This window comes from Calliphora vicina, chromosome 1 (genome assembly GCF_958450345.1).
Source record: "Calliphora vicina chromosome 1, idCalVici1.1, whole genome shotgun sequence".
Lineage (NCBI taxonomy): Eukaryota > Metazoa > Arthropoda > Insecta > Diptera > Calliphoridae > Calliphora > Calliphora vicina.
In genome coordinates, this window is record NC_088780.1 from 59,747,961 (window position 1) to 59,892,139 (window position 144,179).

At 28.8% G+C, this 144,179-nt stretch overlaps 1 protein-coding gene and 1 pseudogene across 8 annotated transcripts; both read right to left on the reverse strand.

Moving 5' to 3' along the window:
* Positions 1 to 32,388: 32,388 nt before the first annotated feature.
* On the reverse strand, positions 32,389 to 77,120 carry LOC135962833 (glutamine--fructose-6-phosphate aminotransferase [isomerizing] 2). 8 transcript variants are annotated; one of them, XM_065514753.1, is made up of 10 exons: positions 76,883 to 77,120; positions 64,114 to 64,204; positions 46,846 to 47,043; positions 46,470 to 46,783; positions 46,251 to 46,392; positions 45,553 to 45,579; positions 42,002 to 42,025; positions 34,226 to 34,344; positions 33,314 to 34,153; positions 32,389 to 33,231 (listed from the first exon to the last, which is right to left on the reverse strand). In XM_065514753.1, exons 2-10 carry the CDS (start codon positions 64,118 to 64,120, stop codon positions 32,857 to 32,859), a joined length of 2,046 nt encoding a protein of 681 aa, XP_065370825.1. In that variant the 5' UTR covers positions 64,121 to 64,204; positions 76,883 to 77,120; the 3' UTR covers positions 32,389 to 32,856. The 8 variants fall into 8 exon arrangements, with proteins under 8 accessions (XP_065370825.1, XP_065370808.1, XP_065370844.1 ...); XM_065514736.1 differs by having other exon boundaries at positions 34,226 to 34,380; XM_065514772.1 differs by lacking the exon at positions 45,553 to 45,579 and having other exon boundaries at positions 76,883 to 77,119.
* Positions 77,121 to 108,916: 31,796 nt separating this feature from the next.
* On the reverse strand, positions 108,917 to 115,786 carry LOC135948825 (putative nuclease HARBI1; annotated as a pseudogene).
* Positions 115,787 to 144,179: the final 28,393 nt, after the last annotated feature.

Consider the following 144,179-nt stretch of genomic DNA (forward strand, 5'->3'; position numbering starts at 1 on the left):
ATTGGGAAACAGGTAGATGTTGTATATCAGTTTGTTGATGAATCAAAAAAATAAAATTAATAAATTTTCCAAAAGCCCTAAAATTTGTTGGAGATTTGTATAAGGAACAATTAAAAACAAATATTCGTAAATAGCCCTTAATAAGAACAAAGCATTAAAATATTATTACACTATGTAATTTCCTCAAAAAATCGAAAATTATAGCAACCTTTAAATAAAAGTTTGGATCAATATGAAATTCTTGCAGTATAGAAATGGATTGACATTGCAGACAAATATTTTTTTAAATTGCAAAATTTATAACTTTGTTAATAACCAAAAATATACATACATATGTTCCTGAATTACACTGCATCTCCCCCTTCGAAAATGTAAAGTACCAAAATATACTTGTTTATAATAAAAAAAAAGTCTGGCATGTTTCCTTAAATATTCTGATTTATAACAATTTATTATAAAGAAAATTTAAAATTTTCCTTCACCGATCTTGAATAATTCAACAAACAGTTTCCAAATTTAAGGTGCTGTATTTTTGGTATTGAAAAATCTTCCACATTTAAGAAAATGTTGAAAGCACATACACTATTTCAATGAATGCTTTAGAAATTGTACGTTCAATGTATTTTTGATAATTTTTTACAAAAATCTAAAGTAATCCGCCATATTCTTGAAGTACTTCCGTGAATGACTGTTACTCGAACGGATTTAACTTGGCTGGGGATAGATCGTTATGACTATGAACGGACATCGAAAAAATGGCCATTAAAAAATCCCAATTTTATCATATCCAAATATTAAACAAAATCGTTAGAAAATTTACTGGGTTATAGAAGCTCTAATATGATTGTATATTTTTTTATGTAAAAATTGCATTTAGTTTTGTTATTATTTAAGCTTTTTTATTTTTTTCATTTTGTTCATGCAGATCATGAATGGTTTTATTGCTTTCCGACCAGTATCTAAAACAACAGTGTTTCGTACATTGAGAGTGTGCTTCTTATACTGGTGACCTGTACTTTAGCTGGCAGTCGAAGGGTGTAAATTTACAATTCACCACTCACACAGTAGTGGAGACATTTAAAGCACGTCTTCACTTCATTTAGATTTTGCTTTAATGTCTTTCGAATGAATAAAATGGTTATATAATACAAATAAGATTTTTATATTGTTATGGGCAAAGTTATGACCGATATAAAATTGCAACAACAGAAACAAAAAAATACAGAATTGTACTTCTATTTGGTGTTGAAAATTTGATTGAATGTCGACCACTCCCCATTTTATTTATCTGCCAACAAAAAGAAGGCACGTAAAAATAAATTACACACAGTAGAAGAAAATGAATTCATTATATTAAATCAGTAGTAAATAAATAAATTTGAAGTAACCTTGAATGAAATGACTGCCAGGTACATGATTTATTACAGTATAAAATATATTAACATTATATTAATAGCAGGGTATATGTTAAATGTATTAACGTTTATTCCGAAATTTTCGTTATAATTATTAAAAGTTGTGCATTGTCAAAAATTAAAAAATTAAGTTTTCAACTTAAAATTGTACGAACAAAAATGTTTTGACATAATCAGTAATCCTACTATATAACAAGTAGACGACTATATTCGGCCGTGCCGAATCTTAAATACCCTCCACCTAAATATGATGGTATAACAACTGAAATAATATAACAATTGCTAGAAAGACTAGTTAACGCAGAAGATATTTTATTTCAAATGTACAAAAAATTGTATCTACTTCATGAGGACCTGACCCACTCATGCTATGGGTGCAATCCTACACATCCCACCCTTACATTTATTGGTAATGGAGGAGGCCTATAGGAGTGCATCCAGATTACCGGGAATATCCCATGTAATGCCGGGGGATCTGGTTGGGCATATGCGCATTCTAGGCATCTTTGAAAATGATCCTAGTATTGCAATATCTGACAATATGTCACCAACTCTGGTGTTAAATAGGAAGTTTAGGGTCCTTATACCTGAAAGGGACGTGTGGTTAAACCAAACATGGTGGCAATATAATGCCGATCATGTATGGTTTACTGATGGTTCCAAACAGGCTAATGGTGACACATTTTCAAAGGGGTATCCCAATGGGAACATTCCCATCAATATTTCAGGCGGAGATTTACGCCATCCTTATATGCTCCAACGAGTGCTTAAGAAGGAGTCTAAGGAATAATAGAATATTTGTTATGTCTGATAGTCAGGCTGCTCTTAGAGCATTATCATCATGTGAAGTGAGGTCTGGTGTGGTTATGAACTGCTGGACATCCTTGAATGAACTCCGCAAACACAATGAACTTACACTGTGCTGGGTACTTGGTATTTTCGATTTTTCTCTTGTTCGAATAAAACGAATAAGAGATTTTAACTTGTTCGAATAATTCGATCACACGTTTAAAATTAATCGAATTATTCGAATAATTTTATTTTTTTTAAAAAGTAAAGACTGAAGTTTTGATGTAGGTTTTTTAATATTTTATTGTTAAAGAATAACAAAAAATAACGTTAAAGTTAACAATGCAAGTATTGATAATGTTAAAAAACATTCGTAAACAAAGTCAATCATTAAATTTTCATCAGAAATATTCTGATTAACTCCCGAACAATCTACAAAACAATTGACTAGCAAACTCTTTAGTTACCGTTTTGGAGCTATGAGCTAATTCGGGTTGTAAATTGAGTAACTAATTATTTAGTAAATTAATTATTCATTATTTCTAAATTAGTTATAACAAATTGTATTATACATTAAGATCTATAACGTTGCCGAATCTTTGCTTAATAACGTGGTCTTGGGGAATTACACAATAAAGGGAATCTGTCCAAAGTTTGATATCATTGTCAGTGAACGTGGCTAATTTGAAGTCAGGCAGTGCATGATGGACGCATTTACAAATACGCAAAAAGTTTATTACCATGTAAGAAAAAGATGTTCAACGATGTTCAAAATTATGTATAAGACGAACTCCATGCTTTTCTTGCAATAAAACGTTAGTTTGCAATATTTGTGTTTATAATTCGATTTATTAAATATTTTGCAACACTTGCGTATGCGGTTAATAACTTCATTTATATATATTTTAAAATCATGGCCTTCATCTATTTCAATGTAATCATTATAAATGTCATCCTCAATATCACTTTCGACGACCGTTTCAAAATCACATTCTCCATCACATTTAACTCCACTTTAATCTATGTTAAAATTTTGATTATTAATTGTGATTCTTCTAATATTTCGCCAGCTAAATAACAAATATTTTATTCCGTACCTTTTATTTTCATTGGTTCAAGTCCTAAGTTAATATTTACTGCTTAGAAACAGATTTTTTTTTGAATAATGGGGTCGGTCTTACGAAATGGCGAAAAGGATTTTTTATGTGATACTGAGTTAGAAAAAATACTCAGAACATAAATACTGAAGTTAATTAATAACAGAATTTATTCAAACTTTGAATGATTAAATTTTTGTTAATTCAAATTGAGTTAACATTTTTTTCTTCATTCAGTTTCGTTTTGCTTTTAATCATTTTTGTAATTGATTTGAATTGAAGAACAATTTAATCATTTAATAAAATTTTTAAGCTATTTTGTAATGGATTTGAAGAAGAAATTTATAAATAATGAATGCTCAATGGAATGAATTCAATGCATTTAACTGAATCGTTAAGAAATAAGATTTATTTTATATTATAACTGAATCGTTAAGAAATAAGAATCGAAAATGGAATTTAGAATTAAATCTTTCGATCCTTTGTTATGTATGTATGTTATGTGTACATATTTTGATGTCTTATTATTTACAAAATATAAAAGCTTTTAGAAATAATTTTTAAAAAATATAACGACGGAAATCTTATAAATTAAAATTTCCTAATTATTAGAGTCAAGGGTGTTCATTCATAAAATCAAGACCATTATGAATTTTCATAATACAATGTCTGCAAAACAAACTCATTATAAAGCTGTCATTGTTATCAACACATATTTATTGGATAAGCAGCAGCAGTACATATTCAGGAAAAAAAATTATCAAAATGATGAAAATGATTTTTCCAATATAATTTTTTGAGATTTTCGTAAAAAAAAAATTAATAAAATATCGTATTTCTAAATTGTTATTCGAAAAACCCAATAAATAATAATAAGCGGTCTAATATTGCCGAGATATAAGCGTAAACCGCAAAAAAACTTTCACGTATTTTTGGTGAAAAAATAGAGTTCTCACTAGTTTTCTTTGTATTTTCATCAGTTGTTAATTCTCGGGATTCCCGACTAAAAATCCCTGGAATCGGGTAGTGAAAAATTGGAAAATTCCCGGGAAATTTGTACCGGGTATTCCCGGGATAAAACCATACTTATAAGATATAACACATTTTGACTTTGACTTGTTTCTACTTAATTTGTGCGAGCCATTTGATATTAAAACAAAAATAACAAAAGTTCCAATTTATTTTACTTGTAATATTATGCTTTTCTTACGAATCTATAATATCGTCATCTAAAATGAAAAATAACGTAACATTATTTCATAAACTTGTAAAGTGATGGACATAAATAAAACTTAACTTTTCCGATTTTAACTTTAAACAGAATGATAAACACATTACCGAATTTAGTTTTTCCTTTTTATTTATTATGTTTACGTTATTTATCATAATCAATCAATCATTTGATTTTGGTATTTTTATTGTTACGTTATTTTGCATTTTAGTTGACGATATATAAAAGGGTAACGTGACTGACGGACTGATTCATTCATTATCGCACAGCCCAAACCGCTTGAAACTTGAAGATCATATTACATTGATAACACTGTAACACTAATAACTTTCTGCATTGTTTTCTAGAAATATGTAGATTTATTTATATTAATGAAAATTACATTAAACATTTTTTTGGAAATTAACCCTTTATCTTTGCAATTGAATGCAAAAGAATAGAAATTTGTACGTAATTATCGTTGTAATGAGATATAAATGACAAAATTTGGTTAAAAAATGTTAATGTTATTATAAATTCGCCAGACCATTTACGTGTCTCAGGCCACTTGAACAAGAAATTTAGGAAAAAAATTAACGTATTTCGAGAAAAATTAAAATAAAAGCTTATTTTTACTTAAAATATATCCATATTTATTTAACCTATTCGCAGATATAGCCAAAAAAATTTTAAGTAAAAGCTATTCAGAATATTATAGTCCAGGTAAAACGCCAACCGGAAAACGCCAACCCTTAAATCGTGAAGGTCAAAGGTCAATTTTTTCAATATTTGGAATTTTTAATAGGAAAAAAAATTCTGATATTTGTTTAACAAAATTTTTAAAAATTTGAAAATGGAGTTTTGAAAACAGTATTTTTTTTGGCTATATCTGCTAATAGGTTAACGGTATCCTAAGAAGACAAAAACACATATACAAGTAAATATTATTTTACTTTATTTTAATATTTTAATTTTTCTCGAAATATGTTTGTTTTCCTAAATTTCTTGTTCAAAAATTTTAAAAATTTGTTTTTGTTTTGTATACAAAATTTACAAATTATGAAAGGCAAATCAACGCTTGAATTTTTGTGCGTTTGTTCTGTTAAGAATTTGTATATAAAACAAAAACAAATTTTTGAATTTTTGTTTTTGCTTTCCATATAAAAAATCTGATTTTCAAAATTAGGGCCTTAGTCTTAAGTTTTGAATTAGTGCACAAAAATAAACTTAAACCATTTTGAATTTAAAATTTTGTGCAAAGAATGTAGTTATTCCAGCATATTTATTCGACTTTGCTCTAATCAACAATTCTCCAATATATCTCGATTGGACGAAGATTTTGGCAATTTGTTTAATTGATGTGTTTTGTTAGAACATCAATATTATTCTCATTATACCACTTCATAGTTGTATTTGAGTAATGACAACTTGTCATTGAGTAATGACAACTTGGTTAAAACTTTGTAACAGATGTGTGATGTCTTATAAATGCCAGCAATCGCTTTTCCAAATTCTCTTTTCATTTATAATTCTGATGTAATTGTTAATCCTTTCTGAAAATCTTGACTTTTCAAACCGCAGCTGCGGATTGCCTGCCAAATTAATATTTTTGTTAAATTTTACGTATTCATATTTAAAGGCCAGACAACCTCGAGCTGCCGAGATGTAAAATTGTTGATCTGATATCTGCCGAAAATCAGATTTTGGGTATCTTTTAACCCGACAAAGTCGGATTTTCTAGATATTTGTGAACAATTTTATCACTAGTATATTTTTCCATTATGTCTACACTTTTTAAAACTAAACATAATGACTTGCAATTCATTGAGTATAATGGTAGATTTGTTGTTAAAAACATATGTAAATCTTCTTCCATGTTGATAACAGGGGGCGTCGTTATGTTACTACAGTGCGTACCGATTTTAAGTGGCCACTTCTTTATATAGTCTGATTATAATAAAATTTCCCATGGCTATAGGAGTGGCGTTGCTTACTTGAAATTTTGAATTTAGACTTTAAACACCATAGGCAAAAAGTGCCTTGGCTATAAGAAAAATTAAAAATTGTGTCAAATTTTGTTCTTGAACCGAATTGAAAATGTTCGCTTCAAATGAATCAGTTGAGTGCGGTACAGATTCCATATGATGGGCTGGCCAGATTTCAGCAGCTCATAATAGATATCATTACCTTAGCGCCATGAATATTTGGCTTTGGTGTCGATTCGGCTGGTTGGCTAAGCTTCACATGCGATAATGATTAGGTGCAAAAATGATTTATACAGTTCAAAAATAACTTCATTTCATCTTCATGGAGTAATGCCTCCAATTCTTGGTCTTCAAACTTTTTAGGCTGGCCTGTCTTCCGTGTCTAAATCACAACTTTTTTTCAAATTAAAGAAGTAAAGCAAATCTTCTCGTATATGACGCTTTATTGGCACAAAATTCGACATTTTCGAATCAATAAAAAATTTTGTTGCTTATGTACACTCATGATACAATAATTGTAGAAGGTAGAATCACTAGGGAGAGTTTTCAATATTTACACCTATAACGTCCAACTTTGAATTTGATGTTTTTTTCATATTTTCTTTTGTTTGACGTAACAAGAATTTATTTTCTATTGAGTGTACCTTATATTGTTGTGTCATGGTTTACACTATAATGTTCAATCATGATACAATAATTGTAGAAGGTAGAATCACTTGGGAGAGTTTTCAATGTTTAGCCCTATAACGTCAAACTTTGATTTTGATTTTTTTCATATTTTTTCATATTTTCTTTTGTCTGACGTTACAAGAAAAGTATAATTGAGAATTTATTTTCTACTGAGTGTACCTTATATTGTTGTATCATGATGTTCAATAACTAAGTGAGAAAAAATGACAAATATGCACCCTTCTATTGTAAACAGCTTTTTTAAGTCATACACCCAATATGAAAAAACATGGCTTTTGATATTTTTTTTCTGAAGTATACTATGGTAAAAGTTAAAACTTTAAATAGTTTTAAATTTAAATTGATATTTAATTGATGAATATGCTATAAAAAGACGTCCTGATCACATTTCAATTTTAAAGCATTTTTAAAACTCAACCACTGATATTGATTTTTATATTTTACGATGTACTTTTGTTATATTTTTAAGTAGCACATTCTTTACATACGCGTAATGTTTAACAGATTTATGGCCGGTAGCAGGCCCCTACCGAGCAAAAAGTTTTATGTGCACAATTCATTCCCTTTTTCTTTTTTTTTTGAAACTTTCTATCACAATCCTTAGAATAAGTGGCGCTTGATTGACCTTAGACTAAGGCATTGATGCTTTCGAACATACAATTCACTTTTTCACTTCTCTTTGTGACGAAAACTTTTGATGCGTAAAAAGGTTAATGCGTAAATAATATGGCCCGGCATTATATTAAATATATTTTTTACTTTTTCTTGATTTTTATTTTTTTGTCTTCCTTTTTTGTTTGCCTTGGTTAGTTAGAATCACTTTCAGTTTGTAAGTTTTTTTAAAAAAAATGATGTCCCTTTTAAAAAGGACAAAAGGAAGGGACTAAACGCAATATTTGAGTTTCTTTAAAATACATACATACATATTTCGGTATTTATTTATTTGCTCAAAATCACTTTTTGTGTCACTTTAAAGCAAATAAATTTAGGGGGATTAACGTAAATATTTAAGCTTTCATTTACTAAAATGAATGTGTTTTATTTATATGTATTTTATTCTAGCATTAAATATATATAAAAAACGAAAGAAATATACGAATATATATATATATATATATATGAATGTTAACGTGAATGTATGTATGTACATATGTAAGTATGTCTGCATGAACTTGTCTCAAGGGATTATGTATCCTTAAAAAAAGCCATAAATGCTACTGGGACAAATTTTATATTTTCTTGTCACTTTTAATTTTTCAACATTAATTGGATTTTAATGTTTCCTTATTTGGGTGTTAGAATTCTTAATCCTGGAAATCTTTGAACATACAACATGCTTAAAATAATTATAGCGCAAGTGATTATCCTACACACGATAACTTTTACGTACATATGCATTAGTGTTCTGTAACAGCCCTTAAACATGTCATATTTTAATACAATTTTTTTAAAATGAATGTGATAGATATGTATACCAACATTAATATGTATGTATTTATTATTAATTGCATTTAATATTCTTAATGAGGTGTAACATAATCATTTATTTTGTCATTACTGAAGAGCTACAGTACTTTCAATCTTAATATATGTATTTTAAACATTTAATTTAAGATCGTTATTAAAAGGGGGGTCAGACGGCATGTATTGCTTGTGTTTTGTGCCATGTATTGGGATATTTTTCCACGTGTAAACATGTACATACCGTGTGAACCATATGAAACTTTATGTATATATGTATATAAAATACATGTGTATGCCTTATGACATTTTTTGCAATTAGAGCATCCCAGCGACGCAATTTTTGAGGCCTTCAGCTTTAAGGCCTTCTGTAACACCTTTTTAGATCCAGTACCCATGCTCGCTTTCTTTCTAAGGAAGACCTTATGGAAGGCCTACCTTCTCTTCTTTTTGTTGCTACAAACGTAGTACAAGCACAAAATACCGTTAAAAAAATCGCATTCCAAAGACAAAACAACAAATACAAAAAAAAGAAGAAAGAAGTAAACTTAAAATAGTTTTTCTTAAATTCTTTGACAAAGCGGTTGTGTGATTTTTTTACATGGTCATTATTTGTTTTTATTATAAAAAAATTAAAATAATTTAAAGATCGCGGCCTGTGAAGAAGGCCTTCTACCAGGTCTGTTGAAGAAGGTAAAGCAGAAGGCCTTAGCTGCCTAGGACATCGTGTGTAAAAAATGTATGAGTATGGAATGGGGCAATAAGGGTTGTGGCTGCTAAATAAGGCCTTCCAGAAGGGCTGCTTACTATTTCTTTTCGCCACTGTTTAACATGTGTATTTTGAATAACAACACTGTGTGAAAGCAAAATAAAAACACACAAAACAAAAAAGAATAGAGAAAAATAATAACAAAATAAGTTTCATCAAATTAAATATATTTATTGTGATTTAAAAATGTATTAAATAGATTATAGGTAAAACCAAATATTATATAAACTAATAGAGGTTATGTCACACGCAATTACGTATGAACATGGAAATTATGAATAATGTGAATTTTGACATACACATGGAATTCCATATGTATCGAATACATGTCCAAATACGTGTGGAATACATGCATTGTCACCTACCTTTAAGTCTTCAAATTAAATCTACCCTTCACATTCTATAATATTGAATTAAATTAAATTTTGTATTCAATATTGTATTGGACAAAATTAAATTTTGTATTCAAAAAAAAAAAAAAATTATAAAACCAAATAAATGGTTAAATAAAATAGGACTTCTCACATATATTGTAAAATCAAAACTCTATTATTTTGAGCAAGTTTTACTAATTCTTTAACGTAAAACAGGCATAAGATATTTTTAGTTTTCCTAAAAATTTGGGTTTCTTCATGAGCTCGCCTAAGCGAGCGAAGTCGACTTTTTGACTATTTTCTTCTCATCCTTACCCCAAAAATGTATTATCCCAAAAAGACGAATGAATAGTCGAAATAAATTGTAAACATTTTATAAAATTAGTTGTTATCATCAATAAATATATCAAACATAAATTTGGGGGATTCAAACTAACTGCATTTTACTAATTGACTGATCAAGAATTTAAAACCCGAATGACACATTTTATCATTAGTAGTGTTCGCGTACTTGATTATTTGTAATAATTGTACAAATTATCACTGGAATTTACGGGATTCCGTTCGTTTACTTTTAAAAACTTGTAACGAGAGAGCAAGACAGTGTTAAAATTGACAGTTCGTAGATAGAGAACATGATATTTTTCACTGGACATTTTTTGTCCAGTGAAAACAACATAAAAAATTGTCAACATAAAAAATATGTTTAAAACATATGGTTGCAAATATAAACAAAACTAAAATGTTGAAAATTAATACAATTTAAATGGTTTTATATCAAACATACTTAAAATTTAATGTGGTGAATTAAGTATCTATTGATAAGTAAGAAACTTGTTACCATTTCCAGGTTCATGCAGTTTTTTAAGGCGGCGAAATATCAATAAAAGTACCGTTTGTTCTGCGGCTCCTCATATATAAAATATAAACATGCCTTCACTTTCAACGGATTTGGATTCATAAAATTTAAAGTGTTATCATTATCAATACATTTTGTGAAATAAAGCTTATAAACCACTATGCATTGGTGAGAAATACTTCACTGGCAACACTTGTAAAATAACTCATGTTCGTTTTTTAATTTCGGCTTCACCTGTATAAGACACTAATGCATAGACGGTGCCACGGCCATTCTAATGAAGACCACTGCATTAAAATCAATATAATTAAAAAAATATCACAGAAAAACATTTCTCATACAAATAACTTCTGCATTGTCATAAGCGTCATAATTCATAATTCAGATACGTATTTGAAAAACTTTTTCCATCAATCGTTACTGTAGCCCTGACAAAATACTAATCGCTTTTAAAAAACAAGTAAGAGACCTATATTCGGCTGTGCCGAATCTTATATACCCTTCACCAAATTATACTTCAAAATACAAATTTTAAATATTTTTAGGTAAACAAATTTTATTTTTTTTCCAAAGTAGTTTTTTAATTTTTTGGAAAAAATTTTTTTCGAGTTGTTATTTAAATTTTTTTTTTAAAAATTCGGGTTAATAAATATCTTTTTCCGATTTTGACTCATTGTAGGTCAACCTTACTATGGTTTTATATACGTCGTTGCAAAGGTCTTTAAAATATCTATCATTAATAGGGTTCCTACGCTGGAAAAATTTCTCGGGAATTCACGGGAATATTTTTTTGTTAATTTTCGGGAAATGTTTGTCGGGAATTTCTTCATAAGTTTTCTTCTAAAAGTTACAATATTCAAATACGTTTCGATGGCCGAATTTGTTGCTAATTAAATTATTCTATTATATCCATACATTTTTTCGGTTCTAACAACAGATAGTCAGTTGGCAATGAAGTATTACTATTGAAATAACCGATTTTTTTTCACTTAACTTAAGCCACAGCCGAAAAATTTGGTTATTAAGTATGAATCTAATTTAAAGTTTATGCTCTTAAAGGTATTATTAAGATGCCTAACATTACAAATTTTAATGATATTCAATGAATATTATTCATATTTAAAGAAAATAATAACAATAATAGTGGTTCAAATTTGTTTATCTACAATCAGATTAACTACGCATGTTTTTTAATTAAACAATGTATTTATTGATTTCATACTGATTAAAACGACTGTGACAATACAAATGCCACTATTAAATCAGAAACCCTTATAAAGGCTGGACCAACAACCAAATATAGTTATTTTATACTTCTTTTAAAACCCTGGTAAAATTATAAATCAATTTATTCGAAAACATTTATCTGGTTTTTGGTTTAATTTAGTGTTAAAAAACGGTTTTTTAATTTCCTCCCGGGAAAGAAAAAAGATCGGGAAATTAGGAACCCTAATCATTAGTAATCCAGATATAGGTAAAAAATTGAGGTTGTCCTGGTTTCTTCCTCATATCTGAGCCATTTGTGGACCGATTTTGCTGATTTTAAATAGGAAACTTCTCGAAAGCATGTCTGACAGAATTATTGAAGATTTGAATCCCAAAGATATCTGGGGTCTTCAGAAAATTGATTTCAAAATACAGACAGACAGACGGACGGTCATGGCTTAATTGACTCCGCTATCTATAAGGATCCAGGATATATATACTTTATAGGATTGGAAAATTATATTGTGGAAATTACAAACGGAATGACAAACTTATATATACACTTCTTACGAAGGTGAAGGGTATAATAATAAGAAATGTGTTTTAGAAATTTGTTTACTTTTAAAATAAACCACCTGAATTTCTTTCATTCGAACGAATTTGATTGATAGATCTTTAAGGCAAGTACAAGTTGAAATGTCCACAAATTAAATTAAAGCTCCAAAAACAGGAAAATATGAAAACAAATAAACAAAAAATAAATAAAAGTCTAAATTAATTTTATTGCAATAAAACTTTGTACATAGAACAATAACGTGATTTTCCATTTTCAAAAATTAAATTAAAAAAACTATAAACAAAATTTCATGACAAAAATCTTTTTTTCTTTTAAGACAAATAAACCGACGGACATAGCTAGGATGTCTTCAAGTTTTATAAGGAACCCAAATATATATGTTGTGGGATATACAACCAATATTCGTCTTATGGTTGTGGGTAAAATATTCAAAAGCAATATTTTCTTTAAAGAAATTTAGTCGACGTGCGAAATATAGAAATTTATGCACGCACGGTTCACCAAAAAAATATTTTTTTCTAAAAACTCGTAAAATAAAGAAAAGATTACTTTTCAGGCTTTTTGCTTGAAGAACGATAAAGATGTGCCGTTAAAAGAAATACATTTTTCATACGCCAAATATTAAAAACTTCTTGGATTTTACCATATACTCCAAATATGAATTTCCGAGTTATATTTTGAGTAATAAAGATACAATTAATGACATGTTTTTTATTATTTCTAGCAATTAAACTTAAATATTTAGTACAAAAACAAATAATTTGGTCACAATTATTTAACTTAATATTTCACACTTTTTGTCCCAACATAGTGTGATACATGTAATACTTAATAATAAATATCTAATTATTTATTCACTCATTCATTCATTCAGATATCCATTAATTCCAGTGCTAATGATGCGAAACTCCGCTATTCATCACTGCATAGAAATAATTTAACAAATTGTCTGAGCAGCTTGTGTACCAATTTAGTATAATAAATGTACACTACACACAAATGGCTTCCTTATAATTTAGTCGAATAATTAATTAGTAATAAATTGTTATTAAAATTTTTACTATAAATCATAGATTCTATGCTACTACAACTACAATGCCAATAAATATAACCATAAAACATGAACGACTGAATGAGTGAAATGAATGAGTATCATATGATATCGAAATATCCGTAATTAAATTGTGTGGTATTCTGTTGAAATTGCAATAAATTTTAATCACTATCAAAATGTTGTGATTACTTATTTATGGGTGTTGGGGTGAGAAATGGGTGATGGAACTCTGGATGAATTTGGAAAAAAATCAATCTCTGAGACTTTTGAAAAACCAAAATATTTATGTATTTTGCGTTTTTCTCAGAAAAATCCCAATAGGAAATGTAGCGAAAAAAAGAAGAAAATAAAAGACAATTATTAGGATTTTAGGACTACTTTAGGAAACCTTTATTTGATTCTTTGTAAAATTGTACCTTTTGGTTTGGATGCAGAAAAGACAAGAAAGATCAGAATTCATTAGGAAACCAACGGAAACAACATTTGGGACATTTTGACCAAGTTGACAGATTATTTTAGGCATTATGTGAGAAAGAGATAGCCTATTATTAACAACATTCAGCTTCTGTATATAAAGTAATGACAGGTAAAACGTTGACCATCACAAGTATTAATGCCAGAGCCAGATAAGACTTTTTGGCATTAACATTGCCGCCCGCCTTGCAGGAATATGCAATGAACAATGGAGTTGATCAACCTGGTCATGTCACAGATGTTGCTTCTGAAAGAGTAAAAGTAAGTAATTTTAGTTAAAATAATTTATGTTAGTATTTTGAAATTCATTTTAATAGTTCTTATAGCATAGATACAGAGCAAATTTTTTTTTTTTTTTTTAATACAATTCATGTTTTGATTTTCATAAAATATTTAGACAATTCAATGAAGTATATGATGAAGGGATATGATATATGATATATAAATGAATATATTAGTTTTTTGTTAGGCATACATTGAAAATTAAAATACGTTTTGAAATTTGCTTGAGCTTTGCCTAAAAGTGCATTTTAATAGTTTACAAAGAGCAGGGACCGTATATTGTCCATCCAAAGACTGTGCTTTGGGCAGTTGGAAAGCCTACCCTAGAAAAAACTCCTTGGCACATAACCTTTGGATATTGATCCACTCCTATTATGATGTCTATGGAGGAGGATTCATAAAATTTCGAGTCTGCGAGGAATAAATCTCGAAAGTTTTTCTTGTAGGCATCTGGAAGTGATTGAGCTGGAGTGCGGAGAGTTATTCGGTTATCAACCCTAAATGTACCTTCGATCTGAGAAGAAGAATCGAATCTGGATTTCAAGACAAGTGGACAAATGGTCTCCTCATTGAGAGTATACGCGGTTAAGTCAAGTTTGTCTACTAACTTCTTTGACACACGGCTGACTTGCGAGCCAGAATCCAATAAACAACGTGCGTGAGAAGTTGTTGACCCTATTTTGACTAAAACGGTTGGAAGCAAAATAAGGGTATTTTGGCGAATGATTGCCGTCAAAGAAGTGGACTTAGAAGTGGATGGGGTTGACTGATCGTTTTTAGAATCAAGGGTCAACGAATCACGTTTCTTTGATGATGTGGATGGCCTTGGTGACTGTGAACGTGAACGCGAACTAGATCGAGAAGGTAGCAAATCCTTTACCAATCTAGGATTGACATGTAACAGAGTGTGGTGAAACTTATGACAGTGTTTGCATCCATGTTTAGAGAAACATCTGCCTTGTGAATGGTCATGTGCCAAGCAATTAATGCAATAATTATTGTTGCGGACTGCACGAATACGATCGGACATATTCATAGCAAGAAATTTTCTACATGTGCGTAATGGGTGGGGACGTTTACATATACGACACGGATATGCGTTGTATCTTCCAATGGATCCACTAGAGGTAGATTTAGATGAAGTTTTAGGCATGTTGAGCTAGAAAAAAAAAAAGGAAAGAAAAACAAAGCTATAAAGAAAACGTTCTAGGTGCAAAATTATGATTCGTCGGGAAGCTTTATTAGTTTTACTATTGGTCTTTTTATTAAGCCACGTTGTGTCATTATGTCGGCGACTCGCACACGGTTATCCGAACCGGTATATATTTTTATGACTCTACCAAGTCTCCAAGAGTTCGGTGGAAGGTTTTCATCTTTGATCACTACTAGCGCTCCTACGTTAAGATTGACTTCAGGTCTCTGCCATTTAGTTCTCTTGTTCATTTCTTTTAGATATTCATTTTTCCAACGGGAACAAAAATTTAGATATATTATCTTTAATCTTTGCCACCGATTTATCATGGACAAGGAGGAATCATTCACCTGGGGATCAACAGGTGCTAGTATCGGAGTTCCTATAAGAAAGTGACCTGGGGTTAATGCGCACAAATCGGCTGAATCAGTAGAAATAGGAGAAATCGGTCGGGAATTGAGACAGGATTCAATTCTAGATAATAGAGTTGACAGTTCTTCGAATGTGTATTTGTAACATCCGACAACTTTTCGGAAATGAGCCTTGAAGCTCTTAACGCCAGCTTCCCACAATCCACCCATATGTGGAGCACCTGCAGGAATAAAGTGCCACGATATATTTTGATGCGCATAATTTGATAATAAACATTGCTGGGAGGTTTGAATGAACTCTTTGGCTAGGATTTTTGAAGCTCCTACAAATGTTGTACCATTATCGGAATATAGGTGAAGAGGACATCCGCGACGAGAGACGAATCGACTAAATGCTGCTAGAAACGCCTGAGTGGATAAGTCTGACGTGGCCTCTAAATGAATGGCTTTGGTGGAAAAACAGACGAATACGCATACGTAACCTTTGGAAACACGACAACCTCGTCCTGAGTAGTTTTTAATGTCGAAAGGTCCAGCAAAATCCAAACCGGTGTGAGTAAATGGACGTGTAATCTCCGACCTTTCAGGTGGTAAAGCTGCCATGATTTGTTTTTGACACCTTTTTTTGTAAATAACGCATATTTTGCATTTATTGATGGTAGCTTTGATTAGATTTTTTGCTTTAGGAATCCAATATTGAGTTCTTAGGAGACGCAGAACTAGTTGATTTCCGCCGTGAAGACTTATGTCGTGGACAAATTTCACCAAAAGTCTTGAATATTGGGAATTGTATGGGATTATAATGGGATGTTTCTTGTTATACGTTAACCCTGGAGATGATTCTAGCCGACCACATGAACGAATAATACCCTCCGGGTCTATAAAGGGATTTAAATTCAGTATTCTACTAGTTTTGGAAATACTTTGCCTAGAAGAAAGAGCTTTGTATTCATTCGGATAGCTAGCTTTTTGAATCACGGAAATGAGTTGATTTCTAACGGAACTAATTTCAGAGATAGAAAGTGTAAGGGAATCTTTAAAGAAACTGAAACGATATCGCCGATGTGTTCTATAAAAGAAGCGATAGATATATGCCATGACTCGCATTGCCCTGCTGAAAGAAGAGAATCGTTCTAGGATATCTTCAAATTCCGTAAAATAGGAGAAATGTACCTTGACTGGTTTAACTTCAAGATCAGTACTTACGAAGTTGGATGGATCAGAACTAGGCCATTGAGACTCTGTTTTCTTAAGCCATTGGGGTCCAAACCACCATAAGTTATTTCTTGAAAGTTCTTGCGGACGTAGACCACGACTAGCCAGATCTGCTGGATTATCTTCAGAGTTCACATGTTTCCACTGTGAATAATTTACAACTTGAGAAATTTTTGAGACTCTATTGGCCACGAAGGTTAACCAACAACAAGGTGGCTTTGCCAGCCATGAAAGGACAATAGTGGAGTCTGTCCAGCAGAACATGGAGTATTTGTCAACATCTAGTCGCGGTAAAAGATTGTCTACCATTTCAGCTAGGAGAACCGCACCACAAAGTTCTAATCTCGGAATGGATAGAGTCTTAATGGGGGCCACTTTGGTTTTCGATAAGAGTAAATGGGTTGAAATAGAACTGCCTTGGGATATGCGAATATATAAAGCCGCTGCATACGCTTTTTCAGACGCATCGCAGAATCCATGGAATTGGATATTGGAATTTGGACAATAATCAATCCATCGAGGAATACGAATGGTATTGATGACGGAATAGTTAGATTCAAAGATTTTCCATTGACTAAGTGTGTCTGAAGCAAGAACATCATCCCAACCAGTACCGTCTATCCATATCTTCTGCATTATCATTTTGGCCTGGACAATACAAGGTGCTAACCAACCGGCAGGATCAAAAAGTTTGGCTATTTGTGACAAGACCTCTCTTTTCGAATAGTTTAAAGACTCTGGAAATGGTTGGGCAACGAAATAAAAATCATCAGAACAGGCATTCCATCGGATTCCTAATGTTTTTGCAGAACTACTATCTTCAAACTTCAAAAAGTCTTCCCGAAGTAGATGGTCTGGTGGAATATTTGCTAGAATCTCTTTGGAATTTGATGTCCACTTTCTCAATGAAAACCCAGCGGATTCTAGAGCTTGGATTAACTCATCTTTTGCTTTTATAGAATCTTGTATAGTATGAGATCCCGCAAGGACATCATCAACGTACATGAAATTTCTTAAAATTTTGCTAGCAATTGGAAAACTGAATTGGACATCATCTGCTAACTGGAGTAATGTTCGAATTGCCAGATACGGCGCACAATTGACCCCAAAAGTCACGGTTTTCAACTCATAATCGCAAATCGGATCACTTGGGTTTGCTCGGAATAAAATTCTTTGAAAGGCAGTATGATCTGGATTGACCAAAATCTGCCTATACATTTTTTGAATATCAGCGTTGAAAACCAATCGGAAAAATCGCCACTTTAAGATCAGAATAGTAAGATCATTTTGAAGAATAGGTCCAATGTGCAGCAATGAATTTAAACTTTTCCCATTGGAAGACGGAGCAGAGGCATTAAACACTACTCGAACTTTCGTAGTGACACTATCAGGTTTGATGACCGCGTGGTGTGGTAGGTAATACCAAAGAATATAAAGTATAAAGAATGTGCATTTTAACATAATTTGGAATATTTTTCAAAAATATTTCATGATGCGGGGGGAAAGATAGAAGGAAAGGATAGAGAAACAATGAGCGTAAGAATTCGTGGCTCTCATAGTTCGTACTTCTGTATATTTGTGAATACTTTAGTATGCGTGTGTGTATATGCATTGATAATTTTCGTTGCTTGATCAAATATTTATTTCTTTTTGTAAACTTAGTCTGTCGTCAGCTTTTAACAAAGAAGGGTGATAGCGGATGTTTTAAACTTTTGTGAACGCAGATGAATTATATACATATGTATATTTTTTTTAATGCATTTTTATGTATGAAATTTTTTGTCTTACTATTAGCTTCATTAATATATTTATTAAATATAAGTATTTATACAATATTTGTATTATTTTGTAATAAAAATTTATACAAAATATTTCGCAATGGATGCGAATAAAAAAAAAAAAAATTCTTTGCCATCAGGCGTAAAATGTTGCATAAAAACATGCCAAAAATCTAAACGACAATTTAAAGGTTTAAAAATGTTTAAATTTCCTTCTTCAGACAGGATGCTAGGACAAATTTGGCGGGAGAAATGTCGAATTCCTGAGAAGGATTTCGATAAAAATCTTTACATATGCGATAATCATTTTTCGAGTACATATGTTGGGAGAAAAAAATTAAAGGCGGATGCCATTCCAACTGAAAACATGGACGCAAATGACGAGGAATCGGAAGATCTTACCTTAGAGTTTCGTTTTTCCCCAAAAAATGTAGAATGTAAAAGTGTTGAAGCCCCCTTTTGCACAAATTGCGAAAAACAAATGCAACTAGTAAATCAGTATAGAAAAAAATATTCCAATCTCCTAAAAAAATACCAAAAAAGTAGAGAAATTTTAAAATCGAAGAGACGCACTAAATGTGTAAGAAAGTTTAGTCGTAAAAATGAAGAAAAGTCTCTTAGAAAATCGATTGATAGTTTAAAAAATATTGGCGTAGAAAGCAAAACCTTTTGTAAGCTTCTGTTGACCTCTCGGCCAAAGGAATATTCTGAAGAAGTTAAATATTTAGCCCAGAATATATTTTACAAATCCCAATCCACATATTTTTTTTTAAGGGATAAATTAAATTTACGTCTGCCACATGTTTCCACCTTAAATCGGTGGGCACCAATTAAATTCCTTCAACCAGGATTAAAAAATAATGCTTTTGAATCCGTTAAGCAAAAATGCGCCCAGTTGGATGACAGAGATGCGAAGCATATGGTCTTAATAATGGATGAGATGAGCATTAGAAAAGAGTTGAGGTATAATGCAAGTCTGGATTTAGTAGATGGGTTCGAAACCCTAGCATTTGAAAGAACCAATAGAATTGGCACCCATGTCTGTGTTTTTATGATTAAGTCCATTTTTTCTAATTTTACGATAATTTTAAATTATTTCATTTCCCAAAACGGTTTATCTGCAGATACATTAAGTGAAATCGTAAAGGAAAATATTAAGATTTTGGAAAGCATTGGTATAAAAATTTGTGTCCTAGTATGCGATCAAGGCTCAACAAACCGAAAATGTTTTTCCAACCTTAATGTATCTGTGGATAAACCGTTTTTTGAAATAAATTGTCAAAAAATTTTTTGTATGTATGATTTCCCCCACCTGGTTAAGTCTTTGCGGAATGGGTGGTTAAAATGTGACTTAAAAACACCGGATGGAACTGTAAGCTTCCAAGTAATTAAAGAACTGTATGAAATGGAAGAAAATGCAAAAACTAAAATGTGCCCAAAGTTGACAAGGCAACACATTTGTCCTAATACTTTTGAAAAAATGCGAGTTAAATTTGCAACACAAATTTTTAGCAAAACTGTTACCGCTGCCATTAAAACTATATGCGAAACTACAAAATTTAAGAAGAGTTCCGCAGAATTGGCATTGTCTACAGCACAGTTTGTGGAAAAAATCGACAAAATTTTCGATTGTCTTAATAGTGGCTCTCTTTACGGTGATAACTGTTATAGATCTGCAATTCAGCTAAACAGTGAAGCACATAAATTTATAATTTTTTTTTTAGAATATTTAGAAAAGGTGGAATTTGTGGACCAAAAGAAGCGTGTTTTCTTTTTAAATGGGATGAAGCTCACCCTTAATTCAGTTCTTATGTTAATTAATGAAATTTTAAAGGAAGGGAGTGATGTATACTTCTTGATGACAAAATCACTGAATCAAGACAAATTGGAAAACACGTTTTCTGTATTGCGCCAAAAAGGGGGAAACAATAACAACCCATCCGTAGCCGAAGTAAATAATATTTTGGCAAAAATTATGGCGATTAAAATAGTTCAGTCAAGCTCTTCTAGCAACTGTGAGCCTGTACAGGACGAGATAATGCAAGTTGATGCTGACTTTGAACCAGATTTATCTATTAAACATAAAGAACCAAGTTGCAATAAAATTGACGATGTTGATGTTGATTTTGACAGCCACATATATGCAAATTGTTTTTTGGAAGATGTTTTCGATAATTCTGCTTCTATAAATTTCGAACTTGTTTCGATGAGATACTTTGTTGGATATGTAGCATTTAAAGTCATTCCAAAATTACAATGTGAAAAATGTAGTGGTGAATTGAGAAAGATGGATGAAGTTGTAACAGCTCCAAGCGAGCTTTTTATATACTTTAAAAATTATCAATCGCTAACGGATTTTGGAAATTTAGTTGCTCCATCAGATAAATTAATGGATGTAAGCAAAAAACACATTTTAATATTTCATAAAATCTTTAAAGCTGAACCCCAAAAAATTGGTATAAAATCCTTTATTATTGAGTCATGTAAACGTTTGACCCCAGAGTGGTTTGCCGACGCTTGTTTTGAACACAAAATAAAAGTATTGGACTTTCTACTATTAGTACTTCTCCGAAAGCATTGCTCTTGGTTTATAGAAAAAGGAAATTCCAAAAAAAGAAAAATACAAATTTTATCAAACGAATAATTATATTTAATTTATTAAAAAATAATAACTATAAAATACTGTTTAATGCTTAAGAATAAAAAGTGAAAAATAACTTAAATTTTTCGTATTTAAAAAATGATTTTATTTATTCTTAATAAAACAGAAACAAAAAAGTTACTTTTTAATTTTAGAATAAATACACAAAAAAAGATGTTCAAGATAAAAAAATTTTCAAAAACAACTTGAAAAAAACTCTAAAACAACCTTTAAAAAAAATTATAAAAACATTTTTTAAAAAAAAAAAAATATATATAAATTGCTCATTAATGAAATATTTTTCTTTTGGGATAATCCATGTCAAAACTATTTTATTACAAAAATACATATATATATATAATTAAAAAATATTAATTTTCATTAAACAAAGAAGTTGTGAATTTTTTGTAAATAATAAAACGCTCTTTTAATTACTAAAATTTTTATTTCTTAAAACACAAATAATAATTAAAAAAAAAAGAAAAAAAAACAAACTTAAAAATGAAAACATTTCTAAAATAATTTTTTTTCATTTTTTATAAAAAAAATCTCTATCAAAACTATGTTTTAAAAAAAATGAATTTTTTTTATTTACTTTAATTTTTTTAAAAACTCCATTTTTTTTCTAAAAACACAAATAATAATTAATTAAAAAAAAACAAACTTAAAAATGAATATACAGTACGGGCTCGATTTGCGCAACCGAAAGGAAATCGGGCTGGTTGCAATCTTCAAAATGTTGCAATAACCGACCACCAAATATAGTACTATTTTGATATATTTTTACCAAAAACATGCACTTTTCTTGATGATTAAGTAATCAATTATTTTAATTAAAAAGAAAAAGTTCAAATAATACAATAAAATTAATAAATAACTCAAAAAAATATTTGATATCAAATTTAAGGCAAAATTTCATAAAATAATAAACAAAGTCAAAATTAAAATTTCCCAGTATTCAGTATAAAAATTTTATATTTAAAGAAAAAAGGGAATAAAATGAAAAGAGAACAAAAAATAAGTTCTAAATAATGTTTTATTTGAAATAAAAAAATTAAAGTTGCACTTATCACGACTTTTTTTTTGAAAAAAGTTGCAGTTATAAAGACTGTAATGTTAAAAAATAGGCTGTTGCGCTAATCGGTCAGTTGCAATAATAGGTAGTTGCACAAATCGAGCCCGTACTGTATTTCTAAAATAATTTTTTTTTATTTTTTATAAAAAAAATCTCTATCAAAACTATGTTTAAAAAAAAATGAATTTTTTTATTTACTTTAATTTTTTTAAAAACTCCATTTTTTTACTTTAATAAGCCTTTATGTGTTTTGAACACTTTTTTAAAAAAAGGATTGTTGATAAATAAACAATTTTTCAAAGATTTCCATTGAAGCAGAAAATTTTCTATTAAAATAAAAAAATTATCAAAAATTGTTCTATTAAAGAAGAAAATTTTTCAACAATTTTCTATTAAAATAATGAATTTATCAAAAAAAATATATAAAATAGAACATTTTCTATTAAAATAAAAAATTATCAAAAATTTTCCATTTAAGAAAATAGAAAATTTATCAAAAAGTTTCCATTAAAATGGAAAATTTATCAAAAATGTTCTTTTAAAATAATGAATTATCAAAAAAATTCTTTAAATAGAAAATTTATCAAAAAATTTCCATTTAAATAAAAAATTCATCAAAAAGTTTGCATTAAAATGAACATTTTTTAAAATAAAAAATTTATCAAAAATTTTCTATTAAAATAAAAAATTATTAAAAATTTTTCATTTAAATAGAAAATTCATCAAAAACTTTCCATTAAATGGAAAATTAAAGTAGAAAATTTATCAAAAATTTTGCATCAAAAAGAAAATTTCCATTAAAAAAGAAAATTTTTCAAAAATTTTCTATTAAAATTTATCAAAACTTTTCCATTAAAATATAAAATTTATCAAAAATTGTTAAAATATAAAATTGATCAATAATTTTACATTTAAGTAAATAGAAAATTCATCAATAATTTACCATTAAAATTGAAAATTTATCAAAAAATTTATACCTATTACAATAAAAAAGTATCAAAAAATTTTCAATTAAAAAGGGAAATTTCTCAAAAATTTTCTATTAAAATAGAAAAATTATCAAAAAAGTAAAATAATAAAAAAGAATTTGTCAAAGATTTTTTATTAAAATGGATAATTTATAGATCTTTTTAATTAAAATTGTTTAAAAGTTAAAATAATGAAATTAAAAATTTATCAAAAATTTTCTAATAAAATGTAGAATGTATGTGTCTATAGTTTTTACAGAAAATTTTCGAAAAATTTATTTTTTTATAGAACAGTTTTTTTTATTTAAAGAATATTAATATTTTTAAATTGTTGTTCAAAGTTCTTTTAGACAGAAATACAAATTTTTCAAATACTAAAAGAAGTTATTTTTTTCAGCAACCAAAATGATCAAAGAATATACACATACAAATATACTGACATAAACAAATACGTACGATGAGAGCCACACATTGTTACGCTCATTGTTTTGGCTTCTTTTCCTTCTGTCTTCCCTCCCGCCAGGAGAATTGTTTTTAAAAATATTCATATAACATACATAATCGTACAAACGTACGATGAGGCAACACATTGTTACGCTCTTTGTTTGTGTTTATTTTCCTTCTGTCTTCCCCCCCTAATCAAGAAATGATTTTTAAAAAAGATTTTGGTGAGAGCGTCGTAATGGTCGTAAAGTTAAAACCGGCCATAAGAAATTTTACTTCTACATAATGCGCATTCTTTATATCCATATTCTTTGGTAATACACATTGGAACTATCGGAGAGGTTAGATGATTCTACCTTAGACATATGACCAAGTTTTTCATATTCTTGGACGACATTGTCATATTCAAACTTAAAGTTTGGATTTCGAATCAATCTTGCCTCGTTTCGGAAAAACTGTGCCATTGCACTGAATCTAGAATGACCTATATTTAATGATTTTGGAAATTCTTCCCTAAATGGAAGTGAGACTATATATCTTCCATCGGCATTTTTCTTGGTACTTTGAAGATACAATTCTTCACAGGCTTGATCGGAAGGAGACATATAATTCTTCTTTGGGAGATTTTCCACCTCCCAAAAGCGTGAAATTTCCTTGTCTAAGGAAATTTCACAGAAATTCGAAATTATTATAGGACTTGGATTGGATTGATGGGAAACAGGACCAGTTAGAATCCATCCAAAAATGGTTTCTTGGGCTATAAGAGATTCACACACATTATGCATAATCCCTGAACGAACAACTAAAGGAAAAATGTCTCCTCCAATCAACATATCGATCTTCGCACTAGAATAAAATTTTGGATCTGCCAACTGAATTTCAGGAAGATTCGAAAATTTAGTATTAGAAAAGCTTTGGGATGGAAGATTATTCGACAATTGAGGAACTACTAGAGCCGAAACTGGAATTGAGATCTTGTCATTTAACTGTGAACCTAATACAAGAGAGCACTGACGTTGGACTTTAGCAGAAACGGTGTTATTTAATCCCGAAATCTGCGCATTGGTGGGCTGAGATGGAAGTTTAAGACTATTAAAGATGCGTTCTGAAATGAAAGTCCCCTCTGATCCTGAATCAATCAGAGCACGTACCTGGTATTTCATTCCCAAATGGCAAATATTCACCCATGCTGTCCCCAAGAGAATACCTTTGGAATTGGAAGCAAAACAGGACTGCACTCGACCGGAAACTGAACTACTACTAGTGGACTGTATATTATTAGAATTGGGGAAAGAAAATGGAACGGTGTTTGGATTGAGAGCAGAACTGCTTGCAGTATTTGATCCTTGAGAAGACGAAGGATTATTATCAACATCTTTATGGAGGAGAGTATTGTGTCTTTTCTGACATTTAAAACAGTTATGTTTACTACTACAATTCCTAACACTGTGAGTTTTGGAAAAACAGTTTAGACATAAACCCTCTTTTTTTATCTCATTGAGTCTTCTTTGGTAATTCATTTCTAAAAATTTGGGACATTTCCGAATTGCGTGGGTTTCTGTGGGACACAATTTACATTTTGGGTTTGTAACATTAGCTTGGAAGCTATGAACTCTTTTATTAGTGTTCGAATTTGAAGAATTTTTGGATTTTTGGTCATTAATTTTAGAATTGTTGGAACCACGAATTTCAGACACAGACTCCAGAGTTCTATAACGGTTAGTGAGGAATTCATCTAACTCGGACCACTTTGGAATAGCGGTCTTATCTTTTAACTCTTGTTCCCACAATGTTAAAGTATTTTCTGGGAGCCTATTGGTGCAAATAAATACAAAAATTGGGTCCCAACTTGCCACATCTATGTTGTAAAGTTTCAATATGGAAATGCATGAATTAATGTCTCTTTGCAACTGCTTGAGAGACTTACCGGTTTCGGAATGAATGGTTTGGAGATTGAACAGAATTTTAAGCTGACCGTTTACTAGAATCCTACGGTTTTCAAAACGTAAGCATAAATTCGTCCATGCCAAATCAAAACCCTGATTCGTAAGTGGACATTTTTGGACAATTTCCTTGGCCTCACCTTGTGTTTTTTGTGTTAAAAAGAACAATTTCTCAACGTTACTAGCTCTAGAATTGGATACGACAGCGCTGAACATGTCGCGGAATGTAGGCCAAGAAGCATAATCACCCTGAAAGGTTTCAATCTCAATAGGAGGTAGATGAAGACTACGTGACTCAGAAGTAAAGGTCCCACGATCTCGAGAAGGCGTGGGATGTACAGAGATATAGCCTTGATGTTGCGCTTCTTCAGAATTGTTAATGGATTGACCTCGAAGATTATCGGACCTTTCGGACAGTTCTGTCAAACAATTACAATACGTCGTATACGTATTCTTGTATTTCACCTTGAAAGATTCTATGTCCAGTGGATTCTCATCGGTAGCCTCCTTTTCAGCCTCGTTCAAGAATTGCTCATAAGCAATCTTTAGTCGGCTCCATATAGATTTCAGTTCATACCGATGCACCTCAAGCGTATGGAGCGATGCCACCGGATACTGATTCCCTTTGAGGTCGGCCTCGAACTCTACGATACTATCGGCTAAACGTATGAACTGATCCAAAGACATATTGAAACTTTCTATTGAAACTCGAATCAACTACACAATTTATATAGGGATATGGAATAAGAATCTTAAGAAAAACTAAAATCAGACTAATAGGAATAATAGGAACTGTGATGAAAAGCACCGAAAAATCTGAAGAAATTTAACACCGAATTTGCAATTTGAAATAAGTGTATAAAAACAGCCAATTGAATAATAATTTTTATAATTATAATAATTATTAACCACAAAATTTGATTTTGTTTTTAAACTTGAAAGGAATATCAAAGAAATAATCGCAGGGAGTAATAAATCGCAATAAAATCACGATATAAAACCTTAAATTCAATAATATTAATATTATCTTCTATAAATTATCTGAAAATTTAAAAAAAATCAATGTACATATTCAAACCACTGTATTATGATACTATTGCATTCATTTAATATGCTGGAAACCAAATCAGCTGTTGACAAAATTAAAATAGCAAAAGGTCGTTCACCTTTTACTTATGGGAAATAAACAATAACTTTCCAGAAATTTTCCAGATTATAAGGTCTGTTCTTGCACCAATACCACACAGAATATGTATACAGTCGAAAAATAATTGAAATTGTAGAGAGGAAATGATTCTAAAATAAATATTACTAGCTGAAAATTTTATATTTGGAAAATTATTGTACTTTAAGGGGGGGAAAATCGTTAAATCGGTGAGATTGGGAAAAACTACACAGGATTTAAAAAGTTAACGATGTTAGAAAAGTTGGAATGAGTGTTGTGAACAAATAAAATAACAATAGTTCTATTGTTAAAATAATACGAATAATTGGTACACGAAATGACCTATTGTTATAATGGAATGTATAAGTGTTGCCGAGTTCCGTTTAATTGTACCATACGGATTAACAATTTAAATTTGTAATATGAATTTGGATTGGGATATTGTGTCTAATTTTTCAGTTTTATAAAAAAATGTATTACTACAAAAGGATTTTTGTTTCCTTCTATACAACTAGATGAATTAATTTTATTTTGCCCAAATAGTAGTTAATAATTTTTGTAGTTAGAAATCAGAAAATTATTCAACAATTAATTAAAAACACAACTATTTTTAAATTTTCGAAAAGTTTCAATTCTTATTAAATCCTTGTGTGATTTCTTAAATTTTGATTAATTTTCTAATATCGGTAATACAAATCGTTTTACAACTGCGGCAATATTGGCCAGTGATAAAGTGTGTCTCTCTTATTTCCAAAGAATAATATGGAAAAGGGAAAAAACTCTTCCGAATTAAATAAGAAGAGAGCAACACAATTGGAATTCGAGCTTTAAGTAAGAGCCTACGCATACAAATGTATTACGAGACGGGAAAGTTGTAAAAGAGATGTAATACAAAGAGAAATGATATAAGAGATCACACAAATAGTTGTTATTTCTTAATTAAGAGTGATTACAGTTTGTTGTGTAAGAGATATTAAGAAATATAAAATAATTTAGGGAAGTTAATTAGTAAGTACGGAAGAGAATAAACTAATTAAAGGAGATTGGGATTTGGTAAAGTAAGAGTATGAGTGTTTTGTTGGAAAAAAAACGAACTGATCAAAAGCTGTAAAAAGGGGAAAAAATAACATACATGCATATATATAATTCAGGGGAATCTGAAAAAAAGGAAAAGGCGCGAACGGTTTCGAAGAGTGTAAAAGGAGAAAGGAGAATACCCTACATCAAGGAATACCCGAACTATTGAAAATATGTTGTTATTTTGCACTCACATAAATATCGAAAAATCTTTCAAGGAAATAATGCACTTACTTAAAGATCGATGAAACCTTCCACTACGGATAACTTGAAGTCATTCACGGTGTAGATAATTTTTCCTTTTTGATGAACTAATTATGGCTCACTTTTCCGTAGATTTTGCTTCCTCAATTTTGTTTGTTTATACTCCTCACGTTTTTCTTATGTTTTTTTTTGTCACTACTAGGTTAGGCTTTATCTTTAAATTTGTATATTCTTTAAATTTGTATTCTTATTGGTATGTTTTTCTTTCAATTTAGGTGGACACGCGGTATGAGAAAGAAAACAACAACAATATTCTTGTGGACACTATCAATGCACTTTTATGACTAAATCTACATAACAAGCAAAATAACAAAACGTACCTTTTTTGTTTTGTAGAGAAATGTAGTTAGTGTGTGTATGTAGATCTGTTGGCAATCCAATGGTAATCCAATGCAAAACTCAGAGAAATTTTTTGTTTACTTCCAATCCGGTTCGAATGGGACCAAATGTTGGGGTGAGAAATGGGTGATGGAACTCTGGATGAATTTGGAAAAAAATCAATCTCTGAGACTTTTGAAAAACCAAAATATTTATGTATTTTGCGTTTTTCTCAGAAAAATCCCAATAGGAAATGTAGCGAAAAAAAGAAGAAAATAAAAGACAATTATTAGGATTTTAGGACTACTTTAGGAAACCTTTATTTGATTCTTTGTAAAATTGTACCTTTTGGTTTGGATGCAGAAAAGACAAGAAAGATCAGAATTCATTAGGAAACCAACGGAAACAACATTTGGGACATTTTGACCAAGTTGACAGATTATTTTAGGCATTATGTGAGAAAGAGATAGCCTATTATTAACAACATTCAGCTTCTGTATATAAAGTAATGACAGGTAAAACGTTGACCATCACAAGTATTAATGCCAGAGCCAGATAAGGCTTTTTGGCATTAACAATGGGAAAAAAAGAGTGTCTGTTATTAGGCACAGAAAATCAGATAGCCACGGTAAATGCTTTATGAACTTGTAAATTATATTTTATCGTTAAGGTATTACTGATTATTTCCCATAGGGATAATTTACAGGGCTTCACTTTATAGGCCTTCGTGTTTATATATTCTATAAGATCCGATACTCATTCTACTATACCTTCTTCTAAAAAACATTTAACTATATGCTGTATCTCTATAATAAAATTTATTCTGATCTCTTTATTATAAATAGTTACATGAAATGTTGGCTTTCATTTTCAGGCAACTTTATGAAAGACATACTTACGAAAATATTTTAACAATATAACTTATTTTTTACACAAAATTTATTTTTTACGTGAAAATAGCAAATTTTTCTGTTTTAAAAAACTCATTATTTTATCGCAAAGCCACATATAATAGGAACAAAATGAGATATAGATCATAAATCGATTTTTACGGAGTATGTACATTTTTATTGTTTTTACATGAGAAGCAAAACACGTTATAAAATCAATAATAGAGTATTCATGGCAATTTTTGGCATTTGAATTTCATTAATAAAGTTAATATTTTTGATCGCAAATTTTCGTGAACATGTAGTATGATAAAAAGAACCATAATCATCAATCAAAAACAAGCGTGTACTTTGAGTGTAAATTTTACATGTGTTTTGTTTTTGTAACAAAAATATTTTGTTATTGTAACAAAAATATTTTGTTTTGTTATTGTAACAAAAACAAAACAAATGTAAAATTTACACTCAAAGTACACGCTTGTAAGCACATAGAATTTTCTGAAAATGAGCGAATTCACTTAATTGTGAATAAATTTGAAAAGAATCCATACATAGCATAGGGAAAATGTTTTCGATTTTTCATGAGTTTTTTATTTTGCGTAAAACAATACATCAGTCACATAACAAAAAATAAATTGGGACCTAAAAATCGCGTTAAATCGCTTTAAATCAGAAGCACATAGTCACCATAAATGCAAACGAACATAACTAAACAAAAATTCAAAATCGAGTTTTTGATTGATGATTATGGTTCTTTTTATCATACTACATGTTCACGAAAATTTGCGATCAAAAATTATAACTTTATTAATGAAATTCAAATGCCAAAAATTGCAATGAATACTCTATTATTATTGATTTTATAACGTGTTTTGCTTCTCATGTGAAAAAAATAAAAATGTACATATGTACGTCCGTTTGCATTTAAGGTAACGATATATACTTTTTAAGTAAACTTATTTTATTTGTACTTTTAAAAATTTAAAACAGAAGTAAAGTAAAAAAACACAACTAAATAGATTATTTCTTATCGAAAATTAAGGAAAAAATGTCAATTCAAAAAAACCTAAATTTTCCAATCATAAAAGAGATCAAAACAACAAAAATTCATAAAAATTAACAGATTTCAAAAAAGAAATCCGTTATTCGCTTTTGTTTTTTTTCGTTTCTTATTGTTTGTTGCAGCGTTATATAAACACCGTGTAAAAAAATCGCGTATTTGAAAAAAATGGTTGCTAATCTGAGTTCGCGTTATATCGAATTCGTGTAAATAAAGTACAGCGTATATGCGATTTCAACTTTTATAATTTGTATCTATTTTTTCTTGCCAATATGGTGGCAATTGAAAATATGACGTTGAAAAATTTCGATTGGAACCATCAATATGCTAAACATAATTCGGTTTGCTTTCTGAATTCATTAAATAAAGTTAAGTAAAGACACAAACCGGTATTTTACGGTTTCTGCAACCTTATTCAATTACAATTATGATGTTACTATTCGTAATATTGAAATTCAGTTAAATTTATAGTTATTTAATAATTACAATAAATATGCGATTTATAATTTTATTAATCATAACCGATTTCCAACAAATTTGTTTTCTGTGTGTGTGGTAAATTTTGTTAATAGCAGAGATAACATATCTACCAAATAATACTATTCAATCGAATGACCGTTAATCGTTTAACCGATTAATTTTGGTCGGTTAACTGTTCGAATAATTCAAAATTGACGATTTTCAAATAACAAATAAACGATTAATTTGTGTCGATTAACCGAAATTTATTTTTTTGCACTTTAAACTGTTTTTTTTTGTAATTCAAATACAATTGACAAAGTAAAATTACATATTTTTCGAACATCCTAGAAACATGTATGTATGAGTATAACAACTGACATATTTAATTTGTCAGAGGAGGACATGATAATAGACCAAATATTTAATTTGTCGGACTATCTCACTATCAAGAAAAACTTGATTAAGGGTTAAATAAAAATAAAGAAAATTATTTATTTTTTGGTTGAATTGTTATGTTGTTTTGTTTGTTTTTTATGTTATTGTTCATTATATTAATAAAATACTTAAATAAGTACAAGTGGATTTATTTTCAGTTTAAAACTAACATAGAAATTATTCGGTTAATCGAATAATTTAAAATTAACCGATTATTAACCGATTAAATCTAAAGCCGATTAATTATTTGCTCGATTAACCGATTAAACCAGAAACCCGATTAATTAAATACCTTAATAAGTACACAGAGAAAACTGATTACGAATCAGCAACCGAATTTGTTGCCAATCGAATGATTCGGTTGCAAACTGAATATCACTTAATAAGGACGAATTTCGGTTGAAGAAATCAAACTTTTGTTACGCCTTCTAAAATATTGTAGCCACAACTGTAAACTTCGGTCATTAAGTCAGAATCATTCGATTGGCAACATATTCGGTTGCCACAACGAATCAGTTTTTCTGTGCATTATTCGAAATGGTATACCAATTCTAATTGATGAACATAACTGTATATGTTTTTTATGTATTTCGTTTTTGTTTTTTCAGTCATATAAATTGAGAATGAAAAGGTCGAATTTTATTTATTATTTATAAGTCACTGATGATTTCTTTCTGTTTGATCGAATTGTGTACCACATAAATTCATTAATTTAAACCGAATTATGTGATGCAACTGATAAAATTCGATTAGCGACAAATACAAAAATTTTTTATTTGTAATTCCAGAAACTTTTCAATTCATGTAATAAAATCCATCTATTAATTAAAGTTACACAAGTTCAAAACTGTTTTATAAATTTATATCTATATTTATGCAAGAATTTCAAAAATATTTTTCAACGTACTATTACAAGTACGCATGTACGAGTATATAAAAATTGGATGTACAATTTTTGTTATATTTTTTTTAAATCATCTACATATATAAAATTTGAAACAATAAAAAATTCAAAATCAGTATTTTTTTACAATATATACATTCAAATATACGTATAACTAACAATAATATTTAACGATAACATATGATGCACAAATACTACACTCAAAAAAACATAGTAAAAATGTATAAAAACTGTAAACATGTTGATTATATTCAGATATACTATGTAGTTTATGCTGCATTTATGTACTTATTTATATATAGTAAATATATATGTATGTATGAAATAAAATTCATTCATTAAATGTTTAACACAATATACAAATATATAAAAAAGAACGTTTAAGTAAATTGCCTTTATAGTCTAAGATACTTTATTCTACGGTTACAGATTTGGCCAAGTTACGCGGACAATCAACATCACAGCCACGTAAGACAGCAATATGATAAGACAATAGCTGCATAGGAATAACGGTAAGGATACCTTGAAGGCAGTCTACAGTACGTGGAACTTCTAAACTACGGGAACAATATGATTTAGTTTCATTGTCGCCTTCTTCACAAATGATGATGGGACAGCCTTTGCGTGACGTTACTTGTTGCAGAGCATTCATACACTTGATGTAGACGGGATCACGTAGCACAATCATAAGCACTGGCATGGAGTCATCAACCAACGCCAAGGGACCATGTTTAAGTTCACCAGCCATAATACCTTCACTATGCATATAAGTCAATTCTTTTACTTTCTGCGGAGGAAGGAAAAAAAATATAGAAAATATGAATTAAGTCAAAAATGTTCGTGCATAATAAATTAAATAACAAACTTACCAAGGCACCCTCCAAACAAGTGGCAAAGTTGTAACCACGACCCATAATCAACAGTGACTTGTGTTGATACAAATTCTTGGCCAGTTCCTGCACTTGAGAGTCCAATTTCAAAACTTGACGAATTTGATCCTCCAAATTGAGAAGAGCATCAATAATTTCCAAACGTCTCTGTTGCAATGACAAACGATCCTCAGACATAACCAAAGCGAACATAACCAACGAAATGAACTGAGAGGTATAAGCCTTTGTAGAAGCAACACCGATTTCGGGTCCGGCATTGATATGCACACCACAATGAGATTCACGGCAAATGCTACTGCCGACAGTATTGGTAATGCCAACAATCAGAGCACCGCGTTGTTTGCAATAACGCAGAGCCATCAATGTATCAGCCGTCTCACCAGATTGCGAAATGAAGAAGCAAACATCATCACGGAAAATGGGTGTATTACGATCTAAGAAATCTGAAGCCAATTCCACCATTACGGGCAATTCGGTGAGTTCTTCCAGCAGTTGGCGTGTAGCCACAGCACTGTGGTATGAGGTACCACAGCCAATTAACATCAAGCGGCGACAACGTTTAATTTCTGGAATGTATTCCTTGATGCCACCCAAGACAATGGACTTGGTATCGAAACGTACGCGACCACGCATGGTATTCACTACCGATTCGGGTTGTTCGAAAATTTCCTTCAACATGAAATAGTCATAGTTGCCCTTCATGATTTGTTGAATTTCCATCTTCAAGGTGGTAATCTCACGAGCATGAGGATCATCTGTGCACTTCTTAAGACGATGAATGCTAAGAGCACCATCGCGTACAGCGGCTACATCATCATCCTACAGAGCAATTAAAAGAATATAGTTTTTTAGCAAACATTACTTAGTAAAAGACAAATTATTAGATCGTACCTCCAAGTAAATGACACGGTTGGTGTGTTCAATGACCGCCGAGGCATCCGAGGCAAAGAAATATTCCACTTCCTTCTCCAACGGCATAAATTCCGAGGTACTTTCAGAGCGTGGCAATACTGATATATCGCGATTTTGCAAAAGTTTACGATGGTCTTTGTATTAATATCGAATTCAACAAATTGTTTTTTGATTTTACATGATGATTATTGATGATGAAAGTAGCAGAAGTAGTAGTGTGTGGCAGTAAAAATAATTAAGAGGCAATTGTGGTTGTTGGCATTTGATATTTAAGGAAGCATTAAGCATTCGATGTATTTGAAATAATATTTACAACATCATCAAATGTCATTTTAGATGTGAATGTGGTGGTGGTACATTACATACGATACATACGATACGTTACGTTATGTTACGTTGCCAAAACGAGTTACCATTTTCAAATAGCATTTTATATTTGTATTTCAATATTTGCATAATCCATAATCCGTAAGTAGATTTATAATATTTGTTCATCGATTCGCAGTCAAATTGATGTATATTTATTTAATGGTAGATGTTTATATAATGAAATCAAAATGATAAATTAGCATTAAAATTAATTTCATAAAGAGATGCATACTTAAACACTATACAAATAAAATTAACCAAATACCATTAGTAAAATGCAATAAAAATACAACTATTTTATTCGGATGTAATATATTTAGCAAAAACTATAGTAAAATAAATATAAAAAGCAACATACATATACATATAACCAGATAATGTGGATGAAATCAAATAAATAATAGGTGAAATATGGTGTATAAGGGGGAAATTATTAAATTTTTTTCATAACATACATGAATTAACACATTAATTCTAAGATATTGACTTTGTACTTCCATTTGTAACATATAGAAATATCGGTCCTAGATCCAGAAATATATATATATATGAAGGACAATTAAGTTATGCCACGATAGGGACTAGGGGGATTAAATTTTAAAAAATATATTCTCTGTTGATCAGAAACGTTTGGTATGGAAATAATCATAATCGGTTCACGAGAAATTAATGTTTCAACAAGGAACGTATATTTGTTGGCGTTGTGTATACGATGAAATAATCTAAATTATTTGTTATTATATTATTCAATTGTTACTACATAACAAATGTTTGTTCTCATTTCTATATAAATCTAATTTGTCAAGTTATCTTAAAGTTTTGGACAGATGCACAATGGGAGAATTTAACAAAGAAAAATGGAAATAAATCTGTAATTACTGAACATATAGTCCGATTTTAATAAAACTTGGTAGGACCATAAATATTAAATAGACATACATATATGTCATATTTTTAAATTGTATTACATCATATTCCGCTTCTTCGGAAGTACTTTTTTGGAAGGGTATGAATTCTATAGATAGCAATGTTTTTAATACTCCAGACATACACACAAACGTTCTCGAATATATATAATTTATATATACATATCGCTCATTTGCTGCAACAACATCATAATTCAAAAAACCCAAATTTCGAGTTAATAGCGCCATTACATAGTAAGTAAGTTGTTTTAATAACTGACATAGTCTTGTGAACTGGGTTCTAAAATTACATACAGGATCGCCATAGAAGCATTTTGTCCTAATTTCATAACATATTATCTATTATTTTCAATAAGGTATAATTTTAGTTGTACGTTGCCTTTTGTGTGTTGAACACCGTTAAGTTATCTAGAAAAGTGACAGATTTTGTTATATGTTTGTTATTTTCCTAAAACAAATTAAAAAAATTATATGTAGATCGGTTTAAAACTAAAAATTCGTCTCCTGAAAAATCAAATTTTTTGAGTTATGACGACGTTGCAAATGATCGATATGTTGATTTAAATTAAATTGTTTAAAACAACAAAATTTAACTTTTTGAAACAATTATAACAAATTAGCATTTACGTATATAGCTAACTCGGTAGTTAATTAATTATACAGGTGTTTTTCATTTAACAAGAATTTATTTAATTTTAACAACTTTTTTCTAAAATCGACAGCATAGTTTATGTATGAACATTAGGGTGGGACAATTTGTTCGAGCGTGAAAAAACGTAACAGGCGTATATCTAAATTGGAATATACACAAAATTCTAAGAAAATTACCAAAATAAAGTATGGGTCTAAAATTAAAACCTAGCTCCCGCCGAGAGAAATAGAGATTTAAAATTTAACTCTGCCACAAAATAACACTTTTTTATATGAAAACCTATTTATTTTTGCACAGTGTTTTAAAGACAATTTTATGTAGAAATTACTTGTAAAAATCGGTTTATATTTGCAAAAGTTATTAAACTTTTACGAAAAAAAGTTCGAAAAAATTTACTTTGTAAATTAAAAATTGTACTAATAGTAGAAAATACTAAAAAAAGGTGTTAATGAAAAGTTGAATAACTTTTACAATTTTCATCCGATTTAAATAATTAGAACTATGGTTTGTTAAGAACTAAATTTCATTTATACGTTGGTATACATTTTTATAAACTTTCATATCAAAATAAGAAATGAAAAGCGACTAAAATCAAAATTTCTTAACTGTGTATTTTGAAGCCTCTCAGCGGGTTTTGATTTTAGACCCATAATTTCATGGGGAAATTGACCCACCCTAATGAACATGTATGTATATATTTAAGGTATTTACAGACGACAATACTAAGTATTAATATTTGTAAAAACGTATGTATCATAAAACAATTTCATCGTGTAAACAATAATTGAACAATAATCAATTTCGGTCATAGATTTTTCATTTCAATTTTCAACAACTCTAAATTTTTTTATTTTCATAGGGTATGTATTTATAAATAAAATAATTAACAAAAAAAAGTTTGAATACTAAAGTGTAAACAAGCAATGCACTAATACATAGTATTGTCGTCTAAAAATGCACTTTAGAGCATTTTTTAAAATAGTAATTAAATATGTGTAATTATGTATTTGGAGCAAACATTTTATTTGTTGTTTTAATTAGAGTTAGAATTCATTATTATCACTATGAATAGATTTTTTTATTTGCAATGTTTTGTTTAAAATGAAATTAATTTCAAATTAATTAAAATCTACTCCATGTTCATACATGTGTATGTACGTATGGATACATTAAACATCATTTATTGCCAAATATTTTAATTGCATTTTTGTAATCTAATCTAATAGACATGCACAATAAATGTTTAATATCACATTATTATTATTGAATGTTTTCTTATTTTTTAACACAATTTTTAACTAATAGCTGTACTACATAAAGTAAATCCTTGATTTGCTTCGCAAATATCTTTTAAACTTCTATAAAACTATCTTTGTATAGTTTAACAATATTTATTACAAATAATAAAAGTTTTTTTTTTATTGTCTGACCTCCTGGAGTCCATTACAATCAATTAAATTTTTATTATCAATGTAGAAAATAGGAAAAACTGAAAAGAAATCATAAATTTCCACCCAATCGATTTTAACACTCTCATATTTCGTTATATTTTCCAATTCATTTCCAGGGGAAATAAATAACTATTGATTTCGTTTTTATTTGAAACTTAAATAGACATTCATATTTAACAATACATTTACTAAATCATTGGCTTGGATTATTGGTATTATTTGTATTATTATTATTATTATTATTATTGATTGGCACTTTATACAAATAAATGTTCAGTTATTTTAATACCCAAATACACATGCAAACATATGAATTAATACAGATATGTATATGTATATATATTTATGTACTTATGTATGTGTGTAAGGTTAAATGTACATACATACATATGTTTGTGAGTTTTTCATTAAAAACCAAAAATAAATAAAACAATATATGCATGATGATTTATTTAATTTTTTTAAAGTTTTAAGTGTTTTTTTCTCATTCTATTTTATAAAAAACATATAATGGTTTTAAATTTCTTCATTATCATTTCAACAAAATGAACAATCATGTTTAAATTTGCATTTATTTCTCTTCTATAAACACATATGTATGTATAAACCCACCGAATATTAAAAATTAATTTTTATTAAAAAAAAAATATTTTTGAATGGATATATGAACGAATGATATAAAAACAAGTAATTAATTAAAAAAAATATTATTTTAATTACAAGCAACAATGCACACATAACTACAATTATGATATATATTGATTTTTTACCAAATCAATATTAAACAAATACATAATATTGTCGAATTATATTAATGTCATTTATTATTCGGCTGTTGAGAGCTGATTTTAAAATAATACATACTTTGTTTAAATCAATTCCTTCGGCAATTTACAATAATTTACATTTGTTCATAATTTATTTATTTCGATGTTTTAACAAATAAAACAATAAATTGTAATCATTTGTTTATAGAGTAGGGAGTACCGAGAAGCTTTTGCAGAAATACTAATGATATAATAAATCAAAAAAAAAAATCAGAAAGCTATTTTAAAAAAGGTCTTCACCGGTTGAAAATCAAGATTTTAAGTACAATTTGTCAACAAACTGTTTCGAGATGACTTTTAAATATATTTAATAATTTAAAGCCAGGCAATAATATTTTTTTCGCAAAAATTTCATAGGTACTACAAAAATTATGAAATGTTGCAGATTGTTAATGACATGAAGTAACGTGCAAAAGATGTTTTAATCAGTTTTTCCTGTTCATGAATGGAAATTTATATTTTTGGTCGCTATCAAAATAATATTTTTTCGATCTTAGAGAATTTATAAAATACGGAAAAAACTGTTATACAAATAATTTTATATATCAAGGGCCTATATTTTAAACCCTCTATCTTTGATTTTCACCTGACTTTTTTATGGTAAAATGTTCAGTAATATAGCCCTCATCTATGGTGTGAATTTCATCAAAAACATGTTTTTTTGCTGTTTTATTAGCATTTTTGTTATTTCTCTATCTTATACAATCAATTTTTTTCCGAATGCAAAACCCTCTATCTGTTCAAATAATTAGTTTTCAAATATTTTTTTGGAATAATTTCATCTTGCAATTCATGTTTTCTTACTAATTTTTGTATGCTGAACATGAATTTTACATTTTTCAATCATTTATCCAAATAGCGAATGCCGATTCTGAATTGAATTACAATGAAAATATGTTACCTTTTTGTTTTTGGAAAATATAATGTCCATGGCATAAAAATAAATAGTTAAAGTTGGACTTTGCTTAAAAAAGTGTCTACTTTTAAAGTGTCGTCTATTATTTCATGATAATTTACACCAATCAAACTCCAATAAAAACTTAAAAAAAACTCTATGTTATCATTTTCATACATACCATTCAATATTTTGAGCAGAAAAACCATCTATCTATCATAAAGTCCCCAATAATGCAAAATTTTAAAAACCAATTAAATGTGAGATTCAATTGTTGCTTTAAAATAATAATTGTAGAATACCGAATTTTAATAACTAAAGTAATACGGGAAAAAAACAGTTTTTTGGCTCTCCTGAAAAGTTGTGTTTTTTAAGATAGATATTTTTGAATATAGGCCCTCGATATGAAATATTGTTAACCACACATTTCCTCTAGAAGCTTTTGTATAGTATTGAAAATGTTTTATTATTTATATTGATAAACACAATTATAAACGAAGTTGTCTATGGTAAATACTGTTATACAAAAAATTTTTTATAGAAAATGCAACCAATTATCTATAGCAAATACTGTAATACAACCCATTTATATAGAAAATACTGTTGCACAAAATTTTCTATAGAGAATTCTTTTACACATAATTTTCTATAGAGAATACTGTTACACACAATTTTCTATAGAAAATATTGCTATACACACCATTTTCTATAGAAATTACTGTAGTTATTTTGGTGATATCAAAGTGAATATTTATGTATTAAACTTCATAAATATATGTCGTAAAATGTGATTGTCTAAGCTCCATTTTCTCAATCTCTGGTTACTTTTTATTGTAACGATATACTGACAGTTCTCATACACAAATTATATTAATTGGAAGTATCTATGTCGTTACGAAAAACTATATTCTGAGATTGAGAAAATGGGACTAAGTGAGCTTTAAATCAATAGGTCCTTAAAAATCGATTATTTTCATAATATTTTTTGGCGTTTCGGAAAACTTAGACCCACATATTGGATGGTATTATGAACAAATGTGTGCAAACATTGCAATTTTATATAACCAGATAATTTATTCATGTTTACGTACCATGTAATATTTACTTATGATGTAAAAGGAATGTATGTACATTGTAAATATTGAGTTTTTTTTGTATTAAATTATGCGAACTTTAAAATTAATACTTGTTTAATTTGTTTTTTTTTTCTACATTATAATAAAATATTAATGCATTTCTGTATTAAAATGTGTTCGCATGTAATTATTTATTTTAAGGCTTAACATGGAATAGTGTTCATTAATGTAGTAAATGAGAGCGAAATGAAAAAATATATAAAATATGTAACCAAGTAATTTGAATCGTTTGCATTTAATTAGAGAGAGAGATTAAATTATCTCACTGTGTGATAAATATATGTACAGAACTGATATATTCATACATAAATTCATTAGAATATGGCTGGAATAATGTGCGTATTTTGGTATGAATTCTCAATATTATTTTAGTATTTTAGAAAATTTCGATAAAATTTAAACTCTAGTGAAATTCTTCTCAAGCAATAAAGTTCAGAGAAATTTAATTTTATTTAGAAATTTCTCATTACTGGGAAAGAACCATTCTATAGTAACGATATCAACAACTGTGATAATAATACCTAATATGGTAAAGACAGATATTTCTCTCTTATATTTTCTTCAATTTTGAATACATTTTCGTATAAATAAGAGACGATTTAGAAAAAATATAATTTTAAATGACTTGAAATGTTGTAAAAACTTATTGATGCACCCTAGTATATTTTCGGTAAAATAGAGATGAAATACCAATTAGTAAAAAATATGTTGGTTTTGTAATGGTTTCTATAACAAAACAAATAATAGAGGTAAAAGTTTTAATATGTATGTAATATAAAGCAGCAATAAATTTGTAATTAAAAATTTGTATGTATGTAATAATAATACAAGACTAAATATCGATAATGAGCAGAGTGTGTAGTAAAAAATAATTAATAATTGAAAATAAAGTGTATTCACAGTGTGTCTTATGAACATAATATGAATTCGAAAAAATGTGTAGGTATATATGTATATTACTCCATAAAATTAAACTTGAATTCAAAAGCTATGTATTTATTTAGCAGGTTCAAGATATACTGTGAACGCCTTATAAATATGAAATTTGTGAATGATGAGTTGACACAGAGATTTGAAAGAGTTATTTTAAAGGTAAAGAATGGTTTAAGATTAATTTTGTAAGGCAATTGAAATTTACTGAATTTATAAAATTCATTTAATTAATCGATGTAATATATAAAAACTGATGAAAATATGCAATCTTTGGCATCTCTGTAGGCAGTTGGCAAATGTAATATTACTAATTGTGAACGCTTTAATGTAAATGCATCTAAATACTAAATAATTGTAGTACTTTATGGCAGCAGTAAAATATCATGTTAAAAGAGAAGAAAATTTTACAAAAAAGGTGTGAAGTGTTGGCGCACCAAAACCAATTTTGATTTGTGAATTTTATTTTCTTAAATTCCATTTGTTTTTGTTCGTTTTCTATTGAATTTTAGTTCAAATAGAAAAAACCAACAATAATAATGAATTTATTGATATTTTTAGTTGTTTACCTTGTGGTTTGCCCGGCTCGGTTTCTTTAGTTGATTTAATTGATTTTTATGAGTTTTTTTATAACGTTTTTTGTTTTGGTAATTTTGTAATTTAATTATTATTTATGTAATAGCAGATTTACGTTTCATTTTCGTTTTGTTTTATTTGTGATGAGAACGATAGAAAAAAAAAATAGTGGAAATTTAATTAAATGTATTTTTAATTCATTATAGCGAATTTGTTTTAAAAATTAATATATTTTAAATAATTAAAGTATTAGAAAAAGTCGTAATAAAATACATAGTATATTTATTAAAAAAATACATAGATATCATAGAAATATGAAAAGTTTCATATCAAAAAGTTATTTTTAGGCGTAATTCAAACACTTAAGTCTGTTGTCAAATATTGAAAAGCGATGAAATACTATTTTCATTATTAATATGCAGATTTAAGATTTCTGTAACTTAAAACTTTTCTTAATATGAAACTTCTCGTACATATATGTTGGGTTAGACATTAGGGCGGTAAATAAATGTTTGAAATAATTATTTTTTTAATTTTTATAATTTATTTTCAACAATTCTGATGGTTAAAAAAAAGTGCCGTATTATAAATAATATTAGTTAAATAGAGGATGTTGAGCATAAAGAATTTCTTTTTCCATGTAATTTGAAAATTATTATAAATAAATCAGTGTTAATAACATTTATTATCATTATATAATTTGAAAAGTTCTACAAAAAAAGATACAACTAACATTTATACAACTAACATTATTTGGATTATTGTTTGGAACTGAACAGCGATTTCGAAGATTTTCTTGGGCAAACAACTTACGTTGGATTAATACGACTGCCAGTCGATATAATAGATTTTAAATATGGAATTAATAGTTCAAGCTTAAGCTCAACTATAACTTTTCTATAGTCTGTCTAAAATAGTAGTCTACAATAACATGGAATACCGAATTGATGATTCATCGGATTATTTAACACCAAATTCCATCGTCTAAACGTCATTAACTTAATCAAATGTACGCTGGCTTAAATTTAACAGTTAAAAGGAGTTTTTAAATTAGGCGTCAGCTTATTTTCTTGTAATATTCTAACTAGGGATCCTAATCGTTCTCGGGGAAATTTCGAAAATGTATTTATTAGTTGACTTCTTGAAGTTGTAGTATTATTTCTGCACAGATAAACAGCTTCGTTGTGATTATTGTCAATTGAATGATTCGATTATATCCATAGAATTGTTCGATAACACAGGGCAACAAAATCGAAAAAATTTTAGAGGCTTTTTAAACCACTACACAATTTTGATGTATTGTGGTTCCAGTAGTACAAATATGGTAAAAATTTTAAATTCTATGGAGAAGTTTTTTAATTTTTTTTTTTTTTTTTAAATAGTGAATTTTTTAGACGTTTCTCCACATAATTTATGATAACTCAAAAAGGGCGGGTCCGATATTACTAAAATAAACTTAGAAAAGTTTAAATTTACATAATCTTTAATCTGCTAATATATTGCGTTTTAATCGGCTCAGTAGTTTCGGACTTATAATAACAAATTGAAGCAAAAAATATATTTTTTCGTGAAAATAGCAAATTTTTGTGTTTTAAAATACTCATTTGTGTTTTAAAATACATCGAAAACGACAGAAATTGTTCAGGTTTATTGCAATATCACACAAATTTGCTATTTTCACTTAAAAAATATATTTTCTGCTTCAATTTCTTATTATAACTACGAACTACTAACCTGATTAAAACGCAATATATTAACAAATTAATGGTTATGTAAATTTGAATATGTTTATTTAGTGTAAATTATTTTTATTACCAAAAATTCGGTAATCAGCACCAAAACTAGTTTCTCTATGAGACAGAAACAGATAAAGTTTTATTTAATTTATGAAAATTAACTTTTCAATTAAATCAGTTTAAATTTATTTATATACATTAGAGTTAATTTCAAAAATTTGATTTGCGGGTATCATAATTTTTCTGAAGGTTTTTTCGTAAATAAAAATAATGGCGTCCTTTTTTTTGAAAATTTTCACTTCTTGTGGTGGTTCAACGAACCTAAAGACGCGCATTTTAAGCACATTTTTCTGTCGAGCAAAAACGGTTGAATATATTACAAATATGATTTCATCAGTAAATTCTTCATCAATAATTAATACAATTGATGTTTTTTGAATCTTTAAAAATAGTTCCAAAAACTCACAACAGATGGCGTAAATCTCATAAAAAAATAAAAAAACTGAATTTTAGTTTTTTTAAACATGCACGATGAAAATGCAGTTTATGCTTAGGAAAACGGCACCAATATTTCCTTTCTATCGCTAAGCATTAAAAAGTTATGCGGCTTCAAATTTATTTATTTAACAAGAAAATAATAATTTTAAAAAAAAGTTTAGAAATTTTTTTGTTAGTTTGCCTTAACAAAACATTTTTAAAGCCACATAACATTTTAACGGGTTGTGATAGAAAGCAAATATTGGTGCCGTTTTCCTAAGCATAAACTGCATTTTCATCGTGCATGTTTAAAAAAACTAAAATTCAGTTTTTTTATTTTTTTATGAGATTTACGCCATCTGTTGTGAGTTTTTGGAACTATTTTTAAAGATTCAAAAAACATCAATTGTATTAATTTTTGATGCTGAATCGACTGGTGAAATCAGAGTTGTAATAAATTCAACCGTTTTTGCTCTACAGAAAAATGTACTCAAAATCCGCGTCTTTAGGTGCGTTGAACCACCACAAGGAGTGAAAATTTTCCAGATAAAAGGACGCCATTATTTTTATTTACGCAAAAACCTTCAGCAAAATGATGATACCCGCAAATCAAATGAAGTGACCTGGTCATAAACGAACTCTAATATACATACATATACATTCTGATTTGAAAAACTTTTCTTTCGAAACAATTACTCATTTTTCCCGGACTTAACTTAGTCTGGGAAATTAAATATGTTGGAGAATCGTTGGAACTGAATTCAGATGGCTTGTATTTCTTTCAGATGGCTTGTGTTTCGAAATGGAAAAAGTAAGTAACACATATTGGCAAACCGTAAAAGAAAACTGAGAATCAGTCATCGGAAAAAATGTTTTAATTCAATTCCCCATTTACATTATTGAATTTTACCGATTCTTAGTAGTTTTTGTCTGAATTTAGTATAAAACAATTACAGGAAATGAACAGATTTTTTAATATTTCCCGAGAATGGTTAAAGTCCGAGAAATTAGGAACACTAATTCTAACAGAAACCTAAAACTGTCTAATATTCATTAACAAAAATAAGTACCACCCTAATCAACATAAATTCGGTTTAAATAATTTATCTTGGGTTTATATATTAGTAAACAAAAAAACAACCTTCACCATGTTTTTTTTTGGTTATTTAAATTTTTGTATGTACTATGTAGTTATATTAAAGAAATAAAAGAGATTTCAACCATTGTCATTGGCTTTTTCAATGCTTATTTTAAAATCCTTCACCAGTATAAAAAGGTAAAAAAAATAGAGAATAAAAAATAAATAAATTGAGAAATAATAAGAAAACTACCTTGTTCAGTTTGTTGTTTCTTATCATCTTTAAAACATCGTCGAAAAAGGAATGGAGTAGAGTAGTAGTAGTAGTAGACAGAACAGTAGCAGTAGTAGTATTACGGAAGGATGGCAAACAAGAGTAGAGTAATAGTAGTGTGAAGATGTGGAAGGATTATAGTGGTAGTGATGACAAATGTGAAAGAAGTGATAGCAGTTATTTTGGGAGTTGTAGTAGTTGCATACACAGGATGAGGTGGCAGGACGTGTAGTGAGATCCCGATAAAAGATTCACGTTAAACAAATCAAACGCACACACACACATATGAAAACACATACAACACAGATTCAGAGTCAAAGTCGGAAGAATGGAAGAAGTGATTGTTAAAGAGACAATCAATTTTCAGGAAAATTTAACACACATGATTTGGTGCGTATTGCAAACAAAAGGAAATACAAATGCACACAGATACGCACACATAAACATAAAATCAATAAACAAATACAGATGTAAAATAACAAGAACACGTACATAAAGGAGAAGAAAAGAAAAAGAATAAGAAAAATAAAGTCAGTACAAAAACAAATAAAACACAAGACAAACAATATACCAAATTTAACAAAAAAAAATTAAAGTAAATAGTTCAGCAGGGAAACAAAATACAAACATTTAAAATACTTTCAAATTCAATTTTAATAATAAAAACTGTCGCTTACCTTTGCCGTACAGAATGGGAATGTGATTGGTGGCTAAGCGGGTTTTGGTTTTGATACCAACCAACAAAGGCGAGCCACGTCTGGAGGCCACACATTCACCGGGGAAATGTTTTGATTTCATAGCAATAGCAAAAGCACCTTCCTGTTTAAACACAAAACAATAAATACAATTAATTATTTGTTTCATTTTATTGCAAATATTTTCACTCTTTCACTAACCAACTGTATAATGGCCTGTTCTACCAATTCTCTGAATGAGTAACCGGGATGTTGTTTCCACAAATGATGTACCAATTTGGCAATAACTTCTGTATCAGTATCAGATTCAAATTCGAAACCTCTCTTTTCCAAAAAGGTTTTAATATCTTTGTAATTGGTTATGATGCCATTGTGTACCACAACAAAACTGTTGTTATTGTCCGAACGCTGGGGATGTGAATTCCTTTCGCAGGGTACACCATGGGTGGCCCAACGTGTGTGTGAAATTCCGACATGTGTAGTAAGGGGTTCTTCATATTCTTTACCGCTAAAATCTTTAAACGAAATAATAATTATTATTTTTCAAATACAATTTTCCAGAATAATTCTTCTATACTTTTGGCTATGGCTTCTTCTAGAACTTTAACTTTGCCCACACTTTTAACCATAACAGTATCCTTGCCAGTGGGTCCATCAATAGCTACACCGGTTGAATCGTAACCACGATATTCCAAACGTTTCAAGCCAGTTACCAAGAGATCTAAAACCTCGGCACGAGATTTTGGTGTCAAGTAGTTAAGATAAGCGAAAATTCCTGCAATAAACATAAAAAATAATAAAACATTTTAAAAAACACATTTCTAAGTAATTGTGGTATTTGTGTTCGTTTCAATATTACTTAAATTAAAAGTACATATTGTTTTTCATTTATTTCAATTCCAGGTATTTAATTAATAATGTCAGAATAAGCTAAATTCAGCATAAAGACAGCTAACAATTTTAGCAAATAATTTTATGAGCTATAAATAAATAAATGGGTTCCTTTGATTCCAGCTAATACATGACAGGAAGGAAAACTAAATTGAAAGTCGTATTCTATCCTCATCAAGTCCCCCTAGAGTTAAATAAATAAATATAGCAAAACAACTGAAAATAAATTGCTTTATTCAGTGTAAAAAGTTGTTATTGGCATTTCAAAATGAAACTCTTCTAAGTATATTCCACCCTTGTTTATGAAATGTTTCTTTTGAAAACTTATAACTGATTACCTAAACATTGTTTCGTATAAAACTTTGGCCATAAACAGATTACAGTGTGATAAATATTGCTGAAAACATGAGGGTAAAGGACTTACAGGAAACACTGCAAAAATAAGTTGGCCAGTGACACAAAATCGATGAACAATCTTACAGTTCTTGTTTAGTAACAGCAGTTTTATTTTACAGGTAGATACAGTGACTTTACGTTTGAATTTATGTGATTATAAGCTAAAATAAACTGGTTCACTAATATATCGATATTCTTTTTTATACACCAAATTTATTTTATCCAATAAATATGCAAACTTCGAATTTTTGTAAATTTTAAAAAATTATTAAACATTTCGAAAGCTAACTTTACTGGGAGGATCAGAGCCTTACAAATTAAACTCATTTTTTATGCTGAAATAAAATAATGGAAAACATATTTGAATTATTTTGCAGAAGGAATTTTTTATCACGAATTATTTAATTATTAAAAGATATCATAAAAAATAAGAATTATATTTTCGGATTTAAAAGTTTTTTTTAATTGTTGTCTACTGCATTACCAATCACGGCATTACCAAACGTTCAAGAAAACAACAAGACGTAGTTTATTTTGAAGCCCTTAACTGACTAGTGGAAAAGTAGATTCCATATATGTATGATACAATCTTATTATTCGTATCAATAACGGAAATTTTACCCCATTTTGAATATAGCCGAGTTATCGCCGTATAAGTTCCCAATTCAGAACATATTCTCAATCTTCTTTTCTAAACTTCGACTATTATGCATTAACAAAGTATAGATTAATTTCCATTGTTTCAATTGCAAAACAGTGCCGCGTCATTATTTTTTGCAGATGGACTGGGAAAAATATTTTTAATTGGTTTAGAATTTGTATCTTTAGTTACTTGTTCGTCTGTCTTCTATACGTAGTTAAATAAAATGTTAACGAATGAATGGGTAAATCTATTACAACACATTTGCTGTCTACATACAGTTTAACAAAACTATTTAAGACGATTTGCCAGTAAAAGGTTGTTTTGTTAGAGATGAAAATAAACATTAATTACTAATTTTATTTTAGCGTTTATTAAAGGTAAGAATGCCTCAAGGACTGAAATAAGAAAACTTATAACTGAGTGATTGGTTAGTGAAAAAGGTAACACATTGTATTTACCTTTTTAAACCGCATTACTCATAATAGCTAAAGTTAATTAAACTTGCCAAATAAATATTTAAATCACAGATGAAAATAATGTTTCATTTTGACAGCAATCCAAAACATAACGTATTTGAAGTTTTCACTGACAAGTGCTTCCTAAATAACGTTGAGATGATTTGGAATTTTTTTTCAGGTTATAACGTTTGATTGTTAAATATTCCTTATAATATCTGCTTGTGTAAAATATTTCTTTTAATTATATTTAGCCATATGGTTTTTATTATAGTTAATTTCTAAATACCTTACGTTTTAACCTTTTAGTGCGAACTTTGACCTTACAATGAGATTTTTCAGAATAAAGTTAGTACTTTGTCCATGAATTTAAATTTAATTTGATAAACGTAAGTTTTGAGCACACTCCAAAAATATATTGTTATTTAATGAATTTTGCCCAGAACCAAATTCTGGTTCTGTATAACGGTGAAATGAAATTTTTTTTTCATATTTTCATAGAGTTTCTGATTCTCGTTTAGTGAAAAAATGGTAAATAAATTCAAATGTTTTCATATGAAAAGAACAAGTGAAAGTTTTTCTCATTTCACAGTTTCACAGAACCAGAATCGACCTCCATATAGCATATATAAGGATGTTTTAGTTGAATGGATTTTGAAATTTCCAAATAAGTATAACAATTTAAATCTGAGTATTTTCAGCCTTTTTTATTTTTGTTGATGATTCTGGTAAGGATAATTGATGTCTACCGATGATTGCTTAAATCAGGCATTCGATGCAAGATTCCACATGTCTATTACTAATATGCTACACCAAAATTATGCAGGGGTTCTCATATATTAATTATACATATTTTCTCGATCAAAAATGTACTGAAAATATTTATATTTCCGTACTCGATGGACTCAAATAAAACATAATTGCTACATGAGAACCCCTGCATATTTTTTATCGTTCCCATCAGTATCACTGTGTAATTAATTCATAATTTACCATAACTCTTTTAAATTTTATATGAAAGTTTTTTAGGTAAGGTATTTTGCTATAGAAACGGTCAATTAAAATATTATAACTACATACCAGAGAGAAAAACTCCCATAAAATTTAAAGAAATGGGAAAATTGGCAACTCTATAACAGAACATATAAATTATGTGCATCTAAAAGTATGCTATGCAAAATGGTATTATAATGAATTATTACAGTAAATGTTAATAGGTTATATTGTTAACAACTGTTAACATATAACAAATTTATAAATTTGTAATCCATACACATTAACATCTGGCTGGCTAGGATATCCTGTGTATGAGTGTGGAATGGGGCAATAAGGCATTGTGTCTGATAAATAAGGCCTTCCAGAAGGCCTGCTTACTACTTCCTTTCGCCACTGGGTAGTATATATTACATACCAAAGTATAACAAGTAGTCCAACTCTTTGACAGCAGTACCTAACTCTATACATGTGTTAGTGAAAAAGTACCTAAGTCTAAATATGTGTTAGTAACAAAAATGTATATGTGTTGTTGCCTTTTAAATTTTCACCAGACACACAGAGTTCTAAAAAAATGTTTAAATTTTAATTTATTTAAATTTTGTTCTATTTTCAATACCAAAAATTGAAACTCTGTTGTATATTTTAAAACCTACCACAAACAAAATAAAACGTCAAAATTAATAAAAAAAATATTTTTTAGTTTGTGCGAAATGGACGTGCTTCGGAAAAGAAAAAGTGCTAAATGTGTTGAAAAAAATTATAAAATAATGTGTGTTAGTGAATTTACGCGTATCAAACTATATTTATTGGACAATTTATATTTAAAATTTCGAGACTTTTTATGTGTATAATTCTCTCACAAGGGTGTTGAATTTACACAGTACCCGTATATGTGAGAGAGTAAATTTATAAAATAGAGAGTTGGACTACTTGGTATACTTTGTTACATACACTCAGGTCTCGTTTTATGCGGATTTTTTTTATGCGGATTCAAATTTATGCGGTTTTTAAATTCACAATTTTTTTTTGGAATTTTAACAGATTTTAAAATTTTAGATGTTTTTTTTTAAATTCTAGTGATGAAAATGATATTTTACAATATGATTATATCATCTAGTGATGATATAATCATTGAACCAATTCCTAAACTATGCCGACAATTATTCAGTCATTCAGATTGATCATAGATATATACAGAATTACCTTAATTTCATTCGGATTGATCATACATATTTACAGAATTTCCTTAAAAAATGTTTTAGATTATTTTTTTTGATCATTTTCTGTTATTAATGAATTAATATTATATTTTTGTTTATTTTATTTTAAAGGGTTTTGGTTTTTACTGTTTAAGTAAATGAAATAAATATATTTTTGTTGATTTTTTTATGCGATTTTGCTCTGGTTTTTTAATTAAAATTTGAACTTATGCGGTTTTTCAGAATTTTGGAACGAATCATTAGTTTTTATATGACGCTAGAGTATCGCTTAATGCGAATTCAATTTATGCGATTTTTTTTGGAACGCATCTATCGCATAAAACGAGACCTGAGTGTACTATGTAGAATGACTTTACGTGTAAATAGTATTTATCAGATTTCATATTAAATGTTAGTGTTTTCATATTGATATACATATAAAAATTTACTAAAAATAATACAAAACGAACTTTATTCCTACATATAATCTAAAGAATGTCAAGTATTGATTACATATGTCATATAGATAATAAAATATTCGAATCCACATTCTGTCAAAAAAAATTTTTTTTTAACCCTAATTTTTATTTCACCAAAAAAAAAATATTTTAACATACAATTTTTTTCACCCATATTTTTTAATAATAAATTTTGTTCAGCAAAAAAAAAATTTCACACAAAAATTTTTTTCCACCAAAAAATATTTTCAATCTTTATCTTAAGGGTATATGAGATTCGTCACAGCCGAATATATCACTCTTGCATGTTTATTTGTACTTTATAGGAGGCTAAACCACTAGACCGATCCTCTGGAAATGTTTATTGTATGTTTCTCTATATCTGGAAGGAACAACAGGCTACTTTTTAAGTTGTTATGGAACATCTGGTGAACTGTAATTGTGAACGCCGAAAACTTAGCGGAATATATGTTGGGTAGAAGGGGGATCATGCGCCATAGGGGCACATATGCCAACGCCGAATAACTTAAAAACCGAGTAATCGATTTTGTTACATTATCATGTTATATAATCGTTTATAGATTATTTATCATCCATCAAAGTTTGAAAGTTTAATTTTATATATGATGTGAGCCAGACGCGATTAATGATTTTTCAACAAGCTGTGAAAATATTTCAGCGTGCGAATTTTGTGTGCTAACTTCTTTAGTTTTTGTGATACAAAAAAGATATTGGTTGGTGATAGAATATGTATATTAAGATCCTATCTCATCTTTGATTGAAATGATCTAAACTAAAGCCAACATATCTAAGTATCCGAAACAAGAAAAAAATTAAGAATATGTATTGTGGTTTTAATTTGAGAACGCCTCCAAAAAAAAGGTGGCGTATGGTCCCCCATCTAGCCTACTTCGGTACTATTATGCTCAGAGGGAAAATGGGCGGGATTTCGAATATGTCGAGAACTATAATTGTGAATATCTTCAAACTTTTTATGAATCAATTTCTTATCACTGCATGAAGTTTTATTACGATACCGAAGCGCAGAGTGCTAATCTAGTATTGTAATCCAATAAATCATATTACATGCCAACATTAAGAGTTTTCGGATAAATAAATGTGTATAGATTTCCATATTCATTCATAATTTTTTTCATTCATACAGTAATTTAATTATTCTCATTCGTACATTATCATTTTAAACTGTAATCAATAAAATTGATGAAATAATCGTTAATCTACCTATAATAATGAGTGACTTTATTAAGTGTGTAAGATATTATTATTATTAAATTTATTAAATGTATAAAATAATACCAACAACAACAGGCAAATTGATAAACATATTTATTTACAATATACCCAACTTAAAAAGAAAATGTCAACAAAATTTTAAATAAAAACAGTGGTTAGTCTCTGCTTAAATTGCTGAATTACATGACTTCCTAAATGGACTAACTTTATTTAAGTTAAATGTTCAAATATAATTGTGCCTCTGATTTAGTTTAAGTAACAGAATCAGCCGTATTATGAAAAAAAATTCACCGGGAGTTTTTCCCCTTTTCTATTTTTTAACATAGAATTTGAATATGAAAAATGAGAAAAGGGAAAAAACTCCCAGGAAATCTTTTTTCATAATTGGACTGAATATATGTATGTATATTAGGATGACCTTTAGATTAGACTTTTTCGATCTTAAATGATTCTTCGCCATATTTAAACAAAGTCGGGTAGCGTATAGAGGGTGCAAATTTTGGAGAATAAAATTAAAATTTCATGAATAACTCAAATCTAAAATTGTACATTATCAAAGATTTTTTAGAACTAAAGTTAAACATTTGAAAATGTTTTTTTTTAACTCTAATAAATACTAAATGAGAATTTTATAGTGATAAATGTTAACATTTCAACCTCTTTTGGGTTAGTTTGTTAAATATATGTATTTATTTAAAAAAAACTTAATAGCTTACTTTCTAATATTTAAATTCAGATTATTTCTTCCTTCAATGCACAAAAAATATTATATAACCTCGTAAAGACGAAGAACAGAGCATCGAAAATCGACAAGAAACCCTAACTTCTTTTTTCAAATAACTAAAATTCTATTGTTTAACTCATTGATTTATTAAACAAACATCGCGTAAACGACTATAACAAGAATTTCCATAATTTGATAACTTTTTTTTTATATAATTTACTCCTAAGCGCACAATTGTACACAAATGTTATAATTTTGTTGCATGTAACAAAATTGTGTGCAACAGCAAGTAGTGTGCCACTACACACTGACAATACTTAAAAGTAAATACGAGTTACATTTGTCATTCTTATATATGAATAGATTAAATTATGCGAATAAAATATTGTCAATTTCAAAATGATTTCAGAGCTTAACAAAATTCCATCTTCTATTGTGTACGAGTACGATACAAGTGTACAAGATTTTTATTTCTTGCCTTTTATTTCTTTTCTCAAAAAAACTGAAGAGTATTGTTAATGTTTTCTACTACAAATTCTTTAAATTTTTTCCTGTACTATAAACGTGATTGAAAGGGATTTATTTTCATAGAACGTTTATTTAGCTGTTTCTTCTTTTCTCTCGTTTTTTCGATTTTGTTCTTCTATCAATTGAAATTTCCACATGAATAAAAGTCATGCACAATTGAAAATACAATTTTTAAAGACTTCTAAAGTGACCAGATGGCTTTTAGAAATAAATACACATTTTTGTAGTAGATTTCATTTGAACTAATCATTTGATGTCTAGTTCACAATGTATACATATTGTGATTTTTGACTAAATAACATTTTTGATAATTGTTCATAATTTAAAAACAACAACCTTATCTGCAGATACGAACCTGTTGCACAATTTTGTATGTAACATACAAATAAAAATGTACATTCTTTACGTACTCAGCAATTAATAAAATTACAAAGTTTTTTGTATAACGCTCTTTTAGAGCTTTCCAAGTTGCAGTAAAATATTACTTATATAACAGTTGTGACTCAGTTCACGGTCACGTAGCTGCTTAAATGTACGTGGATATGTGTAGGTGTTATGTACAATATTTTGATCACATAGAGACCCTTCACTTTAGAGCCATTTAACGAAACGCATTATACAGTGGTGGTCAAAACATATGCAACCAGCAACAGAATTTTACAAAAGTGGTTTAAACTAGTTTAAGATGTAAACAAAAATATTCATTTGCTTATAATATTTTTTAATTAATGCTTTAAAAATAAGAATATGAAATTTAATTCAGAATTTTTTGCATTGAAAAGAAAAAAAAAATAAAAAACTACGTATGGGTTGATATTTCATTGGCCAAAACATATGCAACTAATTGCTTTTAAAACATTTCTGTCTATAAAACTTAATATTTCGTGGTAAATCCTATATTTTCAATGACGGCCTTACATCGGCAAGGCAGTGAAGCTATCAAATTGGTAATAAAATTTGCAGGAATAGCGTTCCAAGCATCTACCAATCCTTGAAACATAATATCTGAATTAGTGCAATTTTCGGGGTCGATTCTTTGATTAACGATTTCCCAAATGTTCTCAATGGGATTTAAATCTAGTAATTGTGGTGGCCATTCCATTACCGAAACTCTTTCTTGTGCTAACCACGATTTAACAACATGTGAAGAATGCTTGGGGTCGTTATCGTGCTGAATAACTCATCGAAGAGGCATATTATCCACAGCATTTGGAAGCATTACTCTTTCCAAGATGTCTCTATAGATAAATCCATCCATTATTTCATTAATTTAGAGCGATGGGACAACTCCAGCAACAGAAAAACTGCCCCCATACCATTACGTTGCATCCTGCATGCTTCACCGACGTTTTCCCTACGCGCAAAAACCGCTTATATCAAAACGTAATCAAAAGAAACGTTTGAAGTTTGCTATGGAGTATTTAAATTGGCCAGAAAACAAATGGACGACTGTCCTATTTAGCGACGAATCCGAATTTAATATCATCGGAAGTGATTTCATGTGTTACGTAAGACGACCACTTAACACGCGGCTTCAAGCACGATACTGTAAAAAGACACTGAAACATGGAGGATGCAACGTAATGGTATGGGGGCAGTTTTTCTGTTGCTGGAGTTGTCCCATCGCTCTAAATTAATGAAATAATGGATGGATTTATCTATAGAGACATCTTGGAAAGAGTAATGCTTCCAAATGCTGTGGATAATATGCCTCTTCGATGAGTTATTCAGCACGATAACGACCCCAAGCATTCTTCACATGTTGTTAAATCGTGGTTAGCACAAGAAAGAGTTTCGGTAATGGAATGGCCACCACAATTACTAGATTTAAATCCCATTGAGAACATTTGGGAAATCGTTAATCAAAGAATCGACCCCGAAAATTGCACTAATTCAGATATTATGTTTCAAGGATTGGTAGATGCTTGGAACGCTATTCCTGCAAATTTTATTACCAATTTGATAGCTTCACTGCCTTGCCGATGTAAGGCCGTCATTGAAAATATAGGATTTACCACGAAATATTAAGTTTTATAGACAGAAATGTTTTAAAAGCAATTAGTTGCATATGTTTTGGCCAATGAAATATCAACCCATACGTAGTTTTTTATTTTTTTTTCTTTTCAATGCAAAAAATTCTGAATTAAATTTCATATTCTTATTTTTAAAGCATTAATTAAAAAATATTATAAGCAAATGAATATTTTTGTTTACATCTTAAACTAGTTTAAACCACTTTTGTAAAATTCTGTTGCTGGTTGCATATGTTTTGACCACCACTGTATGTACATACGCTTTGAATTACACTAACTAATTATAATAAGAAACATGTGGTCTTTGCCTGATTTATTTACTTGTTTGATTAATGAAGTGCAGGTTGTATATGAAACCAATTCAGAGAAAATTTTGTTGCTGTTGGCATTATTATCCATCCCACTTATGTATTGCATTTCACATACGAACAGTACGCACATTGGGAGAATTAATCGAATATCAACGAAGTTCATAAAAAACAAAAATCCCAATCAATAATTGGTCAGGTTACAACAGAGAATTAAGTGCAAAACATGTCACTATAATCTAGTTTGCATGTTCCCTTTATGCCGAATATTTCTATGGAAGAGGTACGGTTATCTAGGTTATAGGTTATCAAATCAAATGGCTGACAAAATCAAATAGTGCAAAAACTCATAACATACAATTTTGCCATTTCGTAGAAATTGTATTAAAAAGACTTCAATTCAAAGTCAAAATTACTGATATACATAAATGCGTAAAGTTATTGAAAAGCACGAAATTAGCAGCGCTGATTGATTTACAAGTATTTTATGTTGTAAGAGTTAGGTTTTTGGCGGGTTTTTTCCTCTCAGTAAAGCTTCTATTTCTTCTATATGTCCCCATTCTATGCCCTGAAACTTTTTAAATATTACCCTCGAGGGAAGGGCACCGACATAGAACTGTCTGTGATTGGTTCCTGGGGGGTAGGGACTGGTTCTAGTACTAACAATCAAAATGAAATGGACCTGGTATTTCAACATGGTGATGTCCTAGAGGGGTCACGAAACTAACTCAAAAAAGATGTTTGCTTTTATAACCTACACCACCATAGTGGGGTCAATTAAACGATATCCGTTAGTCTGGCTGGCTGTCAATGTAAATCTTTTGCACAAAGTACAGGTCACAATTTCGAAGACATTTCGATCAAATTTAGTCCATTATTTCATACAAATGTCCTCCCGAAATAGTACATTATCCGTCATAAATATTTAATTTATAAACGTATCTATACAAATTTCGCTCCAAATAAGTTTTTTATACACGGAAGTCATGTCGCGTAATTTTATGATGATCGGTCCATATTTATTCTCATATCGAGCCACATACAATTCAACAGAAATAAGTTTCATATAAACATAAATCACACCATCTAATCTATAATTGGTCATAGCTCCCATAGAAGGCCCAGTTCGTAATATCACTTTAAAGAACATAAATCTCTTAAAAATTTTGGAATCCATATGTAGAAATAAACAACACGGCATGTTCAATGGCATGTCAATATATCCATAATTGCTCCTAGCTACCATATAAGGTCCACTACCGAAAATCACACACAAAAATAAATTATAAAAATTTAAAAGAAAAAAATGATTTCTTATTTACTCAATAATTAATAATTATATTTTTTTATCAGATTTTTTTTATTAAATTTATAAATTGTGTTTTTGCCACAATTACGCGATTTGAGCAGAGTAATATGTATAAAAACATATTTATTAACGCTAATAACCTATTATGAGTGAAAGCTAGTTAAATTATGATTCTCGGTTATAGAATATCAGGTTAAATTATTACAAACGTTTATACCAACAATAAAAATTATTCGTATTATGTTCTGGCAACTCTAATTTAAATCAAATAAAAAGCAGGAAAAATTGAATATTTTTCATACACAAAAATTTTCATATAAAAAGTGAGAAAAGAAAGACTAAAATGTCATGCTTGGCAATTTACTTTACATATTTATGTGCATGAAAAATGGTGGCATTTGATTCTGGACAATCAGATGTAAATTGTAATTTGCAAATTTTCAACAACCGGCTTTTACACACATACAAACAAACCCACATATACATATTTATATCGAAACAACTCCCAGTAGTTCTTGGTGACTGAACCGAGCTAGTGATATTATGTATAATTTAAGTCATACACTAGTTACGTAAATAGCTGTTAAAAAGACATCTTCTAGACAGTTTCCAATAAACCATTGCTTGTAAACAAACCATACTCCAACTACTCTCCAATAAAGTGGCTACACTCTCGACTACATAGATACACTAAACTGACAAAATGACTATACGCTAGATTAACTGGAATGTAAATATGTATTCTTAAAATTAAAGTAAACTGTATGAGAATTATATCAACACAATCTACAAGTTTAGTAAAAAATAAACGATTAAAGTAACTACACTCTAGATTACTTAGAGAAACTTATTGTAACAATTGACTTCACGCTAGATTACCAGCGATGTATAAAGTAACATATATGTACATGTCAAATGACCCAAATATATAAATTGGAGTCAGCCAAATGATCAGACATTAGTGTCAATTACTGCCTCTAAAGGATACATTGACTACTTTTAAAACTGCTGGGCTATGACGTATCTATGTTATTCTAAACGTGTCTGTATGTTAAACTATTTTTCGTAACTAAAAGATACTACTTCTACTGGTTATGATGCAGGCAAAATTGAAAACAAAATAAAGTAAAACATTTAGAAACAAACTTGAACAAAAAAAATATGAAAAGAAAATAACAAAAACTATCATAAACACGTAAAGTATGGATAAAAAAAATTGTCTACTGTTGGCACTCGTAGTTATGTATGTATGTCTGTCCGTCCGTCCACCTCTCCGTCTGTCTATTTGCCGGGTCTATATGTGAATTCAATAGCAGGCTCGTCTATGCCATGGTATAGATGGTTGTGTGTGCCCAAATATGGTTAATAAAACGGGGCACATGTTTCTTCGTACAATTTAGGAAGTTATACCAAGTTCTAAACCTGGATTTGTAGAGATTGCTTACGAGTGAAGTTTTAGAAAAACTTCTCTGTTACTTTATCAGGATATATTCTCTTAATTATATTAAAGGTTTCTATATAAGTAACCACATGGTTTGAAATCAGATTCTTTAGCCACTTTCTAATATATCAAGAAACATGTTAATTTAGTGTTAAAAACTATGCACATAAATATATTATGGGTATGGTTGTATTGAAGTCAAGATAATCATAGGGATCTGCTGATTTCTTTCAAAGTCATTACAACTAAAAATTGAACTGAGTACTAGAAAACATTTCCCATACTACAAACTTTCAGACAGATTAATCTTTTTACTAAAATGTCCGTTATTATGGAGTGCACTTTTAGGTTTTCAATGTAACCACAACGCACCTTGAGCCTAATATTTTCTGTTGTTCAGAATGAAGATATATTAAAAATGGGCAAAATCGGTCAAAAGAACTTTTTGAAATAAACGTGATACGGTAACAGTTATTGCTAATAGCTAATTTATGAATGCAAAAACATTTTTAGATCCAAACGAATATATATTATTTGCCATATAATTTTTTATAGTAGAAATAAAGATAAACTGAAATCGGTTTTGTTGCTAAAACCGTATTCGAAACTGAGTGTATAGATAATGCAATTTTTCGAATAATCCAAAAACGCTGGTTACGCAGCACATTATTTTATTTAGTAGAGTAGGTACTTATTTATATTCAGGTTGGTTTCACTGAAAAACTGAATGTTAGTGGTTCGACCAGTCAAAATTTTGTATGTTCATATTATACTAATTTATATGTTTATACTAAAACCATCGCTAATTAACTATAAAATATCTCGTATGTGGAGCAGTGAGTTAGCAGCTAGACTATGAAACACAAACAAATAATGTCTCGGTTCGATTCCCGCAAAAGGCAATATTTTTTTGTTTTTTTTTAGCTACATATTCTTGTTGTGAATGTAATTACTTATAGCTGTGTGGGATGTAAGTACATTTATGAGCAGGACCCATGCATTTTTTGAAATCTCGAATAAAAATAACTAGTGTTTCAGTCAAATAATAAGTAGTTATCACTTTGCTCCAATATTACAGGCTGGCTTACTTGGTATGTAAAGTTTTTGCTGGGTTGTTCCTTGATTTGACACGAGAGCATTCTAAAATGCTCTAAAATCTAGAATAGTATCCATTTCATAATGCTTTCCCGCTGACTAACAACACACATATTCGTATTCTCTTTTGTTTAGTCATCACTGAGTCAGCGAAGAAGGCATGTGCATTCTTCGCTGACTGAAATATTTTGATTTTTTATTATACATATTTCTAACTTTAAAAAGTCATTGAAGTTTTGTTTCGTTTTGTCCCTCAATATACTTCTGTGAACAATTTCTTCAGATTTCAATGATCTTAGTCAAAAGAACTTAATAAAATAGGCAAAAACAAATACTATTTTACATATTCAAAATATTTACAAATTTGCCGAAAATTATTAATATGGAACTCTCAATGAGAAAAATATTGACATCTTTTATTTAGTTAACTAAACTTTTCTTTCAGTGGAGAGAACTTCGATCACCAACACAAATACAGTTTTAGCTTTGGGCATCCTTGCTTGAGATACATTCATACATATATCCGTACCTCTGTCTATTGAAAGCACTAATGATTTAAACGAAGGGAACTACATATTTACATAGGCATATGAAATTATGAACAAACTTATTTTTTCACAAGTAATGTTTGTTATAAGTATAAACAAATTGGTTTCCCTAATTAGTAAATACTTGAGACTTGAGACCCACTGATGCCGAAATTTCAAACCCATGTTTTAACTACATATTTCAAAGAAGGTAAAAATTAGCGCAGACAGTCAAAGAGGAGCAAAACGCAGAGTTGAGATCGACCCTCCATTGATCCAATACTTTTGCTTGGGATACCTTCACCGTGTGTAACACCCACAAAGTACATGCATAAAATACTTTAAGCACGTTACCAACATCTAAACGATCTCTTTTCATTTCGTTTCAATTTGTGTTGTTTTTTGCATGAAATACAATCAGGTTTGTTGCTTTTTTTTTGTTTTTAATTTCGGTGTTTTTCGATTTGTTTTTTTTTCGTCTTCTTTCTTGCTCTTGTAGTCGATTTCCTAATAATGTATAATTCAGGTTTTAACTTCTTGCAAAACTTGTGTCATATAATTTTAATTTTATATTGAATTTATTAGTTTGTATTGTGTTTTGTTGTATGTATGTAAATATGTATTTAGATACCACGGTATGTTCACTGTAGTACATAAGGTAGTTGTTGTGAATGTGTTTTTATGCTAGTATTTATTAGATATTTCTTAAACTTGTGTTGTTGTTATATTGTTACTTACAGCAACGACGACAACATGATTGTACATATTTTTATTTGTATTTATAAACTATGCAGAGTATAGTTTATTTATATTTTAGTACGTTTAGTAAATTTATCATTATTATTTGTTGTTGTTTTGTTGCCGAAATTGCCAACACACCCGTTTTATTCATTGTTTTTCCCATTTTCTATGAATTAAATGCGAACGTGTCGGAGATAAATTTTTTACCAATATTGAATCTAAACTACTCTACACTATCTGACTGACGGCAACAACTACAATTCCAATAATAATTTCAACCAACAACGACGTTGAAATAATTGTAACCAACCAGAAAACCAATTGAATTTTTTTATTTTAGCCAAATAAATGTTGTTTGTGATGCGTTATTAAGAGGTGAAAAGTGTGAGGGAGGAGTGGTGGGTAAATTGGGTTGTGGTGTGATCTGGTGCGGTGGCATGCACATTTATTGCATAATAATTTAGTTTTTTTATTTTTTAATTTTCAATTTTGTTTTTGTTGTCTTGTTTAACATACACATAGATATATCTACATATGTATGTATATAGTACCTACAAAGTAAACAGACCAAAATTGTTATAACAATCGTTTGTATCTAATTAAACCAAAAACAACAACAATAGCAACACCTAGTAAATACCAGAAAAAATTGTTTTCAACTTCATGCTCTATTTTGTATATTTTGGTAATTTGCAAATAACACACAATTTTTTTGTGTCATAAACGTAACAATTTATTTTTGCATACAGATGAATTTTTTAAGTGCTTTATTGCATCATTTTGATGTTGCTGTACAGGCCAATCAAAGGTTAGAGGTACATTATTTTTGACAATCTGTTTGTGACTCATTACAAGCTGAAGCCATAATAGAATACATACATTCTGGGTTCAAATAAAACTTGAAGATTAATCTGTGTATGTATTATATAATTGTTTATACTAATTATAGTAATTGTTCTACTATACTAAATAGAAAATACGTATTTGTCGTCCGTTTTAAAATTCATTAACCTATTTTTTTACTTAACGTCATTCAGAAAAGCTCGATAAGAATTTTATATATGTAATTAAAACAATAACCCTAACCAGAAAAGCCTTAAAGTCGATTTTAAGTCCTTAAGGTTGACTATTATTTTAAATGTCATACCATAAAACAAATTTCAATTACAATTGCCCAATTCACAATTGGTGTCGTAGCGTTGTATCGTTGTATGTCGTAAATTTTTTTATTAATGATTTGTTTTTATTTCGAAAAATTTGTTTGAAAAATATTTATGACATACAATGCTACAGCACTACGACATCAATTGTGAATTAGGCAAATATGTAATTTAAAATGTTGTTTTATTTTATAAAATAAGATTTTTGTTTTGAACTTTTATGTACATTTTGCTTTTTTTTTAATTTTTTGAAATTTATTGATTTACATTCATTGAAAAATATTTTCGTTTATGTATTTGAATGTATGAGTTGAAAAAAGATTTGAAAGCTTTTTTAAAATATTTCTTATGGTACGAAAAAAACAGTTCTATTTTAAAATAAACTCGACTTTAACAAAAATTAACTTTAAAATTTCTTTTATAGTTAGGCTGAATGTTTACACCAAAATATGTAATACCTATTTAGATTAATATCCCAGCAAAAACCTGGTAATTACTTGCATTTATTGAATAACATACACTTCAATGACAACTATATACCATTTTCATTACTTAGAAGTAGTCGAATAATGACTTATTTATTATCTGTTAAATAACTTCTTATTTGCTAGCCACTCGCAAGAGCACATTCGGTTTTTACTGGTAACGGATTCTGTAAGACCTAACTATCAATATTTTATTTAAGTTATTACTTGCAACTAGTTTTAGTGATATGAAAGTAATGACTTATTTATAAGCGATTGTCGTACGTAGTGCCTCCAATGACACAACCATCTTAAAATAATATGTCAAATTGTTATTCTATAAGTACTGAAGTTCCGGAATATTAACTAATTTGGGCTAATTTTGGCATTTTAACTAATTTTGGCTGGGTCCTTTGCTAACTTAACACGTTCTAGGAAATCATAAGATCTTTTGTTTACAATAATACAAACAAAAGAATCCAGTCATTTAAGAGTCTACAGGATCTCCCGTAAACATTTATTAGAAATCCCGAATTATTTTTTTAAAACTAAAGTCAAATAGATGAAGTTGAAAACAAAAAAATTTAGGACGAATGAAGATTGCTGATGACCCCCATAGCAGACAAGCAAGCAGCTTTTATTTGTCTGCAAAAATATAATTAGAAGCTAATGCTCCATTGCGAAAATATTTGACTAAATAACTTCAAATACTACTTTTTATAAAACTTCTAACAGAAGTAATTTGCTAAAAAAAATATCAAATTACAGGCAGGCTCATTTCGTCCAATAATAAATTTGGTATCTACAAATGGTAAACAATTTAGAAATTCCAATACAAAAACATTTAACCCAATATTAGCCTAAGTTCAAAATTTCAAAAGCAAGTTTCAATGTAATGTAAACAATATTCTCCCAAAACGATGTTATTATTTTATATTTTTTTTTACAAATTTCATTGATTTGTCGAGGTGTAATTATACACAGCTCTCATTTCAATTACATATACGTAAAAATTAATGAATGAACGAATGTAAATATAACCAACAATTGTCTGCCCGTATCTGTTCAAAAATGTGCGATAAAACTTGAGGCGCCAAAACAATTCTGTCAGTTATTTATAATTTTTTATTGTTTTTAACTTTTCATTAATTAAAACTGTTAAAGTTTATTTGCATGCAGTCGGTTTTCTTTTTAATTTATTTATTTAATAACACTTTACTTACCACACATAATGTCACTGTTTCTTTTTCAATTATTTTCTTCCAAAGTGAGTTTTTATTATCGTTGTTTTTTTTTATATTTTATGTCAACTATCTGAAAATACGAAAGAAAGAAAATACAAAGTTAAAAATTAAAAATCTTTAGTATCAAGAATTAATGTTAAATAAACTCATATAATTAATTTTATTTTATTTATACTATATTTGAGAAATACTCGCGCATACATACATATAATCATACAAATGTACTGATGTACTGCAGTAGACTTATAATTTATTCTACAGAGTTTTTATACAAATGACTACATATTTCATACATACAGTGGGTCAATATTATGATATCTAAGAAAAAAGGCTGACGAGTCTCAAAAAGGAATACTGATACTAATTGAAAGAGTTGAAAATTTAATTTTCAAATACGAATATCTTCTGAGCTACAAGAGATAATTGATGCTCGACGAGGAGATTATTTATCTCCTGCTTGGAAATCGGAATACAAACGAATAAATAGAATCATTTTAAAAATTGGATCCCCTGGCCGCGTCCAAGTTGGGTCCAGTTGGTTATGGAGCTCATACTCAAAACTTGAATTCGACAATACTTCCTCTTTGCGCATGTCAAATTTCATTCAAATTGGACGAAGCTAAAGATTCATTTCCCTCTATTTTTTTTCTGTACCACTGTGCGGCCGTCTTCCAAAGTGCTAAAATTTCAACAATGCATTGCAATGTTGTGAAATTCAGTATCAAGCTGTATGAATTCGCTGACATGTACCGTTAGGTTTTTATTCAAATATTATAATGAACTCTTTAACATGGTTTAATGGTTATTTAGATAAGAAATTCAAAATAAAGAAAATATGAAAGTTTGAAAATAGCTGGGACGTATTATCCCAGTATTCCCGAAAGGGTTAAGTGATAAAAGATAAATATATTTTTTTGGTAGTTTTTGTTTTTTGTTGCGTTTCTTGTAGTAAAAAAATGATAAATAAGTTAATTATTTAAATTTTAATCACTGTGCATTTATGAATAAAACTACATGCACATAATAAGCATGCTTCATGCTAAATAAATACATGCAGTGCGAGTATGAATATTTGTTCAAGAGACCAAATTTGTTGATTTCTTTTTTATATTTATGCCATACAAACATATATGTAAATGTTGAATACACAATATATATATGGGCAATTCCATGTCATCGTTCATGACATGGAATAGAGTGTAATAGATTTTGCAAAAATAAGAGTATCTGAAAAATAATTTGGTCTTATGTTCCACTTTAAAAATATAATAAGTTCTTTCGAAACATTGTTGTTCAAAATATCGAGTGAAGTAAGGGTATTTCGTACGTGACATAAAACGGAAGCCTAAAACATACCAATTAAATTAAAAAATTAAATATAATTAGTCAGTTTAAACTATTATTTTTGCCCTTAAAATGTTGTAATATGCTCTAGATACTCTAGATCATTGGTAGGCAAAAAGAGGCATTTAATTTGTGTGCTCTTTTGGGTAAAAAATAAAACATCCACAACAACATCAAGAAACTGAATGAATTGTGTGTATTTTTACGCTCTATTACGCTCTTTTGTTCACATTCGGGTTGTTTGACGAAAATCATCGTAACCTGAACATGGTTCTAGATACATACGCCTACCATGGCTCTAGATACACATAGTAACATTTTTGTGATTTCTCCTATTCAAATCATCTTGAACAAAAGTTTCAAGTGTTTTTGTTTTTTCAGTGGTGGTTGTCATTCTCGTGGAATTGGCCATATGTATAGTAGATATGTCTAATTTAAAAAACGTCGAATTAATGGGCTTCACTATGTTGCCTATATTTGAATTGAAAACGTAATTATGTATAAGTCACAAATTTCAGACTAATCCCAAGATATTCAGAATTCGCAATAAAGTGAACATATTTAAAAATAGTACTGCACTATGTTATATCATAAACAAAAATAAAACGTTTAAAATTATAGAGATAACAATGTATCGTTGATTTGCTCCAATATGATATAACATTTTTGTTTGATTAGTGGAAAAGGTAATAGGTGCCGCCCAGTAGAGCATCAAATATTCATGGGCCGGTCTAATGTACAGCATACATAGATTTGTATTCCCATGTACATACTTATACATGTATTGTACGTACAAATGTATAGAGTACTGTACAATGTACTTGTACAGTGTGTGTATATAAACATTGTAGATACGAGTGCGGATCAGTAAGTTCGTGATGTCAACAGGCATTTGTCTGTTGACTCCTGTAAAAATTTGAACAAGCTGCGTCATTTAGACATTGATAGCAGACTACAGCGTGAATTGAGGATAAAATGGTAAGAAGTACTTGTGAATTTCGTGTGCTCATTGAGCATTTTTTTTTTGTGGTAAAAAAACCATCACTCAAACCATGGCTAAGCGTAATAAATACTCTGAATTATCAATCAATCTCGGGGTAAATCGGCGCCAAAGAATTCCAAGGTGTTCTTGTTAGCCAATAAAGCCTTGACCACATTGACTACCTTTAAAAGGGTAAAGCAGTCAATAGCGAATATTATGCCAACTTATTGGGTCGATTTGAAAAAAACTACCGAATTTGGCCAAGAAAAAACTTCTTTTTCGCCAGTGCTCACATGTTTGCATGTCAAAAATCCATGAATTATGCTACAAGTGGCTTCCTCATCCACCCTATTCTCCGGATTTAGACTATGTCTTCTTTCCAAACCTGAAGAAATGGTTTGGAGGAAAGATATTTGACTCCAACGATGAAATCATCTCACAAATAAATACCTATTTTGATGACCCCGATAAATCTTATTTTTTGGAAGGTATAAAAACATTGCACAAAGTGTATAAAAAGATTTTTTATCCAATAACATGTGTTTAATTCAAAAAGTCACCGACTTGACGCGCCCTCGTATTTGTAGTTAAATCATTTTATAGTTTACACAAATGGCAAATTCATGTTATTGTTCTTGAGACGTGCTTTTTTATATAGTGATTTCCCTGTGGTACAAGTTCATTCAAACGTACATATGTATAAAAAAACATACATACATTTGTACAAATATTTGCGTAAACTTTAAGTTCTTTTCATTTATATTCTTTGATTATATAAGCGCCCACTATTAATGAGAAATATACAAACATTTTTTATATTTATTTACAATACTCCCTCGAAAATTTTGCAACGACGCCAATCAATCAGATTGGTAACTATGCAGATTTAAGTATTTCCCTCCCATCGGTATCAAGTTCATATCGAAAGATCTCTTTAATATTTTTCATAACACTTGTTTGTGACTTTATTATTTCTACAATATTAACTTGCGATGTATAATTATATAATATATATTTTATAGAAAACCGATCCATATACTAAACTAAGACTATATTTTTTTTTAAAAAGTAGTTTGGTTATATGTATCTCGGATAGTAATGTAACTTCTTTACATAGCCAATGTAACTTTTGTACAATAGCCAATATGTACGAGTATATAAAATTAAAGGCATTTCAAAGGTGACATAAATTATGTATTATGTGGAAAGTGTAAACTGATGTAATTGAAATAAATAAACACATTTCTCGTTCAACGAGGGATACCTGTATTGTAAACACACACAACTATAAAAACAAGTACATTTTATATTTTATACGCACATGTTTTAAAAATTCTTTTTAAAGGCGGCTTTTAATTTACTAAAGAATTGCTGTGAATTATTTTTTTCTTTCAGATAATTTTTAAATGTTTTTTTTCTCTATTCTTTTTTTTGTATTTAACATGACCGACTAACATTTTGCTGCAAGTCTGATGACAACGCAATTGTGTGGATGAATGTGTACGTTGTGTTTTATTTATTTTTAATGCTCTGGCACACATGTATACATTGTCCATAAAAACGTTCTTACGGATAAAGTTTATTTAAATTCAATAAATTTTAACAAAAATGCAATGGCATAATTTTAAATATAAATATTTTCTATATGCACACCATACACATACACAATTTTATACAATCACACAAACTCACACAAAAAAAAACATATACTGGTGGTAATTTACAAAACGGATTGGGGATTGACTTTGCATTTTAATTGTTTGGTAGAACCATACAACGCGTTTCAACCAACAACGCTCAACCAAAACAACAAAACTGTTGAATTGGTTTTATTATTTTTTATTATTTAAAAATAAATGTTTATTAACGGTATATTTAAGTTGTGATTTTCATGTTAAGAATTTAAATTTAATCAAGTATAAACAATTTGTATGCTTCTTTCATGTTTCGAATATGAAAACAAAAAAAAAAAAGAAAATTCTGGAAAAAAATTCTTTCCATTAACGACTGCGAGCGAGTACAAACAAATTTTATGAGTTCATTATAGAGTTGATAATTGAGAAATTTATTTGCAAATATGTACTACATATTCATATATACATCATTCTTACATACATACGTACAAGATTACATATTCATATACGGATGTAAAAGAATATTCAAGCATGTAAATATTTGCTTTATATAAATTATGATGTTAATGACCTAACTAATAGGTCAAGGTCACTAAAGTTGTTTCCATGTTAATGCAATTTGCTGCAGATATAAAATAGCCAAGGGTTAAATGCATTTAATTTTGTGTAAAGTGTTCAAATAAACTTATAATATGATGACTTTACCAGAGTCCCAGAGTTAATTGTTTGGTTTCAATAAAAAAATTTCCTTTGTCCTTAAAATGAGTAATGTGCAAAATAATGAATATAAATGTTTCCGAAACCAAGAACGTAGCTATTTCGCTCCCAGGCTGGAAGCTATGAAACTTCAGAATTAATAGTTTCGGAAGTGGTGTCCGATTTCACAGATGGTAATTCAACTATTTATTTCAACTACGGTTCTAACATGGGAAAAATTTCCGGCATAATTTTTTTGTAAAATTTTGGGAAATGTTTGTTGGGAATTTCTTTATACGTTTTCTTCATCAAGTTACAATATTCATATTATTCGCGATGGCCAAATTTGTTGCTAATTAACTTATTATATTATATCCGTAGATTTGTTCGGTTCTAGTAAGAGATAGTCAGTTGACAAAGATGAATTAAGGTTGAAATAAAAAAATAAGAATGAATCAAGTTTAAATTGTATATTCTTAAAGGAATTATTAAGGTGCCTAACATTACAACTTTTAAGGATATTCATATTTAGAGAAAATAATAACAATAATAGTGGTTTAAATTTGTTTATCTACAATATGATTTGCAAAATGTCTTTATCGAAACTAACTACGCCTGTTTTATAGTTTAAATAATAGAATTTATTTATTTTGTACCGATTAAAACTACCAGTGTGACAATACCGATCAAATTAATACCGACAATACCGATTAAATTAGAAACCCTTAAAAAGCCTTGACCAACATGTACAATGATATATAGCTATTTTATACTTCTTTTATGAAACGCTCGTAATATTATAAGACAATTTATTGTTAGGAACCCTAATTTGAACTCTAAAATTTAGAGTTCAAATATATTCGTTGTGCTAATCAAATTTGTAGTCAATCGAATAATTCGATAATATTCACAGATTTTTTCGGTTCTAGCGAAAGAAATTTCCCAATTTTATTTTGTCAGCCACAACAGCAAAAATTCGATAATTAAGACTAAATGATTCGATTAGCTGCAAATTCGGTTATCACAAACATAACTGTTTTCTCTGTGTAGTATTTTCAGGAAATATTAAAAAAATCTGTACATTGCCGGAAATTTTTTAAAAAATTAAGACTAAAACTTTAATAGTTTTTCAAATAATCGATAATCTAAATACTAAAAAAAGTTTTGATAGGTCGGACTAAGTTAAATCTGAAAAAAATGCATAATTCGTTTCAAAAGAGAAAATTTTAAAATCAGGTGTATTAACAAATTTAAACCCATATTATTGCCACACAGAGAAAACAAATTCCTTGTGACGCGTCATGACGACTAGAGTTGGGTTATTAGCTTAGAGAAGTCAGCGCTCTTTGCAGTTCAGCTCACTCAAATGAACTAGGTCGTTCTTTTAGTTCATTAGCTGAGTATGTTGTATAATCATCTCGTTTCGTGAGTGGCATACGATCATACCCAGCGGAAAAAATTTTCTAGGTCTTCACATTATAGGCCTTCTAAAAGACCTGTTTACACATTCTATAAGATTCGATACCCATTCTTCCCTGCGTACTCCCAAAAGATATTCTAGAAGGGCTTTGCTTTTCCTTCTGAAAACCTTCATACATATTCAAAATTTCATTGCAAAACCAGGTCTAAAAAAAATTCTAAATTAAAATTCAAACATGCTTGGTTTTGGAATTATTCCTATATGTTGTCTCTCTGTATCAAAATTTATTTTGCTCTCTTTATTATAAACCATTACATGAAACCAAAAGGAGGAACAAAATCTTGTACAAGATTAAGACTTTTATAATATTTGATGTTGTGAAGTTCGCGTGAAGTAGGTTTTTCATATAAAAAACTTCAGATGTTGTACTTTGAAGTCCTTTCTTTATGTTTTATGCTGAATTTATTAAGAATATTTTCTCTAATAACCATCTTTAATGGATTGCTTAAGCAGACCTTCAATTAGGCTCTGATGTAGACATTCTGTGAGGCATTACGTGAAAGGTCCCCTTACAGACCTTCAGCAAAAGACCATCTAATATGCCATCTTAAGTAGTTTGTTACATAATGGTCTTCTAAGGCTAAACTTGAAATTATTGATGGACCTGGCAAGCTACATATATCTCTTCAATAAATCATGTACTATGTACGTTATAATAAATTTAAAAAAGGACAAAACTATTTTGAGTTCAATACACAATAAGAAAAGAATCTATTAGTCTATTTTTTTAAACAGTTTGCAAGTACCATTAGTTATTACAATTGTTAGTAGTACTTATAACCGAAAAAATTGATTGGAGATAAATTCGGTTGACACCACCAAACTGTTTTCTCTGTGTAGAAAAAAGTTTTTAATTATAAAAACCGGTTAACCGAAACAAAGAAATTTATTTCTACTTTTTTCCAAATTACTCCGCTATTGAGAACTTTCTTGATGATATCACATTGTGATCCTGTATTATCATTAAATAAATAAAATGGTGTGTTCTGAAATAAGACCAGCTGTGTTTGAATTCTTTTTAATGTATACACAACAGGTGTAAAAATGCAAATAATCATTAACAAATAATAATAAAAATCAAGCTATATTTTTATAATTTAATTAGGCTTATTTTTTTATCAAATATCAAAAAAAATAAATTAAATTAGTAATATATATTTATTTTAACAAGCTGTTTAGTAATTAATTTAATGGCTCTATTATAATCAATTTAATCATATTTAATTTATTATTTTTTCTATAGATTTCTAATGATAAGTTTGTTTACTCTCTCTATACGTGGCTGCAAATAAAATAAAACTTACACACTTTGACAAATTAACCATTCGAATGTTTTGGCAAAATAAAAAAAATATGCAGCACAAAAAAAAAAAGAAACTTAAATAATAAATATAAACACACGTAGAAAATAAAACATATGTACTGCATTTAAAATAAAATTTTAAACAAATAAATGTTTTTTTAAAAACAAAAAGTGTAACAGACGTCTTATACTTGAAGATACATATTTGTTTACACAAGAATATAAAAAAACAAACTGATAAATAAATAATAATAAAAAAAATACAAAATATTTTAGTTAATTGTAGCTTGTTGTTGCTGAAGTGGATAGTGGTGAAGTGTTTAACAAAATGTGCCACCACCACCATAGAACAGGCGGTCGTCTTTATCATTCTTATCAAATAAACACAATTTCCGTAAGCAATTAAAAAATGAGCAGTAACAACAAAATAAACAAAAACAACATTGAATATTTGTAATAAAAATTCAAAAAAAGTACCCAAAGAGAGAAGAGAAACAAGAGGAACTAAAATAATTCATTAACACATAACAATCAATTTCCTTCCATCTCAAAGTACTTGTTGTTTTATATATATTTTTTTTTAATATTTGACATGGAACTACATCAAGTAAAAAATCCAAAAACAATAAATAATTCATTTGAAATTAAGTAAAAAACTATATTTTTTTATAGAATTTAAAAGCAGAATTAAAGATAAATTTGATAAGAGTTTCAGATAGAAAAGTACATATAAATAAAACTAAATGAAACGAAAGAAAATTGTACTTAAAAGTAGTACAAACTGTAAGATTCGCAATATAATTTATGGAACTGTTTGCGGTCATTTTCAGCTGGATTTGGAAGAACGAATAATTTATATACCCTACACAACCATAAATGGGAAAGACATTATACATATCGATCATATTAGTTTCATTTACTAGGACGATTTAACAATATGCGTCCTTTGATCAATCACTCGAATAAGTAATAATACTTTATGAAATTTCATTCGATCAAAATTATACTCGAATAACCCTAGCAATATTACGGAATATTAAAACAAAAAACATAACTGACTTATATTAAATATTTATAAACAGAACCTTTAAGCCAATTCAAACGAAGAATATTCTACGAATTTTTCCTTACATTCGATTGTAAATAAAATTGAACAGCTATTGTAGTTTCATATTAATTTTCCAAAACATATCAAAATACTCGTAGTTGAATATTGCAAACATATCTTTGAGATTGACGTTACCATGGCCATAGTTAAATTTTCAAGTGACCTTGAATAACTTGTCTTGAGCTGTTTCTGCAGTTTATCAATAAAATGTTTGACGTATAAATATTAAAAGAAAACAAAATGAATAAGTATTTTGTTTTCGCATTAATACTAAATATCGAGGAATAAATTTGTGAACAAGTTTTTCGATGAATCGTGTTTTTTCTATTGTTTAAAATTAATAAATATTCATCTTAATAGGTCTTTTAAATTCAAACAAGAATTCTGTGGTTATTTTTAACCATTTTTTCAAAGACATATTTAATATTATGCAACATTTGTACGTCACCGAATAAATTAACTAAATTTAACATACATATAAACTAATTTCTTATGATCCAATACAATTATGAAAATTGTTAATGACTGAAATTTAAAAAAAAATATATATATGTATATTTAAATATGTGTAGATAAAGAGATGTAAATTTATACATCCCTAATAAATTATGTATAAAATTACAATAATTCATTTTGCTTTTTTTGTTTAAGTACACGTGCTTACGTTAGAAATTCTCTTAAAAATAGTAAATTACATTTCAGAAATATGTATATTGAATATATTTTATGACGTCTAAAATAAATCCCGACCATTTTATGTAAATATAACGACAAACTACATAGATTTTTGCATATTTAATGAAAACACGACTAACTCGAGTTTTTTGACATACTAGCCCCCATTTTCTCAATCTCTGGTTATTTTTTATCGTGACGATAAACTGACAGTTCTCATACAAAAAAAATGTTAATTGGAGATTTATCGTTACGAAAAACGATAACTAGATATTGCGAAAATGGGGGTAGGTATGTTTGTCAATATTTCCGAAACTAAGTTTTGTCTAGAAATAATTGTTTTGTATTCGATTTTGTTTAATTAATAAAAAAAAATCATTAAAATAGTTATACTGAGTTGCAAATGAGATTCGGATCAAAAAGATGACATTTGAGACCGGTGGTAATGAGTAATAATACTCTAAATTCGATTCAACGTCAATATTCCCAAATAAAAAGTTCATATTCATATTGAATCTTAGGAATTCATTTTCACCGTCTAGCATTATAACATTTCTAAAAACTAATAAATTTTTCTTATATTTGCCTTCACACGTGGACTGGAAATTTTCCAACCAATTTTTTACTTTCATATCTGTATAGATTACGATTCCGATACAACTAAACTCGAAATTTAATATTTGTAAATGCATTACCAAACATCAGAGCCCATTCGGGTTAATGTTATCAGATTTGACTGACATTTTCACAGTTAGATTATTATATCACTCCGTCAAGCAATTATCGAAATTCTCAAAAAAAAAATGTTTATAAAATATACAGTATAATAAATTTCAATATATTTTCTTTGAATTTCATTTAATGTATAAAGATTAAAGTGATTCCAAGAAATCTAATTTTAACAAGTAAGAAAAACACCGGCCACCTTCTAAATATTTAGTACAAATAATTGATTTAGATGTTAGGTACGCAGAGCTCATTTGTAACGAAAATAGTTTTCAAAATCACCTGTTTGGCGAAAACTAGGATCAATTAGAAATGAACCAAGCAGAAATGTATTTGTGCCGAATTTTATTCCATATCAAAACTTTTGAAAAGAATTAAGCGATACAGTATTATAGGTTTTTAGTCGACATTTTAAATTGTTAAATATTCGAATTTTGCTAATTTATGAAGTCGATTTTTTTTAATTTTCGACTTTTTATCCCATTTAAATGTAAAAAAAATGTATATAGTTGCTAAATTTACGGATGAGAAAACACATTTTTTTAACAAAATTTTGAATAAAATTTAATACTTTTTTTACTTTTTATGTACAATATGGAGATTTTTCGATTTCAATTCCTCTTAAGTCCAAAATGCTGAAAAGTTCAGCAATTGCTCATTTTAGAAGTTGCTCATTTTATTTGAAGTTTTATGACCGTGACAATTTTGACACCTGATATAAAAGGGTAAATTTTCAACCCAAAAAAACAATCTGAAATTAATTTCTGAACAAAAACTAAATTTTTTCGAAATCCGTCAATTTCAAATTTTTTGAAATTTCGGATTTTGTTCAAATTTTCAGATGACAGAGAACAATTTTAGACCAATATAAGGGCCGCCATAATGTACAAACTGCTATCAATTTGTACGGTAATAATCATATCCAATTGGTATATAATTTATCAACGATATTGTTTAATTTTGAACGAAATCGATCAGAAGCTAATGCAAGTAGGCTCGGGTACATTATGAGTTTATAGGGATATTTCAAAGATTGAAATTGTATTGAAAATTTTAGTAGACTTATAAATACACCCAATTTCAATCAAATTTGAAAAAGTACTTCGTGCAAAATTTTCAACAAAAGTACAAAATATTCAAAATTAATCACTTTTTTGTAAAATTGCATCGATATAATGTCGAGAATGTGAGTGTTTTCCTATGTAGAGTACAGAGCGTTAATGATTAGAATAGTAGATATTAATCTGATTCTAATATTTATCGCAATGTTATACCCTTTTCGAAATTACAAATGTTCTATAATGATTCCATTTCGAACAACATATGCATCATTTTGTATACTTTTAGTTAACGTAGTTTTAATTTTTTACAATATTTGTATGAATATTTTTTTTAGAAATATGTTATTGTTATTTTTTCACAAACTGGCAACATATATTTTAATTTATTCATATTTTCTCAAAAGTATACATTATTATTATTTTTAGTTTGTACTTTTTTGCCACTTTGTGAAAAAAATGTATATAAACAAAAACAAAAATAAGAACTGATTATTGAAAATTATTTTCAATTTCCATAAAATATTTAAATATCGCTCATTTTCTGCAACAATGTCATAATTCAAAAGAAGTCGTTTCGACAAAAACGTCTTTGAATTTTGTATGATATTTTAATATTACTTATATAAATTTTCAACAAATCAAATGGGATCTCAGAAATAAAACCTGATTTAAATAGTAGATGTTAATATCTTTCTAATCTGAATTTAAACCATATTTTTAGTTGTCAAATATACAAGAAAACATGAATTTTAATTTTGATGTTTACAACACAAATACACTCTCATACAAAAAATAATTGAATTTTTTGAAGATTGGTAAAACTATCAGCCCAATTATGAATAAAAATTCCGCGTGAGTTTTTTCCCTTTTCTCATTTTTCCTATTCAAATTCAATGGGAAAAAACTCCCGGGGAACAAACTCCCGCGGAATTTTTTATTCATGATTGGGCTGTATATGAAATACTATAGAACGACGCATATTTTGTATTACTCAGTTCAAAAAAAAAACGGATTTTCAGTTATGACGTTGTTACAGCAAATGAGCGATATGTATCCATATATTAGATTTTTATTCAAAATAAGTTCGGATATAACTTTCATGGCATCAACATTAGTGTAGGGTATTATATATTTCCATTTAATCGACTGTAGTACTGGGATTTTTATTTACTTGTTTTTCCCCCCAAAAAAAATAAACATTCTGTGTTTATCGTGTTATGCAAACATACTCGTACGAAAAGAAATAATGCGAAATGGCACAAGAAGCTACTCGTAGTAAATAAATTATTTATTTTATTTTTAAACTTATTTTTTTTTGCTCTTGTTGATAATGATTCAGTCTCTGTCCAGCATAAAAAAATGTTAACAACAAATTATTTTCATAAAATATAAATATTTTTTTATTTATTTGATTTTTTTAAAATGCAGCTTTGTTTCGACTTAATGTTATTAACTTTTGCTAAGAGTGGAAAACGTCTTTAAATTACTTTGTTTTAGCCAACTTTCATGCGATCAGGCGACGACACACATTCACACACTGACTCACTCGTACACACAGTCACTTACTCATACAAAATAGTTTAGTCTTATTCTCTCTTTTCGTTAAAAAAATGTTCGTTTTTTTATTTCTCTTTTATCATATAAAATCTGTTGCGCTAATAAAATACATAATAATTATTTGTTTATGTATAATATTTTTTTTAATTTAATAATAATTAGGTTTTGATTGTTGATTTTACCGTTTATTTGTTGGATTTTCACGTTTATTTTTTGCAATTATTTATTTGTTGTTGCTTTATTGTTTGGTATGTTTTTTCTAAGTTTTGAATCACTTGAATGGAATCGGTATCAACCCACTTAGTTCACTTCTTAATTAACACTGAGCTCAAATCAAAAAGTATCGCAAACAAAATACTTCACTTTTATAGCAAAAGTTGGTTGAAGTCAGTTGAGTCAATAGCTACACACAGATACTTACACACACACAAAGCGTTTTGTATGTGGCTCTGCTGACGGTAACGATCGTGTTTCTTTATGATTGTTTTAGCTGGTTCGCTTATTGACTTGTTGTCTGGCTGTTTGGTTGGTTTTTTATTTTTTTTGTAGTTGGCTACTGCTGCCGTAATACTGCAGAACTTTTAACTAACACTAGTTGCTTGTGAGTAGAGGAGTAGTTTGTTGTCGTAGCAGTGTGTTTTTGTTGGTAACAACAGTTGTCTGCCAACCGATAAGAGACCACAACAAACCCAAATGAGCGCATACACAAGACAATGAACGTTCAACAACAACAAAACCAAACTTATTACTTGCAATACATTTGATAGGTAGTTAAGAATAAAGTACATACACGACATTCACCACAATTTACAAAATTATTCTACTTTAGATACCTATTCATTTCATTCTAAAGATTTCTAGTTTTAAATAGAGTTTTTGTTGATCTAGTAACAAGATCTATTTCAACATACTTACAGTGGCACGCAATTATTTGAAACTCAATAAAACCACTTAACAACTGGTAACCGGACTGCATTTAACATTTTATTTCTTTTGTTGACTTTAAAAACGTAGCCAGCCGGTAGCGATTGCTGCTCCTACTCCCTCTCTTGCTGCAATCGTCATTGAGTTGTTGTCCGACTGGTTTCAGTCGCAAAACAACCAGTTGCTTTCCAACAAGTTGTCGCTAGTCTAAGTAGAAAATCCAATATTTAGTATTTTGGTCATATCAAATTCCGCATTCAAACAAATTAAACTTTTATCAAAGACAACGGACGGACAGTCAAATATACAATTTGTCTGTGTGAGTGTCGGTTAAAGCTTAATAAATTTTAATGGTGCATGGGAGTTAATTGAATCATTTAGTATATGGCACTGCATTAGAGTGATCGCTATGAATATATACAACTATGTATTAATGTTTTTGTTTTTAACACACATGCAATTGTACATTGATTGATCTATATGCGTTAAATAATCACATGTATATCTTTGACTTCTAATCCGTTAATGAGTTGTTTTCTATGTGTATTTATAAATAAAAATTAGATTATATTTGTGGGTCAAACAACAGGGCAAATTATTATTCAACATTAATAACCTAATTCATTGTAGAGAGAATTAAGTATAACGAGCCTTAAAATCAAAAAAAGCTTAACAATACACTGACGACCAGCTATTTATTTCTTATAAATAAAAGTAAACAAAACTCATCTGATTCTAATGTACAATAAAACAGATCTAAATTGTCGCTCAAACTTATCAGAGTTGTGCAAATTAATTTCCATACTAATTTTGACAGTTCATTTGCGAGAGTTCAATTTGTATTTTCTCAATATTAATTTGGATTTCTTATTTTCCATTTGTTTTTTCGTAATATTTAATTGCTTTTCTGAACTACAATTTCTATTTTCCCAATATTAATTTTGATTTCTCAATTTAAATTAGTTTTTTCACCCAGCGAAAAATGAACATATCCGTGTACGATTTGACACCATTCGGGGCCAATAGTGTATCAACCCCGTATGTGTACAAATTGTACACGAACGGTGTCAATTTGACAACGTAAAAATTACACCATTCCGTTGCTGAATTGACACCATCCATTTTCGATTTGACACCGCTCGTGTACGATTTTGTAACAGACCGTTGATAATTTGTCACCGTTCGTGTACGATTTGACACTAGACCGTTGTCAATTTGACACCATACGTTGTCGATTTGATACCGTTCGTGTACGATTTAGTAATTAAAATAAATATTTTTTTTTTATTTTTTACATTTATTTTTAAATACAATAAGAATAAATACTTAAATATAAAATATGTACATATAAAAGATTCCATGTTTAAATATGGCAAAACATTGGTGTCAATTGTCGGAGTGAAATTTCAAATAGCATCCCTACTGCTTCCCTTATGTCCACTTTCTAAAAAATAAAATAAATACTTACGGCCGTATTAATAAAAATGATTTTGTTAGATATTCCTCCGGCAGTGAGCTACATGAGGTTCACAAGTTAGTTTTATAGACATTTTTGTCATTTACTGTTAACCTGTAACGGCATGTAGTAATTAAATGTGTAAACATCGTGGAAGAAGATCCACAAAATCTAATATACTCACTCCGGCATTAAAATTAAGAGTTTTATCATAGAAAATCATTAGATTTTGTTACAATTTAACAAAATGACAATAAAAATAAATTAATAAAAGAAATCATAAAATAGTGATGTTTATTTAAACAAAGAATATTCGTCATTCGAATACTTTTAATAATAATTGAAAAAAAATATATAAAAATGTTTGTATATTAATATATTTAGGCTTAATGTAAATAGGAACGGTTTTTATTCGCTGATTGTGTAAGTTTAACAACAAGTTTAATCTGTAATTTCAGATTTTATTTACTGAAAAAAAATAGTACGAGTACTTTATTATTTAATATTCATTGTTTTGCTGCACTATGATTAAAGTGGCAGATAAAAGTTATAGTGTTACCATCACAGAATTTAAAAAAAATATTAAAATACTGTTTACTTAAAATGCTCATTATGAATACGAATTTATAAGAAAGCAATTTTAGGCCTAAAATGTGTTTTAACTAAATTGTATTTTAAACCTTAAAACTGATATTTTTATGAATATGGGGGTTATTATATTCTACATCGCTGTTAATTATATACACATATGGCTCTACTTACCTTTTAAATGTACCAAAGCTGAAGGCATATTTATTGTTTCCAGGAATTTTTGGAGTTGTATGCCGTCACTGGATTTGGCGATATTCGCACTGCCTGGATCTTCATCTGCATCAACACAAATTCGATATTAAACACAATTACGATTTCTTTTATATTTTGGGTTTTAAACCATTTATTTACTTCACTTTTATCCATTATATTTATTAAAAATTTTTAATGTAAATAAAATTAAAACTCACTTATAAAAACAAAGCAGAGCAACTCATGTTGAGATGCGTTAGCGAATAATTTAACAGCATTGCGTTGTCGATTCGTACCCGTTTGTTTACAAATTGTAAACGTACGGTGTCAATGGTGTCAAAATGACCAACCGTTGTCGATTTTGCAACGTCAATTTTCCCTCAGTGTAGAGTGTGTCAATTAACAGCTTTTTGCATAGAGAATACACATAGAGCGAAAACTCTACTGTCAAAAACCTATCTCAGTTGTCAAAAAACTAAGTGGTGAGAATGTATTAGTAAGACAAAGTATGTGAAAACAAAAACAACACTCGTATGTGTAACTTTTTTGAGTAATTTTTTTGTTTTAGTTTTGTTCTAGTTTTCGCTCTATGTATATTTCCTCTATGGCTTTTTGATATAAACTTTATAAAAATAAGTTTTCATAATTCGAAAACTGCAGAAATGGTTCAGGTTTATTGCTATATCGCAAACCCAAATATAATAGTTTTTTAAAACAAAAAAATTTGCTATTTTCACTTTAAAAATATATTTTTAGCATCAATTTGTTATTATAACTCCGAAACTACTGAGCCTCACAGTGGTCCAAATGCTCAATCTAGCCGGAAAAAAGTCTTTTGAAAAGCCGTATCGACATAAAACTTTGTACGTTTATATATTTCATCAGTATAAACAATCTGAGAAAAAAAATTTTTTGGGCATTAATGTGTGTTTTTGTATGTACATTTTTTCTTTGTGGGTTTGTTCGAAGCCTATAAACGGCGAAACTGCTGGACCGATTTTCACACCGTCTTTCTGTATGTGTAGAAGGAATTAAAGGATGCCAATCATTAAAAAAATTGAAGTGGGCGAAATGCCACGCCAACATTAAAAATATAAATACAGCTCCTTCCTTGTAATTGACATGTTAAACTCTAAATGAAATAAAAATCGTTGAGGCAAAAAGTGGCAGCTAATTTTTTACACATTAAAAATCTACATATACCTATATAGATGACGACAACATAAAAACTAAAGCTTAACTCTGTTAAATTACCATTTGAAATTCTAATAGAATTTGGACATTGAACAAAAATTTCACATAAACAAAACATATTTTATGAAAAATTTAAACAGTGATTTTTACTCTTACCTTTGTTATATTAATTACACCAACAATTTTTTTTTTAATTGTTCTTATTATTTTTTGATGACAATTTCACTTGCACTGTTAAATGTCGCTTGAGATATTAATTTTTTTTAACAAAGTAGCAATTACTTGTTTTTGAAGCAATGCACAGTGGTTTCCCTTATATGAACAAGCGGTCAATAATCAATATCTCCAAAACTAAAAAAGCTGGGGTCTTCAAAATTTGTCACCTCATAGCATGCCCGAAGAACTTAAAGTTTACAAATTTTTAAGAAAAAATATTAACAACTGTAACCACAGTAGCCCTTTGATCTTTCAAGGGTTAATTGGCTTTTAGATTTGTTTTATGAATTTTTGAAATAAAATATTTCAGTATGAAAATTTGTTTGTTTTAAACAATTTAAGTAAATTTTTATTCCATTTTAATTCACACTGAAAAAAAAAAATAAATCCAAAAGTTATACAAAGTTATATAATGCAATATGAGGTATTACTAAGTAATATAAGGTAGTAAGGTAAAATAATACATTAATATACATACATATATTAAATATTAATCAAATTTAAAACTCCTTGACTTGAACTACTTGTTTTCTTTGTTGGTAAGTTTGGCCTCCAGAAATAAATGGATCTGAACTTAAAACAGGCTACTTAAAAGTTCTGTATTTGTAGCATTGCGCGATATTTTTCGGGTATGTTGCAACCTAAACGTTTTATATGCTTATTTTTAGCTTCAGCTGCTTCCTCCGATAATTCACCTATTGACACTACTACAAGCTTGCTTACCTCAGCTCCATGGATCAGATTTTTATGTACCGATGCAAAAATAAGACGGTGCACAGAGGGATTTTGGTGTCAAAAAGTCAATTTTTCAAACACTTAATTTCAACAATCAAATGATCCAATTTTGTAGAGAAATGTTTATAGATGAAATGTACACTTATAGTTTTAAGAAAAAATTTATTTTATTTTATTTTTAGAAAATTGAACTAAAGTCCATGCAAGGGTGTTAGCAAAAATTTACTTATATTTTCACGCAATTCAGTGGTATAATTTTCCTAATAATACCATTTACCTTTAACATATTTGAAAAATATAACATTTCAACATCAGTAAAAAAAAATTATGGGGAAACCATAAACCGTTAAGAAGACATGCCCAAATCTATAATACTCTAATTATTATTGTATTTTTGATTTTCCATGGAGAAAAAAAAATGTAGCCCCACTTTCCCCCAAGCTCTTTTTTTAATAAAATGAAAGGTGGGAGTGTCTTGTTTCGATTAAAAAAAAGAATAGTTTTCGGAACAGGATGAAAACTTAACATTTCTTGTCGAATAATAAACGAAATATCCAAAAAATTCTTATCTATGTATGGGTTTCGTGGGCGGTGGGCGTGACCGATTTTATTGAAACTCGACATGTGTTCCTTTTTGGTTTCAATAAATGTATGTACCAAATGTCTAGACTTTTGCTTGGATATAAACAATATTATGCGAAAAAATCAATTTGGATTGTATGGGCAGTGGGCGTGGACTTTTTTGGTAAAATTTAATTTTTTTTTTAATTTAGTCTATATAATTCTCGGTGCCAAATTTCAATACTCTACGACCACCCCTTATAATTTTTGCTCAAAAATGTATTGCATTTGGATTGCATGGGCAGTATGCGGTGGGCATGTCCGATTTTAATAAAACTTACGTTCTTCTTTTGTTTCAGAAAATATATGTACCAAATTTCTAGACTTTTACTTGAATAGGGAAAATTTTATGCGAACAAATCTATTTGGATTGTATGGGCAGTGGGCGTGGTCGATTTTGATAAAATTTTACTTGTTTCTTAGTTTGGTCCATATAATTATCTGTGCCAAATTTCAGCGCTCTACAACCACTCCTTACACTTTTTGCAACAAAATGTATGAAGCATTCTTCTGTGGGGCGGGTTAGTATATTACAGATTACACGCCCATCCGCAAATTTCCGCAACTAACTTCAGCACTTTTATTATCTTAAGAATCAGATTAATACAATGAAAAAGAAACCTACGGGGGAATCTTGGGGGAACACAACTAAAACTTTAAGTAAACATAATGAAGTTTTACAAAAAAGTAACAAACATATAGGTTAACTAAAACATTAATTTCACAAGAATTACAACACAAGTTAGTTTTTATTATTTTCAAAAGATAAAATAAAAACCTTTAACTTCAAAATCCATTGAAAATAATTTAATTTTGTAGACTACAGCAATTGCAAGACCGTTTTGAAGTGCACTTTTGTTTTGAATTATTCTTCCAGCGTTCAGCTGCGCTTTGCAAATTAATATTTGCTCATGCTTTCAATTTTATTTTTAAAAAGTCCCGTTAGATTTCCAGTAAAAACCGGTTTGCCATTAAAAAGATTGGATATTTAAGACACAATTTTTTTGCATTTTGTCTAAATATTTTGTGATCGTTTTATTTATTTTTGGCCTATGGGCGGAACCACTGTGCAATGTACCAATGCTAGTGTAGCTATTTAAAGAAACAAATATGCCGTTATGGACACTTGTCAACATATTAACATACAAAAAATTTGCTTTTGAAACATTTAAAAACATTTCCGGCTAGATTGAGCATTTGGACCACTGTGAGCCGATTAAAACGCAATATATAAACAGATTAAAGGTTATGTTAATTGGAACTTTTTAAGTTTACTTCAATAATATCGGACTAACCCTTTTTGAGTTATCATAAATTATATGGGGAAACATCTACAAAAATTCGCAATTTTAGAAAAAAAATTTAAAAAAAAAATCTATCCATAGAAATAAAAAATTTTACCATATTTGTAGTTAGGTAACCATGATGAATCAAATCTATATAGTGGTTAGTGAAGCCTTTTTCTGCTGTTGAACTGTGTTATCTATTTCAATTAAGTAATTATAGTGCATGCAATGTATATATTACATATACTGTTCTAGAGAAAGCTCAATAACGACATCAAATACTTACAGTTATTTAATATGCCAGAATACCATTACAATATGTTTTGCTTAATCCTTTAAACAAAATGTAATTAAATTGTTGATTATATTACTTATTTTATATAATACATTATATCGAGGGCCTATATTCAAAACCCTCTATCTTTGATTTTCACGAAAATTACTTTTTGATGGTAAAATGTTTAGTAAAACAGCCCACAATATGGTTGGAATTATATAAAAAAAATTTTTTTTTTGCTGTTTTATTTGCATTTTTGTTATTAATGTTAATAATTATTTTTTATTAAAGTGCAAAACCCTCTATCTCATCATTTCATACATACACATTGAATATTTTTGAAAAGCAAAATCCTCTATCTATCATAAAGTCCACAATAATGCAAAATTTTAAAAACCAATTATATGTGAGATTCAGTAGTTGCTTTAAAAAAATATTGTAGAATACCGAATTTTAATAACTCAAGTAATACGCAAAAAAAACAGTTTTTTGGCTCTCCTGAAAAGTTGTGTTTTTCAAGATAGAGGGTTTTTAATATAGGCCATCGATATGTAAAATACTTACCAAATTTTATTAGCTTAAAAATTAAATATTTCGTTTTTTTGACAAATAATACATTTTGTTATTTGTATTTAAAAGTATTACATTTTTATTTTAGACATAAAGAATTACTGAAAATATTAACTGTACAGAAAATAGAATAAAAGTTATTAAAAATTTAATAAATAATCTTTCTATTTTTATTAAACAAATTACACTGAAAGCTTTCATATAGGAAACTATAAAAGACATTTTATTTTTTAGTTTGTTTTTTGAATATCAGCTATACAAAGTTAAAAAACAAATATTTTCACAAAATAACTAAATTTTTATAAATTATAGTTATTAACATAATGGAAAACTTTTTGAATAAACTATAATCAGTTAATGTGAATTTGTTTTCAGTGTCAAAACCTTAATTAATTTTTTTTACCTAAAAACAATAAAGTATGATAAATATAAATACATATATATTCACAATTTTAACAGGAAACTCAACTCAACTCCTTTCTTTTAAAGTGGACTTAGCACTTTTGCCTACCACAGCATAACAACGACAGTGCATTTTCACTAGTTATGTATTCAAATCTCAATTTTAAGCAGATAATTAAATAAAAAAAACAAAAAGTTCTACTTTTTACACCTTAAAGGTCGAATTTCGAAAAGTCGCAGACATTGACCCATCCTCGTATACAAAATTATACTATTCACATGTTATTACTATTTAGGGGTGGGTCATAATTAAAAAATTACTTCTCAAATTCATAATTTTGTAATTGCATAAAACTACAACACAAATTGCATTACCTTAAAAGTATCAACATTAAATTCTTTTTTTCATTTCACTTTCAGTTACTTACATGTAATGTTTTTGGTAAGTTTCTGTGTCGGTGAAGACATCGATATTTAAAATGTTAAGTATGTTTAATGTTATTTATAAAAACTAAACACAAAATTAGCTTCCTGGATTTTCACTTAAACAAAGTATACATAATTTAGATGTTGTTACCACCTTTTATCGAATTCTGTATCAAATTTAAAAAATTAGACTATTGACACTTACAAGTAAGGATTAATTTGCAATATTTCCTTCATGATTCAAGTCATTGAGTTTTAAAATTTGCTATATTTTTGCTAGTTAAAAGTCAAATATGTATATTAAAAATAGCCTAAAGCTGAAACAACTAATTATCTTGTGTTAACTATGTTTTGTTATTATATTTAGGAACTCGTTTAACATTTAACCAAATCAAGTTTGAAATTTGGTTGACTCTTTTGTGACCTATAACATTTATTAAATGTGAATTGATGATGTTGTACTACCTAGTACCGTGATATTTTAGTGTTGCCTTTCAAATGGATGTATGTTGTATATTCACGTTACTTAATCTTTTATTGTTTTTAAATGTCAACAAATATAAAAAACAGACTAAATATAAAACAAAATTAACAGGTAAGAGTATATAATTCGGCCGTGTCGAATCTTTTACTCACAACTACAATTTGTATGCATTTTGTATAAAAATATTTATTTGGATCTATTTTAAACATTGCTAGATTCATGCATTTAAATGTTATCGGCACAAAATATGTATATGGGTATGGCCGAACTTTTTAGCGGTTCAACCTATTTCGTGTATTCAGTTAGCTATTTCAAACACGGACGGGCTTTCTCTTAAATGTTGTATGTACATTTTCAATACCAAACATTTCTGATCAACAGAGAATATTTGGTGAAAATTTCATGCCCCTCTAAACCCTACCGTGCCGCCGACAGACAGACGGATGGACTTAGCAAGATCGTCTTAGAATTTTATAAGGACCAGGAATATATACTTTTCGGAATGACAAAATCAATATACACCCCATCATTTTGGTGGTGGATCAAATAAATAAATAAACAAACCTTGACAGATAGATATCATTACAAGTCGATATAGTTACGTCATTGTAAAATATGTCTTAAAAAATATCCAAAACCCCGAGTTTGTCATTCCATTTGTAATTTCTACATTTTTTATTTTCGACCGCATAAAGAATATTTATTCTGATGTCAACAACAACTAGACATCACTGCTGTGTAAAAGGTTCCAAATTTATTGTCTGGTCACGTTATTTTCAACCATTCTGGCTAAATTGGCTCAAATTTTATTCGTATTGATGGTTTTTATAATAAATATAATATAACGACACTCTCTTTCCGTAAATTTGTTTGATCCAAGCGTTTTATTTTTCCATACATTTGTTTGTTTGTTCAAACAATTTAAAAACATGTTTTTTGCTTCTAATAAGCTTTTTAGCAATGCTACTAATTTTTATACTTTGGAAAAACAAATCCTCTATTTTTCCTTGTTTCTGTAGACTTAAAATTTTCACGAAGCCTTTTAAATAAATTGTAAGACAAAGCAGACTTTTTAATAACGTTTCCCGTATGATTTTTTGATCACCGAACATCACAGGATCAAAGAAACGAAAAAAATTGTACTTCAATTGTTTTTACAGCAGTACTTCGTAGAGAGTAAATAATATTTATTGATATTTGTCGTATTGTAAGACAAGTCAGACTGTAATTTAGTATAAGTGTTTTTAGAATATAAAGTAACGCTACAACTTTAGCACAAATAAAAAATGCTATAGCTATTGGACATAATGTATGTAGTAGTTAACCTTAATTTAAGTTTCAAATAAATAAAACAAATAAATCAAAATTTTAATATAGTATGCACTTAATGTACTGCTCTGCAAATCTAATCTCTTAGAGAAAAGTATTTTGAGTATTACCCAGCAATTCTGGGTAACTGTACCGAACTAGTGATTTTAATTATCATTTAGGGTGACCACTATTTATATAAACAGCTATGTGACTAGTCTTAAGCATGGCGTCAATGAACCCTATATAGATCACAAACAGATTGTCTAAAAGCTGGTCCGAAGTAGTATCTCCTATGCAGTTCAATAAGCGATTGCTTGTAAACAAATCTTCCTCTGACTACTCTCCAATAGATTACTTGTGATATGTAAAATAACTACCTTACAAAATAAGTAGAGACACTAAATGTATAATGTAACCAATTGATTTCTCTCTGTAGTACAAGGAGTTCATACGTATCGAATATAGATTATTACTCTCATAATAACTGTTTTTCGATGAAAATTACTTTTTTTACAAATCAAATTTCTTTAACACACATTTTTTAAAACTTGGTACACAGCTTCCATATGGTCATACGACAATTGGATTGGCTTAAAAATTTTAAATTCACATTGGTTTGCCTTTTATAGAGTTTTAAATTTAATACAAGTAAGACAGTATGGTCGGTCAAGCCCAATAAAACAATAGTGTATAAGCATATACACCATTATTTTTTTTATTGCATAATAAGAATCGACATAACTGATTCTATATGTGGTCAAAATTTGGATTCTACTTCCACAAAGTAGGTCAAAAGATCTATTGAAATATTACCTTTGTTCTAGATGTCCACTAACACAAACATTTTAAACTCAATTATTTCGAAATGGCAAAAATATTATACACTATTGTTTTATTAAGGGGACGATATAATACCAAACTCTAAGTAAATGAGCAAACAATTTTTTATTTTAAAATTTCAATAATTTATTTTCGTGAATGATTTTCGAAAGAGTGCATTATATGGGAGCTATAACTAATTATGGACCGATCGCCACGAAATTAGGTCATGTTATTTATGTTTATATGAAAGTTATTCTTGTTTAATTGTATGTGTATAACAGCATTTATAAGAGATTTTTACTCGTTAATCGGAAACGGGCCTTATATTGGATCATCATAAAATTAGGTGAACTGATTTCCGTATATATAACACTTATTTGGAGCGACATTTGTGTAGATACCTAATGAATTAAACATTTATCTTCAAAATTGCGACCTGTACTTTGCGTACTAGGTTTATATGGACAGCCATCCAGACGGACCGACGAAAATTGATTCTGAGTCGATCGGTGTTAGACTGTGTTAGGCGTTGCAAACATCTGCACAAACGCATAATACCCTCCCCACTATGATGGTGTAGGGTATAATAATAAGTTTTTCGCGGCTTATCCAATTTCCATAATATTGGTGTCACAGTAACATTAAAATCCTCTTCTTTTGAACACAGAATATTGAACAAAAAAATATTCCTTGAACAAATGATATTTCAAAAATGCCATCTTTCATTTTCAAAAGATGTTCCTCAATTATATTATTAACAACGTAAAAAAATCGGAATATTCCAATTATATTTCAGAAGTTACCATTAGTATTTCAGAAATTTATAATTGTATTTCAGAATATTCTATCTGTATTTCAGAAATGTCCATTGGTATTGCTATTAAAATATTCTAAAATACAATTGGAAATTTCTGAAATACAATTAGAAGTTTCTGAAATAGAAATGAAAAATTCTGAAATACAATTAGAAATTTCTGAAATAAAATTAGAAAATTCTGAAATATAATTGTAAATGGTGATCAAGATTTGAAAATGTTGTTTCAATATCTCAAGTAGTTTCCATTTTATATCGTTTTATGCATAGGGTACAACTAGAGGCGCAACTGAGAGTAAGCTGAGAGTAACAATAATTACTCTCACACACGTACTTGTGATATGTGAATTCAACATACTTGTGAGAGAATTATACACATCAAAATACTTGAAATTTTAACTTTGATTTTCCGACTAAATACAGACCGCACCACTTTATTACACTTCTATACAATTATTGGCAAAATTTTTGAATACTTTGCAGGACACTTTTTTTCGAAACACGTTAATTTTGCTCAAACGAAAAAAAAATATTTTTTTATTAATTTTTGACACTTGATATTATTTGTGGTGGAATTTAATTTATAGAACAGAGTTTCATTTTTTAGCATTGAAAATATAAGAAAATTTAAATAAAATCAAATTTAAACATTTTTATAGAACTCTGTGTGTCTGGTGAAAATTAAGAAGGCACCAATACAATCTCAAAACTATGTACTAATACATTCTCACGACTTAGGTTTTTTCGCTCTCAGTAACGCTTCTATGGATATATTATTCTATGGTTTTATGCTTCTCCTTACGTTATTTTGCATTTTAGGTGACCATATGAAGTTATTTTCCAAAAAAAATATTTTTTTTGATTTTAAATTAATTTTTTTAAATATAAGTATAGAAATACAAATTGGAGTTTTCCTGTGTTCAGACATTAGTGACAATTGCTGCCGCTAAGGGATACATTGACTACTTGTAAAACTGCTGGATAACTACAAACAAGTACTTCTTTGTAAACAAATGCTAAATATACTTGCATGTATTTGCTTAAGTGATTGTGAAATAATAAAACAAGTAATTTTAAACATATAATTGTTTTTAATATTAAGGTGACACACCCACAAAACATCTGGTTAGATGTATTGTATGTCTGTTGCTAGTTTTTAGTAAAAACTAACGTTATATATTCTTTAAATGCATTGTATGTAAGAAATATCATACAATTTTAAAGCTTTCTTATAAATATAACATACAATTTAAATAACATAATTTGACGTATCTGATACACATAAATATAAATATTTATAAGTAGTAAAAATTATATTTACTAAGGTTTTGTATTGGAATTTAAGCACTTCTGAAAATGAGTTACAGTAAAACTCATACATATATAGTAGGACAAAATTTTAACATTAGCTAACTTCTATAATGAACGTTAAAACAATTTTTTAACACAACGAAATATTCATCGTAGACCTATAAAATTATATAGTATGTTCTTGGTCCTTATGAAATTTTTAGACGATCTAGTTATATCAGTCTATCGGACCGTCTGCCTGTTTGTTGAAGGCATTGAGCCTACAGGAATGGACTTAGCGGAATGGAATTCTACTCAAATATTCTTTGTTGAACAAAAATGTTGAAAACGGCCAAAATCAGTCAAGTAGAACCAGATTTATGTACCAAACTAATTTTGACCCATCCAAAGCAAATCTATTTATAATGGCATGTGTAGTTTACATACATAACTAGTTTAGAAATTATGAACCAAAATATCTCCGTTTAAAAATTGTGCACACATATAGAAGGAGGTTTAGTCAACAAAATATATTTTAAGAGATATAGGTCATTGAATTTTATAACCCATAGTGTTTATAAAAAACCGGCTTTTTTAGAAAACCGGTTTTTCGGTTATCCGACATCGAAAAAACCGTTTAACCGTCATATATGTGTAGAAAACATAAAATGCCCACAGTTTAAATCAAATAATAACGTTTTATATGATTTAATTACTCTATTGAACCCCCTAGAAATAGTATCCCCGACTGGTCACTCTGCAATTTCAAGCACGAAAATAAATTGGTTGAAATATAGAAAATATATTAGCACACACAGTACAGAAAATATATCGCTAAGAACACCAGAATATATCGATATCTCACTCAAAAATTTTGAACAAAACTTAAAACTTGCTGATGAACACGCCACTCAAATAACCCAACAAATAAGATACAATAGACTCTATTCTGCAGACATTGAACAGTTATTAGCTGAAAAAAGAAGAGTTCGTCGAGAGTGGCAACTCTACAGATCCCCTCAACTTAAAACGGAGTTTAGGAAATGTCGCAAACGCCTCAGTATGCTTCTTCACAAACGCAAAACTGACTCAATTAATAAATATCTGGAGAACTTTGATGCCACCCAGTACTCAAATTACTCTCTATGGCGAGCTACAAAAAAAATTAAAAGACCTGATATGAGCAGACCTCCTGTACGTAATTCTAGTGGAGGCTGAAATACTGAAAAAGGAAACCTGTTTGTTAGTCATCTAAAGAATGTATTTTCCCCAAACGAGTCAAACGACATAATAGAGTTACCACCTACATTACCCCATATTACTGCAGCTGAACCACTTCGTTTTGAGATTTCTGAGCTTCACAAGACTATTGTTGATTTATACTCCAAAATATCACCTGGTATTGATAAAATCAGTAACAAGGTGCTCCTCGAGTTACCCCAAATTGCATTAAGAATAATCCTATTTATTTTAAATGCTATATTACGTCTTGAATATTATCCACCAGAATGGAAGGTTTCTTTAGTTACAATGATACCTAAGACGGGAAAAGATCACAGTAAAGTAGAATCATACATAAAAATAAAACAATATTTACCAGTGAACACAAACACAAGCTTCTAGAAAGTTATTTAAGACATCGTAAGTTCGTTCTTAAAGAGGGAGACTTCATAAGTTCACCACAGCCTATTGAAGCAGGCGTACCGCAAGGAAGTATACTGGGTCCCTTCCTATATTTGCTATATACTTGTGATATGCCTACAAACAGTCGAACCCACATATCTACTTTTGCTGATGACACAGCTATACTAGCCATTCATGAAAACCCCCAAGAAGCATTTGTACTTTTACAAGACCATATACTCGACATAGAAAGGTGGTTAAAACAATGCATTGCAATGGAGAATAAGTAAACGAGCAAAAATGTAAACATCTTATATTCACATTGCGTAGAGAATCGTGCCCTCCAATCCTAATAAGTAATCATATAATACCTCAACAAACTGAAGTTAAATATCTAGGTCTGCATCTAGACCGACGTCTTACCTGGAAAAGCATATAGATACGAAATTGACTCAAATGAAGTTAAAATTACTACAAATTTACTGGCTAATTGGTAAAAACTCGAGATTGAGTTTAGATTGCAAACTTTTGCTGTACAGCTCAATAATAAAACCCATATGGTGCTATGGAATTCAATTATGGTATGTGAGAAATATTAACATTCATAAGGACCCTGGTGAAAAATGAAATAAAAAAACAAGCGGAGTCATATTTGAAAAAGTTAGAAGTTCACCCAAATCCACTTGCACGAACATTAATGAGAAGTAATGGCTACATCCGACTAAGAAGAAGGAATCCAACATACCTGCGCTGATGATAGGATCTATAAATTAAACATAATTTTTCGTCCAACTGTGGTGGGACGTAAATAAAAAATAATATTTAGATTTAAGATTTGAACAAATTATTGATAGTTCACATTATTTTGTGAAGATACAATAAATAAAATATGAAATAAAAAAAAAAAATATGATTTAATATTTATTTTGTTTCCATCTTGCGTATTTTGGTTGAAAATTTTTAATTTAATTATTTTTCAGTTTGAAGTTTTTTTCAAATGTTTGTAATTTATTTATTTATTTTATTGGAATGAAAACTATATATATTATAATAATATCGTTTTCAATAATAATACATGCTATCATAATCGCCCCCATAAGGTAATATCGGTTTCATATCGTATCGTTTTCTGGTTTATTGTGTCAATTTTGTAATTAAATATTTAATAATTTTGAAATTTATATCACTTCCCAAAAATGGACCTATAAGATGCAAACGTACTTCTTTTTAGCTGTGATTATTTGTCATTATAAATCATACCAAATATGTAAGTAATAAAACTCCATTATCAGATTTTAAAAATATTTCAAATCATGGATTTTACAACGTTTTTTGACTCTCCTGTAATATTTCAGAAAAGGACTTTGTATTGTAAATTTTAAGAACAAAACACACTAATGAAGTGAAATTTATTGAAAGAAGGTATGTACATCACATTTAATTTAATGTTTGGTAAAATCATCACTAAGTTTATAATGAATAATTATTAAGATTTAGCTTAACTTCTAGAATTATGCGGAATTTAAATTTTAATAGTTTCATTATGTGCAATTTATTCTGAAAAAGTTTTTAAGTAAACTCATCGTCCTCTACTATTTAGAATCATTGAAATTCTTAAATATATTAATCTAAAGATGTTTGTATTGTAAATCGGCAGTTTAGGCTGCAAATCAGACCAATAATTAAAACATTAATTTTTTTTTTAATTTTAGCTCCAAATTTTAAAAACCGGTTTACCGAGTGATAAAAACCGGTTAAACGAAAATCAATAGTTTAAAATTAACCGGTTCGCAAAAAACCGAGATTTCGAATAAAAACCGAAAAAAAAACAAATTTATTAGGAAAAACTTAACAACTCGCAGAGTTCTCGAAGAGGAGATTCTATATGTGTATGTATTTTTTTTTTGAAATAGGAACACAAAATGTAACATACTCGAGGTGTCCTATTTGAGGACCCTTGGTCGCGCCCCTGGTGGGCCCATGAGGTCCAAGTTCAAAACTTAAACTCAACACTTCCTCTTTATGCATGTGGAATTTCATTCAAATCGGACTTACCGTTTAGAAGTTACATATGTATTTATTTCCCTCTATTTTTTGCTATACCACTGTGCGATGCGAAAGAAAAATGAGTTGAACAATTTTGTATAATTTTCATACAAATTTTATCGAATCATTTTTCTTTCGACATCGTAGAACAGGCAGAAAAAGCCAACATATCAATTACTTATGAAAGCACGTGTGCAATTGTCGTTTCAAACAAACTGTAAAATGGACGAAAAAGCAGTGTTATCATACCTTCCAGTGTTGCCAATTTATCCCTTTTCTGACTAAATTTAGCTCTTTTCAATCTTGTTTAGCCACAAAAAAATTAATTTAGCCTTTCCCCATTTTTTTAGCCTTTTTATACCCTTCACCATGAGTGGCGAGTGTATATATAAGTTTGTCATTCCGTTTGTAATTTCTACATTTTTCATTTGCGACCCCACAAAGTATATATATTCTGAATCGTTATAGATAGCGGAGTCGATATAGCCATGTCCGTCTGTGTGTTGAAATCAACTTTCTGAAGCCCCCAAAAAACTTACATACACGAGTGATACATCAATATCTCCGAAATTCTTCCGGCTCGGTTGCTATTTAAAATCGAGAAAATCGGTCCACAAATAGCTGAGATATAAGGAAAAAACCAGGACAACCTCGATTTTTGACCAATTTTTGACCCATATCTGGATTACTAAATCATTAATATAGACAATATGGATATTTAATGATAGATATTTCAAAGACCTGTGCAACGACGTATATAAGACCATAGTAAGTTGGACCTACAATGGGTCAAAATCGGAAAAAATATTTTTTAACCCGAATTTTTTTTTTCACCAAATTTTTTTTTTCACTAAATATTAAAAAAAAAGTGTTTAAAATTAAAAAAAAAAATTAAATTTAAAAAAAAAATTTTAAAAAACAATTTCGAAAAAACAACTGGAAAAAAAATTAAATTTTGTTTACCTAAAAATATTTAAAATTTTTATTTTAAAGTATATTTTGGTGAAGGGTATATTAAATTCGGCACGGCCGAATATAGCTCTCTTACTTGTTTATTTTCATGTAGCCATTTTTATTGAACCTTCCATACATTCTTCAAAATTATATCTTTAATTATATCTTCAAATTTATGCTCAAGCATTTTATTATTTGCATCAAGGAGGCATTCAAAATACATGTTGTATTCTTGCATGGTTGCTCAGAATTGTGTTTCAATGGCAATGACTCTGTAACTTTTGAAACGATTGAGATATTTTTGTATTTTTTTAATGTACAGATTGTTAAAAATTAATGAGAACAAGAACTATTTCCAAACGATTTAAAGTTTTATCGATGAATCATGATAATAAAATTTTCATTAATTATATAAAAAAAAACAAAGCCAACTATGATTAAAATATTAATACAAATTCAAAGTATGTTATATATTAGGTTTACAATATTAAGTAGAGTAATATTTTCAACACTCCTTCTTAAACCTAATACTAAACATTTTAATTATATACATATACTCAATTAATTAATTAAAGTTCATAAGTTTAACAAATTTCGTATGTTTAATCTTTTGTCGATTTTTTGTAAAAATATCTGCTATCATGTTGTCTGTGCTAAGATACTTAAGATTAATTTGCTTCTTGTTAATGAGTTCTCGTATGTGATGGTACTTGATATCTATATGCTTGCTTGGGTTGTGAAATATAGCATTTGACGCCAATTTAAGAGCTCCCTGGTTGTCCACATTTATTACAACTGGAACATCTTCAATACTATCGAGTTCAAGTAACAATATTTTAAAATAAATGGCCACCTTTGCAGCATTTGACGTTGAGATATACTCCGCTTCTGTGCTACTTAATGCGACCACATTTTGTTATTTGGATTCCCACGAAATCAAATATTTTCCATAGTAAAACATAAAACCACTATATGATTTTCTATCTAGAGCATTTCCGCCGCAATCAGCATCGGCATATCCAGTTAATTCTGTTTGACTGCATCTGTAATTTAGCTTTAGTTCAGTAGTTCCGGATAAATACCTTAAAATGTTCTTAGCAGCGTTCATGTGTTCAGTATGAGGTTCAGTATTTCTCTGTGACAACTTTGCTACTGAATGCAATATATCGGGTCGAGTTGTATTTGCTAAATACATAAGTTCACCCATTACTGTCTGATAAGACGACACATCTGCTTTTGTACAATTATTTTTACAAGCTACTTGAAAACCAGGAACAGATGCTTTCTTACATTGTTCCATGTTATACTGTTTCAATAAGAATTTTATATATTGGGTGTTACTCACAGTTAAATCACCTGTTTCACCATCTTTTTTGATTTCCATTCCAAGAAAATGCTGTACTGGACCTTTATCACTAACATCAAATGCGGTTAATAATTCAAATTCAATTCTTCATATACTGCTAATAAAACAAGTTCGTTATCAACTGTCATTTTATACAAGCATGGTTCGTTATCACAGCTTGTGAATCCAATCTTCTTTAAACATAAGTCAAGTTTAACATTCCACTCACGACCAGATTGCTTAAGGCCGTATAGGGACTTTCGTAACCGTAGAACCTTATTTGGATGGTTTTTATCAACGAACATCTTTGGCTGTTGCATGTAGACCTCCTCGTTGAGATCACCATTTAAATATGCACTAACTATATCAATTTGGTGTAAATGCATACCTTTGTTGACAGCTATGGCGAATATTAATCTTATATTTTCATAACGTATAACAGGTGAAAACGTTTCTTGATAGTTAACACCATATTTCTGGCTGCAGCCCTTTGCCACAAGCCTTGCTTTGTACCGCTCAATATCACCGTTTTTCGTAGTTTTGATGGCGTAAACCCATTTGCAACCTATTGCATTTTTTCCAGCTGGCAAATCAACCATGCATAGCATTTTTCCAATCCGCTGACTTTTTGCAAGAAGTAGCTTCTTTTGGAGTTTGAGGAACGACGTCTATTTTTGTTGATAAACCATTTAAGATATTATATTGCTTCCTAGATCTACCAGGCATACCATCACGAATTATTTTGGGACGACCTCTACCTCTTTTTGGTATCTCTTGAATTTGATTTTCGGCATCAGAATTCCTGTTATCGTTAGTTATAGTGATTTCATCAGATTATTCTTTGTCAGCAGTATTGAATCCATCTTCGATTGCTTCTTCATCAACTGAAACATTTGATGCTTGGGACTTGGACTTCACTAGTGACAAAAATGAGAAAATCGTCTTCGTTGTCTACATTGTTTTCACTGCCAACACAATTTTCAAATGTATTTTCTTCAAATATTACGTCACGTCTTTCAATAACGCTTTGGGTTTCTTTATCATGATATACTATTTACCTTTTGCGCCAAACTTTGCCTTTGGACGTTTATTCAAAGCTACTGTACACGATCCAAAAACCTTCAAATGACTAACTTTTGGCTTTCTGCCATAACAAGCTTCGTATGGCGTTTTGTTTCACAGGGCTTTAGTAGGAGATCGATTTCGTAAATACACAGCTGTAGCAACGGCTTTCGCCCTCAGACTTTTGTTCAGATTCGCATGTACTAACATAGATCGTGACATCTCTACTAACGTGCGGTTTGCTCGTTCGGCAACACCATTTTGTTGTGGTGTATAAGCAACTGTCAACTGATGCAAAATGCCGTGTTCCTGCAGATATAAATCAAAATCTTTGTTAATATACTCACGTCCGTTGTCAGTCCTTAGAATTTTTATTTTTTCTCCAGTTTGACGTTCAACTTGCTGTTTAAAAATTTTGAATTTATCAAAAACCTCGTTCTTTGACTTCATAAAATATACAAATATATGCCTTGTCTTGTCATCGATAAAGGTGAGAAAGTATTTCGAGCCTCCTACTGACGATACGTTTATCGGACCACACACATCCGAATGAATTAACTCCAATAGGTGTTTGGAACGATGTTCAGTTGCTTTAGGAAATGTCATAACATGAATCTTGCTTATCATACATGTCTTGCAATTATGCTCTCTTGCTTGCTTAGAAATCTCCATGCCATTAACAATACCCTTTTTGCACATATCTCTCAAATCATTAAAATTTAAATGGCCATATCGGCAGTGCCATAACATATCGTTGTTACTTACTGCAAAAATACGTTGTTTGGGTTCTTGACACATATCAAATAAGTTGTCTTCTTTGTAGGCTCTTATGGCAATATAACCATCACTATCCTTTATTTCCACACCATCAGAATTAATTGTAGCAGTATAACCATTTTCAACTGCTTTGCTTATAGAAATAAATTTACCTTGCAATTCCGGAGCAAATAAGACATTTTTGAGTTGAATTTCTCAATCTGATTTAAGTATTACTTCGCCTTTACCAGTAGCAGCTATAAATTTATCAGCGGCGAGAAAAATCTTTTCGTTATACTGCTCAAGAGTTTTGAATAATTTTCTGTCATTGGACATGTGAGATGTTGCCCCACTGCCAACATACCAGACATCTTGCTTAAATCCCTTTGCTGCTGCAATTAATGCACAAGTCTTTTGATCCATTGGTTTCTTATCTCGGCAGTCTTTTGCATAATGACCATTACGACCGCAATTGTAGCATTTGACTGTAACTATCTTATTTTCTTTTGCCCCTTTCGCGTTCCAGTTCTTGGCTTTTTTATTAGAATGTGCTGCGTATGCTTGTTGTCCACCAACTTCGGCATCTTGCTGTTTATTTCCTCGACGATCAAATACGATAAAATAATAAATTTGTAATAATAAGAATACACATACTTATATAATAAAAAATATTTGAAATTTTGTCTAATTTACAAATAATATAAATATGAATTTGGCTTCCCATATTCTAATTCCTAATAATAGTAAGTTAAGTAGATGAAATTTACAATAAAGATTGTTGATGACGACCAATTTGCCAATTGTCTAAATTTTAGTATTCAGTGATATTCTTTGAATTATTACAAATAAATTATAATAAAATGAACTTAAGCCTAATCAAAAATTTGCTTTCAAATTATAAAAATTATAAAAAAAATCAATTCGGCTTTGAAAACTGAAAGTGGTTTCATTCCGAAAGAAATTTTCGTTTTACAAGAAAAAAAAAACCGAATTTATTCTACTTTTGATCGGAATTGAATTCTGGGACAGGCCTGTCTGTATATTATACATATTTATATCAAAATATTTTTTCAAATTGTTATTATGATATTAAAATTTATTTATTTTTTAACAAATGCTGAAAATTCCTTCTGGTTCACATAATTTTTTTCTTTTTATTATAACTAAGTAAAATATTTAAGTAAATTCTGATAACACAAATATTTATTTACCCTTTGGCATTAAGGAACTTCATACACCACGGTTCGCTGGTGTAGAGATAGAAACAGAAAATATAAAAAAAGTTTAAAAAAAATAAAAATCGAAATTTAATATTGTAAAAATCTGTTGTTTAACTTGTTTGTTTTTCAGATTCGACTGTGGTTGTTGCTGTTGGTTGGGGCTGCTTACCTTGTACCATTTAAATCTCCCTTTATCCCTCTCTCTCTCTCTCTCTTAGTCTAAACAAATATATCATCATCATCTACTTTAAATTGGGATTAATTTAAATGTATTTGCTTACTTACTTTGGAATAATAACAAGAGTTTTGTGAATGAAACGACTTGATGAACAAACAGAAAATATACTTATTTACAATATTGATAATAAAGTTACCAGGAGGACCTTATGAAAAATGTGCAAATACATTTAGCAACCAACAAACAAAAACGTCTGTATTTTAATTCTAAAAAAATATATACTTTTCTTTTAATTTTTTTTGTTTTGTTTTTGAGATTCACAATAGTGTAAACTGAAGGAAAGTAGCAAGGAAAATTTTAACGAACTTTGAATAAATACTATTTAGCAGCCAACGTTAGAAAACCACAAAAAGACGCTGTTGAAAAAACAGTTTAAAATAGACAAAATCCCTCAACTGCTGACACTGTTGCTGCTGCTGCTACATTTGTTATTGTTGATGTTGACGAGGCAGTTGACTGCTACCACTGGTAGGTACATTGGTGAATTTATTAAAAATTCATAATCTCGTCTCTACTAGTTGTTACGCAAATCCATAACCTTGGGATTCGTGTTAAAAACAAAAGAAGAAAAAAAGTACATAAAATAAAACTGCTTCTTTTTCTTCATCATTTTCTATACAATAAACACGATACGAACGAAGACTACGTCAAAGATACACACTCTTAAACACAGATACAAATACACACACACAAACTACATGCGCATTTTATTCGTTACAACTGGTGCAAATAATTTTTATTTAAAAACAAAAATAAAACAAAATTATGATAATGAGTCTTAAATCAGTCTATAAATTTAAAACATAAACCGGGAATAAGAAAATCCCAAAACCGGCTCGGCTCCAGTTGTAGTCATGTAGCAAAAAGAAACAAAATCAATTTACAGTGCTTGATATTAGTGTAATGCCACTAAGCAGTTTGTTATTTAATATCAGCAAAATAGGTTCAATAGAAAATTTAAATTTTTTCTAAAACTGGTTTTTCGATTAACCGACTTCGAAAAAACCGTTTAAACCGATTTTTTCCGACATTGAATGGAATTAATTTAAAAGTTTAAACAATACATTTTTATATGTAGATAACATAAAATATTCAATAAGGTATACATTAATGTGGACCTTATTTTTTTTATTTTCAATTTTTCAAAAACGATGGGCAGTTTTGTGTGAGGTTAGGATAAAACAAATTTGACAAAAGTTTGAGCTCGATCGGTTAAAAATTGGCGTGTCGCATGAGAGTTAAAGTTCGTGAGATCGTTTACAAAGGGAAAAAATTATATATTTTCAGTTTTTGTAAAAATGTTGCCATTAAATAATTACTTTTGCAATTTAATATAAAAGAATCGAAATGTGTACGTCATTTTCGTTGTAATGAGATACAAAATACAAAAATTGGTTAAAAAAATGTTAAAGTTATTAAAAATTCCCCAGACCATTAACGTGTCTCAGGCCACTATAACAAGAAATGTAGGAACAAAATTAACATATTTTGAGAAATATTAAAATAAAAGAAAATTTTTACTTAAAATATATCCATAGTTATTTGAATATGAGTTTTTGTCTTCGTAGGATAACGTTAACCTATTCGCAGGTATGACCAAGCAAATTTAATTTTTTTAACAACAGTTTCAAAATTCCATTTTCAAATTTTTAAAAATTTTGTTAAACAAATTTCAGAATTTTTTGATCATCACACAGGTATTTGTATTTATTGAGAATACCTATAATAGGGAATAAAAATATGGAAAAAAGATGTCAATACCTCCTACAGGTTTTCCGTACCAGCGATTTAACATGTTCAATTCCATTTGACTGAGATAATTATTTTGAAATTTTTACAAAATATGTAAAATGGACTAGTGTCCATTTGTTTATCCATTGTTTTAATTATGAGTTTATTCATAAATCTCAACCAAAAAATATAAATTATAAATTTTTTTATTAAAATTTTAGAACTCTATCACCTCGACTTTCTTATATGAAGCAGAAAATGTGCCAAGTCCCAAAAGAAGGACCTATAAGTTCATTATAAATCATACCAAATAAGTAATAAAACTGCATTAAAAGATTTAACAATTTTTGTATGAAAATCACTCAGTTTTCAAATAATTTTTGAGTGTTTTTCATACAAAAATTTTAAAATCGTTTTCCTTTCGTGTTTCTGAATTAGGCCCTTAAAATCAAGAATTTTAGAAAGTTTTTTGTCTCACCTGTAATATTTCTGAAAAAAAACTTAGCACAATTGTACACTAAGCTAACAAAATGTATATTAAAATAAAATTTTAAGAACAAAACACACTAATAAAGGCAAATTTATTGAAAGAAGGTATGTACAACAAAAAAATGCACATCAAATTCAATTTAACATTTGGTAAAATCATCACTATGTTTTTAAGAATAATTGCAATTCTTAATAATATGTATCGAAAGAGGTTTATATTGTGTATCAGCAGTTTATGTTTCAAATCAGAATAAATGTTTGATATAATGTATATACAATGAATATAACAAATTCACCAAAACATGTGATTTATTAATTTTAGTCCCTAATTAAAAACCAGTTAACTCTTTCAGCCACGCTTTTGTGTGTATAAGTTTAAAATCAAAAGAATTGCATTTTTACTTTAACCCTTAAATGCATGATTTTTACTATAGAGTATCAAATATTTAGTTGATTTTTATTTATTATATTTCCTTTAGCTTTAGTTTGATTTAGAATTTCTTTAGCTGAAACTTATCGTACTCCATTTGATTTTGCTGAAAGAGAATCTGAATTAGTATCAAGCTAATGTTCGCCTAAAATTAATTGGAACTGGAATGTAGACAATTGGCAACTATATGCATTTAATGCTTAATCAATGTTAGTTTATTATGAAAAGTAAGAAAAAATTAATCAAAACATGACAAAAAAAAGAAAAAATCATAAACGATGTCTTCAAAAAATATAATTGTTTAGCAAAATGGCAATTGAAAATGTGGTTAGTAAACTAACCATGCAACCGTAAAGAATTAACCGAGCTGATATAAATTTATTCAGAAACACCTCACATTTGACGATCTTAAGATTCGTTAACTACAGAATTAAACCTTTCAGACATTAAGAATTAGTTGAGATAAAAAACTGAAATTTTCAGTGTAAGCAAATTTGAGGCTGCTAATTAAGAATATTAATAGCAATTAATATAGAAATAGCTAAACTAATACTCAATTAATACTTACACATTAACACTTAGAGTTTAAAATAATGTAATTAGTAGGGGCGGATTTATATGCAAATGCATGTTTTTTCTCGAACGTCCAAATACAATGTAGACTAATTATCTATCCGAATCGCACATTTTGCTGCAAAATGGCATCGATTTGTTAGTGCATATTTTTGCATATTTTATTGATAATGCATATTTTGTTATATTTTACTTCAAAATGCATATTTATATGCATATTATGCCAATTTTTAATAAAAATGTATTTTTTTTGTCATTAATGGGCAATACATTGTTTCGACAAAAAATTTTGTTATAGAAATAGCAGCAAATGTTATCGACGAACTTCTTTCGACATCGAGAAACTGGCATTATGTTCTTCATTTCTCTATCAGTAATTGAAAATTATCATTTAAAAAGATTTTTCTTCAAAAAAGTTTAGTTTTTTTAAGTATCAAAAATTCATTAAATGTATCGAAAAACATTCATATTTGTATTTATTGCAAATTCGATTTATAAGAGATTTCGTTATCGAAAGATTTTGTAACTTCACATACACAGTTACCGCTCCTGACAGTCATTTCTACGAGACTGTCGTAAACTAGTGATTTTGGATAACTTAGAGACAAATGCACTACACAATTAACATTTAAAGTCCTCACACTATAAATTACATAGAGACACTTAAGTGACAATTGTCTTTATGCTAGATTCCATGGGATGTATAAAGTAACCAATTGACTTCTCTTTGCATTACAAATAGCACGTTAAATGATCCAAAATATATAAATTGGAGTCAGCCAAGTGATCAGATATTATTTCCGTCTATAAGGGATACATTTACTAATTGCTTAATTGCTGGGTTATTACGAGATAAAAACTAAGGTTGGATGCTACTTTACAGCACGATAAAAATATTGATGATTTTAAACGGAAAGTCACAATAGAGAAGCTCTAAAGATTATGGCTTTAAACAAGTATTCATACCAAAATGTTACAATTAATAAATCGTCCATAGTTTTTTCAGAAGAAAAATTATTTTAAAAATAGTTTTAGAACTTTAATAGTTTAATTCCTGGTATAATTTAAAGAGTTCTAACTGCAACAGTGTTGTGTATTTTTTGGACATTTCGAATTCAATACTTAATTATTTTATGTTTCTGCACAAAAATATAAGTGCATATTTTTTAAATTTTTAGGTCATATTTTGATTTTTTGAAGCATATTTTAGGCGCATATTTTCCAATAATAAATGCATGAAAATCCGCCCCCTAGTAATTAGCATTTTAAACTAGCACTGAATATTACTATGTCCAACGCACACTTATAGAAAGTTAACGAACTTATGAAAATAACATAATTTAACAAAAATTAGTAAAAAGTCTTTTGATAACTCTATTAACTGTAAAAATCTGTATATTTGCGTCAACGCTACATGACTTTGAAAGGAAAAACCGAAATGTCCAATATATTGGAAAAATTCAACGAAATATTTTTACTCATAAGAGAGAATAAAAGCTTGTAAAGAAAATATTTACATTTTAAATTGAATTTAAAATAATATAAAATGTGTGGTTTAAATATAAAAATGAATAATTAAAATTGAAAATATTGTACCATATGATGGATTTGTAGTGGATTAAATAAAGGACGAGGTGCGTTGCAAAAAAACTGTAATATCGTGTTCCCCGATTTTATTTTGTAATAAAATCAATGAAACAATAAAAGGTTCTCAAATGCTTTTCGTGTTACATACGTGATAATTTCAAACATAATCCATTGGTTGATCCGATCTATCGTATCTTTAAAACTAGTTCCGAGGGTGACAGTTTGATTAAAAAAACTATTTTTTGAAGTACTTCTTTTTGTTTATACAAAAAGCTACTGATGTGTTAAGTAAAAACAAATCCCTTTACTCAAATTTAAACAAAATTGCGATATTGCCCATTTACATAAAAATCGTTGTACCGAATTATATTAAGATCAGCCCTTAATTCGACATAGAACACATATAAGGACTACTTCTGAATGAAGTTTAAATTCTACGTAAATAATACACATACATATGTATTAGAGTGATAGCCGATTTTTTTTTTAGATTTCAAAGAGTGCCGGGTGGAATATTGTGACACTAGGCCTAAATGTTAGATGTTGAAAATTTGAGCCAAATCGGGCAACGATTTCTGGACGCGCATCGAGGTCAAATTTCAGATATATGCAAAATTATACTATTTATATGGAATAAATAGTATAATTTCTGCATTGTTTTCTAGAAATGTATAGATTTATTTATATTAATGAATATTACATTAAACATTTTTTTTTTGGAAGTTAACCCTGCATCTCCTTTGGGTCAAAATGACCCAAAAACTGTATTATCGCCAAAATTCGGAAAAAATGCAAATTTTTCAGATATTTTAAAAATTTTGCTACTAAATAAATACTTTTGCAATTGAATGCAAAAGAATCGAAATGTGTACGTAATTATCGTTGTAATGAGATATAAATGACAAAATTTGGTTAAAAAATGTTAAAGTTATTACAAATTCGCCAGACCATTAACGTGTTTCAGGCCACTTGAACAAAAAATTTAGGAAAAAAAATTAACATATTTCGAGAAAAATTAAAATAAAAGCTAATTTTTATTTAAAATATATCCGAATTTACTTGTGTATGAGATTTTGTCTTCGTAGGATACCGTTAACCTATTCGCAGGTATGGCCAAAAAAAATATTTTTTTTTAACGGCTGTTTCAAATCTCCATTTTTAAATTTTTAAAAATTTTGTTAAACAAATTTCAGAAGTTTCTGATCATCACATTGGGATTTATTGAGATCAAAATAGGAAATAAAAATATGAAAAAATTATGTCAATACCTCTTACAGTGTTCCGTACCTGCGATTTAAATTTTGCAGGTAAATTATAGTCCTTGTAATTTTAAATATGGTCTGAAAGTTTTACTAAAATCGGAAAACGATAACCTTAAATCGTGAAGGTCAAAGGTCAAATTTTTCAATATTTGGAATTTCTAAAGAAAAGATAGCGAAATGTTATATATTTTTGGGCCCATTTTAATAAAATTTTCAGTACTTAACTTTTAGGCCTAGTGTCACAATATTCCAAACGGCACTCTTTAAAATATTAACAAAAAATTTTTTCCATACAACTGATTGTCACTCTAATATGTATATATAAAAATCGTCTTACCGCTTTGTTTGGCGATCAGCATATAATTGGTTATAGCTCCCATATAAAGTCCTTATTATATTGGTGGTGGGTTTTGTTTTATTTAAAACAGTATCGTGCTGTGAAACAGTATCGTGCCAGTTACATTTTTTTGCACATGAAATTGATTCAATAAAACAATTTGTAAGTCAACCAATAATGCAGTTTGTGACATTTAGTCATTCGACTCCCAAAAAAAATTAGTTGTCGAAAAAAAACCAAGCCAATTTCAACTAAAATTTGATTTCTGGTAACGTTTGTGTTTGCCTTTGAGCAGACAAACTCGTATCATAAAAATGCTGTGAGTTTATCATCATCAATATGTATGAGTAGATTTTAAGCTTAAACATTATTTTAAATATTGGTTGTATTCACTTAAATATTTAATTACGAATAATAATTCGAATAATTTAAAAATTACCATTTTCGAATAACGAATAATTGGCACAATTTTATGTAGAATAATCGAATAAAACGAATAAAAGTATATATTTCGACTGGTTCCTCTAAAGAGTGTCAACTCAAAATTTTTCAATTTTCACTTTTTGCTATCATTTTCTCTACTCTTTCGCCAAAACATACAGTTGTATCCGTACAGTTGTTTCATTGTAATGTATTGACAAAAAATAGTTTTTTGCTTCTACTGAACATTTTAAAATTTTGAGTTGACGCTCTTTAGAGGAACTAGTGCGATATGTATGTTTAATATTTTTAAATTGCTTAAAATTTTTCATAATTCCAAATTAAAATAAGTAATAATGACTTACAAAAAATGTATTGTTTCTGAAATTCGACAAATAACTAAAGATAAAGGGAGATTTTAGGGTCTAAACATGAACATATGCTGGCGAAAAATTACCAGAATCGAAACTAATAATCAAAATAATAATTTAATTTTTAAATACGAAGTCAAAAATTGGCTCTTAGAGAATGATTCAGCTTTGTGTTTTAGCAAGACTTATGGCCTAATTTTATAAGACAGAACCAGGGCACACTTAGAAAGGTGACTGCGATAAAACAGCTGATTATTTTTTTTATTCAGTTTGAATTGTCAATTCACTTGTGGTTGTTGTGACGAAAAATACAACAAATCCAAAAGCAAAAACAGCAACAGGCAACTTTGATAGTTCACATACTTTTTAACAAAAACAAAGTACCTGTTGTTTTTGTATTGTTGTAGTGATGCAGTCACCTTTCTTAGTGTGCCCTGGACAGAACAAAACGTTTTTTACAGAAATTTATTGTTTATTTCAGTTTTCATATTTTAAAAAACATTTGTAAACGTAGTTATAGTTTTACGTAAAATAATCGTATTTTATAAAACAAAAGCAAACATTTTCAAACGACTTAAAAGTCAAATTCAAACGTTCATAATTTATCAATCGTTTTTGAAATTTTATTAAATAATTAGCAATTAATTCATCTAATTTCTGCAATATTTGTTCCATGGTATGTAAAATCATAATTTTATAATATTAGACTATTAATGGGAATTTCTTATTGTAAAATAGTCAAAAAAACAAACTTCAAGTCAGCAATGGGATGTGATTTTAGATCACATGAACAAAAATCCTAACATTGCTAGAGGTGTTCCAGTATTTGGAAATAATAGGAAGATTCCTGGGAGGAACTAGCAAAAAAATTAAACGCTATTGGACCGCCACAACGTGATTCAAAAGATTGGAAAAAGGTATGTGTTTTCGCACATCTATTAGTCACTAAGTTATTTGATTGAATTTGGCACAGAAATTTATTGTAATTGATTATATTATAAATCATCTCTTATTTAGGTTTGGGCCGATTTGAGAACTCGTACAAAAAAGAAATTAGGAGAAAATAAATTAAAAGCACAAGGAACTGGAGGTGGGATAAACACGCAGTCAATACTGTCTCCAATAGAGCAAGCTTGTGATTCCATAGTTTTTGTATCTATGGCAGCCAAGCCACCAGACGAGTTTTGTGGACTGGGTCATCAAGAATCTGTTGATGAGATAGTTGTTCAAGAAAAGCAAATGGAAGATATACCAACAGTGTCATTGAGTGACACTCATTACAATGAGACCGTGGTGACTCAATACAGTATACCCCAGCATTCATGTTCTATAAATCAATCTCAAAAAAGAAAATTATCCAATGATCTAGGACAGCAAAAGTTTTAAAAGGGATTTGAATATGAGAGCCTTAAAATTCTTAAAGAACAGGCTAGTATACAAAGTGAAATGCTGGGAGTAGTTAAGGAGCTAGTTGGCACCACTAAACGGATAGCTGATGCTTTGGAAGTATTAGCTAATTGGACAAAGAAGTACTTATTTAATATACCTTTTATGAATTATGTTTATTTTTAGTAAAATAAAAACCTGATAAAGGTTTTTAAAAAAATAAATGTACTATATTTATTTGATTCTAACTGCGCACCATGGTAATAAAATAACTCACGCAAAGTTTTGAGAATCTCACTATTAAGTTGTTCAGATATTCGAACTGCGTGCAGTGATGGCATTGATTTGTACACAGTTTAAAGACCTTCGCTATTATTGTTATCCAGATATTCTAATCAAATACCGCACAGTGGTATAGAAAAAAATAAGAGGGAAATAAAACTTTAACTTCTAAACGGTTAGCCCGATATGGAATCGTTTTAAAAATCTAACATACCCGAGGTGTCCTACTTTGGGGACCCCTGTCCGCGCCCCTGGTGGTCCCATGAGGTCCAAATGCAAAACATAACAAAGATTTATTTCCCTCTTTTTTATATACCACTGTGTACCGTGGTATGGTAACCAAATAAATCGTTAAAAGAATTATATAAGTTATATACTTATAACATTATTCGAACTCTTGAAAATATAACAACACATTTTTTAAAAATTATCTGATAAATGGTTAATGTTTTTATTTTAACAAAATGATATAATTAAAGAAAATATTTGACATTTATGAAAGATTATGAGCAATTCGTCGTCGAATTTCACCAGCTGCATTGTTGTCTATTTCTTCCTCTTCCATAACAAAGTTATCATTGTGAGTAGGAACTTCTGTTGGAAATGGCCAATCATGTTTATAAAATTTACATGCGTTATGAATGCCACAACAAACGTTAACAATTTGAGTTGCCTTTTTAGAAGAGTATAACAATCCTTAAGAAATTACTGTTAAAATTTTTTTAAAATTACGATATGAAAAATACGTACCTCTGTCACCAATAATAACACCTAAAGCGAGCTTTAAGAACACCGTTACAACGTTCAATAATATTTCTACTTTTGCAAAATACTGTATTGTAACTCTCTTCCTGAGTATTAGAAACACTACGAAATGGTGTCATTAAATAAGGTAAAAGTGGGTAACCGGAATCTCCTGAAAATATATTGTTTTAGTTTTCAATAATTCTTAAAAATTAACAACTCTTTTGAAACTACATAGTCCATATAAAATTACATCATTACTAATTATAATCATAAATGGCTATGCTTACCAATAACCCAAGTGTTAACCTTGCCTCTGCTAAATTCGTTTTTAAGATATTGATCTGCGGCACTTGTTTTCCATATGAAAGAGTCGTGATTGGCTCCTGGATGTCTTGCGTCAACAAAATTTATTACCATGTTATGGTCACATATCTAGAATAAATTACCATTATGTTTTCGCACTTCACAAAAATATACATACAGCTTTAATACTTACCAGCATAACGTTTAAAATATAATAACCCTTTCGGTTGTAGTATAAATGTTTTTGCTCCTCCTTTGGCGACTTTATTTTGACATGAGTACCATCTACTACCCCAATAATTCCTGGAAAACCAAATTTTTCATAAAAATTACACTTGATAGAATTTTCTTCGTCTGGTGTTTTTGAAAACCGTATCCATTTACGGCAGAAGTGTTTTTCAAAGATGTCAAGACACTCCTTTATTGTGTTGGATACTTCAGATTGCGACATACACGTTAAGAAGTCATTGCCTACACAATTTTGAAACCTAAAATAAAAAAAGGAAGAATGATTTCAAAGCAACATAGAAACTAGATTTATGTACATATTTATGAGTACTTACTGGACTTCAGGTAGATCTAAGAAGTTATTAGTATCTCTTAAAAAATGCCGTAGAATGCGAATCTCTTTTTTCCGCTGGTAGATATTTGAAATAATCACAAAATTTTAAGTTGAAAACATTATTTTGATATATTTTTACGTAAAAAATTATTTTTTTTATTATGTTGAATAATTAATTATACTTTTTTGATAGATATAAGACATTTATTACGTCTTTTTATTACGTCTTATTTACTTTTCGTTTGACGTGGAACGAAAAGTACGTAGCGCTTTATAAAATATCAATAATTTTCGTTTACGTTCTAAACGTAAACGAAAATTCGTTTTGATTTACAAAATTTGGCCATTAAAAACATCTTTTGATGAAATCCTTTGTTAAAATATATGTATGGTATTTTAATTTTTAGATTATGAAAGTAAATAGTGTCCAACAAAAAAGTCTCGAAATGAATATCAAAAATTTTTGTGTCAAATTCTGAAGAAATGAAATTAACATTTTTAATTACAGATACAAATGGCTATTAAATAAAATATGATTATTCAAAATTAGAGCACTATAAAATTAAAATAAAGAATGTCTAAAAATGTAAAATCCCCAAAAATGGATGTAAATCCCCAACTTTTGTTAAAATCCCCAAATCCCTCCCAACGAAATTAAGTCCCCAAAAAAATATTGAAATCCCCAATTTGGGGACAAATCTCCATCGTCTCAATAGTTTCGGAATTATTGAAAATGGCAGAAATTGTTCAGGTTTATTGCTTTATCGCAAAAGCCACATATATTAGCAACAAAATGAGATATCGATCATAAAAATCGTTTGATTCTTTACGAATTTGTGAAAATGAGCGAATTCACTTAATTATGAATAAATTCGAAAAGAATCCAGAATCAATCCATTTTTTTAATCGATATCTCATTTTGTGCCTATTATATGTGGCTTTGCGATAAAGCAATACATTTTCACGTAAAAAATATATTTTTTTGCTTCAATTTGTTGTTATAACTCCGAAACTACTGATCCTATTGAAACGCAATATATAAACGTATTAAAGTTTGTGTAAATGTCAACTATTCACAGTATATTTTAATAACTTTTTGAGTTATCATTAATTATGTGGATTTTTCAAAAAAACCTATCAATAGAATTGGAAAATTTTACCATTTTTGTCCTTAGGCATCAAATCTAAGGCAGATTGCATTGCTATCAGTAAAATAAAATACATATATCTATAAAAATGGTGATTTTCTACACCATAAGGTTTTTATGGAAGAAAATTTGGGAAAAGTCAGAAAATTGGAAAAATCGAGTTTTTGTATGAAATTATTAATTATTATTCCTTAATGGCTTTCCAAATCTTAGTGTAAATCATGGAAAAGTGCGGTAAATGCGAAATGTTGTATTATTACTCTAAAGTTTGTCTGAAGGCTTAAAATTGGGGCGAGGCGAAGTTCGCCGGGTCCGCTAGTTGAATATATATAGACTGATGCATGGTAAGGATGAATTGATTTATAAAACTGTTAAAAGAGAAAATTTTCGACGCATAGTGGGAGAGATACCGGATAACTTCTTTCAAATAAAATTAGCAAATATTAAAACCCAAAAAACTTGATGTCAACAAAGTAAATGATTTAAAAAGCATGATGTGCTATTTTTCCGCAGAGAATGATCGGATTTTTTTTGAAGAATTGTTCAAGGATACATATGGTCAATTTACAAGGTCTTCTATCATGTCATATTGTCATAATGTTCTAATATTTCACGGCTCGGAGACTAGGCGTTCGGCACAGATCTCTGCAAAAATTATTGAATAAATAATTTTCGTAATTGAAAACACAAAAAATAACAAACTTGTGTTTTCAATTACGAAAATTATCTATTCAATAATTTTTGTATTTAAAGTTCAACCAATAACGGAAATTGTATATTCAATTGTCAAAATTATCAAATTCAAAACTCAAAATTCAATAGAAAATATCAGAAAATTTTGTTTTTGAGCACATGAATACTTGATTCAATTTTGAAATAAATGTTTGAATTAAAATGGTTTAAGAAATAGTTTTTTCTATGTATGAAACTTAATAGATAGCGAAGTCGATAAAGCTATTTAAATTAGCATTCGAAAAACCTCAAAAAATAGTAATAATAAGCGGTCTATAATTTTCGAGATATAAGCGAAAAACTATACAAAAAACCTTTTTATCTTTTTTATGAAAAAATAGCGTTCTAACCTGTTTTCTTTGTAGTTTCATCAGTTTTTAATTCCCGGCTAAAAGTGTAGGGAATCGGGTAGTGAAACTTGGTACAAATTTGCCGGGAATTCCTGGAATAAGAACCCTAGATTTACATCACAATGGGTATAATTTGGAGGATTTTTTTTTGGCAATAACAAACATATTTAAATTATTATTCATATAAAGATATCTTTCAGTGAAGTGTAAATATATTATACTTTTATTTAAATTTCTTGTTAGCAAATAATTCTTGTAAAATAAAATTTTACTCAGTGTCGATATCAAATAATTATTTTTTGTATAAGTACTATATACTAAATATTTTTTCCAACCACCCTAATGTACATTCGTATTCTCGAGAACATACAATTGGTGAGTGTACTAAAAACCAGAAATCTTTTCATGATTGCACCAGTGTTCAATTCTTATACTTGTGTCTACCCGCTTATTAAGAAAAAATCATGTTTTACTGGCAGTAAATTAAAATATTGGCGCATTTATACGACTAAAATTACGAGTATGCAAAGGTATTAAGTTGCTTGGTCTATCTGCATGGTATCAGCTGGTAGATATGTATTGTACTTTATTTACATTTAACACCTCCACTGGCCACACTATAACTCGTACTCTAAATATCTATTCAGTAGGTTGCTACATATTTCCTATTTAATTTACAGCTTTTAAATTGTTCAAAGCAAAATTGTTTTAAAATCGAACAACGTTTGGAGGTCGCATTAGGGTTCCCAATTTCCCAGACTTTTTGCTTTCCCGGGAGGTAATTGATAAATCTTTTTATTCTCGGGAATTCCCGGGAAATTTTAAATACTAAATAAAATTGTTTTCGATTAAATGGTCTCATAATTTTACCAGTGTTCATAATTCCTTTAATAAGAACATAAAATTTCAATTAAACTAATTTTTAATGACAGAATTTTTCTACTGTGGCTTGAATTGAGTGAAAAATATTTTATTAATGTGTTGTTTTTCTATAGCGAACGAGTACTTTGAGTGGAAATTTAACCTGTGTTTTGTTATTGTAACACCCACTCAAAGCACTCTTTCGCTATAGAAAAACAACACATACAATTTTTTATTTGTACAATACAATTTTTCCGATTTTGAACTTTTTTAGACTATTGAGCAATGAAAATTAAAAAAGTCAAATCTAAGGACCACCCTACTACACAGTCGACATAGGTGACCTTGCACTCGTAAGATTTTTTTATATTTGTGAGTCAAAATATTTATGTATTCATAATGAATATGTATGAATGTACTTTTAGTGTTACTAGTGGTTGCAATGGTTGGAATGTTTGGCTCGTGGAAATAATTTTGAAAGGTTCTTGCTGTTAAAAGTAACGTTAATTAAAGTATAATTTTGTATTCTTTGTCTGTTGAAAAAGAGTTGTTTCAGACACGGAAATTGCAACAAGTTAATAGTGTCTGATATGAAAATAGATTTAATAATTGTTAAACCTAGTCGTACCTTAAAAGAAACCATTTATTATTTGTGTAAAACTGTTGAAATGAATAACATTGTCAGGTTTGTAACACATTTTGTTCGGAATGGTTTTAATGCCGTAGTTTTTATTCCGATCGATTTCGTTTTAGGTTTTTCAGATTCCGTGTAACTTATTAACTCAAAAAATATTTAATTATTCTATATTATTCTGATTTTAATTTAACAACGTTTTTAATATTAAAATAAAAGTGAAGTTTTTGGTACAGAAATTGATTAAAATTTTTAGGAAAACAAATAAATACAAAGAAATATCAATTCCACTTTGAAAACTGAAAGTGTTTTCATTCCGAAAGAAATTTTCGTTTTACTTTTTCTGAAGAAGCAAAATGCGGAATTAATTCCTCTTTCGATCGGAATGGAATTCTGTAACAGTCCTGTGTATTTTATAGTATGTAGCTAGATTATTGTGGACATAGATTGATTGATACTATTGGCTAAAATACTTGCACTGCTGGAACTCCAAACTACTATAAACTTTAGCGCATCGCATCGTTTCTTTAAATATTGCGAATTTTACACACAAAAGAAAATTAGGTCGATCATAATTTTCCACCGGCTATTCGCCAAAACGGACGTGAATTTTGTTAAATATTTGTTTGTCCATTTTCAATACCAAAGTTATCTGATCAATAGGGAATATATGGGGAAAATTTCAGCCTCCTACCATGTCTGTAGATCGTCTTAGAATTTTATAAGGTCAACGACCAATATTTTGATGTGTAATAAACGGAATGAATATGATGCATAAAGTTCAAAAAATCAAGTTCGAATGAATCATTTACTAATTTTTGTGAATGGCTAACATTTTAGGAATAATATTTATGCGTTTTCGACTTTCTGTTTAAATTGTATGTCGAACATTATATGAATCAGTAAGTCGACTTACGTACATATTTGTAGGACAAAAACTCACATAAAATCACATGAGGTCTTCCAAGAATGTTTTGTCATAAAAATCAAGAGTGGAAGACAACTTACACATTACAACAACTACATGTGTAAATAAATACACATGAGCATTTCCTTACTGTAAGCCATGAGTCGACAAGAAAGTTATACATACGTATATATAAATTTCAACCGTACATGGATGTTCACTTTTTATGTCAGCTACAAAAACCAAACCACCCATATCCAATCCAGCCATCTCTTCCACAATTCAATGTTTCGGTCAACTTCAATAACAAAAAAAAAGAGAAGAAAAAAGTAAAAATAAAATAGCCTCACAAGTATCGTTTCTGGAATGACAATAAGTTTTAATTAAATTTTAAATAACTCACAGCTCACTCCGCAACGAGAATTTCTTGGCACCCACCCACAAACTTACAAATGGACACTACGACAAAAAAATACAACCACAATCCGTGCCCAAGTACTTAAACGCACACATGTAAAATAACAAAAGTATACATAAGGTGCGCATCAAAATTATAAGGTCATATAATTTTCGTTCTGTTTAGCCATAAATACAAATAGTATAGATTGTTAATATTATTGGCTAAAATACTTACAGTCCGTTGCGCTTAGAAGATATTATTTAAGTATTGGGAATTTCACCCACAAAAGGCACTTTGGTCGACCCGAAATTTTTTTACCTTAATTTTCCCGAATTTTGGACGAAGGAACTTATTTTCTTTGTATCTTGAATTAATGTTCGAAAAATCATCCAATCCAACATTTTCACATTAAAACAATTCTTTTCCCTATCAAATTGTATCTGAAATTTAACAATTATAGTTAATTTTGTCGCACTTTAAACGCACATTTTTAATATTCCCGTTATAATAAGAAAGGTAATGAAAAGGATTTATATCTCAACGACTTTTGAGCAACAAGAATTTTAGCCAAACAATTGCACGACTTTGGAGGCCATTTGACAGGTATATTTGCCGAAACCAAGTTCTCGCCAAATTTTGATTTCAATGGTTGTGGTCGCCGTATGACACGTAGCGACATCCTGTTGAAACCACATCTCGACCGGATCAATGTTATCCATGTTTACAAAAAAAAACAGACAAAACGAGACGAAATAAAAATTACTGAAAAGTCAATCTATAAATCGCCTCGGATTCTTCAGTATTTATAACTCAAAAAAAAGAGTGGATAGTGATAAAAGGCTCTTGTCGATTCTTTAGTATTAGGTTGAGCGAGATAAGTGACAGTTAATCACAAACGATTTTTGACTGCCTTATTTACTTTTCATATAAACTTCCGAATAAAAAAAAAAACATGTGATGATGAAAAAAAAAATTATTCCTGATACAAAAAATCTCATTCAAATGTAATTTAGAGAGAAAATTGGATATCTAGTTATATTGGGATAAATATTGAAAGATATTAAAATTTCGTTAATTTGTCAAAAAATCATCCATGGTATTATATGCCTGCTACTCCACATAAATTCACGTTCCAGAAATTATATCGCTTTCACCATACCTATTGGACTTCAAAAGTTATAGGGAGCACAAAAGTTATAGAGAGATTGAGAGATTAGAGAGAGCATTGAATCTTCAACGATTTTTCGGCAAACTGGACAATTATAATTTTGTAAGCCTTTCGATATGGCATCAGCCTGCAGTTTAAGATTGCATTCATCACAAATTGTTAAATGCTTATATTGCAGGAGCACACCATTTGGGATTTTTCTCTAAAAACAACATATTCATTTTCGTAATTATTTGAAAGGCAGGCTGTCAAAATTATCCGACAAATCGTCATCGGAAGATTCTTTCTTAAAAATATTTTCTTGCGGTAGCATGTTTTGTACACATGCCGTTTTTTATGTATGTATGTCATTCGGGAAAGGAATGTAGCAACAGTAATATTGTCTTTTTGTAACAAAAGTTTTGCTTCCTTAATTTTTTTTGTGCTTCTCTTTCTCCTTGTAAATCTATTTACACACATTTTTTCCAATCGTAAATTATACATATTAAAAAATATTTAACATTTCGAAGTCGGTTACGCGTATATTGGAAAAATCTAAAAATGGTTGTTACTTAAACCAATTTAGAAATAAGTTAGTTTATCTCCTATTAAAACTTAATGTAGTGTAGATAATTGTATAGTGAGGGCTTTACTTATTTATGTAAAAAATAAAAATTTTGTTAATACGATTAGAATATGTAGATATTTAAATATAAAAACAAGCTTTGACAACTTTTAGAATCAAAATGCGAAAAAAAATGATCAGCTGTTTGACTGACTCCACCTTGTATAAATTCGCCTTGGCAGTTCGTAGGTGCCAAAGTATATTTATATTTATAAATATACTTTGGTAGGTGCTATCCTGTTTAAAAATACACCCTTTATTAATATTTTTGGATAAACATAATGAAAAGTATGTGACCTTATAATTTTGATGAACACCTTATGAATATGAGAGCTGGTGTTTGTGTGTAAATTAAATTTTATTTAATAGAAGTGATGCGTTATTAATTTAAACTCTACTCTCATACATACATAAATACATACTTCTAAATAAAAAGTCTTCATTAATTGTATTGAAGTTGGTTTAAGTGCCTTAAACTCTTTATTTTTATACTGGTAGAGTATTTCTGTTGCCCTCAACTTCAAAAACATTTTCCAACTTGATAAATTTTACATGCTAATAAATTTGATGAAAGGATTTTTTTACGAATATGCTGTAATAACAATTTAAAGGTTCTTTTAAATACAAAAATTCTTGTTAACTGAAGTCATTTAATATACCTACGATTTTAAAACTTACTAAAGCAAAGAAGTATGGAAAGAATGGTTATCTTATTTTAGAAAAGTTTGATTTCATATTGCTTTTCTCAGCAGGAGTTTTGTATTAGAATATGTAAACAAATTTAGGTTTTTTTTTGCATGTATTCATCCATTTTTCACTTATTTTTGAAGTAATGTCATATTTCTACAATAATTTTCTGTATTCCCAACATAACTGTATTCTTAAATTTCTTTTTTATTAGCACAGTAGCTATTTACTAATGTTAGATCTTCAAGTTTATCCAAAAAATGTATCTTATTAAGAAAAGTGAGAAGTGAAAAGAAGGTAATATAATAATTTTTTTCTTTACAAACCATTTCCTGAAAATTTTGTATCGAATACAAAAATCAGCCAAATCGCTCCAGCCGTTCTCATGTGATGCCATTACATAAATGGACCATTTCATTTTTATATATATAGATTAGGTGACAAAAATACCAAAATTCGACATCTAAAAATAAGATAAACAAGTTAGAATGCTATATTCGGCTGTGCCCCTAAATATGATGAGAATTGCAGAATAACGTTTGCAATTTAACGATTTATAATTGATATACTTAATATTTGGTTTATATTAGCCGATTGACTCAACATTGTGTTCAAGTGAAGAGGTATTAAAAATAATATATAAAATTTTCATGCAAACGTAATTCGTATATTTTAGATAAGTTCTGAATCAATGAAAATCAGCAAGTTTTATACTTCTGATATGTCAACAAACAACTTGATCATGAACCATATTGTAAACATTGTTTAGACAATGGAAAGTAAAATATAACGGCCTCAATTTTCTATATAAAAAAAACAATATTTTTAAAAATGATATCAATGTTTTTCAAAAATATGTTTAAAAGCTTTAGAAAATATATTTCATTAAAACCGGTTGTCTGACAAAAACCGGTTTCTAAAAAACCGAAAAGTTAAAGAAAACCGAAACCGGTCAAGTTTACAAAAATGAAAAAACCGGTTGACCGGTTTTCGGTTACGGTTTTGGATACTCTAATATTCACCAACAAAATGAGTAAATTCTTTAAGTATTTAATAAAACGAATTGCTTTTATACGAAAACTCTTTAAATTATTTTAAAAATTTAACCTTTTTCAAATTTGGTTGCTGAACTATATTTTCAGGAAAAAAATCGTCAACTCATCACTTTGCTATTTTGGAAGCAAAATATCGTCAAAGTTAGTAGTAGTTGGAAAAAATTTGAATATGGCATGAAGCCTGACCTTGCCACAACTAACTACATATATATGTATCATTCCTTGGGCAAATGCAGGCAACCTAAATTCTATACTACAGAAGACAAACAACTTTTTCGTAACTTCACAAAAAAACATTACTAATAAAACCACGAAATTTTACACATAATATAAACATTTAGAAAAATATTTTATGTTTTTTTTAAGTACACAGTATTGTAATACATTTTTTTTAGTTATAACTAGGGGGCGGATTTTAATGCATTTATTATTGGAAAATATGCGCCTAAAATATGCTTCAAAAAAATCAAAATATGACCTAAAATTTTAAAAAATATGCACTTATATTTTTGTGCCAGCAGTTAGAACTCTTTAAATTATACCAGGAATTAAACAATTAAAGTTCTAAAACTATTTTTAACATAACTTTTCTTCCGAAAAAACGATGTAATATCTTGGTATGAATACTTGTTTAAAGTCATAGAGGTTCTATATTGTGACTTTCCTTTTAAAATCATCAGTATTTTGATCGTGCTGTAAAGTAGCATCCACTCTTAATTTTTATCTTGTAATAATTCAGAAATTAAGCAATTAGTAAATGTATCCCTTATAGACGGAAATTGTTGATAATGTCTGATCACTTGGCTGACTACAATTTATATATTTTGGGTCATTTGACGAGCTATTTGTAATGCAGAGAGAAGTCAATTGGTTACTTTATACATCGCATGTAATCTAGCATAAAGACAACTGTCACTTAAGTGTCTATGTAATCTATAGTGTAGGGACTTTAAACGTTAATAGTGTAGTGCATTTGTCTCTAAGTTATCCAAATTCACTAGTTTACGACAGTCTCGTAGAACGGCTTGGAAATGACTGTCAGGAGCGGTTAAACTAAACTTTTTTTTAAATTTTTGAAATGATAATTTTCAATTACTGATAGAGATTAAGTTCTTCATTTCTCTATCAGTAGTTTTTCGATGTCGAACGAAGTTAGTCGATAAAATTTACTGCTATTTCTATAACAAATTCGACAAAAAAATGTTTGTCGAAACAATGTATTGCCCATTAACGACAAAAAATTATATTTTTATTAAAAATTGGCATAATATGCATATAAATATGCATTTTGAAGTAAAATATAACAAAATATGCATTATCAATAAAATATGCAAAAATATGCACTAACAAATCGATGCCATTTTGCAGCAAAATGTGCGATTCGGATAGATAATTAGTCTACATTGTATTTGGACGTTCGAGAAAAAACATGCATTTGCATATAAATCCGCCCCCTAGTTATAACATATTTGATTAAAAAAATCACTTTTTTCTTAATGCAATTTTTTACTTTTTTCAGCTTGAAAACATTTAAAAAATGTAAACTTTCACAGCTGTTTTTATATAAACTGAGTGGCCAATTGGCATACATTTTTGGCATTTATGTCGTCGAAGTGATAGGAATTCAACATTTTAATTATAACCTCAAAAATTGGAAATGGGCTCACAGTGGACTGGTAAAACTATATGAAAGGATATACAGTAGCGATCATAAAAAATGCAACGCTATGTAATGTGATTTTCAACAGCACTGATTTTGCCCAAAAGGGTATACAATTGTCCACACCTGCTGTTTTTATATTCTTATTGATTATTTGCAATTATTGTATGACATTTTGTCCAATATTTTTTAAGTAAGGACTATAATTATAAAATTTTTAGTAAAAAAAGTGTTAAAGTTTTGAGAGAAAATTTAAAAAAAGGTAGGATTACACGATAGCCGCAATAAACCAATTTTATACCATTTTTATTGTGCTGAATTGGGACCCAATAAAGAAATTGTCCCAATCAAATTCTCGGTAATCACATGATTGCCTCATTTTACATAAATTTTATTGTCGTAAATTGCGCATTCCAGTCACACGATTGTTCTAGATTCTAGAATACGGCAACTATGAGAAACAGCTGTTGTGCTAGATGTTAAATTTTGTTTACATAAATATGGGGCATTTCATGTCAAGTGAACCAACTTTTGAAATCGATGTCTTCCGATCGGGATGAAATTTGCACCAAGGTTAGCTCTATTGGATAGTAACTCAGACACAATTTTTCAACAACATCGGTCGAGAACTCTCTGAGTTATAGGGGGTAAAATTTTGACAATTTGGTCAAACAGGGGTTTTTTCTTATCCATGTAACTTATTACCTATTGTTCTTAGCAAAATGTGTCCCAAATAGTATAGATAGCTATTTCTTCGATCTTTCGAAAAAAAATATTTAAAAAAAAAAATAAAAAATTTTTAATATTTTTTTTCCGAAATCAAAAACTTTTTTGGCTTTTTTTTAAAACACGTCCTTTTTTTTTTTTTTTTTTTTTTTCTTAAAATAAAGTTTAGATATTTTCCTTGAACACCTACTTGGTCGCTTAGTGGGATGCGAGTGGGATATCTATCAAAATAAATATTTTGTAACTCAAAAAAGACAATTTTTGACTTTTTTTGCAAAATCAAAAACTTTGTTGACTTTTTTTTTTCAAAATGGACCCTTTTTTAATTTTTTTTTTTAGGTCAAACAAAAGCTTAGATATTATCCTTGAAGACCCTTTTGGTCGCTTAGTGGGATGCGAGTGGGATATCTATCAAAATAAATATTTTTTAACTCAAGACTTACAATTTTTGACTTTTTTTTTTGCAAATACGATTTTTTTTCCAAATGGGCCCTTTTTTAAAAATTTTTTTTGTAGTCAAAAGAAAGCTTAGGTCCATTCCTTTAAGATATTTTTAGTCCCTTAGTGGGATGCGAGTAGGATATCTATCAAAATAAATATTTTGTAACGCAAGACATACAATTTTTTAATTTTTTTTTTTGCAAAATCAAAATTTTTTTCCAATATGGGCGCTTTTTTAATTTTTTTTTTTTGCTTAAAAGAAAGCCTAGGTCCATTCCTTTAAGATATTTTTAGTCCCTTAGTGGGATGCGAGTGGGATATCTATCAAAATAAATATTTTGTAACTCAAGATATACAATTTTTGATTTTTTGGCAAAATCAAAAACTTTTTTGACTTTTTTTTAAAATGGGCCCTTTTTGTAATTTTTTTTTAAGATGGTTTTGATCGCTTAGTGGGATGCGAGTGGGATATATATCAAAATAAATGTTTTGTAACTCAAGACATACAATTTTTGTGTTAAAACATTTATTTTGATAGATATCCCACTCGCATCCCACTAAGGGACTAAAAATATCTTAAAGGAATGGACCTAGGCTTTCTTTTGAGCAAAAAAAAAAATTAAAAAAGGGCCCATATTGGAAAAAAATTTTGATTTTGCAAAAAAAAATTAAAAAAGTGTATGTCTTGCGTTACAAAATATTTATTTTGATAGATATCCCACTCGCATCCCACTAAGGGACTAAAAATATCTTAAAGGAATGGACCTAAGCTTTCTTTTGACTACAAAAAAAATTTTAAAAAAAGGGCCCATTTGGAAAAAAAATCGTATTTGCAAAAAAAAAAGTCAAAAATTGTAAGTCTTGAGTTAAAAAATATTTATTTTGATAGATATCCCACTCGCATCCCACTAAGCGACCAAAAGGGTCTTCAAGGATAATATCTAAGCTTTTGTTTGACCTAAAAAAAAAAATTAAAAAAGGGTCCATTTTGAAAAAAAAAAGTCAACAAAGTTTTTGATTTTGCAAAAAAAATCAAAAATTGTCTTTTTTGAGTTACAAAATATTTATTTTGATAGATATCCCACTCGCATCCCACTAAGCGACCAAGTAGGTGTTCAAGGAAAATATCTAAACTTTATTTTAAGAAAAAAAAAAAAAAAAAAAAAAGGACGTGTTTTAAAAAAAAGTCAAAAAAGTTTTTGATTTCGGAAAAAAAATATTAAAAATTTTTTATTTTTTTTTTTAAATATTTTTTTTCGAAAGATCGAAGAAATAGCTATCTATACTATTTGGGACACATTTTGCTAAGAACAATAGGTAATAAGTTACATGGATAAGAAAAAACCCCTGTTTGACCAAATTGTCAAAATTTTACCCCCTATAACTCAGAGAGTTCTCGACCGATGTTGTTGAAAAATTGTGTCTGAGTTACTATCCAATAGAGCTAACCTTGGTGCAAATTTCATCCCGATCGGAAGACATCGATTTCAAAAGTTGGTTCACTTGACATGAAATTCCCCATATACCAAATGTTAAACTATTTGTGAAAAAATGGTTTGTTCACTAAAAAAAGAATAAAATTGTGTCGGCTTTAATTATCGTGTGTGGACTTGATGAAGAAAAAAATTAATAAAAGAAAAGAAAAGAAGAAATGTTAAAACAAGTATATGGGTCAGAGAGTGGCTCACAAAAATAAGCACTGAATTTCCCATAACACCATATCACTTTTTTAAATTATAATAAATACTATAATGATAACTTATTTACTTTCGAAAATAAATGCTGGTACAAATAAATATTTCGAAAAAAAAAATAATATTGCACTGTGGTTCCAAATCAAAATCTAGGTGGACAAAATTATGAAAATCGGTATCTTCAGAATTGGGAAAAACTAAGTTTTTTCGGAAGCTGACAATCTGCTGACAATCTCTTCCAATACAAATGGGTTTTTCAATTGGACATTTCGTTTTCTCCACAGAAGCGCCAGAAGATCAACAAATTTTGAATCATATTTTCGTTAATTTTTTTTATATTTTACTGCTTTACTAAATTAGATATATATCAATTGTTTTACCATATAGAAATTCATACTTCAAAACGTAGATAAACATTGATATAGGCTTTTATTTAGTGTATATCTTATATTTATGGACCTCTCCATTTTCCTGTTATAGTCTTTAAACTTAGGTCTCAAATATATCGATATTTATTTTTCTAAGAATATTATATAGCTTGCCAAAACAAAAGACCGTCGAAGCCCGTCCAATGACTACATGCATCATTTAAAGAAACTTCTGGGGAATGTCTTTGTAAAAAAATTGTAGACGCCAGCATCCGCCGAAATACTTTTTTTTAATTTTTACGGAATGGAATTTTTAGAAATATTTCTTTATTTATTATTGATTTTTATATATTTAGACCCTACTGTAACTTGAAATATAGTATAGATCCTTTTAAAAACTTAGTTTCAGAAACACATGAAAACGTATTTTTTTAATTTTTTATTAATGTTTTTTATATATATATCTAGACCCTACTGTAACTTTAAAAAATGTTTATATTGATCTTTTAAAATTTTTTTTTTGGAATCGGAGATACCAATTTTATATAAAAAGAGCGCCAAATAATTTTGACCACCTATATTTTGATTTGGAACCACAGTGTATTGGCGCGAATTTTATTCTTTGATTGTCGCACTAGAAGACAATAAAAATTGGTGTGTTTTTAACGTTTTTATTGGTGCATTGTTGCCTCTCAAGCTTTCACATGATTGCCGCACCAGGGTTGCATTTGATTGGTCCTAATAAGCACAATATTGTTGTGGTTTGACATATGAGCCAATAAGTTGTGAAATCACATGATTGAGGTATAAAATAGACCAATAATTGGTGCATTGCGGCAATCGTGTGATCCTACCTTAAGAAAATAGACTTCATTTTTAAAATTTTGAAAAAATAATTATTAAAAATTGCTAAAAACTATAACAATGTTGCATTACCATCATTTACTATTAATACAAAGGAATTTAAGGACATTCAAATTCAAAAGGATAAACATTTATTATTTAGATATAATTTAAAATTGTGTTATGAATAGAGTGCCGAAATAATTTTTAAGGATAGTTTTGGAATGGATTTTATTAAAATAAAAATTGAAAAAATCAAGCTGTGTTATTTGATCCATGAAATGTGACATCATATATTTGATGCTACCCAAAAGAACACATGTGGACATTTATCACTATTGCAACATCCAAGCGATAATATAATGATGCAAATATAATCAGGAAAAACCAATGCAATAAACCACATATTATTTACAAAAATAAATTATGCGCCTATGATTTTCGAAGCAGGTCCATTATGCTTAAAATAGTGCAGTCGTACGATATGGAAGGTCAATTAACGTAATTTTAATTTATTCGAATCTGATAGTTTAGATCTGTTACTCAGGCAGTCTGGTCAGAGATATTCCCTTAAATATTAAATTAAAATGGTAAACAATTGCGATAGCTTAGTAATCACGTAAGCTAAAGATAGGATTCTATGAAATAGGAACAGTGTCAAATTTAATATTATTTACAGTTGTCTTCCTCTGTGTTGGAATTCGTTTTCTTACCAAAATAAATGGATATTTGAATATGATTTCATTATTTGCAATTTTTGAAGACCACATAATGTAATATGATTCTAACATTAATTAGTCATATCCTTTTGCTATTGAGCTCTTATACACTCAGTTTTCTGCACACCATCACAATTATTTGATTTCCTTTTCATAGAGAATATCCGCAAGATTTTAAATTGGTAAAGAAATAAATAAAAATTCTTAAAATTTTCTTGGTTTTCGAACAATTCACCATATTGAACGGAAAATGCATCCTTCGGTAATTCTGTTATCCTTTGTAGATTTCAAATCCTTGAATTTGTTAGTATTAACAGTAAATTACTGTATTGTAACAGTATTATAGTTTTTAGCAATTTTTTATAATTATTTTTTTACAAAGTTTTTTTTTGCTCGCACAATTTTACCACTGTTTTTACTAAAAATTTTATAATTATCCTTACGTAAAAAATAATTGGACAAAATGTCATACAATAATTGGCTATGATCAATAAGAATATAAAAACAGCAGATGTGGACAATTGGATACCTTTTTGAGCAATATCAGTGCTGTTGAAAATCACATTGCATAGCGTTGCATTTTTTATTCTCGCTACTGTAGAACGACGCATATTTTGTATTACTCAGTTCAAAACATACGGATTTTGAGTTGTGACGTTGTTGCAGCAAATGAGCGATATGTAAATGTTAATATATTTTAATTTTTGTATTTTTGTAAAATTCCGTATATTTTTCAATTTAAATATTTTATTTTTTAATGTCTAGATTTGCCTAAATCATAATTTTTCGATTATAACTATTAATATTTAACATTCGAGACTATAATGCCGAATTCGTTTTCGTTAGCGTTGACGAATTAAGAGCATACATTTTTAAAATACACAGTTCGGCCAATTGTTTCAACTTGAATTCGATTACTATTATATCTTAAGAATTCTGAACATAGAACATTTGTTGAATTTGTATTTTTTTAATTATAACAATAGAATTTGCGTTCATTTGTTTGAATATTGCTTATGGCGCCAGATTTCCAATCGAACTTTTTTCTGTGTGCATTGAATAAAGAAAATACAATAAATAGAATACAGTAAAAAAATATTAAACATTTATATTTGGAAATGCTGTGACCATTTTTCCGATCTGAAGTAGAACTAACTCTCTTTGGCGAAAAGTTTAATTGTTAATAACTTTGATTAATATCAAGGTTGGCTACCGTTACCGAAATAACTGCAAATATGAAAATACTAATTTATTGAAATCTCAGTTCAAAAATTAATATATAATAAAATAATACCAACTATGCAAATTTTGGTAAATTTGATTAATTACACTGTGCTAATTGGAAAAACCCGGCGGGTTAACCTAATCCAGTGGTGCTAACCGTTTTTTTTAGGTTAGATTTTGTTTTCGAGATATACCGTTATTTCGAAAATGGAGAAGGTTGCACAATGTATATTCGCGTAACTCAAAAACGGTTTAGCTTATTGAATAAACTAAAAAACGAAATTCCGCACAAAAAAATTACCTTTATACAAGACTTTATTTTTCAATCTGCGCAGTCGTTTTAGAAATATAATTTTTTTTAGCAAAAAAAAAATAATTTTTAAGCACAATTTCGAAATTTTAGTTTTTTAAAACGGCATAAATTATTGGAAAATGCAGCTACGCTGTTACAAACAAACAAGTCCTAAATGATTAAAATCGGTCCACAACTTTTGATTTTATTCACAAATATAGTTACGCGAATATATCACACACCCAGTTCAAAAGTGACACAACTCAAAATTCATTTTTCGGATTTATATACTTAAACTATACACAATACACTTGTTTATCTATAAAAAAAATCAGTGTATTTGTTGTTAACTGTTGCTAAAAAAACGGTTATGTCTTTCATTTTGTTTCAATTGGTGTATAATTTTTTGCGATTTCTAAAAAATTATAATTTTGACTAGTGTCACTTTTGAACTGGGCGTGCGATATGTTGAGCAAACTCCTCCATAATGGTATATCTCGAAAACAAGAGCTAACCTAAAAAAACGGTTAGCACCACTGGATTCAGCGTACTTGAATTAGGTTAACCTGCCGCACAGTGCTTTGTTCAATGGACAAAAATCAAAAACAAGATCATGTCATTGATATTAATGAAATTTATATTTTTGAATAGACAACTAAATAACTCATTCGTGAAAAAAAGATTTTTTTATAAATATCTCTTTTTGTCGTCACTAGAGGTCGCTAAACTTAGTACATTTTCAACATAAATTGTATGGAGAAAAATATATTTTTTTATGGTTAACTCAAATAATTGTTAAAAGTTCGTTTTAAAAGATATAAACCTGCGATTGGCTGCAAATGAAAGAATATGAATGTGGAATTATGGAAAAATACTATTTTTGTCAAAAAATGTTTAACTGTTTAATCTGCGCAATTTTTATTAAATAAAATTTTTTTTATTTATTTTTTTTATATTTTTATATTTTAAAACTTTGTTGGAATATTAGTAAAATATATGTTAATCGATTTTGATTATGTTTTACTATAGAATAATCTTAAGAATTATCTTTAAGAAAATGTAATCATTAGTTGTCCTTTCGTATGAAAACTATTAAAATTTAGTTTTTGTTTAAATGTATAAATTCACAGTTCGTAAATTTTCAATTTGATGGTTTCGGGAAATAGCTCCAGAATGTTGGTTTTTTATAAAATAATACCGTTTTTTCTTTTAAATAACTAAGAAATATTGCGTTATTTAATAAATATAGTTTTATGGCATTCGGTTCTTGATGTTGTATGTTTTTTTTGCTGAAATCCAAAAATATGCCAAAGTTTGATTTAATTTTGCAAAAAAAATATGTTAATAGATTTTAATTTTTCTTTAATTTAATCAAATCCCTGTCTCTTATCTTTTATAATGTGAAATCATTATTTGTCCGTTTTGACCCATAAATAATACATTTTTACCGTAAATGTAAGTAATTCAATAATTGTATATAACCTACATATCCTTAGGTTGAGATAGTAATATGAGCTTCTGCTGATATTAGGAACACATAAAGTATAATCCAACATCCAGTTTCTAATATTACAGCAGAACCAAAAGGCTATCAACATTTGAAAATGTCCGTCCATCCGTCCTTCCGAATTTAGAAAATATATACAATATTTCAGTATTTTTTTTAAAAAAGGATATATGGCAGTTATGTAAATCCTTGCTAGAATTGAAATGTTAATAACTAAATTAATCTGATATTATAAGAGAACAATAATTTCTGAAAATTAATAATTTTATTCAGGTTTATAGGTTTTTTAAGGAAAAGGATGTATGGCAGCCACCCGAATCCTTGCTGCGATTGTAATAAAAATTTTCACAAACAACAATAACTTTATTAAAATGATTATAACCAAAGTGGTTCCAATTTTTCAATAGCCTAATTTTAAATAAATTGTGTACATATTAATACAAGTTTGTAGGGAATGATGTTGATTTGTTTAACATGGTACAAATTTTGAACCAATTAGATGATTTTAGAAGCACTTATAGATTTTAAAAAAAGGATATATGGTAGTCATGTAAATCCTTGCTAGAATTGAAATGTTAACAACAAAATTAATGCTTGGTTCCAAACCGATTTTTACGAATTTTTTTAAAAAAATTACATTTTATACAGGAAATTGAAATCTTGATGTCCTGGAATTATGAATATCCTTCCGATGAAATTTTCATAATTTTGCATCTTATATTATAAGAGAACAATAATTTCTGAAAATTATAATTTTTTCAGGTTTATAGGTTTTTTAAGGAAAAGGATGTATGGCAGCCACCCGAATCCTTGCTGCGATTGTAATAAAAATTTTCACAAACAACAATAACGTTATTAAAATGAGTATAACCAAATTAAAAACTTATCTGTTTCAAAAACGAAGGCCAGTTAGGTTAGTATAATAAAAAATTTGACAAAAGTTTGAGCTCGATCGGTTAAAAATTGGCGTGCCCGCACGAGGGTTAAAGTTCGTGAGAACATTTACAAGAGGAAAAAAATGCTATTTTTTTAGTTTTTGTAAAAATTTTGCCATGAAATAATTACTTTTGCAATTTAATATAAAAGAATCGAAATGTGTACGTAATTTTCGTTGTAATGGGATATAAAAGACAAAAATTGGTTAACAAATTTTAAAGTTATTAAAAATTCCCCAGGGCATTAACGTGTAAATGTTCTCACGAGCTTTAAACCTCGTGCGGCACGCCAATTTTTAACCGATCGAGCTCAAATTTTTTTTAGATTTTTTTCTATCCTAACCTCACACAAAATTGCACTTTGTTTTTGGAAAATCGAAAATAAAAAAATAAGGTCCATAAGGTAATGTATATGAATATTATTTGTGTCGAATTTTAGCTTGATTAAGATATTTGTAAGAGATTTATGAGTACTTAAATGATTTTTGGAAGTGAACCTTATATGGGAGCTATGGTCAAATATGGACCAATATTCACAAAATCCTGTAGTATGATTTGCAAATATAAATTACGGATCTGTGTAAAATTTTGGTTTGGTACTTATATGGGAGCTATAGCTAATTTTGGGCCGATCTTCATAGAATTAGGTACTGCGATTTTGGTATATATTTTGGTATATATGGTATTATTTATAATATATTTATGCTTATTTAAGTGATTTTTGGAAGTGAATTTTATATGGGGGCTATGGTCAAATATGGGCCGATCCATAGCAAATTTTGTGTTGTGATTTCTTTTATCACGAAACTTAATTTTGCTGAACTATATATGGATACAGCAATTCTGTAGGCATTTATAGACCATAGAACCATATTTCGGGAAGAAATTTGTATGGGGGCTTGGTAAAATCATGGACCGATTCTCATAATTTTCACCAGAGTTGTTCCTTTTTTTAATAAAAAGAATGTGTGTAAAGTTTTATGTGAAAAATATTAATTTTTTTTTAGGTTGTCTCACATTTTGGATCATGACTCTGGTTCTACTTAACCGATTTCGTCGATTTTCAATACCAAACTGCTTAGGACAACAATAAACATTGTTTTTGTAAGTCTACTAATTTTGTTGGTCTAGTTTGGACGTGTTTTACACAGACAGCCGGACATGGCTCAATCGACTTAGAATTTCATAAGGATTAATAATATATATACTTAGTTGGGAGTTGGATGATTATTTCTCCATGTTACACACGGAATGACAAACTTATATATACCACTTATGGTGGTGGAGGGTATAAAAAAAAATAATTAAAGAATTAATTTCATTATTATTCTAAATGTCCAAAACTTATTTGCAAAAGTTTCGACGTGTTTCATAACATTTTTTTTATTTTTTTGCAGGATTATTGTTTTGTTTGTTGTTGCACAATTATCCTGTTTATTTTGGCTATAAAACGAATCTGTATGTCCAATAATATAAATGTTTAAAACACAATGCAAAAAGTTAACGATTTCTTGAAACTAAAAACTTTTATCAAAATTCAACTTCTATAAGTTTTTAAGACTTTAAAACTTTAGTCACTTAAAAGTTAATAAACAAAGAAAATATTGAACGTTTAATTGGATTTTAAATTGAATGGTTGTTTATTTTGCAAATAGTAAAATATTTTTTTGTTATATTTGTTATAGTAATCATGAAATTGTTTTCTGTGTACTTTATTATTAAGTTTTAGCATTTTTGTTTAATGTACATAATAAATCAAATTAATTGTATTGTTTTCCTATTACACATTATGTAATGGTAGTGATTTTTGTTAATTAGTTTATGATATTAATTTCATTATTTAAGATGTAAATTGTTTCCATATAATTATTATAAAACTACATAGGATTCTAAAATAAATATTAAAAGTACACAATAGGTAGTACTTATTGATTGGCACCACAAAGCTTACAGCTTGAATATGATATTTATTTAGTCGATTCCATAAAAGTAATGAGATGATACACAATACTTTCTTTTGAATTGTAGACAAAATTAAATATATTGTCTGTTACCCCACATTAGCATATGTGGGATCGACTTAGAATTACTTTTTGTGTTGACTTAACCATGAAAATGCTAATATGTTTTTGAACTCATACAATTTCATGAATGTTGGTCCTTCCTTAATTGACAAAACCTTATAAATGCCAGTTTAAAAAGAGTTTTATGTAAATCATGTTAGCAAAATTCTTTAAGATCGATCGGTAATTGACCAAAGCTCTCACAATGATCCTCACTTCCTTACATACACATACATTTGAGAATAGTATTAGTACACTAAGAGAAATATGACGATCTAAATTTAAGAAAAAAATTCTTGAATGGAGATTGCAAAATTTTTCAAGTTTTAATCTTAAATTATGGTCAGTAAGATTACGTTCTCAAAATTAAGAATAATTTCTTGATTTCTAGAACGCATTCTAAAAATCAAGAACATAATCTTAATTTTAAGATTGTATTTTTGAATTTAAGAACATATTCTCAAAATTTAGATTGAATTCTTGATTTTTTAGAAATTTGACAATAATGAAAGCTTGTTGTGTTATAAATTGCAAAACGCTGATCGAAGTAGACGTGTTTAAAAAAAGTGAACAAAATATTTAATTAATAATAGAAAATCAGAACTCAGACGAACTAGTTCTTATAAGTATATCTGTGAGTGAAGATTTCTTGACGCTGGCTGATGGACAATATCATCTGAGCAGAACGCCGTAAGAAAGGATACACTTTGATACTTGGCCGATATTTGCGAAGTTTTTCCCACTGAGAATGAACTTAAGGTAATTTCGTTATAGATTTTATTACAAAATTATTATTAAAGCTGCATCATTCAACAATAGCCTAGATACAAGCTCATCTCGTTTGGATGAAGAAGAAATTGCTGAAATTGGATCAACAAATCAAATGCAAAGTTCTGAAATTGATGAATCAGTTGCAGCTGCTTATAAACTATACTTGAGCAGAGATAGCGCTGATTGGGAGGAAGTTTGTCATAAATGGAAACTAACATACAGTGTGCTCCAGAAAGATTTGGCAAAAATAGGAAGTCTTGAGTTACTACGAAGGTGGCCAAAAATAAGTCATTCAAGAGTGCCGGAATTGGTGAGAAAGTTGTTTTCGATTGCTACTTTCAGAATAAGTTAATTTCCCTTACAAATTTCAGATTAAAATTGAATTTTAAATTATGTACCCAGGAAAAGATCAATTTTGTTAATTCAAAACGAAGAAGTTTATGTTATTTGCAACGCAATCCTTAAAAGAGTTCAATAAACACTTCCAATCCTATGAAGTTGGTTCTTTACTTAGTAAAATTTATATTATTAAAATTTCTGATTTTTTTAGCCTTCCTTTTCATTTATATCCAATCAATAATGGAAGAACATATGTAAGGCCAAAGTTGATATAATTTTAATGTATGTATTATAATATAATTGCGTTTTTTTTAAATACATAAATATGTAAATATAATAATACATTAAATATAAATACTAATATAATACATTTACATATTTCGACATTCTAATTCAATTTGTTTAATATTAATTGTTAAGATTAAATTCTTAACAATTTAAGAATACAATCTTAAATTAAGATTTTTAACAAGACTATGTTCTTAAAACCGATCTCAAATCAAGAACTTCGTTAAGATTACATTCTTAAATTTTACAAAATGTATTCTTAATTTAAGATTGTAAATAAGAACACAATCTTAAATACGATCTTAAAATAAGCAATCGTAAAAAAATAAGATTTTATTCTTGAATTAAGAATTTTGGACGTAAAATTTTGATTTTAGCACGTTTTTTCCCTTAGTGTATGGAGATATAATATAACTCACACAAAAAATTACTATAAAGAATTGGCAGTTGATCCAATAAAAGTTATTCTTGCTAAAATAACTTAAATGCACTTGCCAATAAAAAAATTACTTAAGCAAATCATAATTTTTGCGTACAAAAATCAAGTCTTCTATAAGGGAGAGTCCAAGATCTCAAAAAAATTTTGGAAGTAAATGTAGCGTTTAACACTGTCTTATAGAATAATATTTACTTAGACAATTTCATATCTAGGTATTATTCTATGTTTACATTTGCTAACAAATTCTACCAAAGTTTTATTATTCTAGTTCAGAATATAGAAAGTTTTATAATACAAACCGATTTCCAAGCAATATTTTTTATGTGCGAATATTATAATATGTTGTTCGATATGCTATTTTTTATTTCTTTATTGAGTATCAATATTTACTTTCTTGTTCGTCATTATATCTGTATTTTATTTGAAATTTTATCGAGAATACAAGTTCTCTTTTATAGATAAAATAAATTAATTAATTGATTGATTTTTTTTAATAAATATAACATCATGAAAGCAAGTAAACAATTTTAACTACATATAAGATATTTCTAGAATGACAGGTGGAAAACATTTGAACTTTGAGACTTCTTTTTTGATTCTGAAACTAATTGTGAATAATAGTATAATCAGATATTTCTCTAGCTACAATAATTTTTTTGATTTTACAAATATCAGAATATTTTGTTACAGGAACAAAATATCCATTAAAATATCATTTTAAGCATGTCGCTATCAAATGCCATTATTTATTATATGAAATCCATTAAGTTTATTTCTTAAAATGTTGTTCTTTTTTGAATTTAAATTTAACAAAATACCAAAGGAGTATTCTTTGTTTTAAAGTGTCATTTAGTTTGTTTAGTCATCGTTTTAAACGTTATTTATTTAATATTTCAAGGGTTCTTTTAAATCATCTTATCGTTATTTTAACAAGTACAATTCATTCATTATTTGAATTGTGTGAACTATAATCAAGAGTCTTCAAAATAATAACAATTACACAATATGTAAAGAGGTAACTGAATGCCTTTTATATTTAATGCTTTCTTTAATAAATTGTTGCAAATATTAAATAAACTAAGAGAGGTGACTAATTTTTGGGGTCCACTTACTACAGAACCATAAATGCGCAAACGAATTTAATAAACATCTAAGCTCTGCATAGTGGGTTCGATCGAAAATAAGTGATAATAACTCTGATTCTTCTAAACTATTGGTCCAATTGCAAACTTATGTAGTTATTAATCGTAGACAGCCACATATGCTTTAAGAAAATGAATTTATGACCGCGCTGCTCCAATTCAAGGTGAGATAGGGTGTCAAAGTCGACGGCATCGGGTTAGCAAAATAATTTTTAGCTTGTAACTTTACAAATATGAACATATTTCAATGAATTAAACTTTGTTATAAAGCAATTGGGAAGGTAAATTTCACTTGGTTATTTCTTATACATATGTATGTATAAACATTTAAAAGATATACTAGACGATTAATGTGCTGTTTTTCTATAGCGAGTAGACGTTTTGAGTGGACGTTTTACATGTATTTTGTTTTTGTTACAATAACAAAACACCTGTTAAATTTCCACTCAAAGTACTCGTTCGCTATAGAAAAACAGCACATAAATTTTTAAATTTTCAGTTTAAAAATTAAAATGAAAAAAAAAAACTCATTTAATTTTCCTCACTTTCCTGACTTTGACAGCGCACAGTGGTTTAGAAACGTTTTTTTGGAAATAATTCGGTATATCGGGTAGTATTGGAGATATTGTTACGAAATTTACATTTGTTAAGCTTCCTAACGCTAATTGGTGGCCCCTCAAAGAAAGTCACCTCGGGTTTCAAAATTCGCCAAAAATGCATTTATGATCCGTATGAGCAGAAATTTAAAATATAAATAGTCCTTGAGAAGATCTACATTATTTTGTTTTATTTTTTTTGCATTTTGCTCGATATTTTTATGTTTTTTATTTTTAAAATATCAGCTTATCGGTGATAAAATTCTAAATAAAATTAAGAAACTTGCTAACAGTTATCTATTCCCTATAAAAAGTTACACGCATCCAAATTTGGAACATGCAGAAAGGGCCGTATTTAGTTTTGTCCGAAAAAATCCAATATATTTTTTCTTTGTAGAACAAAATTTTCTTCGGGACTATGAAAAATGTTTACATAATCTGGAAAGAAAACTTAATGCAACACCCCGCAGATATATTAAAACTTGGCCAATTTTAAAGAAAACATTTTCAGTTTGAGTAAAAAATTCTAAAAAGGCAAAGCAGCGTTCCTCGAAAAACCTTCAGATTTGTATAACTCTATATGATTTGTATAACTCAGTTTCTGAATTTTAGTATTTGAAAATAAATAATATCATAAAAAATAATATTATAGGACACTTTTTAAAAAAATTTAACGTTTTTCATACATTTCATGCAAAATGTGTTATACCAAACTTTTAAGTCAGTATCTGTTTAAATTCATAAGATACACATGATATGCAAGAATATACATTTTGCATGAAATATATGAAAAAACGTTTGAATTTTTGAAAACTTTGTGGAGCTTATTTTCAAATAATGAAATTCCTAAAATGGGGAAAATATGTTCCAAAAACTGACTTTTTTAGAAAAGTGTTAACTGTGACGTTATTTACCGTGAGGTAGTAAAAATTTTACTTTACAAGCTTTTGCATTAAGTTAGCCTTTCGGATCGTATAAAAAATTATAGCCCCGAAGAAAATTTTATTCTACAAAAGAAAAAATATAGGGAATTTTTTTGGGAAAAAACTTAAAAACTACGATCCATTTTACATGTTCTACTTTGGATGCGTGTAACTTTTTAGGACGAGATAACTGTTAGCAAATTATTTTTATTTTATTTGGAATTTTATCGTCAATATAACTTATTTAAAAAAAAAAATCGACTCTCCGTCAGGCCACCATATTTAAAAAACCAAAAAAAAATCTAGCAAAATTAAAAAAACCACTGTTCCGATCCAGACCATTTTTAGCTAACCTCCGTACAGTGATAAGAAATTAATTCATACAAAGTTTGAAGAATTTTGCAATTATAGTTCTCAATGTATTTAGAAATAACTATTTACTTTTTGGGTAGGTGACTCTCCCATACACTGATAAGAAACTGAATCGCGTAAAGTTTGAAGACTTTCATAGTTATAGTTCACCAGATATTCGAAATTATTATTTACATTGCATGGGAGGTGCCACACTAATCCAATTCCGCATATTTTCAGCTATGCGTTCAGTAATTAGAAATAATTTCGTAAAAAGTTTAAATACATTCGAAATTAACTATTTACTATGTATAGGATGTGCCAGTAATCTAATCCGGAACATTTTCAACCAAACTATGTAAACTGGTAAGAAAGCCATTTTGACAAAGTTTGAAGAATCTCGCAATTATAGTTCTCAAGATATTTAGAAATAACTATTTCCTTTGAATGGGAGGTGCCACACCCCGTGTTCCGATCCGTCTCATTTTTGGAAAAACTTCATGCACTGATAAGAAATTAATTCGTATAAAGTTTGAAGGTTGTCGTAATTATAGTTTTGCAGATATTCGAACTACATACTTTGCATGGGACGTTTCACGACCACTAATCCGCATATTTTCAGGCAGACTATGTAAAATGATAATACAGCTATTCGGACAAAGTTGGAATAAACTCGTAATTATAGATCTCAAGATATTTAGAAATAACTAAATACTTTGTATGGGAGTTGACTCAACCCCAGTTCCGATCCCATTTTTCGTTTAACTTCTGGCAGTGATAAGAAATGGATTCGTATAAAGTTTGAAGACTTTCACATTTATAGTGCTCCAGATATTTGAAAATAACTATTTACTTTCTATAATAAGTGCCACGCCCACTAATACAATACCGCCCATTTTTAGCCATACTCCATACAGTGGTATGAAATTAATAAACCGATTACATTGTATGGAAATGTATGGTAGGTGGCACGCCCACTAATTCAATGAAATATGAAATGATAAGGGTGCCATTAGGACAAAATTTTAAGATTTCCACAATTATAGTTCACAATAGATTTGAAAATAACTATTTACTTTGTATTTGAGGTGTCACACCGCCTGTTCCGATCCGTCCAATTTCGGTTAAAAATATAGACTTATGAAGACTTTTATATATTTGGATAAGTATATATGGATATGGATAAGTAAAGTCTTTTGTATATATTGTTACGATATTGTAATTTAACTCAAATATAACGATTGTAACGGCTGATTTAAAGTTGCATAATGCTTTCAAACAGCAGTGCCTCTCAAACTGTAACGTATCTGTGAGCATTATTAACATTGAATAAAAGCTTTGAGTTGATCATTGATCGTAGATATGGCAACGCTGAATGTTTGCTGCGAATCGTATATTCGAATTCGAATATGTATAGGGGAAGAAAAACAAAAGTTATTTCGAGCTAAATTACAGCTCAATGTGTCCATTTATTAAAATTTCATTGATTATATACTAAATTAATGCTTACATTGCATTTTAACCTAAAGTGGAGAATGTAGCAGTTGGACAGAACATTGAACGCAAGAATCACATAAAAATGAAGGGACGATCAATACAACATACAAAGTGTTTACTGTTTTATCGTTTCTGTAACATGATATTATTTCTTTTGCATTTCAATATTCTGTCGGTATTATTGACATATGGTTTATGCTACATATGTACTTTTACGAATTTATAAGCGTGTATAAAGAAAACACTTAGCGACTATTTAATATTTTAAATAAATAAAGAGTTGTTACAATTTTAAACTACTAAATGACTTTTATTTGCAATCAAAAGTATCCGGTTTATTTAAAGGAAATAAAACAACGTTTTGAAAAGGTTAAAACGTAACAATATGTATATATTTTTAAGCTCTCTCTTTTATTGAAGAACACATGGGGTTACACCTGTCTAGACTTGACAAATATTTTTCATAACCATTAATGATGTTTGTGGTCAATACAAAGTTGTTATAACGAAGCAATAATAAATGGAGACTATACTTGATAATTTTTTATCTTGACAACCATTTTGATGTTTATCATAATAAAAATTTATCAGGTATAGACAAGGGATAATGTATTAACAGGTATGTTTTTACACAACATTATATGTAAAGCAAAGTAGAAAATATTTAAAAAAATACTCATTTTTCTTGAGTGAAATAAATTTAATAACACAGGCAGTATAATTTGGTAAATGTAATCCTGAGAAAATCACACCACTCTTACACTTCCAGCTCACCACCTTATTTTGATGGTACATTTTAATAGTTGGTAAGAAGAACAAATAAATTTAGTAAATATATTTGAAAATAAATATGTATGTATTACATTCTAATGTGTTTTAAATTTAAAAATATTTATATATATATATCTTTTAAATAGCTGGTGCAGTTGTGCTGCATTATTAAAGGATTAGCAATTGGAATTTTAAATGTAGGTGCTGATTTACATTTCATAAAATGTGTGTTAAGTAAACTTTTAACATCAGTTTGTTAGTTAATCCTTTTAATGGCCATTAAAGTATTCTCACTGCTTATTGTTCGCAACTTTAATGCGAATGGGCACTGAAGGTCTGTCTGCCTTTGTGTTTTTGTGTGTTTGTTCATAAAACCATCTTTATACATAAATATCACGTCGTAATCTAAAAAGGATGAGAAAGAGTATGAAATAATGGAAAATAGACATACACACACAAATGCTAACCAGAACCAGAAGTGTCGCCATCGAAGCTACATACTAATACATGCAAATATACACACACACACACACACGCATAAAAAAGCAAACTAAAACATGCGAACTAAAAATAACGGAAACAGTTAAAAGACATAAAAACGAATAAACTCACACCCATGTATGGTAACCGTTAAGTTTGTGCAATGTTGTTCTAAAGGATTAAAGTACTCCTTGAAAACTTTTCACTACGCACACACAAACATGTGAAAGATATGTGCATGTACATTAGATATGTTCCTAAAAAAAAAATAGCTTTGGATGGATATTATTTAGTTCATACCAACTGTTGCCAAATTTAACAGTAATCGGATAACTAGAACCCATGCCGGAAATACATATATTGAAAGTTTTAATTGGTAAAATTAGTCTAACACCCACCTTAAAGTATATCGACTTAGAATCACTCTCTGAGTCGATTAAACGATGTCCGTCCGTCCGTCTGGCTGGTCGGCTGGCTGGCTGTCCATGTAAAACTTATGCGCAGAGTACAGGTCGCAATTTTGAAGATATTTCGATAAAATTTGGTACATATTGAAACTGACTGAAATCGGTCCATTATTTCACCTAGCCCCCATACAAATGCACTTCCGAAATTGGACTTTATCGGTCATAAATGTTTAATTTATATATGTATCTCCACAAATTCCGCTCCAAATAAGTTTTATATATACAAAATTCATGTCACCAAATTTTGTTACGATCGGTCCATAATTAGTCATAGCTCCCATATAGACCCGCTTCCGAAAATCACTTTAACGTGCATAAATCGCTTACAAATGTTGGTATACACACAAAATTTACAATAGTTAACTTTCATATAGACATAAATCACACGACCTAATTTCATGGTGATCGGTCCATAATTGGTCATAGCTCCCATATAAGGCCCACTTCCGAAAGTCACTCAAAAATATAAAATATTGAAATTTTAAAAGAAAAGTGTTTTTACTCAGTTACTTGGTGTAGGGCATTACATGGCCGGGCTTGACCGACATGAGAAGTTAGCATATATATTAACACATTACTTGGCATTGAATGTTTATGCTTATAATTTGTATAGAAATAAGTGACCGACACACAGTGGGAGAAAACCCTAATTTAGTGGAATTAAATTCGTATCTTCTAAACGCTTGTCCAAATTAATTTCATTTATATGGAAATATTACAGGCAAGGGGGTAAGCTAATAAAGTAATGCAAAATGGGTACTGCTACTTCAGTAGAATGAGCGGGAGAGGCTGCTAAACTACACTACCTCGGAAGAAATTCTATACTATTTTCAATTCTAAGAAATTATTTTAATATATCTTTCAAAAAATATAAATTTTATAAGTAATTTTATTTATAGCAAGTAACTATTTAAATCTATAGATTTTGGACATTTACCCTATTGCCGGCATAGGTCGAAATATTCATATAAAATTAAACGTTTTTTTAGTTTTATTAATAAGTTTATTTTTAAAAACGAATAACAATTACACTGTGCAACAACCAAAATCGGGAGAAAATCGGGAAATATTTGGATCCGCTATTATCAAAAAACTGGAGTCTGATGAATCACTAGGAAGTAATGGATCCAACAAAAGTTGCATAACATCTTTCGATAACGGTTCCACTTTTTTATAGCTTGCAGATGAAGTTCTGGACAATGTGGATATAACACAACGTTAAAACAAATATATTAATATTGACATAAAACGTTTTGCAAATGTTATATTTTTAATCTAAATAAAGCACTACCATATTTAAAAGGACTCATAATTTTATGTCAAATTTGGTATATGGGCATTTGTTTTTAGCAACTTGTAAGTAGTTAGAATTACATAAATTTAATTTTTATATAATGTAATTACTAGGGGGCGGATTTATATGCAAATGCATGTTTTTTCTCGAACGTCCAAATACAATGTAGAATAATTATCTATCCGAATCGCACATTTTGCTGCAAAATGGCATCGATTTGTTAGTGCATATTTTTGCATATTTTATTGATAATGCATATTTTGTTATATTTTACTTCAAAATGCACATTTATATGCATATTATGCCAATTTTTAATAAAAATATAATTTTTTTGTCGTTAATGAGCAATAATTGTTTCGAGAAAATTTTTTTGTCGAATTTGTTATAGAAATATCAGTCAATTTTATCGACTAACTTCTTTTTTCATTTCTCTATCAGTAATTGAAAATTATCATTTCAAAACATTTTTCTTCAAAGAAGTTTAGTTTTTTTAAGTATCAAAAATTCATTAAATGTGTCGAAAACATTCATATTTGTTTTCATTGCACATTCGATTTATAAGAGATTTCGTTATCGAAAGATTTTGTAACTTCACCTACACAGTAACCGCTCCTGACAGTCATTTCCAAGCAGTTCTACGAGACTGTCGTAAAATAGTGATTTTGGATAACTTAGAGAGAAATGCACTACACAATTAACGTTTAAAGTCCCTACACTATAGATTACATAGAGACACTTAAGTGACAATTGTCTTTATGTTAGATTACATGCGATGTATAAAGTAACCAATTGACTTCTCTCAGCATTACAAATAGCACGTCAAATGACCCAAAATATATAAATTGGAGTCAGCCAAGTGATCAGACATTATTGATGATTTTAAAAGGAAAGTCACAATATAGAAACTCTATGGCTTTAAACAAGTATTCATACCAAGATATTACAATTAATATAAATATCCATCGAAGAAAGGTTATTTTAAAAATAGTTTTAGAACTTTAATTGTTTAATTCCTGGTATAATTTAAAAAATTCTAACTGCTGGCAACAGTGTTGTGTATTTTTTTGACATTTCGAAATCCATACTTAATTATTTTATGTTTCTGCACAAAAATATAAGTAAATTTTTTAGGTCATATTTTGATTTTTTTGAAGCATATTTTAGGCGCATATTTTCCAATAATAAATGCATGAAAATCCGCCCCCTAGTAATTACCAATAGCACTTCTTATATACAATCTTAAAAAATAAGGAACAAATTTAGTACGAGATTTTACATCGTCCCAACGATAATAATTTCTTAAAAAAATTATATAAATTCACCTCGCACTTTTTTGCAGCTGAATTTTTCACCATATTTAGTCTATAATATAGCCTTGATATTGGTAAAAAAAATAGGACTGCATCTCACAGCATTAGTAACTCGCAACCTTCCGAAAATTCAAAAAGTAAAAAAAAAAATTCTATTAGAATATGGCTATTGGTTATCACCAGGGCAACCAAAATTATGCAATATCATATTTTTTGCTGTGCGTCGTATAAACGTATGAGTTAGTTATTTATCCGTTTCAGACAATTTTAAGAATTTTGCCATCGATTTGTTAGTGCATATTTTTGCATATTTTGCTCTTTACAGCATATTTTATCATATTTTGCTTTTTATAGCATATTTTGGCATATTTAGCTCATAACTGCATATTTTTGTTGCATATTTTCTTTTTTTAATTATTTTGTTTTCTTAATATAATTTTATTGTTTGCATTGTAATTTTTCATTTCTATATTTTACTATTTTTCAGGGTCCAATGATAATTGGCCTAAGTTACTTAAAGAAAAAATTAGAATGCCCATAATCGCCTTATCTTCATTGAATTTTGGTGGATTTAAGGAGGCTTAATTTCCGTATATTTGAATTAAATTAAAAAAATACAAACACAAATATCAACATTTAACAAATAATAAAAAATACGTAAAAAATGTACCCAGTAAGCACCAAAGTCCCAAAAATTCAAGCACTTGAACATTTTGTTATAATTTGACTTGAATGTAAAAATAATTATGTTTTAAACTTGAAAAATATTTGAAAAATTATGGCTTAAATTTATATTTCCTTTTTACTGGATAATGATATTGAGATAAAGTGTAATACAACTGCAATTCAATTGTAATTCAATTGCTTGACTATAATTAAAGGCTTGAATTACACTTGCATTCAACTTGAATTTCAGCAAAAATGCTTATTGGGTAAATAAAATTTCAAAATTGTATGTATTATGGACAATTTCTTAACAAAATTTTGGATACATTTTCAAAATACAAAAAAAAAAACTTAAGTTTGCTTTAGACAGTTATGGTTAGGCATTGACAGTTTACCATTAATATAAAATTATTAAACAAATGTTCAGAATATTAAGATCTATTGAAAACCTCGCATTCATTGTTCGTTGATAGATTTACACAAATTCTAACGAAGATAGAATTTGTTTGCTTGTCTGCTGATACAGCCAGAGTCTCTGACAGGAATCGAACTCGCAACTCTCAGATTGATAGTCCAGCACACTATCTTCTAGTACATCGGGTCACCCATTTTGAGTCCCAATGATAATCACCGCAGTCTTAAATAAAAAATATCATTCAACAATTGTAATGCTTTTTGATAATTCTATTTAAATTTTTGAAGCCGAATTTATTTAGATGTTAACCTAAATACATGATGAATGCTCCAAAATCCATTTAAATTTTTTCACCAAAAAATTAAACACCCAACGAGTTTTTTTTTTAAATATAATTTAAATGATAAAAAGGTGGTTTTTAAATCTACATGTAGAATAGAAACATTTAGAGAAATTTATGCAGAACATCCTCTCCCTACTAATCCTATACATATTGGGGCACATGAATTCAGAAAGTCAAATATTATCCTAATAATTACTAAACAAATTTGAAGTATTAGACAGTTTAAAATTGAATTGATCAATTGATTAAGATTGTCTAAGAAACTCTACGGAAATTTAAAACAAAGAATTTGAAAACTTAAGTAAATACATAGTAATTTATTGCAATAATAAAATGAATTGAATCAGACTATTTTCATGTATAATTACCAAATTTAATTTATGAGCTCAATATTTTTTTTACTTTCTACTTATTTGTTAAATAAAACTTTGAAATTCAACAAAAACCAACTATTTTTAAGTGCATATTTTTTATATTTTAAGAGCATATTTTTCGTTTTTAAGTGCATATTTTATGCGCATAAAACACTTTTTTTAGAGCATATTTTTGGTTGCTCTGGTTATCACAAACAGCGGAAAATATATTTTTATTTTTCTGATTTACCAAGCTTCATATTCCATCTACATACAAAAAGGTAAAAATACAACTTAAAGAAAACCTTGTACTATCCTGCTTAATAACAACTTTGAAAACAATTCTTCATAAAAAAAATTTCTGAAAAATTTTTTACATTTAAATAGTTGCCACTACCAAACCACTGAAGTTATTAATAAATATTAAATATTTTTAAGTACAGCAACAACTATAGATTGAAACTACATAACAATAAATCAACTATGCCAAAGTTTTTTTTTTATTTTGCGCCATTAAATTGTTGATTTCTCCCATAGTGCGACAGTACTTTCTTACTTGATTGCTATTATGTTGTTGTTGTTTTTATAGCAGCAGTGATTGCGAGTTGACAGCCCTTGGCCGAGTGAACTCGGGTCAATCCGGTGCGTAGAACCGGCTGTCGTGGGAATGTTGTTATTATG

What these genes read in the sequence shown, in the direction of transcription:
- LOC135962833 (XM_065514736.1), bottom strand. An exon ending in AACAGGCCATTATACAGTTG is followed by an intron (nt 46,393 to 46,469) that starts GTTAGTGAAAGA and finishes GTGTTTAAACAG; the next exon opens with GAAGGTGCTTTTGCTATTGC. An exon ending in CTTGTTTGGAGGGTGCCTTG is followed by an intron (nt 33,232 to 33,313) that starts GTAAGTTTGTTA and finishes CTTCCTCCGCAG; the next exon opens with AAAGTAAAAGAATTGACTTA.